This window comes from Pinus tabuliformis, chromosome Q, assembly GCF_031772625.1.
Source record: "Pinus tabuliformis cultivar Carrire ecotype Pingquan chromosome Q, CPIR1, whole genome shotgun sequence".
Lineage (NCBI taxonomy): Eukaryota > Viridiplantae > Streptophyta > Pinopsida > Pinales > Pinaceae > Pinus > Pinus tabuliformis.
The window spans coordinates 563,027,020-563,171,198 of record NC_142296.1 but is presented as its reverse complement, the minus strand read 5'-3'; the positions used below and the strand labels follow the sequence as shown (position 1 = coordinate 563,171,198).

The window sequence follows — 144,179 nt, the reverse complement described above, 5'->3', positions numbered from 1 at the left end:
TACTGATGGGACCTAGTTTGGCAAAACGGGGTCTGAAACCTTCCAAGAGTGTCTTGAGACATCAAATGGAATTTTTTGGGGGTAAAACTTTGACGCTTTTGTGGCACATAATTTCATGTTGTTCTACACACAGAGATCTTTCCAACGACGCAAGAAAAGCGTCAATCAGAGTCTGTATGCAAAAGTTATGTCACTCAGAAGTTGACCTTCCAGTTTTCACACCTATAGTTCGGAAGGATGCTGCATCAACCCCCATTATTCATGGAAAAGGGGCTAGCCACATTTTTATGATGTGAAATACTCTATAAGACTCTATATTGTAACTCTAGTTAAGAGTTGATGTAGCCAAAATTAACCACTAGTAGGCTATCGAGTTGTGTTATAATTAGGCTACTACGAGGAAGAGGCATTCCATTCTTTCGAGAAAATTTTGTTCCATAACTGAGAGAAGATAGCCAAGAGATATAGGAGGTAGAGCACACAAACAAGATCTGTGCACTGTAGCAGCGCACAGGCCACAAACATTACTTCTTTGTACCTGCAACCATATTTCCAGACATAGAAAGAGAACGAAGTGACATCACCTTCCAACTGGGTTTTTTCCCGAAAGGGTTTCCTAGAGAGCATATCTTGTGTCTCATGTGTGTGTGAGTTTATTTTTTCATTCTCTACTTTTCTGCATAATTTCTATTCACATGCATGCACTAATTACAATTAAGTTTACAGATCTTAAAATCTAATAAGACTTGAATAGTGTAGAATTTTCATATTTTTAATATAATATTATCAAATTTGTTGTGACGAACAATTCAGTGGAATATCCACGACAATTTACAGATAATTTGGTATCATATCAGGTTTCTTTGTGTATTTATGGATATTTACACATGACTAGTTCGACAAGGTCGAAAATCGTAAAACCCTAATCATGGTTGACGAATTTGTAAACAAACCTTGTAATCTTGCAGAGGTGAGGTTTTCGCGTCTTGAACAACAAGTTGCAAATATAAACCGCAATGTAAACCTCCTCATGGCGGCCCTAAGCAATAATCTGGGGATATTTAGAGAAGATGTGGGTTCGAATGCATGGGAAAAATCAGAGGGGGGATCTGGAGATTGGGAAGACACAAAGAAACAACCAAAGAAAGAACCCGAAAAAGATCAACCCAACTCGAGTGTCATGAATCGATCCTTGTTTAAAATGGAAGAAAAAGTCGATATCAAGTCGTACCATGGCGGGATCGATGCTAAGAAGTTGAACCATTGGTTGCAACAACTGGAAGTTTATTTCAACGTCCATCAGATCGAGGAAGGGAAAAAGGTCTTATTCACGAGTTTAAAATTAGAGGGTCATGCAATGACTTGGTGGGAGAGCCACACGGAAACCCTGGGGTTGGAGGGAGAACCTCCAGTGACTAACTGGGAAGATTTAAAAACCCTCATTAAGTCACGGTTTTATCCCTTCGAGTACGTGGAGGACCAATGGATCTGGTAGCGTTACTTCAAGCAAAAGTCGAGCCAAGTGTGCAAAAGTACACCATGGAATTCAGAAAGATGGCTATAATGTTGGCTATCTATTTAAAGAACCCAGTTGTACTCCTCAAGTGTTTAGGGGGTCTGAGTCGCCATCTGTGTGAGCATGTGATGTTGTTCAAGCCCAAATCGGTGGATGAGGCTTGTGTACAAGCACAATACCTGGAAAACATAGGCCTGAAAAGAGCGCAATCAAGTGGATCGAAGCAGAAGGAGAAACAAGGAGATTCTAAGGAGGGCAAGAAGAATAAAAAAGGGGGAAAAGATAAACAGATGACAACTACAATACACTAGTGTAAAGATCCTATAAACCACTGGAACCACTGCAACATTAATGGCCATACAAAGGAGAAGTGTTGGAAGTTGCATCTAGAGCTAAACCCGAAGAACAAGAAGAAAGATAATAAGAAGAAGAATCTCATGTCTACGAATTCAAGCAACCAAGTTGAAAGTAGCTCGGACGTGGATGAGAAGATCGTTTATACGCCAGTACAGAAGGAGGTGAATCTATGGTAACCTTCAAGAAAAGGAAGATAAAGAAATGACCAAACTCTTCCATATAAAGATATAGGTCAAGAAGACAAATATTGATGCTCTATTTGACTCAGGATCGTAGGTGAATCTCATTGCATCAAAGCTGGTCAAGAAGTTGGGGCTGGAAGTTCATGATCATCCAAACCCATATCCACTGGGATGAGTAAATAAGGATGCAGAGTTGAAGGTAACAAAAGGTGTAAAATTATATTTGCTATCGATGTTGATTTTATTGATGAAGTAGATTTATATGTGGTTCCCCTTTATGTAAGTGGAGTTGTGTTTGGGAGTCCATACACGTCCATGCGAGATGCAATATTCATGAGGAGAGCCAATCAATATCAGCTCATCAAGGATGGAAAATCGTTCATCATCAACGCGTACAAAAGCAAGTCAAACAAGCCAAGAAATTGATAAATTCCAACAAGAAGTATGCTTTATTATTTTGAAGAGAAAGCAGTCTGAAGAGGAGTCAATAAGAGGCAAGGAATCCCTAGAGGGGTGTACTAAGAAACAAAAACAACAATTGGAGGAGTTGTTACAGACATACAAGGATGTGTTCCGAGAGCCTAAAGGGTTACCACCTAAGAGAGAAGTGGAGCACGAGATCCAACTATTGCTAGACTCCCCTTTGGCAAATATTGGGTTGTACAAGCAGTCTATTATAGAAGCAAGTGAGGTGAAGAAATAGTTGCAGCAACTACTGGAACATGGTGTCATTCGGCCGAGTACATCACCATGTGGGTCACCCATCATCATTGTGCTAAAGAAGGATGGGACTTGGTAGATGTGTATAGATTATAGGGCGTTGAATAAAATCATGCTCAAGAACAGATACACCCTACCCAGGATATATGGTTTGCTAGATCAGTTGCAGCAAGCAAAGTACTTCACCAAGCTGGACTTGAAATCTTATATCACCAAGTTCGAGTCAAAGAAGAAGATACATGGAAGACTGCCTTCAAAACCAAGCAAGGTTTGTATGAGTGGTTAGCTATGCCATTTGGCCTATGTAATGCACCAACTACATTTATGAGATCAATGAATGATGTACAACACCCTTTTATAGGTTCATTTGTTATTGTCTCTTTGGATGATATACTAGTATATAGTGTTATCTAGGAGGAGCATATGCCACATTTGACGCAGGTGCTGGAAACATTGAAGAAGCACCAACTGTTAGTGAATCTCAAGAAGTGCGAGTTTGCGCAAAAGTCTTTGGTGTATCTGGGATATGTGGTCGGTGGAGGAGAGTTGAAGATAGATCCTTCCAAGATGGAGGCCATCATGAAATGGTCGGTGCCTACTAATGTTTCTTAGGTCAGGAGTTTCATTGGCGAAACATAGTACCCGAGGAATTTCATAGCCTTGTTTTTAGTGGTAGAAACACCGATCCACACCATAACAACAAGTGGCAAGAGTTTCCAGTGGGGAAAGGTCAGTAAAGGGCTTTCGAGGAGCTAAAGAAGAAGATTAGCCAAGAACTAGTTCTCACATTACCAAACTTGTAGCAGCCCTTTGAAGTGGAGACAAATGTGAATGGGTATGTTATGGGAGTTGTCTTGATGTAGGTAGGAAGGCTTGTATGCTACCATTCTAAAGTATTTCATGGGACAATTCTCAACTACCATACCTACAATAAGGATCTCTACACCATGGTGCAAGCTGTGGAGAAGTGGAAGCACTATCTTATGGGAAAGGAGATAGTAATCCACACAGATCACCAACTGTTACAGTACTTGTAGGCCTAGAGTAAGCTACAATAGACCAAGCATTACAAGTGGATGGGGTTTTTACAACAGTTTCATTTAGTGATCAAGTATAAGAAGGGCAACACCAACAAGTTTGTCGACATGCTTTCAAGGCCACCCACATCAAAGATTACAACTCTTGGGACTCTTATGCACATGGAGCCATTCACCCATGATGCATACAAAGAGGCATATTTAGAGGATGAGGACTTCAAGGAGGTGTATCAACAGTTGCAGAGTTAGAGTCATGTGCACGATTGCGACAACACCGTTGACTACCATCTCCACAATGGGTTACTCTACAGGCTAGATAAACTATGTGTTCTTAAAGGTGAGCGATTGCATCTTATCAGAGAGGTTCACACCTCCAAGGTTGCATGGCACTTTGGTGTAGGGAAGTCCATGGCTAACTTGCAGAGGTATGTGTACTAGCCCAAGATGCAAGAGCAAGTAGCTAAGTTCATAAGAGGATGCATGATTTGTTGTACCAGCAAGCCTAGCAATAGGAAACATGGTCTATCTCATCCCTTACCTATACCTACTCATCCTTGGGAATGCATTTCCATGGACTTTGTGGGAGGTTTATCGAAAACAAGGAAGGGACACGACTACTGTTTCTGGTAGTTAACAGGTTTAGTAAGATGTGTATTCTGATGCCCTGTAAAAAGACCATCAACGGATAAGAAGCAACAAACTTGTTCTTTGGACAAGTCCGGGTGCACTTTGGGATACCAAGGAGCATAATTTTAGACAAGGATACAAGATTTCTCAGTGCATTCTGGACTACATTGTGGGATAAGACGGACACAAAGTTGAAGATATCTATAACATTCCATCCACAGATAAATGGACATACATAAGTAGTCAACAAGACTTTGGTACAACTTCTGAAGGGATACAACTAGAAGCATCTGAAGGCCTAGGATGAAAAATTGGTATATATACAACACTATTACAACAGAGTAATCCACACTTCTATAAAAATCCCCATTTGAGACTTGTTTTGGATATTTGCCACCTTCACCTTTGGATATTACATATGGGCAACAAGGAGGAGTGAGGGAAGATCTTACAGGAGATGCTTTGAGGCTGGAAAATTTATAGAGAAGATCAAGCATATCCATCTATAGGTATAAGACACACTACAAAATTTGCAGGAGAAGTATAAGGCCAGGCATGATCAACACAAAACAGAGAAATACTTCAATATGGGAGACAGATTATGGCTACAGTTGAACAAAGAGAGGTTGTAGGGGCCTGGTAAGAAAATCAAGGCTCTGAGGTATGGTTCCTTTAAGATGCTGGAAAAGGTGGGTGACAATTCTTATCGACTCAATTTACCACCATATATGCGCATTTACTCAGTTGTGAATGTAGAGAAATTTTAACTCTGTGAGCCTTCCATGCTAGATCAGGAAGAGGAACAGGTCCTACCTTCTGTGGAGGATTTGGCACTAGATGCTCAGACAAAGTTGACAGAAGATACAGTTTTGCAGAAGAGGTCTAGAACTACAAGACAGGGACAACATGACCTTTGGCAGATTGGGTTGAAGGGACAACTTCCAAGCAAAGCTAAATGGTACACTAGAGAGAAGGTTGAGGAAAAATTTCCTCACCTCATTCAGTAAAAGATTTTGGGGACCAAAATCCTCCCAAAATGGGGAGGTGTGATCCATATTGGATCATTATATTGTTTGTCATCCATTTCGGTGCATTCAGGGTGGAAAAAGTGGAGGAATCATCTCATGGGACCGTTTTTACTAGCGGGACCTAGTTTGGCAAAACGGGGTCTGAAACATTCCAGGAGCGTTTTGAGGCATCAAACGGCATTTTTTGGGGGGTAAAAATTAGCGCTTTTTCATTGCACCATGTCATGTTGTTCTACACACAAAGGTATTTCCAATGGTGCAAGAAGCGTGTCAATCAGAGTTATATTCAAAAGTTATGCGACTAAGAAATTGACCTTCCTGTTTTCACACCTATAGCTCGGAAGGATGTCGCGTCAACCCCCATTATTCAGGGAAAAGGTGTTATCCATGCATTTATGATGGGAAAGACTCTAGAAGAGTTTATATTGTAACTCTAGTTTATAGTTGATGTAGTCAAAATTGACCACTAGTAGGCTATCAGGTTGTGTTATAACTGGACCACTAGGAGGAAGAGGCATTCCATTCTTTCAAGAGAATTTTGTTCCATAGTTGAGCAAAGATAGCTAGAAGAGATAGGAGATAGAGTACACAAAGAGTATTTGTGCACTGTAGCAGCCCGCGGGCCACAAACAATACTTCTTTGTGCCTGCACCCATATTTCCAGACAGAGAAAGAGAGTGAAGCAACCTCACCTTCCAGCTGGGTTTTCTCCCGAAAGGGTTTCCTAAAGAGCATATCTTGTGTCTTATGTGTTTGTGTGTGAGATTATTTTGTCGTTCTCTACTTTTCTACATAATTTCTATTCGCATGCATGCACTAAGTACAGTTAAGTTTACAGATCTTAAAGTATAATAAAACTGTAATAGTGTAGAATTTTCAGATTTTTAATATAATATTGTCAAGTCTGTCGTGACGAACTGTTCAGTGGAATATCCATGACAATTTATGGATCACTTGAGTGGTAGGTACTAAGCTACCCTGCAACACTTGTTAAAAATAATATTGTAGAAGAAATGGCTTACAAGGCATTATTGCATTGGAAAGCGTTATTATTGTAATAAAGATGATAATTTATGAGGTATTATTAGTCATAAAAGTTGTTAAAATTTGTAAAAAGCAAAGAAATAAAAATAATTATAAATGTTATATTGAATATTGTGATAACTTGTTTAGAAAATATTTATAAGTAAAACTTATTATTGTTTTTATTTCAATTTGTATTATATTATAGTATCAAGATTAAATACATTGTAAAATTGCAAAACCTATAGAAGTAAAGGGTTGGTTCAACCTTCAAATTACGTGGAATGCTTGGTTAAGTTAAAAAACCAAAGCTAATAAGATGTTAACACAACCTTCCCAGCTCGATACAATAAGCATTTGTGCATTTTTAGATGGTTGCAAACTTAAGCCCCAACTTCTTATTCATGTTGAATGCCTACATGATTAAGGAGTTGAGGTTTGAGCAATTGACCCTTCAATGGGTTAAAACTCTCACAAGGAAATTCATTTCTTATGGGGTGATTACATTCGAGACTCAAGTTCATGATTCCAACTTGACAGTTGTGGGATAACTTAAAGCCTGTGTTTTTTAGTGGTGTTAGGGAAGAGGGGTTTGGATTTAAGTTAGTTGGATGGGAAAATTTTCAAATCTCTGTGAAAACCTTTACTATTGAAACTATCACCTTTGTAATATCCCTTTATTTTAAAAGTATTTTATTTCTCATAATTATTTAATAATTATTGCCGAGAATTTGACAGATTTAAAATCAATACAAAGCTTATAGACAAATTCCACTACAAAACCCTAACTATTTATTTACCTGTAATTGAGAAGGAAATTACATCAAATTTATTTGAAAGGAACCTCACAATAGAGAAGTTGGAGAAACTCAGTATTCATCATATTCCTTCTTTGGATGGACTCCCTTGTTTGCAAGTACGTTGCTACAACCTTCTAGCATTCACCCCAAAATCTCGCCTTTCCTCGCTAACCATCACTGAACAACTGGAAGTGGTTCTTCCTCTTGACTAGCCAAGGTGGTTGTTTCACCACCAAAACTAGTTTTACTCTAATATCCCTATGGAGGATAGTCTCACCTCTAAAGAATATATATACTAAGGGTTACAAACCCTCATACAAATGGTTAGAGAGCCACAAAAACAATTCACACATACCTCCCCTACGAACTCATGCTTCTCTTTTTATTATGATGGCTTATTATAATACCATGGATCACTTTTTTCTTCTTTTAATAAATGACTTTATAATATTTTCTTTTCTTAAGTCACCTTTAGCTAGCTAATTTCCTGGTATTACATCATTACCTTTTTAATTTGTAGCCTATGGGAATGGCTAGGCTACTAAGTTAGTCTATGTTCCTGATGCTTAGGAAAAGGGACATTACAGTCCTCCCTTACTGAAATTGCTTGTCCTCAATCAATTCATACTCCTATACCAGGATCCCACACCAATATGCAAAATGCTTCCTTAGACAATTGTTGCATCATCTCAATCTTGCCACAGTTTGCATATAAAGTTGTAGGTTATGGTCCTAAAAAAATCCTTCTAAGATTGGAGAGTATAACTCCCAATGCTCCTCATGCTTTGCACCATCTCTAAGAATTATGCAAGGATGCTCTGATATCCCATATGCAACTAGATAATCTCTTGAGATATACGATAACGTGCAACTCCCTAAGGGACTATTAACATGCGATAATTCCTACAAGTACCATACATTAACTTGATCATCATCCAAGGGATTTCCATGTTGCTACACATTGCCATATGCTCCATATATCTTCAGTTGCAGAGGACTTCTACCCTGTCCCTTGAATCTGAAAGCATCAACATAGCCCCAAGGTTTCTCCCTTTTGCCCCATATGACAAGATCCTACTTATCTAACTGTCATTGCATGTCCATCCTGAGGTTACTTTCAAGAGATGAAATCATGGGAGAAAACCTCACCCACCTGAAATACCAACTGATAATGTGATGACGAGCAAGATAGTTCCATGTTTTATCTGCCACCCAATCCTATTCTAGAAGCTTTATCCATGTTAGCTCTACCTTTTTCCCTTCTTGACTCACCCTTTCTAACAAAATTGTTGTTATTGGTCTTTTGACAAGGTTGAAGAAATTTTGAATTCACTCTCCCATGTTGACTTCTCATTGCTCCTTGAGCCTGATAGTATCCAATTGCCCTTGTTCTTGTTGTCATGTGATGGAATCTTGTACTGTAATGGAATCACAAGGAGAGATGTAAGCTATGTTCTTTGGTCAATCGCTATAAAACCATAATTGTTGCCCTGCATCATTGGTATACCTACTATCAGATCCCTGGTCGTACTCCCTCGAAGCTTTTGTTGCCCAATTCTAATATAGTTTCATGCTATAATTTTTTTTTCATGAATTTGAGTTTTGAAGCTCCTACCTTCCCCCCTGCTACTATCTTCACCATATGGTCCCATAACTACTTATAGAGGCTCTTGTCCTCTAGTACTCACGGGAAACTTGTTCTTGGAATATTCCCCCAACAAGTGGGGTTCCTAAACAAGAATCCCTATGAGAGCATATACTTTAGTCTCTTAGGAAGGATCTCTGCCATACTGCCTTCTCCTCCCTTCCAATTGTGCTCCCCTACTAGGTTGAGCTTTGCCATGTGCCGGGATAATCCACTTGGATCCCACTACCAAATAGGGAGTCATCATCCTCAACATCCAAGTGTTCCTATTGTGTCGTGCCTCTGGCTAGAAGTGTCACCCATTCAATGGGATACCAAATCATGACCTCTCTCTAATCCAACAGACATGTGCCTCTGTAATAGGATATGTCAACCATAACACCTATAGAGTCAATGAATTCCTAGAGAGTGTCTCTCCCAGCAGTCGTCAACAATATCTAAAACAAATCACCATGCTAATGTTGCGTTACTTTGATTATAACTGAGATGCCAATACACCAACATTCTATCTCCTAATTTTGCATCTCCACACACTTGCCATCCTTCTCTCTATGTAGGTTGAGCAGTAATGTGAAAGGTTTCTCATTACTTGCACTTCTACTTCCCTCCATAATGCCTCAAGGCTTGTTTATGTACTTTTGAAGAGGGTTGTTGTACATCTCACCGCTTCTTTTGTTAAAAGCAACTCAAGAGCATGTTTTTGATGTTGCACTATCATGAGGAGTTTTAACTGCTCCTTGATACTAAGAAGCTTCACAATTGTCCTAGCACTCATGATCCTCCATTCTTCAAGCTCACCATCCTTCTTTAATGTTGTTCCCTTTAGCCTTCTTAGTTTCTCCTTTATTTCTAAGAGGCCTTCGAAATGATTATTAATCTCTCCTTGAATGTGATTATGGTGACTATCATTTGGAAGCCTTGTAACCACTACGAATATCTTCATATATGCTTGCATTTCTTTGATGGTTGGTCCATAATGTGAATGCTCTACCATTCCGCCTAATACTATCATTTGAGCCTTTGATGAGTTCTTCGAAAGAGGTAATTCATGATCCTTCTACTACAAACTATATCTCTCCCCAAGCACCTGCAAACCCGTAGATTCTTTGTACCTATTTAGCTCGCCTATCTGGTCTTGAGTGTTAATGATTTTGTCATCGTCATGTGTTAATATATCCATAGATGATGAGGATTGTGCTTCGCTAGCTCCTTCTCTTTCTACATGTTCTTCTTCTTGAAGTATGGCATTGACTCCATGCTCCATAGTTCCACCTGCTCCTTTGCCCTTAGCACCATCGGGTTGCAAAAAAATTCATCCTTTACCAATTCCACCCTAGTGACTAGCTTTCCCCCTTTCCCATTGTGATGTACAATTTGGGTTCCTTCCTTTTTGGTTCTTACCCTTGTTGGCATATCGTGTGATCTGCAACCCCATTGAATTTAACTTTCTTTTAGTCAACTGCCTTTTGAACCATTTAAGGTTAAGCTCAACTTGCTCTTTCTGAGAATTCATGAGCTATAGGTGAAACAACCTTCTCTTTCCTCCAAATAGGCAACACATTTGATTGCAATTGTTTGCAAATGGCACCATCATCACCTAAAATCAATGAAAAATTATTTTGTGTGTTGGTTTTTACAATGCCTGGATGATATTCTTTGATATCGGTGAAGAAACAATGGAATATCTAGAAAATCAAACCACTACAATCTATAATTAGCATAATGGCACAAAATTTGGTTTTAGCCACCATATCTAAGATCTTGAGTTTCTTACCAAAGGTAATATCCTTGATATCATGCAATCCTTGGAAGATTTCCACAATTAGTGGTAACACCCTTCTTAGAATGTCATCAGTGTAGGGATGAATATGAGAAATTATCCTTATGATCTCATAGATGCAAGAAGCAACTGCAGGCCTTACCTCCTTACAAAAGTGTTCCATAAACCCGTGTTGGATCAACGAAAACATTGATGGCTACAATTCCCAACTTAATATCCTCCAATCATATTGGGCTACTTTGGACAAGCATGTGTGCAACTCCTCCAATTGAGAGAGAATATCCCATGTCTTCATAAAATTCAATTATGATCCAAGTTCAAAGAGTCAATTCCCCACTTCCTTTTATTTTTGTAGATCCCTCGACTGCTTCTACTGAAGAATAACATTGGCTCCCTTTGAGAAAGGTTTATTGATCTACTTTTCTCTTTTCTCCGTGGAGGCATCACTGTTAAGAAACCAACAAACATATTGTTGTACTGCCTTGGGAAAATTGTTGATTGCTTGATAAAACTCCATCATTCAATGTTAATCTCATTAGGGTAATATTTCCCTTTTTTAGTTTTAAGGGATTTCAGGGATATTATGGCTTTCCCTTTTCATTACTTCTAAAGAAACTAACAACCATAAAAAATCCCTTAGGGACATTTCAACAAACACTTGGAAAACATGTTGAGCTTACAAATAGTTACATGTTAATCCCTTTCAATTGTAAATTATTACAACAAAAAATAAGATCACAAATGCTCACTTGGAAACAAAATAAGTTCTGCTACATGATGCCAATGCAATGCAACTAAATACAATACTCTCAACTTTTCGTGAAGAAATTCCCTTATCAATATAATTATGCAGTTGGAAATAGCTTGCGAGTACATTATCATATCTAACCTTAAAATTTGCTACAACTTACTCAAATTGTTATCTATTGTCAATTTCTTATTTATTTCCCTAATGTAGATTTCTTAACCTCATAGTTGCTACTACAAGAATAGTTTCAGACCCTCGACCTCCAGTTATAGGGTTACTGTGTTCTTCAGGTACTATACTGTAAATCTTAAAAGCATTGTTGTGGTCAGAATGATGTTGCTCCAACGAAGTTATTTCAATCCTTTACTGTGGGGAAATGTAGCTCGTCCTCCCTAACAAATTATTATTTTGGACCTCCTAAAGCAATCATTCCTACCCCTGCCTTCTCTAGATGATGAAATTCATCCCAACAAAAGATTCGAGTGGACCACCTTGCAAGACAATTTTGGCCCCTGAGATTGGAGGCAACTCATCCCCCTTGTGATGAACAAATTTGGTTTTATGAGGAAGATTGAATTCAACCCTGTAGGGTTTATTAGTTTGACCTTCTTGAATAAAATTATTTCATCCCAAAATCAGCCTTCCAAACATAATACAATATGGCCCTGTCAAGATGATAACTTGGGTGTTAGCGAACTCGTTTCTCCAAAAATAAATTAATCATTCCCTAGAGAAGATGATAACAATTTGGCCCCTGCTATTACAACAAAATTCGCCCTCTGAAATGCACCAGTTTGACCACCTCTTATGAACAAAAAATCAACCCTGTAAGAGCAACAACTATGACCTCCAAACAAGCCACATGATCCCTCCACAACTTAATCCTTAATTCTCTCAGGAAAATCGATTGGAAAGATCGGCTTACACAATTAATTCGGCCTTCAATTACCAGCACAAGATCTCCTGGATAATTTTGGCCTAGCAATCTACCTCTTGATGTTCAATAAATTCAGCCCAATTCGCTTAGGTATAGATGAAAATTTGGTCCTGCAACATAAATTGAACTCGGCCCCGTGGGTATAAATAAGTTTCAACCCTGCAAGAACTTTCTATTTGATAAATAAATCACATTAGGGTTTTGACTTGCTCTTGGGTTACTGGCGCTTATGGTTGAATTAGACCCACAAGAAATCCATCTCTAAGGAAATCGAGCCCCTAAAATGGGACTTAGATTTGTGTTGGGTTTTTTTTTTTATATCCTGGTTCGGACAAATGAAAATTTTGCCTCTCTCAAAATTTTCCCGCAACTATATGATAATTCAATTTTTGGGAATTAGGGCTTGGTATCCACAATCAATACAAACCCTATCAATTTGATGAGAATTTCTCTACAACTTTACACATATAGCAAAAGCTGATAAAAATTCAGCCCAAGGGTTTTTTACCCTTTCATTTGTTTTCATAAAAAAAATTCGACAAGATCTCAATGTAACATTTCTTAAATAAAACCCTTCAGGCTCACAAGAAAACCAACTCTGATACAACTGTAATATCCCTTTATTCTAAAATTATTTAATTTCTTATAAATTATTCTATGAAAAATCTTCAAAAAAAGCACATAATAATTCTTGTTGAGAATTTGGCAGATTTAAAAGTAATACAAATCTTATAGACAAATTCCACTGCAAAACCCCAACTACTTATTTATTTATTACCGAGAAGGAAATTACATCAAATTTATTTGAAAGGAACCTAACAATAGATAAGTTGGAGAAACTTAGCATTTTTCGGAATCCTTCTTTGGCTAGACTCCCTTGTCTGCAATGTATGTTGCTGCAACTTTCTAACAATCACCCCAAAATCTCGCCTTTCCTCGCTAACCACCACTCAATAACTTGAAGCGGTTTTTCCTCATGACTAGCTAGGGTGGGTGTTTCCCCACCGAAACTAGGTTTATTATAATATCCCTAGAGAGGATAGTATCACTACTGAAGAAGATCTACATTAAGGGTTACAAACCCTCATACAAATGTTCATAGAGCCACAAAAACATCCACCAAATGATTAACACATACCTCCCCTATGAGCTCATGCTTCTCTTTTTATTGTGATGGCTTATCAGAATACCGTGGACAATACCATGGGTTGTTTTTTCTTCTTTTAATAACTAACTTTGTAATATTTATTTTTCTTAAGTCACTTTTATTTAACTAATTTCTTGATATTGCATCATTACCTTTTTAATTTTTAGCCTATGGGAATGGTTAGGCTAGTGAGTTAGTCTTTGTTCCCAATGCTTGGAAAAAGAGACATTACAAACTTGGAGATTAAGAGCTTAGAAACCATTGGCATCTTGAAAGCTAAGAACTTGATCAATAATGAGATCCCTTTTGGCTATTAGACACTAAACTTCATTGATGAGCAATAGGAAGATTTTGTTGTACTTAAGTTGCTTTGAACATTTAGAAGGATCTCAGCTTGCACTTTGTGCTCCATCTTCATGGAGGTGCACATAGTAGAAGATGACTTCCTCCTCTGAGGTTCCAATGTCTCTCCCTTCAAAGGGGATGTCAAGAGTAAAACTTCAAATAATCCTTGCTCATGTAAAGATGCAACCTAAACCAAGTTACTGCTCCTCCAAGAAGGAAGAAAGCTCCTTCATATGGAGAACATCGATTGCATCCCCATGTTATATATCCTTATATGGGTTATCATTGACATAAACAAATGTTTTCTTCTACAAATTCATTGGGTTTTGGCCATCATCTATAAATCTCATGAAATGGATAGTCTCCCAATGGGCTTCAACTTAAATGGTGAGATTTTGTTCAACAAAACTCTTTACTATATATCTCACAAAACTTTAAAGTCGTAAAAAGATCATCTAGGATAGATTATGATTTTAGTGCATTGTTGACATCTTCTTCAAACCACCATGACTTGAATTTAACTCAACTTCAATAACCATGTCCTCAAACCTAGATTACGTGCAATTATTAGATCTCACCTTTGCTCGTGGGAAGAGACATCCTTAAGGGAATACAGAAATTTACAGGGAACTTATAAAGACGAATCTAAGCTTAAAGGAGAATATGATATTCTCCCATGCTAGAACTTGTGTAAAATAAGTACTCTCTTGATGAGAGGTTCAATGGATAAGTTCATAATTAGATTGTGCGAAGTTTGTTCATATACATAACATTTGAAAGACATATGTCAAAAAACAAAGATTTCTCCATTAAAAAAATGAAAAATCGCAAACTTAATATGTGGTAACATTAAATAATGAATCCTTGAGGGAAGGATGCATCATTTAAAACTACAATATAACTACAATAAAATAGTCCATCACACCCTCCAGGGGATGTGTTGTTGAAATATGTTCTTAAAAAATAAAAGAGAGACATGGATACAATAATTTTGATGATGAAGAAGAAAAAACACTTACTTCATTTAAAAGATGCAACCAGCCTAGATCCATCTTAACTCCAGATGCACCAAGCCGAAAGGGATCAAATATCTTTTTCACTATAAAAGAGGTTTGTATCTCAAGAGATCTGATCCATCTCGACCCTTGGTAGATCCATAGTTAAGATGGATCTGGGTTGGTTTTATTCCCCCCTTTAAATAGGATATATTCCACATGAATGCCACAGGTTCTCATAACCTAGAGCTAAAAGACCACTGGTAACTTGACCAAGCCAAGCTTTTTGTGTAAGGTGATTTTTCTTGATCAACCAGAACTAAAATACATCATAAGCGATCATGATTCTTATACTTTTCTTAGCACAATGTACCATATACTGACATGAACATCACTAAGATGTATGAGACTAAGAATATCAAATAAGCCATAGGGGAACAAATGAAACTTTTGCAAAAGAGAATCATCCCATTTGGGGCCAGTCCTTAGAGTGACCTTTCTTTCCTTTCTTTTTCAAAATTGTGAGCCAGACTTCTGAAGGCTAGTTTATCATGGCAATCTAAAGATTATCCTTGTGCACTGAAGGAGAATCCTTATAAGATTCCAAAGAGTCCGACTCATGAGCTCACTTCAATGCGCCCGAAGAAGCATTATTTACTATTTCTGTGCTTGTTGAAGGAACATGGTTTACACCAGGGTACTCATAATACTTTTGAGGATTAGAAATCTAGACCTTATCCATCAAATGCATTTCACCATCAGATCCTTCATCATCCTTGTCTGAAATAGAGGAAGCTTCGTCCTCCATAGGAGGCGGGGCGTAGGGATTCTAGCTTTTAGCTTTGGAATTTTGAGTATTCTGTGTCTAGCGAGATTTGAGCAGAGGGCAAGAATTCTTTAAATGGCCTGTTTGCTAACAGAAGTGACAACGAAAAGCAATATTCTCATAGTCCAAAGCTTGGGTCCAGTGAAAATCACCTATTTTTCAGTTTATTTGTTCCGACAATCCTTTACTGATATCAATTTCAACACATATTCTTCCATATGTGTATAGGCCAAGCTGCCCATGAGAAGAATCAATGGTAAGGAAACAACCCAAGGTATTTCCAATGCCTTGAAAGGATGAGAGGCGCTAGAGGTGAGTAGGCAGATTAGGAAGCCAAACACATATTGGTAACTTGGTAATGACTATTGTAGAAGGGTTGAAATTTGGAAACCAAGGGGTTAGTGTTGGAAATAATACTGAGAAGGGGGGGGGGGTGTGAATCAGTATTATCAGATCAATAATTTAATTTTCAAAACTGATTTGTATACGCTACTTCAGCTAAGCGAACTAGCGTGTATACACAACTGTACTTAAGGCAACCAGCGTATATGCAGAGATCTTTTGATTTACCCAAATTATCATGCATTGAACTTTAACCAGTATATCAGGAATTCATTAGATAGTGCAGTAAAAGCAGAATAAAGCATCACACATAAGCAACACACATGAACACCAAGATATAAGGTGGAAACCCAATGTGGGTGAAAACCACCTGCTGTTGTCGTCTCTGTCTTCTTTTAATAATAAGAAAATCTGTTTACAATTTTTGTACTGGTGCAGTCTTATACTAGTACGCAGGCTTCTACCTACAGAAGGCTACAACTTCTCTCATTCTCCAGCTTCTACTGGAAGGGAGCTACAACCCCCTAGCTCTTGTACTAGTCGATATGTTTACTAGTACGTAGGTGCTGACCTACAGAAGGCTACGACCTTCCTTCTTCCTCCAGGGACCACGTTTCATAAATTTTCAGACTGGATCCATCAACAACATCACAAGTGTAATTCAATCATCAAATATATCTGCATCAACCAATCACCTTCATAACCGAATCAACCCATCAATCTGATCATTCAGAATACTGTCACCAGACTACAGTAATCCAGAAACCAAACCAGAACCCAGAACTCTGCAACAGCAAACAACAGCAACTAAAACATATTTTATGAGGTATACGCTACTTTCATGTGTCGAACCTGCGTGTATACGCGCTTTTCTCAAAGCCAACTAGCGTATACATCTGCAAACATTAGTTCATAATTCTGCAGCTATTCCAGACTTCAGTTATACCCAGATCATATCATTTACAGAATAATATATGCGTCAGTATTCAGATCTATACTATTCATGAGCAAAAACACATAATGATAGTTCATTTTACAACTTAAGATCCCGATTCATCATTAGATCTAGTTCCTTATCATCCGCTAAGGTTCATCCTTGGTTCAGATCCAGCAATGCACCATAACCCAATAACCTGCATACTAGATCTCACACTTCATCAGATATTCGATACTTGCACGCCTTGGCCTAATGATCTTCTCCTCCTTTTATAGTTTTAGGCCTTTCTCAATACCATGGACCAAAACCACTTAGGACCAATACCTTGGACCAAATACCTAGGGTCAATACCTCGAACCAGACACCTTGGACCAATAACATGGATCAAAATACCATGGACCAAATACTTTGGACCAAAAACTTAGTTTTCCAAGGTATACGCGCTTTTCCTTTTGTGAAAGTGTGTGTGTACGTATACACGACTTGTATACAGTGAACCTGCATGTATATGCGACTTGGTCAATGGTGAACCTGTGTATACCTCTCTTTCTTCATTCTGTGATAACTAATCTCTAATTCTTTGTTGTTAACCTACTTATACTTTGATCTTTCATTTGAGTGAATTGCCATCAAGGACAATACCTGTGTCATAATGTCAACAATCTCCCCCTTTGGACTTGATGGCAACAACCACACCAAGTCACTCTCCCCCTTTGACATCAAGGGCAAAGGGTCATGCTCCTCCTGAGGACATGTTGAAATTTCTGATATGATGAAGTGTACTGATTGAGCTCCCATGATCGAGTCCATGCTCCCCCTGAGCACAAGCAAAGTCTGCAAAGAGATGACTCTATACCAATGACCTTCCTATCACCAATGACTCATACATACGTCCATCTCCCAACCAAGTGGGGATATACCAAATTTGAATCATCCACCCAACCAAGTGGGGATATACCAATACATCACTGAAATATAGCAGTTACTACATCATCCTTCCCATGCATAATGGAGGTACAACCAAAAGGGACTCATCAAAAGACTACAACAGACAAAGACAACTTATTACATCATGGGTCTTGATATGACCTATACATTGAATGATATGCATGATATTTATAACAGAGACCAAAAATCTAAACAAGACCATGATAGTCATCAACAACTATCATACACTATGTATGATCTGCTCCATAAGCATCTATGAACGGCATCCAGACCATCAACCTGTATATGTCCATAAAAAATAATCACCTGAATCAAAACAACTATGCGGATCTGTACCAAGATCTTCTAAGATAATGTCAACAATGCATTATTAGAAGCATATGCTCCCCCTGAACCTGTGCCAGATGTTAACTGTCAAATCCGATCATTGCATATATCAAAATAATTATTAATGCATCATCATCAATCAAATATACATCAAGTTATCAACACCCAACATATTTTCATCAGCAGATTGTAATCATCATCAAATAGAGCAAATAATTCACTGAACCATATCAAACCCCTTTCTCCTGAGTCTGGCCCACTGCTTTTCCTCAAACCAACATATACATGATTGTGCCTACAGAAACCAGCGTATGTACGCGACTACACTTCATGAAACTCGCGTATACCAACCTTTCTAAAAAAAATGGATTTTAACAGCAGGATGATGCAACAACTACTCCCAGCTTCTGTCTGAGATATTCAAATGTCTCTCTGGGCAGTGGTTTGGTGAATATATCAGCAACCTGTTCTTTGGAGGGAACATACTCCAATTTGACATTTTGTTCAAGAACTTGTTCACGTAGAAAATGATATTTGATGGGTATGTGCTTGGTCTTGGAGTGCTTGACTAGATTCTTTGAAATATTGATGGCACTTGTATTATCACATAGAATGGAGATGGATGGAGTACATGTGATTTGAATGTCTTGCAAGGTTTACATCATCCAAAGTAGTTGTGTGCAGCAAGATGTAACAGCCACATATTTTGCTTCAGCTGTAGATAATGCCATTGAACTTTGTTTCTTGCTGAACCAAGACACTAACCTGGAACCCATATAGAATGCACCACCACTAGTGCTTTTTCTGTCATCAACACTTCCTGCCCAATCTGCATCTGTATATGCATGAAGTGTAAGATTTGTATCTCTAGGATACCATAAACCAAAGTTTTGTGTTCACTGCCTGAAGGTGTGATTCCTTTGGATTTTCTCGGAATCTTCCAACTATTCTTACTGCATGCATGACGTCAGGTCGGGTACCTGTTAGATAAACCAGACTGCCAATCATGGATCTGTAAGTTGGTTGATGTACTGCTGTTGATTCATCATTTGAGCTGAGACTGCATCTTGTTACCATTGGGGTACATACTAGTTTAGAATCTTCCATGTCGTACTTTTTCAAGATCTGTTTGAGATATTCGGTTTGTGATAGAAAAATATCATCTTTATTTTGTTGAACTTGTAGACCAAGAAAATATGTAAGCTCACCAAGTAGGGACATTTCAAATTCTTGCTGCATTACTGAAGCAAAATTCCGACTCATGGATTCTTCATTGCTACCAAAAATGATATCATCAACATAAACAACAATTATTAGCAATTTATTATTGTCAATCTTTGTATATATATTGCTATCAGCTGATCCCTTTGAAAAACCTAATTGGTGGAGATATTTGTCAAGACGATAATACCAGGCCCTTGGGGTTTGTTTTAGACCATAGAGAGCCTTTCTGAGTCTGCATACAAGTTTTGCATCATTTCCAAGAATGAATCCTTCTGGTTGCTCAATATAGACTTCTTCTTCTAAGTCTCCATTAAGAAAGGCATATTTTACATCCATTTGGTATACTTTGAATTTCTGAAAACTAGAAAGAGCAAGAAACATTCTTATGGCTTCAAGTCTAGCAACAGGTGCAAAAGTTTCTTCAAAATCTATACCTTCTTGTTGAGCATATCCTTTACAAACAAGTCTGGCCTTGTTTCTAATAACTTCTCCATTTTCATTTAGCTTGTTTTTGAATATCCATTTAGTTCCTATGATATTCTTATCATGAGGTCTAGGAACTAATTCCCAAGTATTATTCTTTTCAATTTGCTCAAGTTCTTCATTCATGGCCTTGACCCAACATTCATCTTTGCATGCTTCATTTACATTTTGAGGTTCGGTGGAAGATAGTAATGCTAGATAGCTTGAAGCTTCTGTAATAGTTCTTCTTGTCTGCACACTTGCCTCTTTCTGCCCTAAAATTTGAGTTTCTGGATGATTTTTCTGAACATACTTGGACGGAGTCTTTTCTTCTACCATTATCTCTTCTTCTGGTGCTTCATTGGTTTCTTCTTCAGAATTAGTGTGATTTGATGTGGGAAGATAATCCTCATCTTCTTCATAATCTTCAGTTTTTATCTGTTTTGGATTTTTGCATGCTTCATCAACCACAACATCAATACTTTCAATAATTTTCCCAAGTCTTTTATTATAACATTTATATCCTTTACTTCGGGAAGAGTAACCAAGAAGAATACCTTCATTTGCTCTGGGTTCAAACTTACCAAGTTTTTCATCAGTCCTTTTGATGTAACATTTGCTTCCAAAAACTTTGAAGTATTTTACAGTAGGAGTCTTACCATACCAAAGTTCATGTGGAGTTTGAGTGTTGTTTACCCGAATATTTGCTTGGTTGAGAATAGTGACGGCGACGAATGCAACTTCACCCCAGATGGTTTCAGGAGTTCCGGATTCATCTAGCATAGCTCAGGCCATTTGTTGAACAGTTCTGTTCATTCTTTCTACCACTCCATTTTGCTGAGGATTCCTTGAGGTGGAGAGCTGCCTTTTTATTCCATGTTGTTCACAAAAGTCAAAGAACTCATCCGAGGTAAATTCCCCTCCTCGATCAAATCTGAGGCATTTGATTTTGCGATCTGATTCATTTTCAACCAAAGCTTTGAAGGCTTTGAATTTTTCAAATGCTTCATCTTTATGCTTTAGAAGACCTATCCAACACATTATGGAAAAATCATCAATGAACAATATAAAGTATTCTTCTCCACGAGGTGACTTTTTCCTTAATGGTCCACATAAATCAGTATGAACAAGTTCAAGAGGCTTACTAGCTGATCCTTCCTTTTCAAGGAAGTGCGATCTGGTTTGCTTACCGAATTGACATGATTTGCATATTGTATTTTCAGGAATGCTGATATCAGGAAGATCACAAACAACCTAGAATCTGCATGCTTTTCTTATTTGAGAAAAGCTTAGATGCCCCAATCTTCTATGCCATAGCCAGTGTTCATCATTTTTGCTTAGATAGCATTGTTGTTTTCCTGACTTGAGTATGCATAAGTTGTTTGGAGTTCTTGTACCTTTGATCACAGTTTCTCCTGTATCAAGCTCACGAACAACACATCCGTTTGATCGAAATACTACTTCATTTCCTTGATCGCACATTTGACTGACACTCAACAGGTTATGCTTTAGACCATCAACATACATAACATTCCCATTTTTAACCTTTTCTTTAATAAAACACAGCCTTTACCTTTTATGGCAGTAGGAGTGTCGTTTCCAAATGAGACATTCTTTTCCTTTTCTAAGGGATTATATGAGTGAAGTTTTTCTTTGTCACCAGTCATGTGTTTTGAGCATCCACTGTCGATGTACCACTGATTTTCTTGTCTTCCTGCATACAAGGCTATGCCACATCTTTCTGTTTGCAGTTCTTTCTTTCTCCATATTTTGGGTGTTAATGGAGTTTGTTCCTTTTGAGATATTTGCCGAAATTTACTCTTGCATTCAGATTCTTCATGACCGAAGTTGTTATAGATTGAGCATTCTATTTCATTTTCAAGAAGAGAAAAGTTATTGTAGGACCTTTTCTTGATCCCTGTCACATTCCTTTAAGTTCGTGCTTCTCTAGTCATGATGGTCTTGTAAGCAACACATTGAGCAGCTTTGTGTCCAAAGTTATGACATGAAAAACATTGGCCATTAAAGAAGTTCCTGCGATTATTGAATCTATTGACCTGGTGATTGTAGTTTCTATTGATATTCATCTTTGAAGCAAATTGAGTATGATTTACCTGAGGTTGGTTGTGGCTTCTATTCATCCTTGAAGTAAATTTAGCCTGATTTACCTGGTGATCTGCTTTATGCCTTTGCTGACAATTGTCAAACTGTTCACTACTCTTTGCTGCATCAAGATAGCTTTAGTGGAGGTTGACGGCTTCTGTGATTGAGATGCTTCTTCAGTATATCCAAGACCTGTCTTTATCAGAGGATAACGCTACACTTTGATAATTTCATTTAAGGTTTTTGATCCTTTAGCAAATCTAAGATTGAGAACTTTTGTTTTCTCAAGATCCTTTCTTAGACCCACAATTTCACATTCTAGTTTTTCATTGTGTTTTTCTCTTTCAGCAAGTTGGTATGTCAAGGTATCTGTTAGCTCTACTACATAATCCAACATTTGAGGATCAAACGCAGTCCCAATCGGGTTGTTTGCGCACAGAAGGATGCCCAAAAATGGATACAAAGTGCCCCAAAAGCCTTCAAAATCCTCTTAAGGCCTTCACCGATCAAAACTATCGCAAGAGGAAAGCCCTTGGGAAGGCAGAAATACTCTATCGGGAGGCACAAATGCGCTAAAATCATGAAAAAACCAAAGTTGCAGGCTTAAGGGTCCGAAATCATATCAGCCGTTGGATCTGGCCGATCAACGGTCCAGATCGCGTCGGCATATCGCAATCGGAACAGGCGGGCAGTGGCAGCGACAAAGGAGACCTCGCCGATGAGCGATCGCCGATATCGCATCGGCGTATCGTATCGGCGCTTTTAAAAGGGGCAATGGAGATGGTGGTCGGCGATTTTGTGAGGACCATCGATCGCGTATCTGGATCAACGGCCAAGATCATGTCGCATTATCGCTATCGGCGATGTCAAAGGGGCCGAGCTTTTACATATGGTATGCTTGCGATCCGATGGGTCGGACCCGATGGGGTTTTTAATTCTTTTTGATAGATTTTCGGGTCCGCAGCAATATCGCTATCGGCGCTGTCAAAGGGGCGGGGCTTTTAAATAAGTTATATTGCCGATGCGATAACCGGACCCGACGGTTATTCAACACTCTATGTCATAAAATTTCAAGTCCGCGCCCGGGCCATTTTCAATGAATTTTGTGTGTTTTTAATGTATAAAGGAAATACAAAGGAGGCCTTGGTGAATGCCGAATGCGATGAGGCCCGGACCCGAAAAGTTCTGAGGAGTAAAATATATATTCTTTCAGGTCCGGCGGAGGCATTTTTTTGTGTCTTTTCCAATATTCTCATGTATTTTCAAATATGAGGAAAAGCAAAGGTTCAGCGATATCGGCCTGGATCGCGATCGGCATATCGCAATCGGGGGAATCAGTGGCGCATACCATTTATATATATAAATGCCAATGCGATGAAGCCCGGACCCAATGGGTTTCCGGAACAAGATTATTCGATATTTCAAGTCCGGGAAGAGGCATTTTTATGATTTTGCAGCGTTTTTGCATATATTTTCAAATATAAAGAAACAGAGGATTGGGCGCTTGTGATATGCACTGCCACCCGAAGGGCGGACCCGACAGATGATTCAACCATGCTTGAGGACTTTTAGAGTCCATAATGAAGCATTGATGGGCGAGAATGAGCAGTTAGGCAGCGCTTTCACTGTTATAACCAAAACAGTCATGTTCAGTCGTGTTAATGTTCAACGACTGCAATTAATTAATAGTATGGCCGAGGAGGGAGCAGGACACCGCCGAACAGATCAGAGCATTCAATGGTTATGGTTCCTTTTCTATTTCACGCCACCTGCTCAAAGGAGGACTGCAGAGCAACAGAGGGGTCAAATCCATTTACAACACGGCCAGATTTGTATCAGTGGCCCATATCTAATTGTAAATGTGGTTGGTGATCATTTATTGACTCCTCCATGCATAGCTTAGCAGAGCAATTTTGTAAACAAATTGTATATATACCCAGAACAGAGATGTAATCGATTGATGAGTGTTAGATGAAGAGAACCCTGTTGTAAGGTTCAACTTCTGGAGACTGTAACTACTTTGTAACCTGCAGCGTCTGGTCTTCATTTCCAGCTAATACAAGCTTCTTTTGTTGTTTATTACTCACTTTGCACTTCTCTTTCTTGTTCCAGGTTGTGCCTGTTTGCATTTGTTCTATTGCTGTGAATGTTTAGCATCAGAGGCGCTGTCATCCCACCTCTGTGTTAGGATTTAACATGTATCATAGAACATGTGTGCAGGTTTCTGTTGTTTGATGCATAAAGAGCTGTCATCCTGTCTGTGCATTAGAAACTAGATTTACAGACCTCTTAACTGGTTGCAGCCGGCCATCACAGGGTCCTGTGCATCTGTTGGTGTGGTCAGTGTTCTCCATTATCACCTTATCCTCAAACTGTGAGTAATTGGTGGTTAAAAGCCTTGTAGTCTGGGGGTGTTCACCCATGTCTGGGGTCAATCATAGTAGAAGTGGTTATCTGGCTTGAATATGCAGCATTTGTTTCATTCATCCACTATTTATCCAGCTATTTTGTTGAATTTGTAACGTTCCCGAGCATCACCGATATGCAACCTAGGTGAGTTTCTTGGGGTGATAACAGTATCTATAATCATATTCTTTTCTTCTAAACAAATTTTGAGTTTAGATATTTCTTCATAAAGGTCATCTTCATCTAAAGCATCCAAAAAATTATCATCTTCGTAAGCCATCAGAAGTCTATAGTCATTACTATTTTCATCTTCATCACTATTTGATAAACCATCGCTATCTTCATGAGTATAGTAGCTCTTTTTACTTACACTTTGTTTTCTATTCCATTTTGCAGATTCCTTCCCTTTATCATATTTATCTTTATGAGGACATTTGGCAGCATAATGACCGACTCTACCACAGGCAAAACATTTGAAAGGTAGTTTACCTCTGAATCTTCCGGAACCCCGTTGAAGCTTCTTAACAAAGTTTACTTCATCTTCTTCTTCTGAAATATGTCTTGATTCATTGAGTTCTTCTTTTCCTTTTGCTGAAGCTTTAAATGCAGCTTCTCTCATATCTGATGGGCCTCCTTTTCTCATCTCAAAGGCAGTTAAGATTCCGTGAAGCTGTGTCATAGTAATAGTCTGTAGATCCTATTTTTCTTCTATGGCAGATACTTTTGATTCAAATTTAGCAGACAAGGATCTTAAAACTTTCTCAACTAAGGTAACTTCCTTTATCTCTTCACCCAGATTCTTCATGCAATTAACAACCTCATCTATATGTAAGAAGTAACTAGCTATACTTTCATCATTGTGCATCTTAAGAGTTTCATATTGAATTTTGAGAGTTTGCAGTTTAGCACGTTTTACCTGAGAGTCTCCTTCGTAGCTTAGAACGATTTTGTCCCATATTTCTTTGGCTAATTTGAGCTGCATAACTTTGACAAACTCTGATTGTGACAGACTTCCCAATAATGTATTGACAGCCTTGGCATTGGTTTCATATTGCCTTTTACCTGCCGTATCTGTAGGAATTGCTTATGGAAATGTATATCCTCCTTCCACGATTTCCCATAAATCTATTCCAAGTGATTGAAGATAGGTTGTGGTTCTTATCTTCTAATAAACAAAGTTTCTCCCATCAAAGATTGGCGGTCTGATGGATCCCCCGCTTTCTTGATTACTCATGATGATGGATCTTCCTTCAAGCGATCAAGCTTCTTCTAAAGGACCGACTCTGATACTAATTGTTGGAAATAATACTGAGAGGGGGGGTGAATCAGTATTATCAGATCAATAATTTAATTTTCAAAACTGATTTGTATACGCTACTTCAGCTAAGCGAACTAGCGTGTATACGTAACTGTACTTAAGGCAACCAACGTATATGCAGAGATCTTTTGATTTACGCAAATTATCATGCATTGAAATTTAACCAGTATATTAGGAATTCATTAGACAGTGCAGTAAAAGCAGAATAAAGCATCACACATAAGCAACACACATGAACACCAAGATATAAGGTGGAAACCCAATGTGGGTGAAAACCACCTGCTGTTGTCGTCTCTATCTGTAGAAATTTTGAATAATTTAACACATATTCAACAGAGATTATCCTGATCATGTACTATTGCAGAATACACACACAATACATAAGCTCCTCTACGTTGATCATCAATATAGCAGCATCAATAACAATAAAAAATCAAGAGCATTCACACATTAACACAGTATGTAACCCGGGGAAAGCATCTCGCTAAAAACCCCACACTATCTGTATATTAATGATTAAGACCATGTAACATTACAAAGTACAATGCTTATCACAAGCAATCCAGTACCAGCTCCACCTGTTACACACAATACAGCTAAGATCTGATCTCCAAATCTATTCCACTGCTTGCCTGCCTCCACTGCTCAATACTTGCTCAAGAATGAATGAGAATGGTCTACCAAACTCGTATTTCACCTCCAAAGAATCACTCACAAGGTGTAAGACATGAGAAGAAGCTACAAACTGGGCAAATACATGAGCAACTCATTGGCATACTCAATCCCTTGATTGTGCAAGATCTGATGCACAACTATAGTCACAACTGATAGCAATCTGATTCTCTAACACTTGTCCCTGCTGAACTGAACATGCACTGACATGCAACTGAGTTAACTGATGTATTCTATAGTTGTATTATGAGTTAATAATTAGTTTAACAACTCATCATTAGTCTATCTGCAGTTAGACTAACTACAACTAGTTTAACCAAGTCAAACTGAACACAACTCCATCACCTCCACAGTCAACTCCACCAAACTCAATTGATTGAGTTCTAACTGAAGTCATGCATGCAACAACTCAACTGACTCATAAGAAAAGCGTACTTCCTTCTGACAGCTGCATGGGCCACATCTGTAGCTCAAACTGAAGTGCTCCAAGAGAATAAGATCAAGTTTATAGTCCAAATATTATTATGAGACAATAATATTTGACTTTTCTATTTTTGACAGCCAGTCTAAAAATAGACTTTGATCACCCACACTGTGGTCACCCACACTTTGGTCACCCACACTTTGGTCACCCACATTGTGATCACTCACACTGTGGTCACCCACACTGTGATCATCCACACTGTGATCAAAAATAGAACTTGCGCCATAATTTGCTTGCGGGCCCACTTAGTGAAGGCGACTCTTTTCACTAAGCTCCATCATCTTGTTGCAATCTCAACACTCCCTCTTGACAAGATATGGATTATCAGCAACCCCTATCCTGCCTCGGTGGTACTCGAATTTGCTCCTAGTGAGAGCCTTCGTCAGAATATCATTATCCTGATCCTCCGTTGGAATGTATGAAAGAAACATGATCCTCCGCTGCACACAATCTCTGATATGATGGTACCTGATGTCAATATGCTTAGATCTATCATGAAATACAGGATTAGCCGAGAGTTTAATGCAACTCTGGTTATCACAGTAAATCACAGTAGGATCCAAATGAGAACCAAACAAACCAACCAAGATCTTCCTCATCCATATAGCCTCGCATGCAGCCAAACTTGCTGCCATATACTCGGCCTCCACTGAACTGAGTGCCACGGATCTCTGCTTCCTGCTATACCAAGAAACTGCTGTCGATCCAATACTGAAGACCCCTCCCGATGTGCTCTTTCTATCCGTTGGGCTCCCTACCCAATCTGCATCCGTGAAGCCACATAGCTTCACCTCATCCTCATGTTTGTACCACAAACCATATCCCGATGTGCCTCTCAAGTAGTGCAATACATGCTTGCCCGCCTTCCAGAAGAGCTTGGTAGGCTTAACCATAGCTTGTGAAAGCTGGTTAACTGCATAGCATATATCAGGTCGTGTATTGACCAAATACATCAGCGACCCCACCAACTGTCGATAAACAGTGGCATCCACTTCTTCTCCCGAACTGGCATCCTCCTTCCTCCAACCTCCAGGAAGAGGAGTATCAACAGGCTTGCAGCCATGCATGTTGAACTTCTCCAGTATCTCCCGAGCATACTTGCCCTGAGAAACAAACAGTCCACCACTGCGCTGCCATATTTCCAATCCTAGGAAATAGTGAAGGAGGCCCAAGTCCTTCATCTCAAACTCTGTAGCAAGATCCTTCTTGCATGACAGTATCAACAGCTCATCACCCGTTAGAATCAAATCATCAACATACAGTACAATGATAAGCAACTTACCCTCCACCACAATCTGGTATAGGTTAGGATCCGCCTCGCTCTTGGAGAATCCAAGTCCTGTGAAATAGCTGCCTATCCATGTGTACCAAGCACGTGGTGCTTGCTTCAACCCATACAGCGCTCTCTTGAGCCTGCACACATGCGACTCGATGCTGAAGACCTCAAAGCCTTCGGGCTGCTCAATGTACACCTCCTCCTCGATGACTCCATTGAGGAATGCAGTCTTCACATCCATCTGATGAATGTGCCATCCCATCTGCGCTGAGAGAGCAAGAATCGTCCGTATGGAAGAATACCTTGCGACAGGTGCAAAGGTCTCCTCATAATCAATCCCCTCTATCTGTGAAAAGCCTCGGGCAACAAATCTTGCCTTGTACTTCTCCACACTCCCGTCAGCTGCCTGCTTGACCTTGTAGATCCATCTCGAACCCACCACTGATTTCCCTTCCAGTCTAGGAACAATCTCCCATGCACTGTTTCTGACAATAGAATCATACTCTTCCACCATGGCGTCTACCCATGCGGGATCCTCCACAGCTTCCTCGAAAGAGGATGGCTCAGTCACAACACACTTGCTCATCAGAGCCATGTATCCAGTGTACCGATCAGGTGACTGTCTCTGCCTGCGTTGGGCTGTAGGTGGTCCTACAACTTTCTCTGCATCTTGAGCCAGTCGCTCAGCTTTTGTCAAGCGCTTTCGCCCTCTGATGGTTGGCGCTGCATGAGTGGTCTCTTCCACTCCATGAACCTCGTCCTGTGGCTGATCCACATCCTGAAGCTCATCCTTAGGAACTAATAGCTCCTCATCTGCATGCAAGTGTAGCTCCCTCTCAAGCGAACACTTCATGGCTTTCTCCTCCTGAAATTTTATATCCCGTCGCACAACAGTTTTACCACTGTCTGGCAAATACACACGATAGTTGTGGGGCGTATCAGTGTACCCCACAAATATCCCAACCTCTGCGGTCGGCTCCAACTTCTTCCTGGCATCCTTCGTCACATGCATGTAAATGTTAGCACCAAAAATCCTCAAATGATAAAGATCAGGCTTCTTACCAGAATAAGTCTCCTCAGGTGTACTCATGCCAAGTATCCTATGAGGACAACGGTTCTGCACATAAACTGTTGTATTGCATGCTTCCGCCCACAAGTGAAGGGGTAGGCCCTGATCATGCAACATTGCCCGTGCAACACCCACAATCGTTCTGTTCTTCCGCTCAGCTACCCCGTTCTGCTGTGGGTTATGGGGAGCTATGAGCTCTCTACGAATCCCTTCTGCCTTACAGAAATCCTTGAACTCGTCCGAGATGTATTCACCACCATTATCGCTCCTAAGATCCTTCACCTTCTTCCCCGACTCCTTCTCGACCAGTGCTTTGAATTCACAGAACTTTGAATATGTCTCGCTCTTCCTCTGCATGAAGAAGATCCAGCACTTACGAGAGAAATCATCAACAAAAATCACATAATACCTGTGTTTTGCTGTCGAAGCAACTGAGAAAGGTCCACACACGTCTGTGTGAATTCTCTCAAGGATCGTCGTGGCACGACTATCCTTCTCGTGAAAGGTGACTTTCACAAACTTCCCCAAAGTACACCCCTTGCACTGATCTGACTGCGCAAGTGTGCTTTTAGGAAGCCCTGTAGTGATCTGCTGCAGTATCTTCAAGGCTCCATGGTGAAGGTGACCCAACCTCCTGTGCCACAACTCGCCATCATCCCGGCTCACCAATCCTTCTGCCTTGCCCGCCATTGCTGCGCATCCATCTACATGCAACTGATAAAGGTTCCTCACTCGAACCCCTATATTCCGGGTCTCACCAGTTGTCTTGCTGCGCAGGAAAGCCTTTCCCTCGCTGAAAACAACATCATACCCCTTGTCTTCTAACATCGCCACTGAGATGAGATTCTTCGTCAATCCTGGAACATGCATGACTTCCTTCAATACGAAGGGTTTACCAGACTCCCTCTCAAAGGAAATGGTACCGATACCGGTCGCACTGTATCTACCATCATCGCCCATCTCGATGTGCACTCCAAGATCTTTGTCCTCCAGATCAGAGAACAAATCTCTATCTCCTGTCATGTGAAAAGACGCACCACTGTCCAAGAACCACACTGGTCCCATCACACTTGAAACCAAGCATGCGATCAATGAAAAATCAAGCTCAAACTGTGAGGCTATAGCCTCTCCTGTTGAAGATCCAGCAGCCTGCTTGTTCTTCTTCTTCTGTGGACAATTAGTGGCATAGTGTCCGTGCTGGTGACAGTGAAAACACTTCGCCTTGGACATATCCTACTTCTTGCCTTTCGTACCAGACTGAGAAGCTTTCTTGCTCTTCCCTTTCTTTGCTTTGGCAGCCAACGCACAATTCTCTTCATCAGCTCCCTTTGACGAAGATCCGTCCCTGGTACTCCGCCTGATCTCCTCCTGCACAAGATCTGACCATAGTCTTTCCCATCCTGGCAATTTCTCCCGACCATTGACAGAGTCCTGATAGGAATGCCAACTCTTCGGAAGACCAAGGAGAGCCAAGCTCACCAAGTCCTCATCATCGACAGTAACCCCCACACTTCCCAGCTCATCTCGACACTGAGTGAACTTCGTGAGATACTTGGGAATACTGTCACCCTTCTCGCATTTGATGTTTCTGAGTTTATCTTTGAGCGCCAGCTTCCTCTGATCGCTCTTGCTTTGGAATAATTCTGTTAATGATTTCCACATCAAATATGGAGTAGCCTTTCCATGGAGGCTGGACACAATGTGATCCTTCACGCCCTCCAATAGAATCCTTCGACATTTTGCGGTCTTCTTTTGCCAAGCTTCCGCCTCAACAGCATCAGTAGGCTTTGAGATATCCGTATCTATGAACTCCTTCAGCCCGTTATCATCCAATACTGCCTCCATCCTGTCCTTCCATGCAATATAGTTTGAGCTGCCCTCAAGAGCATACTCCAATCGCAATCCGTTGAAAGACATTGCTGCGTTGTCACCAAGAAAACACTGCTGCAAATTCGAATTCCACCAGCAACCAACTCAACCGCCTCGGATCTAAGATTCATGAGAACACAATATTTCTCGTATAGAGATTGACTGTATGGGCATTCACCGGATATCTCACCTTCCAAAGGAAGGATGAATCCAGAGGCTACCTGGCCCGATTACAGACTCTGCCTGAAGAAATAGAATGCAAACACTTCCTGAATAGTAGATCTGATGATCAACAGCTCTGATACCATGTAGAAATTTTGAATAATTTAACGCATATTCAACAGAGATTATCTTGATCATGTACTATTGTGGAATACATACACAATACATAAGCTCCTCTACGTTGATCATCAATATAGCAGCATCAATAACAATGAAACATCAAGAGCATTCACACATTAACACAGTATGTAACCCGGGGAAAGCATCTCGCTAAAAACCCCACACTATCTGTATATTAATGATTGAGACCATGTAACATTACAAAGTACAATGCTTATCACAAGCAATCCAGTACCAGCTCCACCTGTTACACACAATACAGCTAAGGTCTGATCTCCAAATCTATTCCACTGCTTGCCTGCCTCCACTGCTCAATACCTGCTCAAGAATGAATGAGAATGGTCTACCAAACTCGTATTTCACCTCCAAAGAATCACTCACAAGGTGTAAGACGTGAGCAGAAGCTACAAACTGGGTAAATACATGAGCAAACTCATTGGCATACTCAATCCCTTGATTGTGCAAGATCTGATGCACAACTATAGTCACAACTGATAGCAATTTGATTCTCTAACCCTTGTCCCTGCTGAACTGAACATGCACTGACATGCAACTGAGTTAACTGATGTATTCTATAGTTGTATTATGAGTTAATAATTAGTTTAACAACTCATCATTAGTCTATCTGCAGTTAGACTAACTACAACTAGTTTAACCAAGTCAAACTGAACACAACTCCATCAACTCCACCAAACTCAACTGATTGAGTTCTAACTGAAGTCATGCATGCAACAACTCAACTGACTCATAAGAAAAGCGTACTTCCTTCTAACAGCGGCATGGGCCACATTTGTAGCTCAAACTGAAGTGCTCCAAGAGAATAAGATCAAGTTTATAGTCCAAATATTATTATGAGACAATAATATTTGACTTTTCTATTTTTGACAGCCAGTCTAAAAATAGACTTTGATCACCCACACTGTGGTCACCCACACTTTCGTCACCCACACTTTGGTCACCCACATTGTGATCACTCACACTGTGATCACTCACACTGTGGTCACCCACACTGTGATCATCCACACTGTGATCAAAAATAGAACTTGCGCCATAATTTGCCTGCGGGCCCACTTAGTGAAGGCGACTCTTTTCACTAAGCTCCATCATCTTGTTGCAATCTCAACACTATCTTCTTTTAACAATAAGAAAATCTGTTTACAATTTTTGTACTGGTGCAGTCTTATACTAGTATGCAGGATTCTACCTGCAGAAGGCTACAACCTTCTCTCGTTCTCCAGCTTCTACTGGAAGGGAGCTACAACCCCCTAGCTCTTGTACTAACCGATATGTTTACTAGTATGTAGGTGCTGACCTATGGAAGGCTACGACCTTCCTTCTTCCTCTAGGGATCACGTTTCATAAATTTTCAGACTGGATCCATCAACAACATCACAAGTGTAATTCAATCATCAAATATATCTGCATCAACCAATCACCTTCATATCCGAATCAACTCATCAATCTGATTATTTAGAATACTGTCACCAAACTACAGTGATCCAGAAACCAAACCAAAACCCAGAACTCTACAACAACAAACAACAACAACTAAAACATATTTTATGAGGTATATGCTACTTTCATGTGTCGAACTTGTGTGTATACACGCTTTTCTCAAAGCCAACCAGCGTATACATTTGCAAACATTAGTTCATAATTCTGCAGCTATTCCAGACTTCAGTTATACCCAGATCATATCATTTACAGAATAATATATGCGTCAGTATTCAGATCTAGAATATTCATGAGAAAAAACACATAATGATAGTTCATTTTACGCCTTAAGATCCCGATCCATCATTAGATCTAGTTCCTCATCATCTGCTAAGGTTCATCCTTGGTTCAGATCCAACAATGCACCATAACCCAATAACCTGCATACTAGATCTCACACTTCATCAAATATTCGATACTTGCACGCCTTGGCCAATGATTTTCTCCTCCTTTTATAGTTTTAGGCCTTTCACAATACCATGGACCAAAATCACTTAGGACCAATACCTTGGACCAAATACCTAGGGTCAATACCTCGGACCAGATACCTTGGACCAATACTATGGATCAAAATACCATAGACCAAATACTTTGGACCAAAAACTTAGTTTTCCAAGGTATACACGCTTTTCCTTTTGTGAAAGTGCCTGTGTACGTATACGCGACTTGTATATAGTGAACTCGCATGTATACACGACTTGGTCAATGGTGAACCTGCGTATACCTCTCTTTCTTCATTCTGTGAATACTGATCTGTAATTCTTTTCTGTTAACCTGCTTATACTGTGATCTTTCATCTGAGTGAGTTGACATCAAGGACAATACCTGTGTCATAATGCCAACAGTTAGAAATAGACCGACATTGCCCCAGAATTAGGGCCCTTCAATTGGTAGTCTTCCTGTTCAACAAAATCCATAATGAAGAAACCTTTGGAGTAGAAAATCACCTTGCAAACTTTGGTCCTTGAAGAATGGATCCATTGGTAAAGATTGGTCGAATGTGGCCATAAACCATTAAAATGATAGATTAGGGTTGACTTTGCATATATTTGATGGAGATTCTTAAGAGAAGGGTGAGAGATTTCGACGGATGGAACTTCCTCAAATTTTTCAACCAGGAATGGCCTAGAATTCGTTTGGGATTTAGCTGCCTAAGGGGAGGGTTGTGCATGCATGGCATCTTTATAAGAAAAGGCCCAAGGGGCGGAAGGCTTGCCCCTAACCCCCCTTGTAAACGAAGGACCATAAAGATAGTGGCATATTTTTCAATATTATAGACTGAAAGAGGGGAGGAGTCATCTAACTGCTTACCTTTGAAAAGTAGGCATTGCATGTCTAAGGGAATACCCATCGAGAGCTCCAGGGCACGCTTGACATCGTATACCAAATCTATGGGGCAAACCCCAAGGAGAAACAATTTCCCATAGAGAAGTTTGATAAAAGTTTGAAAAGAAGTCATTGCATGCATGCCCTTCGCATGTATCTGCATGCTTTATGTCTGATGCATGCATTTTCTCTTCACATCTACCTGCATGCTCTCCACATCATTCCCCTCGACATCATTGAGCAATTTCATACACATGCAAACCTGATTATGCAACCACACATTCTCATGTTTCACGTTCAATCGACCAACCCGATCCTGCCAAAGTTGTGGTCCTTTCTCTGGAGCAAAAGAAGTGACCATAGGATCCCAGAACCCACCTTATTTGGAATTGGTCCCAACATACAGTTGAAGGAGACATTCAGAGAGTTAAGAGAAGCCATCAAAGTGTCAATCTGGCCATCTAACAATTTTTTTTTGAATTATTCTGTGTGCCTCCTTCCATGTATATTTTCCCATAGCCATGAAAGCATTCAAATATGGCTAGAGAAAACAATTGGAACCCTTGACCACAAGGCCATGGAAAATCCCAACGTAGGCCAAGATGTTGAGGTCCAAAACATAATTGCCAATGACCACGCTAGGCCTCGGGTACTATTCAGGCATAGGCCTGAATAATCCACAAGGTAGCTTTTGCTTTGAACAATGAATATCCTTGGGATGTTCAAGAATGAAACCCTAGTTGTAGATAGATCCTTCACCATCTCCTCCAAATGTAAAAATTCAATATTAACCAAGTCAAGTTTACCTTAATCACCCAACAAAAAATAATAAAAATAATTATAACAAAGGTAGAATTTTTATTTTTATTATTTTAGTTTGAAGTTATTTTTATTTTAACATAGTGTTATTTTTATTCTATTTCGATCGAGTCAAAATGTTTATAGGACGTTACAACATCTCTATTATATTAGGTTGGAGAGCACCTCTCGACATAATTAATTTTTACTGATCTTAAGTAGATTATGTATATAACTTATTAGAATGGATTAAGAACATGCTTCCTCTTAAAAGGTCATAAGTTCAAATACAAAACGATTAAAGTATGTACACCTTTATAAACTTTGGCAATCAATCGTTGCACGGGGATGAGTCCCTCATTTCATAAACTTAACTATGACCTTAGAATTGAATTATTATTATTATTGTTTTTCTTGTTGACGATGATGATGATTAACGTCCATTGAGACCATTGAGGTCTATCAAACCTTAATAAAATAAGATATTAATTGAGACTTTTTAATATTTTATTTCTATGATCAAAGAGAAGGGAAAGAAACGTTCCTAGACCACTATAGTTTTGCTCACTGAACAAGTCAAGAAGGTTGATAGTGTGACAAATATTTTGGAAGTGAGTACGTATGTGGGTAAGATTTGGACACTCCAAGAGAAAGTACTTTTCATCTTCAACCCTCTTAGTATCGCACAACTAACAGATTCTTTCATCCCAAGGTGTTTTGGGAATAGACCAACCCCTAATTTCACTTTGAATCTCCTAGGAATTCGTTTTTATCTTTGCAATATTCATTTTCTTCTTAGCACTGATCAAAACAAATAGATGCGAGAGTGAGATTGATCACGTCTTTATAATATCTTATCTTCCCTTTTCCTTCAAACTCCTTATCATCCCACAATTTATACTTAAATTTAAAAGTAATAATATTTTTAATATTACCTTCCTTCTTATAAAAACCATGCTAACTAAAAATAAAAGAAATAATTACCTCCCTCATAAATTAACTTATAAATTCTCATTAACATATAGTTATTATTTGTCATTACAATGCATTAAAATAAACCATAAATATCTTATCAATTAAATCAATACCATTTTTAATATATTTATATATAAAATAATAAAATTTATTATAATTGATTATCAATAAATAATAAATTATTATTATAATAAAAGAATCATTTAAAATAATTTGTTAGGAGTGTATAAGAGGACCAAGTTTACCATTTAAAATTATTTGTCGGTGGTCAAAGTAGAGTTTCACCCTTTCACAATGTTTTTGGATAGTTAACTTATTTATCAACCATCTATACAAATTTAGAAGTAAAATGAATTATTGGTAATATATAAAAGAACAAAGTTTATCACCTAAAATACTTTATTAATATTTCCAAAAAGTGAAGAGTCTCACTTTTTCCACATGATTTTAAATCTTAAAAAAAAACAACTTATTTCCTCACATTATTTTTTTTTAATTAAAAAAATACTTATACATCTTATTTTAAAATTAAAAAATAATTTTAACCTATATGATATTAAAAAAAATATCTTTTCATCATAACATCTAACCTTACATTTCCTATAGCTTATTACTGCAGTTTTACTTTTTCAATTATTTTGTTGGAAAATATTCAATATTACATCTCCAATAAATTATTACTCCATATTTGCTTTTCCAATTATTTTTGTTCATAAATACATTTTGGAAGAACATCAGAAACCCTGTCCACTTTATTGACAGGTAATCGCCTAAGCTGAAGCTCGGGACTATACGAAGCTGAGCCTCGGAAGAGTCCAGGTCAGGTGAATTTCCATTTTGGCGTAACTTGGCTCTAGTTAGAGACCCACATGCATGACTGGGGAGAGGGTTTCTGAAAGAAGATTTTGATTCACAGGGGGAGCGCAAGGGTATACGGCCAGGCTTAATACATCTCATCCAAGGGTATACGGCCAGGCTTAATACATCTCATCCGCAGGTGTAAATAATCTAGATTTGTTTCGGATATCCACTAGATGCTGCCGAGCACAGCTAAATTTGAGCTGCTAAAAATAGCCGAGGTTTCAATACCAGACAATTGCATGTCTGTCGGGATGCGTTGAAACTCAAACGGTGTTCACAGAAAGTGATCTGAAACACCAACTGCTAGAAGATCTGAAGTTGTCTGGTGGTCTCAATTTTGCGTTGCAGGGTCAGTTTGGTGTTCTGCTAATCTTTGCGTGGTTGGATTTGATTGGATCCCTGAATTATAGAATCGGAGATGCCTTCATATGGGGATTTAGATAGACAGATAGAACAGCTGTTAGAATGCAAGCCACTTTCAGAGCTGGAGGTAAAGGGCCTGTGCGATCAGGCAAGAGCTGTTTTAGTGGAAGAATGGAATGTCCAGCCAGTGAAATGCCCCGTTACTGTTTGCGGAGACATCCATGGTCAGTTCCATGATCTGATAGAGCTCTTTCGCATCGGTGGCAAGGCTCCTGATACCAACTATCTCTTCATGGGCGACTATGTTGGTAAGGACATGGATGCACTTGCATTGTTGTGATTATACTCTGTTAGCCAATCTGTTGCTTGAATTGATGGCAAACTCCGCCAGTAATTTTAATGTAGTGATGTATTTGCAACATTCTGCAATTGAACATACCGTGGTAGGATTGGGTATTCAACAAACCCATCACACACCTGCAACTACATGTCAAATGCTTTTGAATATAAGCTAGTAAAGATCAGGGTTCAAACCTAGCGACGTGCTTTTTAGGCGCTCATGTTCTCACCATTGTTTGGGAGGTCGCCACAGGCTGCTTATGAATTTTTGATCGTTACAGTTTATCTGTTTACAAATTTCCCATAACAGTTTCAGTGACCTGGAGCACTTCCTGAATTACCCTCTTTAAAAAAACCTGAAAAAAATCATCCTAGAAGTGGGTTGGAGGGTTGAATGGTAAAACCCATTAATTCACCTCTGGGTGCCCTGAACACAGGGTAGGCCCTAAGAAAAAATGCACTTAACAGACAGAGCCATCAGGTAACGTAGTACAGCTGAGAGGGTAAGTGCAGACATCAATCCGAATTCTTACATTCTTCTCGATGACCAAATCATAGTAAGTAATATTGTTTTTTCCGTTTCTCTTAAATTTTTTTCCTAGCACAAACACAGAAATTTCTGAGCTACACTATTCATAAGGAGAATATTCCTCCCCATAAAATGCAGTTAATAGACTCCAACACAATTATAGAAAATTGGTTTGTGACTGTTGGATTCCGTCATGGTTAATGAACTTTAATTGATGGAGTGCAGCACTGTTATACAGAACTTTTAATTGATGGAGTGCAGCACTGTCATACAAAACTTATTTAATATTCGAAACTGTGAAATTTATTTTCAGAAAAGCCCATTAATTTGCCACTGGTTGACTTGAGGAGATATCAATTGATGTGAGCATACAGACGAAAGCTAGAGAGCCAACAGAAAACAAACAAGAAATCAAGAGAAGCAAGGGATACATAGGAAGTGTGGGAAACTGTACATACCTTACATTCTATGTTACATGTCTTTAAATAGGCTTACAAATACATAGAACCTGTTTTACAAATCTATGGTTGACTGGAAACCACTGGTCAAACACTAGGAACAAGAAATGTATTTCTAATGGCCAAGTCAAATATGGTATGGCAAGTCTCTTCAATGGGGACTACAGAAGGAATGCACATATTAGACAGAGCCATGAGGTGTTAGAACTTCGTTTAACTGAGAGTGGATGCTAATACATCAAGCTGAGGTCTTGCACCCTTTCAGATTACCAAACAACAATATATTATATATATATATATATTTTTTTTTTTTCTATTTTTCTAAGGCATTGTTCTCTATGCATTTTTTTTTCATTTCATGAACTCAAAAGATTTGCAACTATACTATACTCATATAAACTATTTCAACCCTTAAAATTCGCTTAATGGACTGCTACTCAACTGCAGGAAATGGTATGTAACTGGTGGATTGTCACTATTAGTGAAATTTAGTTAACGTGGTGCAATGCTGTTATATGAAATTGATTTAATATAACTGGCTGTGAAATCTATTCTGGTTTTTTGTTATGCGCATAATGTTGTGCATCACCTGGACAGTTTGGTACATGAAACAGGCAGTTGACAAAATCTAGTGTACCATAAGTGGTAATGGGAGGCCCTTTGTTAATATCTTTACTGGGAGTAAAATTTTCATGTAGGCCCTTTGTTAATATCTTTACTGGGAGTAAAATTTTCATGTATATGGCGTCTGAGTCATTGCTGCACTGTTACTAAATTTTAGTGTAGAGTGATGGAATTTTTATTGGTCTGCAATTTATTATTATGTTGTTATTATTATTTTATTACAGAAGAATCAAGATTAAGATTCCTCTTTCTTTCTATGAAATAGATATCTTGGGGAAACCCGTTGGGCACTTCCCCTCAATTGAAAGATGGTAGCCAGGATAAACTGGATTCTGTGGAAGCTTGAGGCTTTATCAACCCAGGGCACAAGCTCGTTACAACAATATACTCATTAAGAGCTCAACATGTCACTTGTAGGAATTGGACTTGGGTTGGGAGGAAGTAGACAAAATTTAGTTCATTTATATTATGATTGACAGTGGGGAATCTGCTCTTCATCCATCAATGTTCAAGATCAAATTTCATGAAAATTTTCTTCATATTTATGTGCACATGTCTCAGAACGCATGCATGTGAAGACACATTGCAGAACGTGTGCGCAGGAAGTCTTCTGCACCTCTTGTAGGTCATGTTTTAAAATTTGCTCTTAATCTATTAATATTATAAGATTTTATGCAAACCAGCAGGGAGTTTTCAGGATATCATCATGGCAAGGCATTTGCCTTACTATCATTAAATTCTAAAATTGTGACAACTGCCAGTGGGAGTCTGGCCTTAGTCCATTGATATCATAGGTTATATGTTATATCACACTGATATTTTATCAAGCCTTTAAATTTCGTGCAGCTATATGCAAAAGTTTAAAACTGATATAAAGAGCTGCAAAAACCCAACTTCCTTCATTCTGTACAAATTCTAAACATTTAAGAACATGGACAAGGCATCCAATAAGGTTTTAGCTTGGTGTAACCAGCACTTGGAATCCTTGTGAATAAACTTTGTTGAACTCTTCAACACATGTTAATAGTCCTAACCTACAAACTTAGGAAAGAGAAAATTGAAATCTCTATCAAAACTGCCATCTAAAATCTATTATATACTGCAACACATCTCATTGAGGAAAGCAACAGGAAGAAGCACACAGATTTGAAACTCAGATCACATCATTGTTTGTTACTCTTGAAAACATGGAATACACTGAAAGTTTCAAATTCTATCATTCACATGCTGCTTTTACCATGAAAACTGAATGAATAAAATTCTAAGTTACCAGGATTTGGATACAGATATAGATGCGATATGGATCTGCCAGTTTTTTTGAAAAGCCAGGATCTGGATACAACAAGGAAATGGCAAGTACAAACACTATAAATATATTTTCATATTTAAAAAAAATAAAATTTGCATAAAAAGACTATCTATTGGAGAAGTTGCTGACAGGGAGCTCACTCTCATCGCTCTTGGAGGTCTCACAAAAGCATGGGATGTATCTAACACCACCATTCTTAACAATGACAGGATTCCTAGTTTCGATGAATTATTGGCTAGATGCACTCAAGAAGAGACGAGGATGATGGAGAGAGACAAGCCTTCAAATGGAAATGAACCTATTGCTTTCTTCATTCATGCAAAGAGGAAGAACAATGCTGGTCCAAAAAGACAAGGTCAAGGATTCAAGCAGGGATTCAAAGAAGGAAGAAAAAGAAGGTGCTACAATTGCAACAGGTTTGGCCATTATGCTAGAGAGTGCCCTCACAAGAAGGACATTCCAAGGGATGATGACAACAACAATTGCAACAACTACAAAGGCAATGGCAATCAAAGGAACAAAATGTTCAATAATAAAGGAAAGTGGAATGCTCCCGCTGCTCGAGATGGAAATGGTCGACCTCCCAAAAGGATGAGATATTCCAGGTATGAGGACAGTAATGTTGTAGAATAAGTTAAAACAAAAGGAATTTTATCTTATTTCCGCCCTCACTAGTGCCTCTCCTCCGGATACTTTGGATCATTGGTTGATTGATAGTGGTGCCTCAAGGCACTTCACTGGGTACAAGGAGGCCCTTTCAAATTTGATTGAAAAGAAGACTAATTTGGAGATCATACTTGGAGACAATGCCACCTACCTTGTGAAAGGAATAGGGACTGTTACTCTTCACTTAAATCAAGGTCAAACCCTTAATCTACAAGAAGTATTGTGTGTAACCGATTTGAAGAAGAACCTGGTGTCTATTTCTGCGATGGAAGATAAAGGCTTCAAGGTAGCATTCATTGATGGAAAGGTATGTATTTGGCAAAGAAACCCGAAAGATGCATTTACACTTGGATTTAGGGTTGAAGGTCTCTATCAAGTTGGAGGAAGTCCTTTGGGAGATTTGACTTGTGATACTTCTCTTCGATCTGAATTATGGCACCGAAGATTTGCCCACCTAGTCACAGGTATGCCCGAGTTCAACGTAAATCAAGAAGGTGTTTGTCAAGGTTGTGCAACTGGAAAGCTTACAAGGGGACCATTCTCCTCAAGTGAAAGTCAAAGTATCGACATTCTTCAGTTGGTCCATTCTAATCTATCCAGTATGTTGCTCGTAACATCACTAGGAAGATACTTATAATATGCAATTTTTGTGGATGACTTCTCTCACAAAACATGGATCTATTTCTTGAAGAAGAAGGACGAAGTGTTCAAATGGTTTCGTTCTTTCAAAGCCTTGGTTGAAAATCAAACAGGGAAGAAGATCAAAATATTGAGGACCGATAATGAGACCAACACTCCATATAGCCCTGAGCAAAATGGAGTTGCTGAAAGGAAGTATCGAATAATCATAGAAGCCACCCGTGCCATGCTTTATGACCAAGGGCTATTGAAGTTCTTATGGGGAGAAGCTGCGAACATTGCCGTATATGTTCAAAATAGGAGCCTGCATCAAGCATTGGATTTCAAGACACCCGAAGAAGTTTTCATTGGTAGGAAACTTGATGTTTCTCACTTTAGAAAATTTGGATGTCTCGTGTATTTTCATGTGCCTAAAGAGAAAAGAAACAAGTTAGAAGCATCTGGGAAGAAAGGAACATTTGTGGGCTACAGTGAAAATTTGAAGGCATATAGAATCTATGTGCCTAGTCAAATAGAAGTGGAAATAAGCCACGATGTCACTTTTGATGAAGCCTCCACCTCAAGGAAAAGAACTTTGTGGCTCAAAGACACTCTCAAAGATGCTGAAAGACATATTGCTCCAAGAGGGACATTTCGTGAAAGTAAGAAGCCGAACAGGTATTAAGGGTACTTAGTTGCTATGAGTACTATTGTTCAATCTGAGCCATGTACGTTTGAAGAAGCCGTAAAACACCAAGCATGGAAGGATGCGATGAATGAGGAGTTTGAATCAATCATGAAAAATGATGTCTGGGATGTGGTTCCTAGACTCAAGGACAAGTCTGTGGTCACTTTTAAATGGCTTTACAAAATCAAACATGGAGCTGATGGGAGTGTTGAAAAATACAAGGCTAGGTTTTTGCTCGAGGCTTCCCTCAAAAGGAAGGAGTGGACTATGACGAGATATTTGCTTTGGTTTCCCAATATACCACTATCCGATCTTATTGCTCTCGCTGCCTCCCAAGGATGGAGCCTACACCAAATGGATGTTAAGACTGCTTTCTTGCATGGCTCGTTTAAGGAGGAAGTCTACGTAAAACAACATGAGGGGTTCAAAGTACAAGATTGAAGGACACGTGTGCAGGTTGAAGAAAGCCCTTTATGGGTTGAAGCAAGCCTCGAGGGCTTGGTATGTGAGGATTGATAGCTATCTTATGGAGTTGGGATTTACAAGGACCGATGCTGATCCTAACCTATACTTCAAGGTTGAAAAGGACATGCCTCTCATTTTGGTCCTTTATGGGGATGGTTTCTTTCTAATAGGTGCAGACTTTCTCATTTATCAATGTAAGAGGGAGTTGGCTTCTAAGTTCGAGATGAAGGACCTAGGTCTGATGCACTACTTCCGAGGCCTGGAGGTCTGGCAAAAGCCAGGGGAGATTTTCCTCTCTCAAGGAAAATACCATTGTAAAGCTGCTCGAAAGATGTGGGATGGTGGATTGTAAGTCTGTGTCTACTTCGATGGAACTCAACTTCAAGAAGCTATGTGGAAGTGCTGCCGGGCTCGAATTGGCAAATCCTTCTAAATATAGAGAACTTGTGGGGGCCCCGATGTTCTTGGTAAACTCCCATCCTGACATATGCTTCACTGTGAATACGTTGAGTCAATTTATGGTGAAGCTTCATCACATACATTGGATTGTTGCTGAGAATCTCTTGAGATATCTCCGTGGCACAATCAACTATGGACTAAGATACACTGTCGGGAATTTGAGGCTACATGGATATACTGATGTTGACTGGGCTGGCAATGTGGTGGATCATAAGAGCATGTCTGGATGTTGCTTCTCATTGGGGTCTGCTTCAATTTCTTGGATGAGCAGGAAGCAAAAATTGGTTGCTCTAAGCACAGTAAAGGCCGAATACATTACAACTATTATGGCCTGTTGTGAAGCTGTTTGGTTGAGGAAGCTCTTTAGTGAGCTATTTGAGCACTTGCTAGATACCATCATGATCTTCTGTGACAACCAAAGTGGGATTCACCTTTTAGAGAATCTCGTGTTCCACGACTGCTCCAAGCACACTGATATCAGGTACCACTTTATCTGGGATATGGTATAATGGGGAGCAATAAGGCTCCACATTAGGACTGACGAGCAAGTCACAAACATACTCACGGAGCCCTTAGGGAAGGTCAAATTCTTAGCCTTCCGAGAGAGACTTGGAGTCGTGGAAAGACCCTCCTATGAGGGTCCTGCTTGAGTTGGACACTGAGCTCTGGGAGTTCTTGGGGGCTTGAGGTACTTCTTGGAGCTATGGGCGACCATAGGGTGAGTGGTTCACCTTCCCCTATTGGTGCACTGTGTACAATGTGAATGGTTCACCTTCCCCTGTGATACCCCATGATGGTTGATTGTGTGTAGGGTGAGTTGTTCACCTTCCCCTACGATTGACATATGCATAGGATGAGTGGTTCACCTTCTCTTATGGCATATGAGCAGGATGAGTGGTTCACCTTCTCCTGCTGATGCCCCATCATACATCCTACCTATGTAGTCCGAGACTCATTGGAAGTACCTCTCATCTGGCCAATGAGTTGGGAAACATGGATAGGGCCCACAGCACTATCGATGGACGCATCGTGTACTGCCATACTCCCTATGTCTAGGATGCATGGTGTTCAACAACTTGATCTGGGATCAATTGAGGTTCTACCTCTGGACTGACTTTTGTTAGTGGAGAGTGGTAAGGTCTTGTGACTCACTCTCGATCAATTCTTCTTCATTATTACATCATGGTTCAACAGAGTAGAGATGAGATGACAGAGATGGTACATGACGACAAGATGGCATGATGGTCGACGATGATGATGGATGGATTGGCAGGTGGAATTCTCCCTAGTTGAGAGGGAGTGTTAAAATTGGAAACTAGGGCTAAATTCCACCTTGGGACAACTCATTTGATGGAGATGATGATTGCATTAAATTCCTCTTTTTGAGAGGACCAAAATTGATATAAAGATCATCCAATTTGGACAAGCGGAAGTGCATTTTTGAATTTATGCCCACACGTGCAAATTGTTCAGGTCAGCCACATCAACATGTAGGCTCATGAAGCCCAATGGATGCGACTCTTCACCCACAATGAATTGTATAAATACAAGTGACTTCTCACCTCATTTGGAATCTTCATCACTCACGTATTCTCTCTCCTTCTCTCATTGGCTCGTACAACATTGGGCATTCTCTCTCTCCCACGTGTGGCACAAGGAGGACGAAATTACAGGACAAAATTGCAGGGCCGAAAATCTCTGAAATTTCTATAGTTTGACCAGTGTTGACTTTGACTTTTTGGGCATCATTTGACTTTGATTTTATGGGTATATTTTTGCCTCAGTAGGCCGCATTCTTGAGCACAAAAACCGAGGAAAATGACTTTGACCTGCGTTAACCACAAGGTTGACCAAGTTCGATCGCAAATTCCATGACTGTTTTGGGCTGAATTTGACCACTGCTGGAGGTCAAGTTTGATTGCCTTTGATCGAGCTTCACAGGAGGAGTTTGATTGCTGCGTTGATCATCTGTGATTTTTGGTTAGGGTTGAAGTTTGACTGCAGTTGACTGTAGATTTTGACAGGGCTGATTTGACTTGAATTTGGCCAGTCAATTTTGACTATTGTACTCTCTCTATTTGCTAAACATTTTGATATAAGAATAAGAAGAATTGATCAAAGGGTTCTCCCCACATTAGGGTTTTTCCTTGACATCCACCAAATCTGGTGTCTTCTTGTCTTGGCTTGTCTTCTGCATTTTGTTTCATGTTCTATCTACTTTTACTATCAATGTGATTAGTGGTTAATGTGATTGTTACTGGAAATTTGAATTGGAAATTGTCATTGGGATGCTAAAGGAACATTGAAGTAATTGTGCTAAGCATAGAACATACCATTGTTAACTAAAATTAACATACATGGACAATGAATTATGGCTATGTAATTTACAACTTTGATGACAGCTAAACAGTGACCCTAATATAGCAATGAATGAATGACAATGACTTTAATTCAGGATATTGATCTTTATGTATTGTAGTGACTTTGCATAACAGTGATATGATGATAGTAGCCTTACTATTATGATGACAGTAAGATACATGACGACAATAGCCATGCTCTTATGATGTCAGTAGCCATGCTCTTATGATGTGAGGGACCTTGCTCTTATGATATATAACAGTAATGATAATTCTTGACAGTGATGATGAAGACTCCTGATATTGATAACATCTTGCAGTAACATGGATGATGCAACTTGAGATAGTGATATGACAACAAGTCTATTGGAATTGTTTCGTTCAGTTCACAAACGAACTTGTGCACTGACTTGGGTTGGCCCTAGGAGGCCTGATGTGATTGTTGTATTTCATTCTCATTGTATTTTGTATCTCATCTAAACATTTGATGAATATCTAATAGAAGAAGAATTTGGTTGGGTTTTCCACCTTGTGGAGTTTTGCCCTGGTCTCTAATCTAATGCCAATGTCTCCCTTGTGCATGTTTTTCTTCTATTGTTCTTTATCATTCTGTTGCATTGTTGATGTTATTGTTCTCTCTACATAATTGCTAACGATGATATGATGTAATGGGGTGAATGTAATGTGTAAATAATGAAAAGTTTTGAAAATGCAATTATCTACAATAAAGAACAATCAAGACCAAAAAATTAACAGTGGGCGGAGGTTGGCCTACACAATGATGGGTGCATGATGAGGTTGTCAAGTTTTAAAGAGTGTAAAAGATTTTCTAACTTTTTCTAGAAGTTCACTTTTACAAATAAGTTACTTTTATAACTCAAATGACACTTGTTTGTACAATAAGTGAGAACCTATTTTACAATCAAATTACTTATTTTTTAGTTGCATGCAAAAATTATTCTTTAAACAAGAATAATAAAATGACTTTATCACCTTAAGTGCTTCACGTTTATAACTGAAATGAGATGCACTTTTACAATATAGTTACTTTTATATCTTAATTAACTTTTAAACTTGGGTGGCCTTTTATAAGATAAGAAGATTAATTTTTACAATAAAGTTACTTTATAATTTAAAATTGAATGCAAAAAAATACAAAGAATAATAAAGTGACTTCAAGATTCACTTTTATAAGTTAAGTGAGACGCACTTTTACGATAAAGTTATTAAATAATTTATGTTGGATGCACTTTTTCAAAAAGTAACCCACAAAGAGAAAGACTTGAGTTCAAAACCTCTATTTCAATAAATTAACTTTTAACCAATTGAGCTATCACACAATATATATTAAATGTTAGGATGGAGTTTTTTTTTTTGGTGGGGGGTGTGGGGGGAGATGGTTTTTCCTGATACAAATCCCAAAATGAAAGACATTGTGTAAAAATTGCAAATTTTTGAAAAAAAAAATGATGTTTTCTTGTATCATGATACCTAGTGCAATTTTGACAATCTTAAAGGTCAAGGTTGATTTTTTTTTTTTTTTTTCTCATTCGTCTTTGTAGTTGTTAGGGAATGGGAGGGAAGTTGTTTACCAACATCAACAAACAATTATAGGAGGGCCAAATCATTGTTCTCATCGCCATCAATTTTTTTTTTTTTATTGGAGCAAGGATTAATTCCTATTTGCCTATGAATTTCATGTTTGAGATCCTTGGTATTTCTTCAAGTTCCATATTTCTTCAAATTCCACCCACTTAACTAGTTTTTTCTAGATTTATGCAAGGTTTTCAAAATGCATGTTGCTTGCCTCTTATTACCATTTTTCATGTCATAGAAGAACTTAAAAGTTTGTTATTTTCTTACCAACAAGCTAACTTTTACTCCAACAATGTTTAATGTTCATTTTTTCCATTTTCTTTTACCCAGGTTTGATTTTGGAAGTTGAGTATTGCCTTGCCAATATGCTGAAACCTTTGGACCCATTTTGGTAGTATGGTGAACTTAAAGATGGGATATGTTGACAAAGATTATCTTGTAAATTGTGTGGGTAGCCCATAACAAGAGGGATTAGTTGATTGAAGTACCACTTGGCTAGACTCCCAAGGCATGTTGTTGGGATTTGTATTGCATCAACTCCAAAGATTATGGGCACTGGCCATGATGCTATTTATGAAGAGGATGAAAAGAAGGAAGATGCAACAACTACCAGCATTGAACTTATTGCTAGTGGAGTGGCCAAATCCTTAAGAATCACATGGATATTTGAGACTTAAGGTTGTGAGAGGGACTCCATGGATTCACCTTCGATGAGGACCCCACCTTTCTTTGTTCAAAGAATTGGTTATGGGGCACAACCTTCCATCCTCTCAGTGGTTAAGAAAAATAAGTAAGAAGAAGATAGGGTTGTGGGGAGGTGTCTTTTTTGGAGTGACTTACCTTTGAGCATCACAAAGACAATTTGTTTTTCTAGTCAATGTGGTGATGCTATTGCTATGGTTGGCCGAACGTATAAGTGCCCTGCCTATGAGGAGTTGCAAGGGCGAATTCTTGAAATGGAAGAGAATGACATCAATAGTATATTGGAGGGCCTAAATAAGACATGGGAGGTCATTATATGCATAATAATGTTTGATGGTTGGTCAAATAGAAAGGGTAGGACCTTTGTTAATTTCTTGGTCTATGTTCCTAGGGGTAGAATGTTTATTAAATTCATTGGTGCATCAACACATGTTAAAGATGCCACATTGTTGTGTAAATTGTTGGATGGGTTTATTTGAGAATTTGGTTTGCAACATGTTGTGCAAACAAGAATAGATAATGTAGTTAATTGTGTCTTTTGACATGTTGCTAATGGAGAAGGATCCTGTAGTTTTTTGGACACCATATGTTGCCCATGGCATTGGTTTGATCCTTGAAGATGTGGGAAAAATATCTTTTGTCAAGGAGTTCATTGATCGGGCTAGGAGTGTAACAAAATTCATTGATTTGGGATTTGATTGTAGTTGATAGACCATATTGCTCTATTGGCCCATTTGTGCAGCAACACTTTTCTTCAACCCTTAATGGATCAAAATGTTCTATTGGCCCATTTGTGTAGCAACACTTTTCTTCAACCCAACCTATGCTTACTCATGTAACTTATTTTGATGCAGATTATGGAATGGATCTTTACATGTTTCATGAGGATGGTACTTGATGTCGATGCTTGCAGGACAATTACTTGTGAGACAAAGATGTATTTAGATGTTAGCCGACGATTTGACTTTTGATGCTATCCAAGAAAGTAAATGTCAAATTATAATGGTCAATTATATATTAGACACAGGCATTAATGAAATCGCTTCAACTTCAAGTTATTTTATGCTTTAATGCTTTATTTGACTTTAATGTGTTTCTCGGTCTATACTACATTCATAAAGTGGAATGACTCGACTAGCTTGTAACCCTTTATAAGAAAGGTTTTGCTTTCTCATTATTATGCAATGTTGGTTTTATTTATGTGTTTATATTATTTTTATATGGTATTTGAGCCCAACATTCTCGAAATCGTATCAAGAGTCTCATGGCTTTGAAAGATAAGGTTTCCACACATGCGAATTCCACAACTATGTGAGTAAAGACCTAGGGACTATTGTTGGTAGAGATGGATTAAGGGATTGACTACATAACACATCAAAGAGCCAAAAGTGTTTCATATCATTCGAAACAAGGATTGAGTGAATTTTGGTTTTAAAACCGAGATTTATCAACAAATCTATGTATTTTAAGTGATACATAGCTACTAGTGCTATTTAGAACCAATATCTAGGTGTTTTTTCTTCAGGATTGTAGATTGAGGGAGGGAAGGAACAAGTATTTTAAACAATTTACCGTATTAATGTCTATTTTGTTAGTTTTTAGTAGTAACGTACAAATGTTCTAGTCTCTATGGTGTCTTTAAGGCTAAGGAACACATTTTCTCCAATACCTAGAAAATGTTTCGAGAGAAAACACCTCAATTAGATTAATTAGCCAATTATTAAAATTTTCCTAACTTAGGAAAACTCGTTAATAAAATCGGACTAATGAAGGAAAATCGATTTTACTTTAGAGATTTTCGGAAAAGTCACTTGATGGGGTCAAGATGATCTTAACCATTGATTGTGATTAGATCATAGTCGTTGATTGCTCAATGAGAGATTATAATGCAAGTCAATGGGGTTTGGAGAGATACACTTGAACAATTTGACTTACCGGGTTGCAGAGTTAGCAAGGGCACAGTTGAAGTAGAGGGAGACACTAGTAGTGGGGTCTCAACAAAGATTTGGGAGGAGAATTTCCGAGAAGAATTTCCATAGTGATTTCCAGTTTCTAAAGGCAAAAAGGAGGTCGATTTTGTTTGCAGAGAAGGAGGCCGAAATTAGCAATGTGAATTGCCGATTCATCAATGCGAGTGGTAGAGGAACTTGATTTAGTAGCTAGTTGCCGAAGACATTGCTGAAGGTAGAGCGAATGGGTTAGATGAGTCACTGGAGGTCAATTTGCTAGTAGATTAATTTTCCTAGAGGCAGTTTGAATTTCTGGAGCAACCAGTGTGCATTTCTAGCCAACATTGTGAGTTGCTAGGAGGAGGCCGAGTTGTTTTTGCAGAGGGAACTTCGTGTTTCCAGACTATTTTTGATAGTGGAGAAATTGTCAATGTTGCATTAATCGTTATCGGGATAATTTCGACGCGAGGAAAAAATCGGAAAAAATCGGGAAAAAGTCGTTTGGTACAAAAATATTCATTTTTTTCAATTTTTTTAATATCTAAACCATCTACAACATAAAATAAATACATTGACACATAAATATGATAAAAGAACTAATATATAAGATGTTTAATATCATTTCTAGTGCTAAAATCACACATAACAGTGAATCATGTCCTGAATAGTAAGTCCTGACTCCTGAGTCCCAACTCAGCCTCAAAATATCAACAAAAAATATAATAATGTATCTCATGAGTCATAATGTCATATACAATAAAATGAAGAAAATAACTAAAGTCTAATACTATCGATTTCCTTTGCTCCTCTTGCGAGAAAATGCCACAGCTATCCCTTTCCCTCTAGATGTAGATGCTGGTGTTGATGGAGTTGGCAGTGGAGTCTGTTGTGCTCTAGAAGCTGAAGAACTAGAAGTAGGAGCTATAGGAGGTAGACCACATCCTCAACTGATGGCAGGGGTAGCCCGGGCAGGTGGTGTCACCTCTTCCTCCTGTGCCTCCTGCTCCTGCTCCTGCTCCTCCTCCCCCTCCACTACATCCTGCACTAACCAATCATCAGCAAACTCCATGAGAGGCCTCTCGGCCTCAACCCTCCATGTAACAGTGGTGTCAATCCCATCCAATGAGATGGCTTCCATATCAGGTGTCCTCTCAAGTTGCCTCACCCACAATCGAAGATTGTAGTAGACGTAGACCATGTCATTAAGTCGCTGGGACTCCAACCTGTACAAAGATCATGAAATAATAATTAATAATTATAAAAAAAATATTGTTTAATGAATTCAAAAATTTATTTTGAAATTTGCAATATTTTAAATGTTCAAGTGTTAACCTGTTGCGCTTCTTGTTGTGTATTTTTTCAAATACACTCCGGTTGCGCTCACATCCTGAGGAGCTACATGTTTGGCTGAGGATGCGAATGGCAAGCTTTTGCAGAAGGGGTACCCTGCCACCATACATTCTCCACCATGCATCTACAACAAAATTACAAATAAAATTTTAAATAAACATAAGAAAAAAATGGAATATGAAGAGACAATGAAATTTGAAACAAAGTTACAAACTAAAAAATACCTGGCATTTTAATCGTCCGATCAGTGACGACCATCTCAAAGCCAAATGTGCCACCTGCCATCCTATATATCTCAATTTCTTTAGAGATCTCTATATGTTCTGCTGGAGATTGCACCATCTTCTGGACATAGGATAAGAATCCATCCATGATCTCAGCATCAAATACAATCCCACATGTGTAAGAAAATGCGGGGTTCAGGAAAAGCCCAGCATCATGAATGGGACGATGCAATGTGTTGTTCCATCGCTCATCAATCACTCCCCATAGGAGGAGTTGTCTTTGAAACCCATCATCTCCCTTATCATCATAGTAGGCCCGAATGGCTTCTTTGGCCCTGTCCATGGCCTCATACAAATAGCCCATTGCGGGCTTCTCACCATCAACTAACCGAAGAACCTTTACCAAAGGTTCAGTAACGACGCACACCTCCTGCACTCCCGCCCATAAGTCTTCCTGGTATGAAACTAGTCTGCATACGACCTCTCCCTCTGGTTTGCGGCTCATTGGCAAAGCACGCCACTCTGAAAGAAACATTCTCTTCACATCCCACATAGAATTCAAGAGGGATTGAAGAGATATGAAACTGGTGGCAAACCGTGTAATGGCGGGGCACACTAACTCTTTGTTGTTGGTGAATCTTCTCATCAAGCTAAGCATAGATGTATGGTTATATATAAATTTTGTAATGCTTTTGGATGACTCAACAATATCTTTGACAAAGGGAATTTTCCCTATGTCTTCCAACATCAAATCAATATAGTGTGCAGCACAAGGTGTCCAAAATAAAGTAGGATGCCTGTCCATAAGCATCTTGCCAGCAACAACATAATTTGCAGCATTGTCCGTTATGACTTGGACAACATTTTTTGCACCCACCTCCAAAATAAACACATCTAGCAAATCACATAAAGTTCTTGCGTCTTTGATTTGTGCAGATGCATCAACAGATTTGATAAACATAGTCCCCTTGGGACAACTAACCAAGAAGTTTATAAGGGTTCTCCCCTTTTGGTCAGTTCAACCATCTGACATAACAGTGCATCCTGTTTGTGCCCATGATGCCCTAAAATCCTCCAATCTTTGGGTGTTAAAATTGGCAACCAGGGCAAAACTTCATGTGGGTCATTTTATTCATGGCTGATAATATTTTTATTAGATTCCTCTCGTCGAGAGGTGTAGGATTAATATAAAGATCATCCGATTCCAATAAGTATTCATGGAGATATGAGTTTATTTTGATTATGGAATTATTATCAAGCCGACCTACAACTCATGTAGGCTCAGAAGCCCAACGGTCGCATCTATTCACCCACCAACGTTGTGTATAAATATAAGAGGACTTTTCCTCATTTGGACTCACTCATCTCATCACATCTCTCTCTATCTACTGCGCAGAAATGAGTCTCTTCTCTACTGCGCAGAAAAGGGTCTCTCTCTCACACATGTGAAGCTGGAATCTGTTGAAACTGAAGTTGCAACTGCAGAAGTAAAGATTGACCTGCGTGGCCTAGAAGATCTCCTCTTTAGAACTGCGCTGTAGGTCCATCTGGATCTCCTCTGAAAGCCGCAAATTTTGGTGGTGGAATGAAGTCAATCCGACGAACGGTTTGCAAGATATCGATTGCCCTAGTTTGAAGCCGGAAACTGCTGAAACTGAAGCTGCAACTGCAGAAGTAAAGATTGACCTGCGTGGACTAGAAGATCTCCTCATCTGAACTGCGCTGTAGGTTCATCTGAACCTCCTCTTGAAACTGCAACTTTTGGTGGTGGAATCAAGTCGATCCGATGGTCGGTTTGTGAGATATCGTTTGCCCTAGTTTGATAATGAAGCCACTAATGCTGATGCTGCTGATCTAGGGTTTGCTACTGCTGATATGAATCAGATTTATTGTACTATTTCTCTCTGCTAAATTATTGAAGATAAAAGAAGATTTGATCAAAGGGTTTCCCCACACATTGTGGGGTTTGTCCCTGGCTAGCCGCCACATCTTGTGCCCCTTTTCTTGGCTTGTTTTCTGTCGATCGTTTAATGTTCTATCTGCACTTTACTTTATGTACATGTGATTGCTAATCTGTGGAATATAATAAGAAAAAGAAGTAAACTGTTATAAGCATAGAACATATCGTAACTTAACATTAGGTGCAGTCAAGCTTTTCATTTTGAAGAATCTGGCCTCTGAAATCATGATAAGAAGGGATTTTGTACCCTGGGCCAACAGTTGCAATAGCATCAATAGCAGGTTGGAAAAATGGATTATTTTTTACAATGCTGAAAGGAATATCACTCCAAAGGAGAAATTTTGCCAGCAACTTGTCAGCTTGTTCTTTCTCAGTTCTTTTTAGCATTGAACTGATAGATCGCTGTGAACCAGGTGTGGTTCGAGGAACAAAAAATGATTTTGGTTGATGCTGCAGTAGAACCAGTGCCACTTGCTTCAGCTGACTTTTTTAGTTGCCTCTTCATTTCTTCTTTGGCCTCTCTATTCTGGTCTAAAACTTCCAATGCTTTCATGGCTCTTCGGATGAGTTCAGGATTTGTTTTTGTGCAAGGCCCTACATCAAATCCAGGGATTTGTGCAAGGTGATACTTCAATCTGTCCACCCCCCCGGACATATGGAACCCACACAATCTGCAAGTCAAGTTTAGTTTATCATTCGGAGCATCAGGTTCACCAAATTCCTAGAAAGGGTCCAATTTCCTTGGCATGTTTGTTTTTGAACTTTGAAGTTGAAAACTTGAATGGTGTTTTGGTGAAGTTGTGAACCTATGGGAAAATAAGGATTACAATTTAGTATTTACAAGTTACAAACTTACAATTTAGTATTTTAATTTTTACATTGTACAAAAACTAAAAAAAATTACATACAATTTAAGAAACCCCATTCCAAACCCAACCAAAAAAACTAGAAAAACAATACATTAGACAAATGTCAAAAACCCCATTCCAAACTGTTAAAATTGGACAACTAGGTCCAAACTCCATGTTCTGATGCTCAGATTAAGAGGCTAATATTTTTGTTGGATTCCTCTTTCTGAGAGGTGTAAAATCCATATAAAAATAGTCTTAATCCGATGAGCAGAACTTATATTTTGAATTTATTATTCTTAATAAATTATATGTGCAAGGTCAGCCAGTTTTGTAATGTAGGCTCACATGCCCAACAGATGTGTCACACACCCTCATTGATGGATATATATATACAGGAAAAGTTGGAGAGAATTTGAACACATCACAACTCACATCTTCCTCTCTCATCCTAAAAGTACGAGCTACCTGGAGGGTTGTTGTGACACATGCTGGGCTGGCTGACCAAAGGAGACTTTGCTGGTTGAAGCATCCTGTTGACCGCCGAAACGAACACATACATTTTTCTTGTTTCTGATTTGTCTTCTGTAAGATCTGCTTATATGTTCTATCTGCATTTTGCTTATCTACTTGTATGATTGCTGTGAGAAAAGTGAAATTGCTCTTAGCATAGAACATCCTCAAAACTTTACATGGTATCAGAGCTGAGGTGAAGACAAACTCACTTCAAGTGATCTCCTCTCCACGTCTTGGGTTTTGGAGAAGGAGATTCACACTAGATTACGCCGGCCTAGTATGATGCCCTAAGGGAGAACGCAGTCATGAAGTCATACGCTATGCAGTCATATGCTGGAGTTATGTATACGCAGGAAATGGATGGTTCTGAGATTTCAGATGGGTTCGAGTTCTTCTCTTTGATGGTTTAGAATTCTAGCTCGCATTCATTACAGGATAAGAGCTCACATGGTCTATATTCTCCTCACTTTGCCTCAAGATTTCTCACGTAGCAACTACAGCCCTGTATTTACCTGCCACACAAAAATAATTGCAACCGATGCTCCAGAGTCGTCATCAAATTGACTTCTCGCTCTGTAAAATCAAAACAACACATCAGGGGGTTGAAATCGAACACTTCAGCAGTTAGACCGTCGGATTTACCAGTGCCATAGGCGACGAGGGGATTCGAAGCTGGGTCGGGGAATATTGCGAAAATGCATTTTCATGCGAAGTCGGAGTCGGAGGTGACGAGCATGGGGGCATCGTCAGCGTCGACGCCGCGGAGGCCTCTCTACTTCGTGCAGAGCCCAACGTCGAGAGACTCGTTGCCCGATGGCGACAAGACGCCCTTCTTCATTCACTCCGCTAATTTCACTCCCCTCGGCTCTCCCTCGCACCGGTCGGTGTCGGCGTCGCTGTCAGGGCGCCACTCGAGGACTTCCTCGGGCACCCATTTTTGGAGCAAGGTCATCCCCGACGAAAATCACAGTAGAACTAAGTGGCCTCAGGCCAATGCCATCGCAGAGGAAGCGTTCCGCGACGATGATTCCGGGGGCAGAAAGATCTGGCCGCGTCGTTGTCATGCCCTGCTCTTTGTATCGTGTTTTGCATGTACAGCCAGCTGTCGGTAGCTACGGGTCAGCATGAAGCCGCAGTAATAACAAGCACGGAAGAACCGCAGGTAGAGCCGCATGCATAACATGATAGCCGCAGTGATACAGTCAGCCGCAGTAATGAAACCATCGTCGAGATCCCTCACAGTCAATGAAGAATGCATACGCAATCAAAAGCAACGGAGCTATGAAGAGCCGCAGTGAGCCGCAGTTATATATGGAAACGTAGTTAACCGCAGTTATATATGGAGCCGCAGTCATCTCCACATGAAGCTGAGGACAAGGGTTTGACTGCACCTTGCTATAAGAACAGTCATCAACTCGGGAGACAGTAGCCTCAGAATATAAGTAGATGAACATATCTCGGTGCTCTCACAATAGTGCATTCGCAATCACAGTGAGGAAAAGGTTTTCAATTATACGGTGGCATACATGTAGCAGCCCTAAACACAATGGAACAGCAGTGAGACGGTGGCATATGTGTAACAACTCCAACACAATTAACAGTGATAGAACTCTCGGCAAACTATTTCTGCAGAATCGTGTTGATGAAATAAGTTTCCATGATGCACAATATTCAGATCTATGATATCCGCAGCAAGGTATTGATTGCACCGTGGTGCAGTCATGGCACTCTCGGCATCCTGTAACGTTCGTTGATCTGGCAGCGTGGGATCTGGCAACATAGATCAGGCAGCGTGTATTAAATGATCTCGGCATAAGGACGCAGTCACCATGAATGAATACCCTCGACCTCCACACATCTATGATATACCTGTAGTTGATCTATTATAAAGCAGTTATACTACAGCGTGGGATCCGTGTTAATGCCACGTAACTGTAGGTGACAGCGTGGTAAAATCCAGCGTTGTCTATGAGAAGAAGCAGTCTTGACTACAGATCTCGGTGGTTCTTCTATAGATGTTTAAGTATATTGAATAACAGTATGAAGATAATCCAGTAACGTATCTATTGCAAACAGTGATCTGAATTACAAGAAGTGACAAGGGTAAGGATCTCGGTTGGATGAAAATCTCGAATGAAGGGACCGAGTTATCTCACACAATAGTCCTGAAATGTAGATCTCGGTGAAATCCATATGGCAGTACAAACATCTTGTACAGCAGTAACGTGGAGTATTAAATGATGTTCTAATATGCTATCACATGTATGGTTCAGTGCTCTTTCAATGAGAATATTTCGGTGCTACTACAACAAGGGTTTTTAGTGCAGACACTGTGATGAAGTCTCACCACAGTGCCACAGTCCCGGTGAAATCTCAGTAAAGGATTTCGGTGCTATCTCAGGGACAAGGTCTTGTTACTATCTCAAGAAAAAGTCTCGGTGCTACCACAAAGGACAGTGACTTCAATTCGGTGTTGTGATTTCAGTTTCGGTGTTATTGCAGAAGTAGAGGTTCAGTGTCATTGTAGAGATAAACTCAGTGACCACAAGATTCGGTACTATTAAGAGTGACCTCAGTTTGGTGCCATCACATGACCACTATGATAGGACGTTCTACTTCTACAACCTTAGTGATGCATGAGATCAAGAGCAGCATGATGATGCATGATGCATATGCAGTGGTGCAGCTTGAGAACTTGATGTAGGATGATGATAGGTGAAGGAGTCACCTTGGAGGATCAGTTGAAGCAGAATGTCTTCAACTGATCTCATCGTTATAGGAGATGATCTATGCTCAGATCTACACAAGTCAAAGTGTTGACTTCTGTTGTAAATGGACACCCTCGAAGATGCTGAGGGTCATGCTGCCCCAAGGGGAACATTCCGAGAAAGCAAGAAGCTGTGTAGATACCAAGGGTATCTAGCTGCCATGAGTACTATTATACAATCTGAACCTGGATCTTTTGAGGAAGCCATCAAGCATCAAGTCTGGAAGGATGCTATGCATGAAGAATATGAGGCTATTATGAAGAATGATGTCTGGGATGTGGTCCCGAGACCGAAGGAAAAATCTGTTGTCACCGCTAAATGGCTCTACAAGATTAAACATGAATCTGATGGGAGTGCTGAAAAGTTTAAGGCAAGATTTGTTGCCCGTGGCTTCTCTCAAAAGGAAGGAATTGACTATGACGATATATTTGCACCTGTGGCTCGATATACCACCATCCGATCCATCATAGCCCTTGCTGCTACGCAAGGATGGAGTCTTCATCAGATGGATGTCAAGACCGCTTTTCTGCATGGTGCAATAAAGGAAGAGGTGTATGTAGAACAACCTCTGGGATTTGAAGTTCAAGATCGAGACACTTATGTCTGCAGGTTGAAGAAAGCCCTCTATGGGTTAAAGCAAGCACCCAGAGCTTGGTATGAGAGGATGGATAGTTACTTGATGAAGCTGGGCTTCACTCGAAGCAATGCTGATCCAAACCTTTACTTTAAGGTTGAGGAAGGAAAGCCTCTCATTCTAGTGCTGTATGTGGACGACCTCTTCCTGACAGGTGATGACCCTCTCATTCATCAATGTAAGAGGGAGCTTGCTGCTGAGTTCGAGATGAAAGACCTAGGAATGATGCACTATTTCCTAGGCCTGGAGGTCTGGCAGAGACCTGGAGAGATTTTCCTTTCTCAAGGAAAGTATATTGTGAAGCTTCTGGAAAGATTTGGGATGGTGGACTGTAAGTCCGTGTCGACACCAATGGAACTCAACTTTAAGAAGTTGAGTGGCAGTGCTGCAGGGCCTATCTTGGCCAATCCTACTGAGTATCGTCAACTCATAGGAGCTTTGATGTTCTTAGTGAACACCCGTCCGGACATATGTTTTGCAGTGAATACTTTGAGTCAACAGATGGTTGAGCCTCATCATTTTCACTGGGTTGGTGCCAAGAATCCTTTGAGATATCTTCGGGGCACGATAAACCATGGGCTGAAATACACTGCCGGGAGTGTGATACTCCGGGGATATACTGATGCCGATTGGGCTGGCAGTGTGGTGGATCGTAAGAGCACATCTGGATGCTGTTTCAATCTTGGTTCTGCTTCGATCTCATGGATGAGCAGGAAGCAGAAGTCGGTGGCTTTGAGCACCGCGGAGGCCAAATACATTGCTGCTAGTATGGCCTGTTGTGAAGCAGTTTGGTTGAGGAAGCTCTTTAGTGAGCTGTTCCAACATGTGCTAGATACCACTGTAATACTCTGTGATAATCAGAGTGGGATTCGTATGACTGAGAATCCTGTGTTCCACGACCGATCCAAGCATATTGATATCAGGTACCACTTTATCCGGGATATGGTACAGCGAGGCGCCGTAAGGCTCGATCATATAGGAACTGATGAGCAGGTCGCGGATATTCTCACTAAGCCCCTGGGGAAGGTCAAGTTCCTAACCTTCCGTGAGAGTCTTGGTGTCGTAGAAAGACCCTATGATGTGGGTCCTGTTGGACGATGAGCTCTGGGAGCTCTGGGGGGCTTTGGGGATAGCTTCTCGGAGCTATAAGCACTCATAATGCTTCTACCCCACCCTTGTGATTATTGAGCTGGTTCGCCACTCATTTAATCTGTGCCCCGTATGCATCCTACCCATTGAGTTCAGGGCTCATGGGAAGTACCTCTCATTTGGCCAATGAGGTGTGGAAAAGCTAGAGACTATTAGCAAAGACTGATGGACGCATCAGAGATTGCCGTACTCTCTATCTAGGATGGCATGGTCCAACCACTTGATCTGGGATCAAGATTTGTGAGGTCTGGGACCTCTGGACTGATTATGTCAGTCGGGGAATGATGTCTTTGTGACTGACCCACTTCTGTTCTGAAATAAAGAAGCCAGCAAAGCAAGTTTCGGCGGGATGACTCACGATGTTAATTGCACTAATAGATGGAGTTCTCCCTAGTTGAGAGGGAGTGTTAAAATTGGACAACTAGGTCCAAACTCCATGTTCTGATGCTCAGATTAAGAGGCTAATATTTTTGTTGGATTCCTCTTTCTGAGAGGTGTAAAATCCATATAAAAATAGTCTTAATCCGATGAGCAGAACTTATATTTTGAATTTATTATTCTTAATAAATTATATGTGCAAGGTCAGCCAGTTTTGTAATGTAGGCTCACATGCCCAACAGATGTGTCACACACCCTCATTGATGGATATATATATACAGGAAAAGTTGGAGAGAATTTGAACACATCACAACTCACATCTTCCTCTCTCATCCTAAAAGTACGAGCTACCTGGAGGGTTGTTGTGACACATGCTGGGCTGGCTGACCAAAGGAGACTTTGCTGGTTGAAGCATCCTGTTGACCGCCGAAACGAACACATACATTTTTCTTGTTTCTGATTTGTCTTCTGTAAGATCTGCTTATATGTTCTATCTGCATTTTGCTTATCTACTTGTATGATTGCTGTGAGAAAAGTGAAATTGCTCTTAGCATAGAACATCCTCAAAACTTTACACAAACCCAACCAAAAAAACTAAAAAAAAATTACATTGGACAAATGTCAAAAACCCCATTCGAAACCCAACCAAAAACATTGAAAAAAAACAAAAACAAAGTTTCAAAACAATGAAAACAAAAAAAAATTGGTGCCCATACCGTTTTTATGGAGATAATAGGTCTCCTCCTTAGCACACTCTTTGATTTTCTCCTCCACGCAGTTGATTTAGCTCCAAGCCTCTCCAACACTCCACTGCCCTCTGTGCGCTCTGCTGTGCAAATGAAATGAAAGAAAATCGTTTTTTTGCTTATAAAACCGCGCTGCCCCGACCCTCCACGTTAAATTCTGAAAAAATCGCGTATAAAAAAAAACGTGAGTAGTACTCACGATATTCTTGTTTTCATGAACTAATCGCGCTAAACCGATAATATCGCGATTTTAACAACACTGGAAATTGTATATTGGAGCTTTGCTAGTATCAAGCAAGCAGTTGCATCTCTCATATTGCTGAAGAATAATAATATAAACCCTCATTTGTTGCATTGGTTTTCCCCACATTGGGGTTTTTTTAGGGACTATTGCCCACAAATTTTGGTGTCCAAATTTTTGTTTGTGCAATATTTTCTCAGTTCTTGTATTTAATTTTGTGAAGGTTGCAGTAGTGAATTAATCGTTATTTTCCATAATAATTTATGAAGACAAATAAACTGCATAAGTTAGAAGATTAATTTCCGGCTATAATTCATGTCAATTTCACATGGTATCAAAGCTGATCTAAGCGACAGAGGGCTTGTTGTAGTAAATCAGTGCAGGGCATAAGAAGAAAAGCACACAGGGGTTTTTACCTTGGTCGATTTCTTCAGATTTCTCCAGTTTATTTGAGTTAGCAAATTTTTCCAGAGATGGTTGCATTAGGATTGAGAGATCAGGACAGGTTGGATGGAGCCTCAAACTTTGGAGTTTGGAAGGCCAAAATGTTGTTCCTATTGGACGAATTTAGTCTGAAGGATTTTGCTATGGAAAATGTTTCTGTACCAGTAGATCCCATCTTGTTACATGAATACAGGAGGGATAATGCCAAAGTGAAGAGGATGATTCTTGATGGAGTTAGGGATCATCATTCCACATTTCACAGAGAAAGATATAGTGAAGCAGATGTGGGATATTGTATCGAGATCCCTCAAAAAACAGGAAAATGATCCTCAAAGAGAGACTGAGAACCATCAAGATGCATAAGGGTGAGGATGTAACTTCTTATCTCACTAGGGTTCGGTTCGTCAGAGCTGAACTAGGTGCAGTTGGAGAAAAACTGAGTGATGATGAGCACCTTCCTCACTAAGAGGGAGTGTTAGTTTTTGGTAACAACGGACAGGTGTTCTAGTCCCTATGGTGTCTATGAGGCTAGGGAACACATTTTCTCCAATACTTAGAAAAGGTTTCAAGAGAAAACACCTCAGTTAGATTAATTAGTCAATTATTAATATGTTCTTAAGTCTAACTTAGGAAAATTGGTTAATTAAATCAGATTAATTAAGGAAAATCGATTTTGCTCTAGAGCCTTCTGGAAAAGTCACTTGATGGGGTCAAGATGATGTTAGCCATTGATTGTGATTAGATCATGTCTGTTGATTGCTTAACGAGAGATTATAAGAGCAAGTCGATTCCCTCGGGTTGTCAAAAGCTTGGTATGCTTCAACTAACCAACAAAAGATATTTTTCTCTAAGTCAGTCAGTGGATGGACAATAGTGGAACAATCTTTTACAAATTAATTGTAGAAACTTACTAAACCCAAGAACCCATGCAACTTCTTAAGGGTTGTAGTCATCGGCCATTATGGGATGGCTTATATTTTCGTAGGATTTTGGTATAAACACCCGCCATAGAGATAATATTGACGTGATATTCTAAGCAAGTCTTGGAAAATTCACAATTAAATTCCTTGATGTAGAGCTTCAATTGGTCTAAAGTTGCTAATACAATATTAAAATGCTCCAAATGCTTTGTGGATGTTCAACTATAAATGAGGATATCTTCAAAGAAGAAGAGGACAAACTTGGGAAGATATTTACTAAACACTTTTTTCATTAAACCTTTGAAATGTTATTGGGACTATTACTGCAAAATCTAGCAAGTCTAGTGCAAAGCCCAACTGGGCAAGATATAGACCTTGTGGCAGCAAGAGTACGACCACCATTGTCACCTTAACAACCTTTCTCTAGCTATTTAGTGGTATGTTAAACCACAAGAGAGGCTTCCAAGGATATTGAACAAGAAGGATTCAAGGTGATGGAAAGGTCTAATGATTGGGGTAGGGTATTGGTGGAGCCAAGAAGGCTAAGATACTCTTCACCAAAGTTCAAGCACTCTATCCCTAAATCACTAAATAAATTAGAGAGTTGTTATAAGTTAGGGTTTGGTAGATTTTCAATGAAATGACATGCAATTTCATATAACAACTAGAAGAAATAACCTTTCAATGATAGGTCAATAAAGGAGCACGACTATCAATTAGATATGTAAGGTTGAGGTTTTGTAGTTGAATTTTTGTAGCTGAAACATGCATAAAACAATGATAATAAAGATGATGTCAGCCCTAGAATTAGGGTTTATTATGCAATTAATTAATTGTACAACAATGGCACTTCTTTGAGTAACTTGTCAAACCTATGAGTGAAGTCCTTGTGTTGTTCTCATATGCCTTGAAGGACAGGGACCCCCAAAACCTTGAACAAGCCAAAGCCTTTGTTGTAACCATTGAGCACATACATACAAAATTGACTTGCTCTTTTATCCTCGAGCCAAAGTAGAGGTCAAATCCAAACCATTTTCCTATGTTGACCACAACTTGCAATCCTTTGCCCAAAAGTTTGATAAGATAACTAATGAATTGATGTAAGGGAAAATGGGCATGATGAACAAATTTACCATCTTAGATAAAGAAAGTGGGTCTCGTTTATTTTCCCAAGTCCCAATTCAACGATGATAGGGCCCCTAGAAGGAATCCTAATCCAAATAGTGGCAAGAGTACCTCTCAACAAGCTATGCCTAAACACCCTTTCCCTTACTAACATGATTAATCAAGAGTGTTTTCCTTGTTATACATGCCGAAGTTGTCGAAGGCAGAGTATATTGTAATCAGTTTGGGTCAAAATGCTTTGACTCTTAATTAATTTGGAATTTTTAGAAACTATTTCCAAAGTTTATTAAAGATTTTGTAAAATTAAATATTAAACTTATTTTTTTAGAAATTGATTTTTTTTTGAATTTTTAAAATTTGAATTCCTAATTTTTGATTGGTGGATGACTAATTTTATGTGGTTTAAAATCATTTTTTCATAATTAAAAATTGTTTTAAAATATTAAAAATAAGAAAAAACCTCTAATTGCCAAGTGTCATTATAAATTACTTTTCAATTTTTTTTTATGCAAATTGATGGATTTTTCCATAATTAACATTTTCTTTTCCAAAAGAGAAAATTGTTGCCATTATGTTTTGAGTTTTTACTAACCATGGAAATTGGCCGATTTAAAAAAAAATGTAGCAATGCTGCATATTATACTGATTTTTCCTTGATGATTTTCTTTAATTTTTTCTCTTGTTGATTTTTGTTATTAAATGGACTTGGTTTAATCATTTTCCTCAATAAACCTCACCTATATCATATATTTTCACAATTCAATTTTAAATCATGATGCAACATAAAAAATAAATTTAATTCAACACTACAATAAATAAGATTTTCTCTTTTGTCTTCACAATTTTACTTATTTTTAAAATATAAAATAAAAAAATAATTTTTAGGAATATTTTGCACTCACACTTAAGCTTTTGTGTAACTAATTTTTTTTATTTTAATATACTAGACATTGTAATTTTTTATATTAGATATTTTATTACCTATGAATTCTTTGCCACACGATTAAGACGACATGAGATATTTCATATCAATTTGATTTTTCCGACATAGAAATTCTACCATAGAGTATTTATTTGCCTTGAATTTAGAGGAGTATAAATTTAAAGTTAAATAAATAGTTTGTTACCATAATTACCTTTTAAAGAAATTATTTATTTTATTACAATGATTTTTCCGTTGTTTTGTTTCATATTTTTCCCTTGCTAATTTTTATTATTGAATGGACTTGGTTCAATCATTTTCCTTAATAAACCTTACCTATATTATATATTTTCACAATTCAATTTGAAATCATGATGCAATATAAAAATAAAATAAAATTAAGTCAACATTACAATAAAGAAGATTTTTCTTTTGTCTTCACAATTTTAATCATAATTTAAAATTATTAAAAATTATAAAAAATAAAAAATTAGGAACCTTTTGCACTTACTGTTTGTGTAACTAAATTTTTTATTTTAATATACTAGACATTGTAATTTTTTATAATAGATATTTTATTACATATGAATTCTTTGCCACGTGATTAAGAGGACATTGGATACTTCATATTAATTTGATTTTTTCGACATAGAAATACTACCATAGATTATTTATTTGTCACTAAATTAGGATGAGTATAAATTTAAAGTTAAATAAATAGTTTGTTACAATAATTAGCTTTTAAAAAAATTATTTATTTTATTTATATCATATATATACATTATTTAATATAAAGATACTAGACATTATAATTTCTCCTCCTTATTTGATCCCATAAGTTAAAGATGGAATAAAATGTGTACAAGCACATTTCTATAAACTCTTAACTTTTGTAAAAAACGATGATGTTGGGGCTAATTGTTCATCCAAAATTATTTATGCACCTGACTTTATTTTGCTCCAAGATTATCTAGTCCATTAATTACTTTTGTTACTTTGTTGTATTCAAATGTGTTTCATTATTAGATTTATGAATTTGTCCATGCATTGAATAATTGCTATCAAATACTTTTTGCATAAGAGGCAGGTGCTAAGCAGCAACGCTACATATTACACTTGGTCTAAAAAATGTATCAATTTATAGTGAAGAAGAATGCCCTTGCAATCAAGTTGAAGAAGAGGATGTTGAAAAATGTGTAACTAGGTTCGGTCTTCATAAATATGAAATGTACTTTTGATTCTTGTAAATTGTAAAATGAACGAAAATTATTATTATTATTGGAGCATGGGTTTGATGCTCAAGGTCTTTTATTTTATAGGTCAAACACCCATTGAGTGCTCTAGGGTTGGTCCTAGGTCAAGAAGTCAAAAGAGTCGTTGTCATAAGTTGAAGACCCCATCAGGGACATTGTAACTTGTAAATAAAATTCTTTTTGTCTTTAAAAGTGTCAAAACACCCTTCAAGGCCCAGTCGGCCTAATTTGAAGAGCCACATCCACCTTGAAAAATCTATATAAAGGAGGAAACTCGACCTTCTTGAAGCACATTCATCACTCACTCATCCAAGTGAAGGAGGATCAAGAAGAAGGCAGCAAAGAAGGAAAAAGACAAAGGAGACTTGTTTTTGGGCTATTCTCTCTCACATGTGCGAAGGAAGGCTAGGGTTTCTGTAGCAGATCTAGGGTTTTCTTCTACAAGTTCGATCTTGAAGAAGGGAAGGAAAGAAGGTCAAGTGAAGGGTCACAAGAAGCCATCCTCAAGCTTCAGAAGGAAGAGAAAACCAAGCAAAGGTCTGAGGAAGCCTTGGGCTAAACAAAGCTCACACGTGTGGCAACAACAATTGCAGGAGGGACGAAAATTTCAGGTCTGCAGTGGAGGCTGAAATTTTGTCGCTGGGGGTCGAATTTGTGCTACTGGAAGATATTTGACTGGGTTTGGCTTGTTCAAGGAAATCACATCATCCCGAAAAGTTGGACTTGGTATTAGAGGGTATTGGTCTTGGTCTGGAGGTCTTGGAATTTGTCAATTGAAGAGTCTATAAGGAAGAGAAGAGATTTGCGGGTTTTCCTCTCAATTGGAGAGGTTTTGGCCCTGGCTTGCAACCTATACTCTGTGTTCTTGTTCTTCTTGTTTTTGGTCGCTGTTTGATGATATACAAACATAATAATAAGTAAGAAAAAGTAAAAATACATCACAAACAGTTTTCAAGGAAAGAGAAATCATTCTAATCATTGCCCTATAGACTTCTCAACAGAGGATAGCCCAGAGCATTTAAATTTGATAAATGATTCTGGACCTTTCACAACCTTGCCAAATGATACGTCATCCCTTCTTCAACAACAACATGAAGTCCTAACAAAAGAACATAATAAAGAACGTGATGAACATATTAATGCTATTGAAGCTAGGTATAGGTTCAAAGGGTTGCATTATACTAGAAAGAATAATGAGCCAGGCAATCTTGAAGCAAGTAATAGTTTTGCTCCCCAAAGAAATGTGACTAAAGCACCTTTTCCATCTAGTAAGAGCATCCCCAAGGCTGCTCCCTCAAATGCCGGTAATGGGGTATCATCATATGTAGATTTGGGAAGTGTTCATACTTTGGTGGACATGCTTGTTCCAATATTGGAGCTTGCAAAACTTGAACCTTAGAGATGCCAAGTTAGGAAGATTATCAATCTTGATAGGGAGCTTGAGGACCCTCCCGTGTGTTGGAGAATCTAGTAGGGCAGCAATTAACACAGTTCTCCCTACCTTGATAACTTCTTGTGAACTTATGTGGGCTTCTTATTATTCTTTATTAAATTCTTTTCATCAAACAATTATCGAAACCATTAAATCATGAAGATAATAAAAGACAATGAACACAATATGTAGGCTCCAAGCCAGGGAAAAACCCAAAAATTATTCTTCTCTTCTTATAGAATCAAGTCAAAGTGAGACTTCCAAGACCCAAAGACCAAGACCAAGAATCCTCTAAGCACCAAGTCAGCCCTCCAACAAGACCTCTTCCAAACAAGTCAAAGTTCACCAAAGTCAACAAAAGTAAAACTCTTCAAATCTATTCTAGTGAAAGTTTTGACCCTCTACTTCAGGTCTACAATTTGGATTTGCAATTCTTGACCCTGCAACTCGCATAGAAACCCTTGTTTTTCGCATGTGTGAGCAGAAAAGGTCAGATTTTCAAGTCTTCTTACTTCGTTTTTGACTTCTTCTATTCTTCTTGTCTTTCACTCTTGAATCTCTTCTTGTCTTGGTGCAGATTGAACTTGTTGATGATGTCTCCAAATGAGTTGAAGTCTCCCTTATATATACCCTTCTCAAGGGGTCAACGAGGCCTTTCTAGGCCGACTTTTCCTGGCAGGGCCGACTTGGTCTTGGCGGATAAAATGGCTCTTCTTGACTTAAAAACAAAAATTATCTTTTGTTATAACGAGTCCAAATGGGACTATAATACATGACAAATATTCTTCTTTGACTCAATAAGCCCTAGAAGCATGAAGAACATGCTTTGACCTAAACTTGAGCATGAAACCCATGCTTAAACAAATAAAAATATTTTTTCTTTTTATATAGAATATACAATGTCATGATTACAAAAATCATTATGAAGACCGAATCTAGTTACATTTTCTAACACTCCCTCTTAACTAGGGAGGTATTCATAATCCCATCATGAGGTACAAGGATTCTCGAATTGAAGTATTCTCATAAGAAGAGTCAGATTGATAAGCCATCTTTAAGCATCAACATCATAGCCAACATTGTCAACATAGAAAGACCTTGACTAACAAGCTCAATCTCTTCACTAGATCAGAGCACAATGTTAGGAGGCTTTACGTGAGACTCCACACTAACTATTTAAGGTATAAACCCCATCCGGACATTCATCGGGTATGTCCTTCTAGGACTATTCTTATCTTAAATTCCAAACCTCAAAAATATTGGTTCTCTTCGTCCACAATTGTCTTGGATTCCCTGTCCAATCCTTAAAAAGTGTCGGCCCATGGGACTTCTTCCTATCTTGGATTCTCAATTCTCAAGGAGTACCAGTCCCATATACTTATCCAATCCTCCATTTTCCCTCCCAATACCTTCACTAGACTTATGACTGTTAGTCCCGATCTAGTGCATGATACATGGAGAATATGGTGTTTGTCATCACTCCCTCTCAACAAGGGAGGAGATCCTTACTCCCTCTAAAGCATAAAGGAGATTCTTTACTTCCTCTCAACTAGGAAGACATAATCACAAGCTCGTCTCAAATTGCATCAATACATCAACTACTAGTTCTTTGATTGAGATCTTTAGTAGTAGCTGCATGGGCTCCTTTCTTGTATCTCATCATATTTGAGCTTTGACCTTCCTGGATGTTATGGAACCAAACTCTTTCTTCAATCTATGATAGGGTTCAGGTCATCAACCTTTCATATCACTTTCCTCCAATCATCGTTGAGTATCAATGTCGACAAAGGCATTATATCGAGCCAATCAACGTAAAGCTAGTCATAGCTTCCTCTATTCATTAGGAAAGTGATCTTCCTTGCCATCGAAACATGATCATTAGGTTATCTTTTGTATTGCTACCTTTCTCTACCAAGATGGTGTAGACATCTTGGTCATACAATCCTCTAAGGATTACCAAAGCTATCCACTCAATCCATGTACTCTTTGGATTGAGTTCAAATCAGATAGTTGTAGATACATTTAACTGCATCCTTCTACAACATGTTCTTTCAGGTAGCAAAATCATATCCAACCAGATAATCAATACCAAATCATCAATATCAAAGTTACCAAATCATGATGGCCTCTTTTTAAAGATAACAAATTCTGCTACTTGTTTCCTTTGAGATCAATAACCCTTCGCATGGTCTATCTCCATATTGTACCAAAATCCTTCTCCATGCTATCAATCATCAATCAAAGTGTTCATGGAACGAACCAATCAACAAGCTTCAACAACTTCACTTTGAATTTGTCATTGCCAACTCTCTTTCTTTCTTCAAGAGACCATATTGGATGTTGATCAGTATCATCATTTTTATTCTTTCACATGTCATGCTACCTCATGGAAGAGTCTTGATCTTTTGCCATTTCAAAACATACCAAACTTCTTCCAAGCATCAAGTAACCACATGGAAGAGTTTTCTTCAATCAAGACATATCATGCCTATGTTACTGAGTACTTTCCAACAATCAACTCTTCCGGTTACATTTAAGTAGACATGGATTTTTACTTTCTAGTGATGAGCTACCAAAGATACACATACCTCTTTCTTCATACAACCATCTAATTATCCTTTTATTGAATGAGCTTGCTTCTTTTCTTATCAAAGATGAGTTTCCTTTTCTAGGAGGAGAAAGGCTTCAATTATGCCTTTCATTCTGCAACTCAACCATCTTCATGCTTTCATCCTTCAAGATTATTGTTTCCATACTAAGTGGAATATATACTATCCATGTCATAGTGCTTCTTTTAAGTACTAAAGAATCTTCTCTTGATTATGGTTCTTATTAGAGGATCCTGGTGATCCTTTCTGCAAAATGACTACTTCTAACATGATGTTCTAAAATACCTGGATGAACTGTGATGTGCAAGATGGTCCAAATCCTTTCATTCTTTACAGCTAGATTGCTTCCAAAGCTACTTGACCATGTAGACTTTAATTCTTCTACTATCATATGCCACAAAACCTGACTTTTCAGCATCTTTTCAGGTTCTTCATTTTCTTCAGCTATGTGAGTTCCACTCCTTTCCTTCCTTATTGTTTTTCTTGTTTTGAGGATTATTAGGACAACCCCCCTTAAAATGCCCATATTCGTTCCACCCATAGCATTATATCTCGGACATGTCTTGTTTTCCTTTAGACTTTCCAAACTTCCCTTTCTTCTTCTTAGATTTTACAACAAAAGCTTGAGACTTTTCATTTGGTTCGGTGTCATCTTTTGCCTTCAATCTTGTTTCTTCCAAGATACATTGAGCCCATAGTTCATCAAAGGGAGTAGTATCTTTTCTTGAGTAGACACTAGTCACAAAACTGCTCCATTCAGGTGGCAAAGCATTTAGTACACAAGTAGTCATTTCTAAATCGGAGATGACTTCCCCAAGCCCTTGCAACTAATCCTTCAATTGTGAGATCTTCATAAGATATGAGGCCATATCTTCATTCTTTGACATCCTTGTTTTATATAGTTGATTCCTCAAGGATATTTTCTGACCTGAGGTACTAATAGAGTACAATTTCACCAACTTTTCATAGATTGCTTTAGATGTACTCAAATTTGCAACAAAGGGAATGAGATGATCCTTGATAGATTCAATAAGAATCCTTTGTGCCCTCAATTCTCCCTTCATGTACATTGCTAATTCTTGAGTCTTCTCTTTTTCTAGTTCAGTAATATTGCCAAGAACATAGTCCATGAATTCATTTTCTATGAGCACCAAATCAATCCTCTTCTTCCATGCTAGAAAGTTTGTTGACCCATTAAGGTTATTGCTTTCCTTGAAAAATGAAGCCATTTGATTTGTAGATTGAGACATGGAAGATAATATGGTACTTATCAAATGAGTGTCCTTCTAGATGATGCTTTCAACTATCTTGAAGTTTTCAAGAACTTTCAAGAGACAAAGAGTTTTCAAGGGAGAGATAAATGTCCTTCTTGAAGATGATGGTGTGCACTAGAGAGCCTTCAATGAGAGCTTACGGTATCCTTCCTTCTAGGTTAATAAGTCTTCTTCCTTATGCACCTCCTTGTGTCTTTGACAAGCAACCTTTACTTATGCCAACAAGAATGATCTTCAAGTTGCCTTCTCTTCACCTTAGCTCTGATAACTTGTTGGAGAATCTAGTAGGGCAGCAATTAGAACAATTCTCCTTACCTTGATAACTGCTTGTGAACTTATGTTGGCTTCTTATTAATCTTTATTAAATTCTTTTCATGAAACAATTATCAAGACCATTAAATCATGAAGATTTTAAAAGACAATGAACACAAGATGTAGGCTCCAAGCCAGGGCAAAACCCCTCCAAGGGGCAAGTCCAGTAATAATTCCTCTTCTTATAGAATCAAGTCAAAGTGAGACCTCCAAGACCCAAAGACCAAGACCAAGACTTCCTCCAAGCACCAAGTCAACCCTCCAACTATCTGATTTGTACAAAAGTCAAACTCTTCAAATATGCTCCAGTCAAAGTTTCGGCCCTCTACTTTAGGTCTGCAATTCAGACCTGCGATTCTCGGCCTTGCAACTCGTACATAAACTCTAGTTTTTCACGTGTGAGCAAAAAGGTCATATTTTTCAAGTCTTCTTCCTTTGCTTTTGACTTCTATTCTTCTTGTCTTTCGCTCTTGAATCTCTTCTTGTCTTGGTTTAGATCGAACTTGTTGATGATGTCTCCAAATGAGTCGAAGTCTCTTCTATATATACCATTCTCAAGGGGTTGAATAAGCCTTTGCTAGGCCGACTTGGTCTTGGTGGATAAAATGACTCTTCTTGACTTAAAGATAAAAAATATCTTTTGTTACAAAGAGTCCAAATGGGACTATAATACATGACAAATATTCTTCTTTGACTCGATAAGCCCTAAAAGCATGAAAAACATGCTTTGACCTAGAGCATGAGACCCATTCTTAAACAATTTTTTCTTTTCTTTTTTATATAAAATATACAATGTCATGATTACAAAAGTCATTATGAAGACCGAATCTAGTTACATTTTCCTACACCGTGATACTACAAAACATGTATTATGATTAGAAGAATGGAGGGCACACACCTTTTTTGATGTCTCTAGTGATTAATGATTTAATATCACACAATTATATGCTTGAGTTTAGAGCCTCTCCCAATGTGATGCCTTTAAGAGTCATGAACAATTGGAGCTGAAAATTACTAGGACTTGTTACCCACCAAAAGTGGGTAACCCCATAGGAGAAAACTTTTCTCCTATCTTAGACAACCAACCAGCTCACCAACAACCCTACAATGTACATTTTGCCCAATTTGATGATATGCCCCATTCCTTCACCATTTGCATGGGTCATACACCTCTCACCATTTGGCATTCCTCTTGAATGATGGTGGGCTACCATTGAATAGGTACGTTAACCATTTTGCAATCAAGTGCTTTTACATAATGTTTTGGTTATTTTAAATGGATGAATGGGTGATTTGGATAATTGACCGATCTTGACTATAAGCTTGTTCTCTCACCTCACTAGGGGGGTTAGTATTTAGTCCTAGTCCAGTGAGACCTCCTGTAAGGCCTTAGGGTTATAGGAGGGGCACTACTTGGGAAACTTGGGTTGAAGTAGCTTGTCCATAATTCTTCCATACCTACCACTTTTCACATTTCCCTTGATATCACATCCATCCTTTCATTTGGATTTGGCACTCATACATCCACATCCATGTGTTAGGGCTACAAAACTTTGCCTTGGAGGTTGATGTAGCTATAAGAAAGATAAAAGCATAAGATGGCCACAACAAAAGAAAAAGAAAAGTTAAAATGCAAAAGATGGCCAGGACATAATTAGCGTGTGGGAAAAAGCCTAACATGAGCTCTACCCCCCTCATTAGCCATCACTCGGTTCTTGAGCACTAGATGCTCCATCTCATCATAAGGAACCCTTGCATGTCCCAACCTTGATGAGTGAGAAACTGACTCATCTTAAAGGGGTAAATAAATGTTATATCATAAAAAGCAAGCTTGGACACTTGAGTTGTGTTCAGTATCAAAACATTATAAAAAAGAAGTGAAAGGCACATAAGAGGGGTGGAGAAATTTGGCCAAGGAAAGGGGTAACTCATGCCTCCACAATTGCTCCCTCCATTACATCTGTACACTTAGGATGTGGACCTACATTAGCAAGCCCCATGGCTATGGCACTTAGCTGTGAAGCCTTTCCCCTCTGTTGCCATTTATTGTCACTAACACTTATGAACTGAAGGGTTGAAATTGGAAATGTCATCTCCCCTTAAGTGTTGGAAGCACCTGATAGGGTTGATTACCTAGCCACCTCTAACAATGCAGGGAACACTTTTATGGGCCTTGGTCTAGTTAGATATTTGAAGGTGATCTTGGTTTGAAGTCTTACTATACCCATAACAACTAAGTATGGTCCACTTTAATGCATATATGGCCATTGTCTCTAATGATTGGTTGCTTTCACTTGAGTGTTAGATGGTTTTTTTAGGTGGTTCTACGCAGAGTTGCAAGGGCCTCGAGGGCACACTCTTTCCATGCCTACTTCGCATGATTCCCAGGCCGTACTACACTTTCGAAAAGCAGTGATGGCCTTGCAAATGCAACATTTCCCTTCCACAACAGAGCGTTGGACACTTTGATAATCTTGAAAGTTGATTAACACCCAGAGCACCCATAGATGCCGAAACACTGAACTCACTTTGCTTAGAATTGGAGATTCTTGATGGTGTACCTAGCAGACCCAACATGTCCCTAAGGTGGCCTTGACACTGTTTGATGGGCATGCCTTGATTTGAAGCTCAAATGATGATGATCATCCCCGGGATGATTAGGGAGGGCTTGTACTACCTCATAGAGCCCCAACGCTAGAGAGAGATGGCACCATGTTGTCTTGATGGCACCCATGGAGATGACACATGGCCCCAAAGCTAGCTTTTGGACACATGGAGATGTTTGAGGCTTGATTTTGTTGAAATTCAGGTGCAATCTAGAATTTCTAATCAAGATAATTACTTGTGACTGTTATATGTGTTTTTATTTTAACCTTTACTTCATTCAATTAGGTCATCAAGCAATTATACAAGTACAATGCACAAAAAGACAAGAGACCATAAATTAGGCCAGTGGCCAGGGCAAAACCCGCAAAGGGAAAACCCAACAATCCTTTCCTTATAGAATCTTTGTCAACAAGAGAAATCCAAGTCATAGACAAACTGATCACTAGATGACCATTCTCCAAATCCCAAGTCAACCCTCCAAGATCTCCAAGATACGCTGCCTCAAATTGTTCACAATTAGGTCTGCTTCAGTCTTCCATAAGGGCCGAACTTCATCTTCAACTTTAGACCATGTCACAGATGTATGTTCCCTCTACCTCGCATGTTCCTTATATAATCTCGTACATATGCTTTATAAATCTCGTATTTTATGCCTTAGACTTCGCATGCTTCCATAGATGTATATTCTTCTTTTGAGGTCTATTTTGGAGAGAGATGAGTGGTCTATAAATAACCTTCAACAGGAGCGAGAGGGTGTCCATATAAGCAGGTCAGCTTGATTTCTTGGAGGGCCGATATAGGCATTTGGAGAGACATAAACATATTATAAAATTTAATTTTCGTTTCTTTTAAATTTTCGAATGGGACACAACAAAAACAATTTTTGTTTTGACTTTTTACATAATATTATGAAGACTGAACTTAGTTATAAAATTCAACACTCTCTCTTAACTAGGGAGGTATTCATAGTGACTATCACGATGTTCTCAACTTGAAGACTTTTGTAAGAAAGGATCATCAAGATTAAGATAAGCATCACCATCAATATCATCACGAACATCAACCACATTGCCATAACCTATTTAGTACCCCTGATGTATGGCACATATGCATTGTTTGATAAACAATCTCACTCTAGAAAGATGTCAAAGCATGGTGCTGGGAAGCTATAGCCTCTAGGACAATTCTCTCTAATCAGGTCAAAGTGACATAGGGATAACCTCCCTAATCAAGTCACTATACATTGACATAGAGAGAATGACTGTCCTCTGTCGGACCATTTTCTTGTACAGGTCAAAATGACACAAGGACTACAACCCTAATTAGGTCACTATACAATGACAGGAAAATGTCTGTCCATAGGACCATTCTTCCTAATCAGGTCAAAGTGACACAGGGACTACAACCCTAATCAGGTCACTATACAATAACACACGAAATGACAGTCCATCAGACAATTCTTTAACCAAGGTCTATGTACTTGACATAAAGATAACCTCCCCAATCAGGTCAAAGTACAGGCCTATGTACTTGACACAAAGACAACCTCTCCAATTACGTCAAAGTACATGACATAAGAAGAATGTCCATCTCATCAACTCTCCCTCTCAATGAGAGAGGTAATCTCCACAAGCCCAAGCTAAATCTGTAGATGTAATTCTCAAAACATTTATGACCAACTGTACCATGCTGGTAACACATGTTGAGCAACACATCTTGTCTCGACCATAGACTTGCTCTGTTCCATTCCCTAGTTCACAAATGTTTTCCGGATACCCATACTGGATTCTCCCTCTCGCACTGGCAATCCATCATCCAGGGATTTGAGGTCAACTTTCTCTGAGATCAAGACAGGGCTTTTTCACTGCCCCCTCTGAAGGTAATACTTTCTTCACAATTGCTCCCTCTGATATATGAGTTCTTTCGTCAGAGACAAGTCATGTCAGATCATCAATTGAGACAAATGTCTTGTCAAGATTCTCACCCTCTTTCTGGGAGAACCTTCTCAAATCTTGCTTCCATGCTCTTATTTGCTGCATGCTAGATCTTGATTTCTCTTAGGCATATATACTCTAGATTGCTTGCTCCCTCTGACCTTGTTTCTACACAAGTGGAAAGTCTTCATGCTTTGCTTCGTTCTTTTGGTTCTTCCATTTCCTTCATTTGCTGCCACGACCGAACCTGCAATCCTCACTAGGAGGCCATGGAAGAACAAATACAATTAGGAAATGCATATAGACAAGAGACTATCCAACGAAAAAGACAATAGCAATAGTAGTAATCAAAGAGAGGAGACATAGAGTACTTATCTTTTGAGAAAAATCAACTCCCTCTTAATCTTGGACCTTATGTAACTTTGTCAGCTTCATTTGGCATCTAATTTGTAAGACAACTTCATCCACATCATCATGCATAGGCTAGGGTTCCTTCTTTCAGTGGAAGCAACCAATCCTAGGGTATAAACCCTACACCTTTCTTGTTCAAACCTTCGTTAGGGTTCATAGACTAACATGCTTGATTATAGCTTGATAAATCAAGACTTTTCCTTTCAACCTCCTCTCATTTTGCTAGGGTTTTTGTAAACCCTAGACTCCCACATATGGCATTGATACTTTAGAAGTTCAGATTCTCTTGGTAACTCAACATCTTTTGGTCCAAAATCTTGCATGTGATTCCTGTAGCAGATCTAGCATTCCATACAATGTATGTAGCCTTCTAAAAACACACATCCTTGACTCAGATCGTCATTGCTTTGTCGAACTTATTTGTGAGCAACTGTTTTCAAATTTTGATAGTTGATATATTACAGAGTATAAGGAGTAATACTTCAACTTTACTGGTTCTCAGTCTTTGAGTATTGTGGTAAAGCAAAATTTCTTCAGGTTGCTTATCAGGGCGGCTCCAAGCACTGTCCGGTTGAGAATTATAACTAGTTTCAGTCTTGATAATTGTTGTACTCATTTCAATATGTATCCTATGTAACAAACAAGAAAAGAAGAAAGAAAATTATTATTATTAAAGAATGGGTTTCATGCTCATTATTGATGGTCTTCTAGGTAAAAGCATGTTCTTCGTGCTTCTAGGGTTTGTTAGGTCTTATGATTTATTGTCATGAGTCAATGGAGTCAACATCAATTTGTAATTGCAAAAAGAATTATTTTTGAGTTTAGAAAGTCCTGGAATCTCCAAGAGTACAAGTTGGCCCCGGGATCCTCAAGTTGGCCTAAAGGAGGGAATTCAACCCCTTGAGAAGGCTATAAAAGGAAGTAGTTCGACATCATTTGGATACACTCACACTCAAGTTTGATCTATCAAGGAAAGAGTTTGATTTGTAGCTGGGAAGCTGGGAAAAGGAGAGTGAAGTTCTAGAAGAAGCTGGGAGGCTGAAATATCTTTTCTTTGGGCTATATCTCTCTCACACATGTGAAGAAGTGAGGGTTTCTGCAGCCAGAAAGAGGCCGAAGTTGCAGGTCTGAATTGCTGGGGAGCAAAGTTGTTGCTAGGGAACAAAATTGCCAGAACAAGTTGTTGGATAGAGTGAAATCCTTCTCTTGATCTTGTTGACCTTGGGCAAAGTTGTTTTTCTCTAGGAAGGTCTCAAAAGGAAGATAGATTAGGGTTTTTGTAGTAGTTGTTGGGACAAAGTAGTTGGGACGAAGCTGTAGGTGGAGTAGTAGTAGCTAACAAGTCGAAGTTGCAAGAAAGAAGTAGTTTGGTACATAATCAAAGAAGGACTTGAGGAAGGGCTGACTTGGTATTGGGAGAAGGTCTTGGTCTAGGGATTGGGTCTTTGTATCTCATTTGAAGCAGATTCTAAGAAGAGGAGTTTCCGGGTTTTCCCCTTGGAGGGGTTTTGCCCTGGCTGAGAGACTATATTTGTGCCCTCTTTGTTGTTACAATTTCTTGATATTGTTTGATGAACAAGAGTTAGTTAGTAGTGCAAGTGGATGGAGGTAATCTCTTAACTATCCAGGTCACTGACCCTAGACAATTAACTCGAGAGATCTCATATACAACTTCATATTACAAATGATCTCTATCTGCAACATAGTGGACTTAGATTTTCACCATTGATAGGATACAGATTAAGCCATAGTAGCTTGGCTTAGTATCACTGGGATATGTATAAAAAACGTAACTTTTAAGTCATGTTTTTCTTTTTGATGCTTCAATTTGCTTTTCTATTTGAGTTAGGGTTCTGATTATTAGGGCTAGAACATCAGAGAGAACTTCAGACCATCATGGTGATGTCATCATCAACTTGTATAGGAACCTGAGTCATATAGCAGATGATCTCGACCTCTTCCATATAGTAAATACCATAAAGAAGAGTCACAGATCTTTGTTTCTATGATTTGCTCCCTAATGATTTGGACCATTGATAAGAGAAGTCGGGTTTGAGATCCTGGCAGAGCTCTCATGTCCATATCATAGAGATAAAAATTCACGTTGCAGACAATGAATCCATCCTCAGACTTATTTGATTCTTCCAAAAAAGATGACAACCTTGGATGCCATGAAATAATGATAGTTCAGATGCCATACATATGCTCGTACTCGTATATTACCTTCAGACCCTTCCACAAATCAATGTAACAAACTTCGGAGTTTGGGACGTGGTCATGTCACTGCCTCACAGAGGTTCGGATTTATCTCAAATACTCAGATCATCATTAAGATAGTTTGGATTATTTCAGAGGTGACCTGAATCACTGAGAGGATTTGTTAACTCGAGAACCTCCAGACTTCTTCACTGAGATAATTCAGACCTTAGCATAGATATGTAACTTGGATAACTGCTTTGCAACTTCTTCTAGCTCTAATACCATGTTGAAATTCAAGTGCAATCTAGAATTTCTAATCAAGATAATTACTTGTGACTGTTATATGTGTTTTTCTTTAAGCATTTACTTCATTCAATTAGGTCATCAAGCAATTATACAAGTAAAATGCACAAAAAGACGAGAGACACCATAAATTATGCCAGTGGCCAAGGCAAAACCCACAAGGGGAAAACCCAACAATCCTTTCCTTATTGAATCTTTGTCAACAAGAGAAATCCAAGTTATAGACAAACTGACCACTAGATGACCATTCTGCAAATCCCAAGTCAACCCTCTAAGATCTCCAAGATATGCTACCTTAAACTGTCTACAATTAGGTTTGCTTCAGTCTTCCATAAGGGCTGAACTTCATCTTCTACTTTAGATCATGTCATAGATGTATGTTCTCTCTACTTCGCATTGTTCCTTAGATAATCTCGCACATATGCTTAAGAAAACTTGTATTCTATGCCTCAAACTTTGTATGCTTCCATAGGTGTCTATTCTTCTTTCGAGGTCTATTTTGGAGAGAGATGAGTGGTCAATAAATAGCCTTCAACAGGTGTGAGAGGGTGTCCATATAGGTCGACATGACTTCTTGGAGGGCTGACTTAGGTATTTGGAGAGACATAAACATACTATAAAATTTAATTTTCTTTTCTTTTAAATGTCTGAATGGGACAAGACAAACAATTTTTATTTCGACTTTTTACATAATATTATGAAGATTGAACCTAGTTACAAAATTCAATAGATTTGAGGACTCTTCCTCAATTCATGGTTGATCATGATGTGTGGAGATGCATCTAACCCGATGCATTGCACTTTTGGATCCCTATTAGCCCTAGAAGGGCATGGTGTCATGCTTAGAGAGGTTTTTCAGTTCACATGTGTGGGTAGTTGGTGGCTTATTTTGTTTTATTGAGCTATTAGGTTGGCTTGTAACCCACTCACTTCATGTTTGCTCAAAATCAAACTTGTTATAGGGATTTTAGATGGATTAATGGATGTGATAAGCCTCATATAAATAGAGGATCACTCCATTCTTCTTTTCCATAATCACTTATGGATTTTAGCCTCCTTTAGAGAGTTCATCTTAGCCTTGTTGTAACTCGCTACCTGTGGAGATATGATCTTTTGGAGCTATTGCTATTGGAGACTAAGTTGTGTTTTGGAGAAGTCTTTCTTGAGATTGAAAGTTGACAGTTTCTTGGAAAAATTGTAAGTGTTATTCCATGTCTAAATGCATACCTTTATTGAAAAATCTTGTTTGATCATTGCATATTAAATTTTATTTTCCATGAATGCCATAGAGGACCTCCTAGAGAAATTTCCTCTACTTAATTTCTTCCGTCATAAAAAAATAGCTAGGGTTTGCAAGTGGAAACTAGGATTTTCCCACTTACTCCAAGCATAGATTTGATATTTGTTAAATTTAACCCTAAAGACTTCATCACCCAAGTAGGGAAAAGAATTGGGAATCCTTGTGGTGGTCAAAACTCATAATTTTTTTATCTTTTCTATCCTATCTATTTTTCCAAGTCCTTTAAGGCAAGTCGTTAAGGCTAGGGCATAGGGTTGAATTCAACTAGGGCCTCAATTAGGAGGACCTTGAGGCTATTGTAGCTTGATTTCACCTTGATTAATCCTTGGAACTCAAAATCTAGTTCTTTTCGTGGTGGAATTTACCCTAATGGGGTTGATGTCATCTAACATAGGCAATTTGTCCCCTAGTTAAACCCTAACTTTACTTAAGGCTTCAACTTGGGGGTAATTGAAGGGTTGCCCTCTCCTTTTTTTGATTTCATCATTAACATACCTTTTCTTTGTGCTTGCATGCTTGGATACTCCTTTGTTGAGCTACATCTTGAAACCCTAGGTGTTAAGCGCCTTTTCTAAAGTTTTATAAATGGTATGTTGCTCCTATACATAGAGAATTGTGCCCTTATCCAAGAAGTACCTTGCTTAGCCTTTGATTCATATAACCTTGAGCTGATTGACTTAGAATATCCTTTAGGTGAGAATTGGGAAGCCTCTCGTGTGTTGAAATTCCACTAAAGAGTAGGAGGATTGCTGAGGTGACAATGGCAATCCACCTCATTGTTGCATCTAGTTTTGGCCCTTGCCTTGTAGGTATCTCATAAGGTTTGTTACATTTTGAGGAAACATGCCATATAGAAATGTGTGTGGTTTTGACTCAAAGTCTATTCCTATGCATGGTTTGATTAAAGATTTTAAAGTTGCCTTGTCTGCTAATAAAGATATAGTTGTGTTGATGGACATAATAATCATTGATTTTCTCGATGCCTGGGGTGTGCTCTTATCAAGGAAGTGGTCAACCTCTGTTGGTGGGAATTTGCAGATGGATCTATCGTATGCCACCATACCGACAACATACATAAAGCCCTTCATCTTTATAGAGAGCCACACTTGGTTGAGCATGTTGAAGATATCATTGAGCAAGATCCTCTCCCCTGCCCTATTTCACTTAAAGAGCATAGCAAGTTGGAAGGGAATCTCAAGCCTTTTAACTTGCAGGTAGCATGGAAACACTTTGAGCCTAGTATCCTTAGGAAACCAAGGATGGTTGAGGAAAGTGGAGGAAATGTATGTCAAGTAAACTAGTTGCCTTCCGTCAAATCCAAAAGACAAAGACATAAAAATAATAAAAATAAATAGTGTGTCGACAAACAAGGGAAAGATTTCCAAGTTGCAGATCTATTTCTTATAGATAATTATTTTTATCCATACAAGGTCCATGGAAAGGTAAGAGTTAACAATTTCTACATAGCCAACCTTGATGGGGAGCCCTTGTCATTATTAGTGGATGTCAAGTACCTCACCCTTTTTGATGGGACCATTTGTAGGTAGTTAGCATAGGATTGTGTGTCTTGCATTCTTGTGTGCACATCCTTCTTTTGATATTGGTCATGCTGACTTGCTTGCATAACAATTAGATATAATGTTTTATTTTAGCTAACATTTTATTTTAGTACTATTTTATCCCATATTGCAAGGGTGACAATCAACACCGTACTCAAATGCTATCAACGAGTTGCTGTGAGTGTATAGGTAATTCGTCTATGAGCACTAGGGATTGTTGGGATTCTCATGCACTCCTCGTTTGAGCACATGGATCATGCAATCTATGGTGAGCACATGTCCCTGAGTTGGAACCAGAGGTTACCCACCAAAAGTGGTTAACCATAGGAGAAAATTATTCTCCTCATTTGATAGCTAGCCAACCAACAACCTTAAAATGGCCAACACTTAGTAGCATGCCAAAGTTCGCCACCCATTTCTCTGGTCATATTTGTCTTCTCCCATCTGGAATTCTTCTTGAAGGAAGGTGGGTCATCTATCAGAAGGTACTCTAACAATTCCAGTAATCATATTCTTTCATTTATTGTTATCGGCATATTAATATGGATCATGGGGCAAACTGGATGATTGAATGATCTCAATTGTATCCTTTTTCCCACACTTCACTTGTGAAGTTAGTCCTTGACTCTAGTCTAGTGGGACCTCCTTTGAGGCTTTAGGGTTTAGGAGGGACACTATTGGGGAGACACCGATTGATATAACATGTCCAAGGCAATCCATACTTACCACTTTCCGTCCCTCTTGATTATCCATATCTATCCTTTGGGTTGATAGTCATTGGTCATTGGGTTTGGCACCCTATACCCACATCTGTAAGTCGCAGTCCAAAAACTTGGCCTTAGAGCTTGATGCAACCAAAAGAATGATAAAAACATATAAAGCCACGATGAAAGAAAATGTAAAATGCAGAAGATGGCTAGGACATATTTAGCATGTGGGCAAAAGCCTAGCATGAGCTCTACCCTCCTCATTAGCCATCACCCTGTTCCTTAAGCATTAATGCTTTACCTAAACTAAAGGAACTCTTGAATGTCACAACCTTGAGCGAGAAAGTGCTATATCCTGAAAGGGTATTGGTAAAGCATAAAGCAAGCTTGGGCTCCTAGGCTATGCACCAACTAAAGACAAATTGTTAAAGTAAAAGGTGCACTAGAGGGGTGTAAAATCAAGTCGAGGGAAGGAGTAAGTCATGCCACCACAATTTCTTCCTCCTTACATCATTACACTCTAGATGTTGGACCCCATTAATTGGTTTCATAGTTATGTCAATTTCCTTGAAGTCTCTTCCGCTCCATGTTCATTATATCATACACACCTATGGATTGATGGGTCAAGTTGGGACATGTCAATCCTCGTGGGGGTTGGAAACACCTAATAGGGTTGTTGACCTAAATATCCCTAACATAATTGAGGTAACTTGAAACTTCTTTACAAGTGTTGATCTAGCTAGACATTTGAAGGTGAGTTTTGTGTGAAGTATTTCTGTGCCCATAGCGTTAGGTATGGCCCACTATGATGCTTTAATGGTTTCATGTCTCTAATGAAGATGATTTCACTTGATCTTGATAGGTTTTGTTCAGATGGTTTCACATTGCAATAGAGATCCCTCGAGGGATAGCTTGATTCTTCTTTAGCACCTTCCAAAGGGTACTTTGCCCTATTTTGAGAGCAGACCAGACTTTATGGCCCCATCGTTGCCACTTCAGAGATGAGCATTGGGCCTTGAGCAACTTCCATATGCTACACCTCTTGATGAGCTTCCAAATGCCGAAATGTTTGGCTTGAAAGCTTGAGTGTTGGACTACTTGATGAGGTGCCCAGGTGGACCTAGGACACCCCTAGGCTTACCTTGACCCTGTTTGATGGACAATACCTTGCTCTAGAGCTTAGATGAATATGGTTATCATTGAGATGACTTGGAAGGGCTAGCATATCCCTCTTTGATGCCAATGCTTGGCCTAAGTTGTGCCATCTCACTTCCACATGCATGAAAATGGTGATGTAGGGATTCTTTTGGATGATGTCATACTGGAGGAGGTGCTTTTTAGAGATGTACACATGCACTTTGAGGTTTTCTTGGAGTGAGTAACACTCTTGGACAATTTCAATTCCTTGATGCATTATTGCCTATTTTGGAGGATGATGTCATGGTGGAGATAACTTTTCTCCCACACATGTGGGCTATTTTGGCATTTTGCTATGTTTTAAAGCTATTTCAAGATTGGCTTGTGACCTTTGACCTAGTTGAATGCTCTAGTAAAGTTGTTTTAGGGATTTTCTCATGAAAAAGTGACTTGGTTACCCTCCTATAATTAAGAGGGGAGTCACTTTTGAGTTTATCATCATCATTTACCACATTCATATTCTTTAGAAGTGCACACTAGCTCTCGTCTTCTATTCTACTTGGCTGCAATGTGATTTTATGGTGCAAATTTGCCTTGGAGAAGGATTTTTGCATGAGGAAGGTTTCTTGGGATAGATTGAAGAGATGTTTGTGGAAAATTTGTAATTTTATTGTCTATATTTTACATTCTGCATGCTATCTTATGTGAATTGGGGTTTCTATGTGCCATGTTTAAAATTGCAATATTTATTTTGAAATATTGATTCCTTATGCCATGCAAAATTGTTTTCCTTGAATCCTTAAAGGGAACTTTGAATTGTGCATCTCTTTTACTTAAAGCCCCCCTTTAAAGGAAACCACCAAGGTTTATAAGAAGAGGCTATTGCTCTCTCACCCTCTTCATTAAGGTTGTCTTCATTAAATTTTCCCTAGGCAATTCCATTGCCCATCTAGATCAAGAAACGAGTCTAGGAGGTGTTAATCAATCTCTTTTATATAATTATATTTTTGCTCTTTTCTCTAAATTCTAGATATCTGAGGTTAGGGTTAGGGTTGCTTTGAAATATTGCTAAATAGTAATTTCACTTGATGTGTTATTGCATTTAAAAATTGAAAAAAGAAAAATCTAGCCTTAATTGCATAATTAATTCCTAATCCTAGGGTTGACGTCATCTTTGTTATTGTTTTTTTATGCATGTTTCAGCCATAAAAACTTAGTTGCAAACCCTAGACCTTGCATATCTAATTGATAGTCTTGCTTCTTTATTGACATATCATTGTAAGGTTAATTCTCTACCTATTATATGACATTGCATGCCCTATCATTGAAAATCTGTCAAATCCTAACTTATAATAGCTCTCTAATTCATTTAAGTGGTTTAAGGATAGAGTGCATGAACTTTGTGTTGGAAAAGTAACTAGGTTCGGTCTTCATAATTGTTTTTGTACTTATGTCATTATGTATATTTTATGTATCAAGCAAAAGAAGAAAGAAAATATTGTTTTTCAAGCATGGGTTTCATGCTCCTAGGGTTTTTCATGAGTCAAAATAATTATTGTCATATGTAAAAGACCCTTGTGGGCAATTTGTATCCAAAAAGAGATTATTTTTGAATCTGTAAAGTCAATTTGGACTCCCAAGACCAAGTCGGCCTAGAAGAGGTTGTTCAACCCCTTGAAAAGGGTATTAAAAGGTAGAGACTTCAACTCATTTGGAAACCAATCAAGTTCGATTTGCAGTAAAACAAGGAGAATTTCAAGAGCGAAAGTCAAGGAAGGAAGGACAAATCTAAAGCGAAGTTAGAAGACCTCAAATTCGGACCATATTTGCTCACATGTACAAAATCAAGGTTTTCTAGGCTAGTTATAGGGCGATGTCGCAGACTTGAATTGAGGGTTGAAGCTTTGATTGGAGCAGATTTTGAAGAGGTTGACCTTTGTTGACTTTGGTAGACCTTGTCTTGTTTGGAGGGCTGAATTGGGTCCTGGAGGTCTCATTTTGATATGATTCTATAAGAAGAGGATTTTTCGGGTTTCCCGAGTTGTGGGGTTTTGCCTTGGTGTGGAGCCTATATCTTATGTTCTTTGTGTTTTGTGATCTTCATGTTTTTGATAATTGCTTGATGAAGAAGTAAAACAAAATAATAAATGACAACTAATATCACAAGTAATTATCAAATTAAGGAGAATACAAATACTTTGATTTTCCAACACTTTGGTGAAAGTATCTTAGTTTTCTTGGTGTTGGAAATATTGAGAGGGGGTGAATTGGTATTCCACTTCAATTAGTTAATTTTAATCTTTAAAGCATTAAATAACATTAACATCAGATCAAAATATCACATCACATGAACAGTTAACAACGCCATTCAACAATTCACAACATCAAAGACAATACACAAGGGATGTTTAGGTGGAAACGCTTTCAACTTCCAAAATTCTCTAGCAACAACTAGAAGAAGGCTCCAACCCCCTAATTTATCAACTCCAATACAAATAATGCTCCAACACCCTGATTTACCAGCTCCAATTGGGAGGCTCCAACCCCTTGGTTTTATCAACTCCAATTGAAAGGATGCTTTAACACCCTGCAAGCTCCAACTTGCCCTAGCACCACCCTGTTGCCCCGAAGTGTTCTTCGGCTCCAACCTGAAGGAGACTTCAATCTCTGCCTTGTACCACCCTACCACCCTTCTCAACAAGCCACCACTTTCCCTGAAAACTCTGACCTTTGATTCACCACAGTGGACCACGATTTCATCTCATTTTCAAACTGGATCCACCTATTCTCAATATCAACATAAAAATATCAAAACAATCTGTTGACTCTGTCAATCTGCAATACTAGCACAAGGTTGTTAGCAACAATACCAACTCTCTCAAAAGGATCAAAACCCTAGCTAAACAATCCAGTAGCACTCAACGTTCTCTGCTCAAACAAACAAATCTACCGCTGCTCAACATGTATATCCAATGACAAACCCTAGATCCACAACAAGCCTCTTTTGCACAATGGGTGCTCTGATAAGATATCATTGGAAATCCATCCAAGACGATGTCATTCTCAAGACATCATCCAACCTAAGGTAAATACTATCTCCAAGTCAACCCAAAAATGCGTGATGCAATTTTGAAGCAACTTTTACAAAATTCCAACCTTTGGAATATTCGAAAATTGATTAGGGTAGCATTTAATTTACTTTTCCTTCCATGACATTTACTTGTGATATTATGTTCTTCTTGTTCTTATGTTTAGGTTGTTATCATCAAATAAATTCCAAAACCGTGAAGATCATAGCCATACAAGAGAGAACACAAGATATAGGCTCCAAGCCAAGGCAAAACTCCTCCAAGGGGAAAACCCAAAAATAACTTCTCTTCTTATAGAATAACTTCAAAGGAGACTTTCAAGACCAAACCCTAGACCAGGCCTTCCACTAAGGGACCAAGCCAACTAGCCAATCTGTAAGACAAATTCTCCAGGGGCAACTTAACAATATCTCTCTAAGATGAGAGCTATTCTAGCCTTTTAAGCTTAATAAAGCAACCTGCAAGACTTCTTGCATTTTCAGACTTGAGGTAACCATAAAAATCCTAGGGTACTCGCATGTGTGACCATTAGAAAGATTTCAGACTTCCGAACTTCCTAAGCGCTTTTTCCTTGCTTCACTGCCTTCTTCTTGCTTCTCAAGGCCTTCACACCCCGTCTCCAACTTCAGATCGAAGCTAAGATGTGAGTCATTGAATGTCTCCCAAATAGGTCGAAGTGCTTTCCCTTTATAGCCTTCCAAGAGGCTCAAACAACCCTCTCTAGGCCAACTTCTTCTTGGCTAGTCGACTTGGTCTTTTGGAGCCTTCTAGACATTTTTATTTACAAAAATATTTTTCCTTCTTTTGATACAAATGCCCTAAAAGGGTCTTTTACAATATAACAAGGACTCTTGACTCATGACAAACCCTAGGAGCATTCAATGGATTCTTGACCTAGTGATAAATAACTTGAGCATGAAACCCATGCTTTACAAATAATTTTTCTTTTGTTCTTTACATCATTTTCTTTCTTCTTTTGATAGATACATCATGACAAGAGTCAAATGACAGTTATGAAGGCTAAAATTAGTTACATTCTTCAACACTCCCTCTTAACTAGGGAGGTATTCATAATTGTCCAACCGGTACAAGGACAATACTCCCTTTGCAAAGTTCTCATAAGAGTCGTCAGATTGATAAGCCAACTATAAGCATCAACATTATGATCAACCAACATTGTCTTTGAGTCCTAACTAGACAAGCTCCACTTTATTTAAGAGCATTACGCTGGAAGGCTTTACGTGTGATACCGCACTTGTACAAGGCACATACCCCATCTGGATGTCCACAAAGTATGTCCTTTTAGGACTATTCTTATCTTGGATTTCCAATCTTGAATCCTCAAAGAATATCGGTCCTCTTTAACCACTATTATCTTGGACACCTGTCCTATCCTTAGAGAATGTCGGTCCCTTTCCTTTCTTGGATGATATATCCTCAAGGAAACCACAGATGCTTATCCAATCCTCTACCATTCTCTCTTCAAGGCCTTCACTTAGACTTACGACAATTAGCCTAATCAAGTGCTTAACACATGAAGATGAGAATGCACATGTGATGTCCAATATCACTCCCTCTCAACCAAAGAGGATATCCCTATTCTCCTTTTATCTCGAGAATAGATCCTTGCTCCTATTCAAGGAGACTGCTTCACTCCCTCTCAAATCTAGAGGAGATTCTTGACTTCCTTTCTAGTTGGAAAGTCATATGCACAAGCTCTCTAGCTCGTCCTTATAAGAGTATCAACTATTTGTTCTTCATAGCTACATGGCTCCCTCTCTTCTTTCGCATCTCATTATATCGAGCTTGCTTCCTTCCGAGGTATCATAGAGCCATCTTCTTCCCTAAATCTTGTGACAGGTTCCAAGTCATCACTTTAGCACAACACTTTCATCTTGTCATCATTAATGAAGGCATTATATTGAGCCTTTCCAGACTTCAAGCTGATCATAACTTTCTCATGAAAGTGATATCCTTTGACCTTTAGTTTATCTTCTCGCATTTCTACCTTTCAATCCCAAATTCCCAATATGAGCTCATCTTGACTTCACAGTCGCCAGGTACTAGATATTGAGCTTCCCTCAACATTCTTCGTACATTCCATCCATACAGTGGAACTTGCCTCAATAGTCATTATGTGTTTCTGCAACATCTTTCCCAATAGCAAAACAATAACCAATAATCAATTATTAACATAAGACTTACCTCATCGTAACAACTCTCTCATCATCAACATCTTCAAGGTCCATCTCCACATGAATCTTCCTTCATGCATCAGAGTGCCCAAGGATCGAACTTGATTAACAAGTTATTATTTTATTTCGGAGATTATACTAGATGTCAATCACTAATATGTTATAGTGAGAAAGTCTTAACATTTTATCTAGAGTAAGTCAAATTGATCTTCATAGGCATCATATAACCAAATTAAAGATTCACCATGCATGCTTTATGACCAACTTTTCTTACAGTGTTATGTGAATCCTACCCAGAAGTTACTTCAAACATGCGTTTCTAATCTTTCACATAGTCATCTAGTTATGTGTATCCTTCAATGAGCTGACAACATGACCAATTGCATTCCTTCATCCCTTTAAGAGTATTGTTTCCAAACAATATGGAATATATACTAATCCTTATCGTAATTCCTTTTCCAAGAACCTCCAAAATGATGGTTCTTACAGGATGTTGAGGATCCACCTTGGCAAAATGACTTCCTCTAACATAATGTTAGACAATTTATTGATGAACATAATGCAAAATGGTCCCAAATTTCTCATTCTTGAAAATACTAGATGATTCTTATAAAGCAATTCAATCAAGTAGACTCTCAATATGCTACTATCACATGCTTCTTTATGTGATGCCATACTAAAACAAGATTCCATAATGATGCATGCTTACTCCTTTGATGAACTTGTTAGCATTAATTATTTTAGGGTCCTTACAGTTCCCTCCTTCCATCATGCTCATTATTAACAATCACAAGGACTACTTTGCTTATCCATCCTTCTTATTAGGTACCTGCAACATTCATCGAAAAGTACAACCAAGCAAAATATATACAAATACAAGAGCATGATGACGATATAGGGTTTCCATGGTTTTCATAGAGGGTATTCTCCTAGGATTCTTAGACACAAACCCTAAATTCCTTTGATATTTCTTTTGGATGCCCTAGGGTTTTGATGTCATATCCTAGATTTCAATTCCACCCTCGCTCAAGATTATCATATACCCTAGATTATCTGTAAACCTTAGAAGTCAAGAGCTAGGGTTTCTATGAGGGAACAAATTAGGGTTAGGATTTTTACATAGACTAGGATTTCTTAATCAAGTCCCATCCAGAGTTTATACTACCTAGAAACCAAAAACCTTCAACAAAGTGAAGCCTATCAACCCTAGATTTCTTCTTATTCAAAACATGTAGAAAAACCCTAATGCATTCTTGATGTAGATCCTTCATTGATCTTTGCACAAAAATAATTATACATACCTTTGTCTTCCATGATCACTAGAAGCTGCTACAAAGCTTTCTTCAAGATATTAAAAGCTTGATCTCACAGTCCAAAGCATTGTCACTTCCATTGTTGTTATGATCTTCCTATCAACTTTGCTTTCAAGAGAAGCTTAAAAAATGTCGACTCAAGATGTTCTTCTTAAGGTGACTAACTTTTGCTTCTTTTGAATTCGTGCTTGTTGCTTCAGGTTTTAAATAGTCCTTAGACAAGTTTGCAAGGGCTTCTCTTTATTTCACTTCCGTTTGTAACAATAGATTTGATACTAGTTTTAGGTCTTGGTACTTCTGAAGCCTTAAAGCTGCGGACCTCGAACTAAGGCTCTATTCCAACTTACTTTGCTTCAAACAAACTTTGAAGGAGATACACCAATACGTCAATGCCCTTGATGATAGATTTGGAATGAAGTTCATGCACGTCACCTTTCAAATTTGGCCCTATAGTCACTGTAATAACCCTTTAAGACATGCCATAAATACCTGCGGTCTTGTATCCTTTTTAAGGACATCTATTATACCATTGAAGGCCTCCCAAACTCGAGTTTATAGAATTCTCTTTTCTTGATAAGGAGGACAAAAACTGTGATATATGAGAGGCTTCTTTTAGGCTGCTCAACTTCTTTCAATATCTCAAAACCTTATGCCTAGAATAAGACTCTCTCTCTCTACAAGTCTGGCTTCTTTGAAACTTGGGCTAATTCTTAGGCCTAAACTTCTTCGCTCTATCACAAGGACATACCTCTCTTCAATCTGCGCTTAATTATTTCCAAAAGACCCTTCTGAAGCCTTGTCATAGGGCTTTGGTACTATGGCTACTTCTCAACTGCCTTTTTCTGAGGTATTTTCGGTTGCCATACTTTCCTTATCAACTCAATTTTCTTTCGGCTCTCAAGGAGATTACAAATAGCCCCTACTTCTTGTCTTGGAAACCCTTTTTGACTTCAAACAACAATGATCTTTCAACTGCCTCTACTCTTGTCCTTAACTCTGATACCATGTTGGAAAATTGATTAGGGCAACATTTAATTTACTTTTCCTTCCATGACATTTACTTGTGATATTATGTTCTTGTTCTTGATTATATTTAGGTTCTTATCATCAAATAAATGCCAAAACAGTGAAGATCATAGCCATATAAGAGAGAACACAAGATATAGGCTCCAAGCTAGGGAAAAACCCCTCCAAGGGGAAATCCATAAATAACGTCTCTTCTTATAGAATTTAAAAGAGACTTCCAAGACCAAACCCTAGACCAGGCCTTCCACCAAGAGACCAAGTTAACCACCCAATTTGCAAGACAAATTCTCCAAGGGCAGTGTAACAATATCTCTCCAAGTTGAGAGCTCTCTTCTAGCCTTTTAAGGTTACCAAAGCAACTTGCAATACTTCTTGCACTTTCGGACCTAAGGTAATCCTAGAAATACTAGGGTACTCGTACGTGTGACCATCAGAAGATAGATTTCAGACTTCAAAACTTCCTAAGGGATTTTTCCTTGCTTCGCTGTCCTTCTTCTTGCTTCTCAAGGCCTTCTCACCTCTTCTCCAACTTTAGATTGAATCCAAGATGCGTGTCATTGAATGTCTCCCAAATAGGTCGAAGTGCCTTCCTTTTATAGCCTTCCAATAGGCTCAAACAACCCTCTCTAGGCCCACTGCTTCTTCGCTGATTGACTTGGTCTTTTGGAGCCTTCTAGACATTTCTATTTATGAACATAATTTTCCTTCTTTTGATACAAATGCCCTAAAAGGGTCTTTTACAATATAACAAGGACTCTTGACTCATGTCGAACCCTAGGAGCATTCAATGGATGCTTAACCTAGTGATAAATAACTTGAGCATGAAACCCATGCTTTACAAATAATTTTTCTTTCGTTCTTTACATCATTTTCTTTCTTCTTTTGATAGATACATCATGACAAAAGTCAAATGACAATTATGAAGACCGAAACTAGTTACATTCTTCAACATGTAAGGTGAGAATCACCATGCCACCTCATAAGTCTTCGAGGCATGTGATGATTATCACATTTGCAATCCTCATACCAAAATGGTGGATAACAATGCCCACATTGCCAAAGTGTTTTGGTTCATAGCAAAGCTCCCAATTGATGTAGTAAAACCTTTTCCCTTTATCGGTCTTGGCCCATAGAAAATTCTAGAGAGATCTTTCCTGACGCGAATGTGTTGCTTTAAAAGGGACCTAACAGGATGAGTATAATACACATGAGTTGCAATCATGACTTTTGTTTAACTCTGAAACTTCATTGCCAAGGCTAAGGGATTATTAATGCTCTTGTCTATCTTTCTCTCAACTTGTTGGACAACCATGGTCTCTACTCGAAACCTAGAAGATAAAATGCCCAAAAATTTGAAGACTCGGCCCAGCTAAATCCATGGCCAATTTTGGGAGGCCAACAATGGTGGCATAGTTCGTTGGCTTTGTTTGTGGCTTAAAGTGTTGGCCCATTGAATGTTCGACCTAGAGGTTGTGAAGAGGTATTTATACAATCCATTGTCTGAGTTTGGGAAGTTGGCCTTTAATGATTATTAGGGAAGAGTCATCAAAAAAATGGCCTTTGACAAATTTCCCAACACGGGGTTTAGGGAGAGGGATTCCATGAATTACCCCTAGATATTCCTTAGAGTTAGAGATGAGTAGAAAGTCAAGGGATTCAACAACAACATGTATAGAGCTCTAGCTAAGGAGCACCCATGACAAAAAGATTAGAAGAGGCCAATTTCTTTAGAAGAGAAATTGTTGATGGCAAGACATGTTGAGGCATCTACAAATAGGGTTTCAACATTGTCAACAAAGGTTGGGCCAAACCTTAGGGTCTAAAGCATTGCCAAGAAGAATGGCCATTCTACTTGATCAAAGAGTTTCTCAATTTAAATCTTGATAAAAAAGGTGTTGAGGTTGGATGAGGTGGTCCATTCCATACCCTCCTAGACTACAATGACATTGTCAAGGAGATACCTCATACAAATGAAATTAGTTTGTTTTTGTTCATGATGAAAAACTTTGGATAGGATATACTTCATCCACAAGGCCAGGACTTTGGCTAGAATTTTATAGGATGCATTGAGTAGAGCAATGAGCCTTTAGTTAGTGATTATTTTTGGGTCCCCTGATTTAGGAATAAACTTAACTAGCCCTCAATTAATTCTTATCCCTAGAGATTGTTTTTGTAGGGCTTCTTAATAGATTTGCAATGAATTTGACTTGATAAGCTTTGAAGTAGCCATGTAAAATTCATAGTGGAAGTCTTCAGGGCTAGGGGTCTTATCGTCAAGCATGTTGTGTGGGGTTGCAGATAGCTCATTAGGGGAAAGGGCCAAGTCTTAATATCTTCTCTATTCCTCATAAATCTTGATCATGTTTATGTCAAGACATTTTTGGGTGGCTTGTTGCCACTTGATAGAGGGGTGTTAATTTTTTGTAGCATCGGATGGTGTTCTAGTCTCGGTAATTGTTAGAGAGGCTAAGAAACACTAGGACTCTAGAACCCAGAGAAAGTTTTAGGAAAATCTACCTAGAAATGCCTTAATTAAGTTAATTAATCAGTAATTAAAATTTTCCTAAGTCTAACTTAGGGAAAATGATTCATTAACAACAATTAATTGAGGAAGGTGAGTTTTCTCTGGAAACTCACATGGATCGACTTAGAGATGATCTCAACAGTCGATTAGGATCTAATTGTGGCTGTTGGTGATCCAACTGGAGATTATAAGAGGAGGTCGATGGGTTTGGAGAAGAACACACTCAGTGATAAAGGCAGATTGAATTTCGCAGAGAGCAGAGTTCAGCTAGAAAAGAATTCAAGCTAGTGATCGAGTGGCAGTGACTGAGGGAGCAACTCATTGACTGAGGGAACAACAAAGTCATTTCTAGCAGAGTTTCTTAGCATCAGAGCAACAATAGTTGGGAGGCTGAATTATTTTTGCAGAGAGGCCAAGCAGCCAGAAAGCCCAGTTTGAAGTGCCGGAAAGAGATTGTTTCAGTTGCAGGAGGCCGGGAGATCACCCGGAAGGCAGAGCAAGTCACTTCCAGGGCTAGAGGGAGGCAGGATGGCTTATCCAGAGCCAACACACATGCATTGCGAATTATTTGGGCCAAGCAGTGCACATTTTTGTCCAGTGCGAGTTGCCGAGAGGAAGTGCGAGTAGGGTCATAGAAGCCGAGTTTGGTTGCAGAAGGGAGGAATTTCATCCAAATAATTTTGGCAGTATATTTTGCTGGAGGATAGCCAAATTGGCATCCATATTTGTACTCAGAATTTTTGCTGCTGCATAATAATAATAAAACCCTCATCTGCTGCACCGGTTTTCCTGCATTGGGTTTTTCTAGGTACAGTTGTCCAAAAATAATTGTGTCAAAATTATTGTGTGTGCTAGCATTTTATCAGTTTCCAGCATTTTATTTTCCGCAGTAATTTTATGGTGAAAAATTGCAGTGTGATTTATCCGTTATTTGCTGTAGCGAATACACTGCATAATTAATTTACAATTAGAAGAATAAATTTCCAGTTGCTGCAATTAGACTTGAAAATTTCACAAGGGGCCCTGTGTTTAGAATACCATTTTATAATGCTCTACAAATTCTCTTTCAATATCTTATTGATTAGAGGTTTGATGTAGAGATGTTTTGAGTGCCAAGATATTTTCGTTGGTTTGCTTAAAGGTTAGACCCTTAAATACCAATATCTACGAACGCTTAGCAGATAATGTATTTCCTTATAGGATTGTTTAAGCCCTGGACGTTCCATGAGGTCACTTTCATTAAATGCCTGCAATATCTTGCATCTTCACCTCAATATTCTCAAGGTCTTAGAGATCATGGAAGGATTTAGTGGCAAGAGAGGAGTTTAGCTAATAAATACCAAGAGTTGCTTGTTGTGGCTTTGCTTTACTTCCTTGGGAATGGAATGGTGGGAGAGAGCACACTTTTTTGTCACCACCTCCATGGGTCATGTTGCTAGTAGGTGCTTTGCTAAGTATCTTAGCTTGCAGTTGACTCAGTCTAGTTGGGATTATGGCCTTGGGCATTGGAGCCTTGGGGATCGGAGTTGGAGGGTGCAAAGTGAGTGGGGAAATTGGTGGCATCATTACCTCTATATTTACAAATGCTTTTTAGTCCATACCTTTACCTGCATTGATTACTTGCAGAGCTTGGGGGATAGGAAGGGTTTGAGTGGGCGGGGCCACCTTTGGGTTAACTTGGGTCATGTGCAGACATTGATGGGTTTAGTGGTCCTGGCTTTGATAATTAAATCAAGCACTAAGCAAATTGATGTGGCGAATTGGTTGGGGTGGTTCTGGTTGCTAATCTTGATGAGCACAAATTCTTTGAGGTCTTTAAATAGGTTGACCCTAACACAGTTTGCGTTGTTGTTGAGGGCGAAAAACTGTTCAAGTTCGATGGCAGATAAACTTTCCTAACTGGGCTGCAGTCGACTGTAGGGTCGACACGAACTACATTGGGAGACTAGGGAAGTCCACCTAGATTGTGCAGACTAGTTGGGCAACATTTTCAACTGAGAATTCATGAATCCAGTGGGCGAAAACCATCAAGGTATTATTACAGATCTAAGGGCTCCAAAACAAGATTTCTAGCACATGGGTTAAGTCTGTGAACTGAAATAGGAAAAATCCTTTTGTTAGGCTATGGATATGGGTGTAATGAAAATGTTGTGGCTTATGACATCTCTCGAATCCAATTCCATATGATTATCTCAAGGGGCACTCTCCCTGCAAGATATCCAATGATGGGGCCTGCCTTGAGTGAATTGTATAAATTATCTATCTGGAATCAATGAATTGAAAATTAGGAGGAAGGTCATTACTTTGTGATAGACCTCTTGGACAAGTTTTTGAAGGAATTTTCATTGCCATCTCTGCTCTCTAGTCTGTTGTAGAGCCAAAACTGAAAATGGCTCTTTCGGGTGAGTCCATAATGCCTTCTTTATGATAGAAAGGTTGAGGCTGGATAGTTTGACTAGGTCATAGTAAATGCAAAAGGATTGCACAATAATACAACCATAACTTTTGCAATAACCCGAAGGATCATGACCCTTCAAGCCATGGCTCAATTTCTCTTACAAAGCAATATTTTGTGTTTGAGACAATGTAAGACACTACATGTTGATTATTTTAAATATGGTGGCAGAATAAAAGTTGCCGTGGAGCAGACCCCTCCACTGCTCATGCTAAAAGTTACCTGGGAAACTCCAGCTTTGATGTCGAGGATGACCAATACCTTTTTGATCCCTTGGTACAGTGCAAATATCCCAAGCCACTAGAAGAATCCCTTTTGCCCTAACTAGCTTGCACTAGAGAAAACCTCTGAGCACCTTCTTAGGCTGGTGGAGAAGGAAAGAGACAAGAGGATTAATAAATATTGCCTTGCTGCTCAAATTCTATCTACAGTCATAACCGTTCAAGCAAGTGGAAGATCAAGACTATTCCAAGCTCGTATTTATTTTTTCAAACTTGGCCATTAACCACTTGCCCAAATAACATATGATCTCCTCTAATTTGCCGTTGCACCCTGGTTGCCTTCAACAAGTAGCCTTGAACTCTGAGGAATAACTGCAATCACATAGAGATAAGGAGTTGGAGGTAAAGCCTTGTGGAATAGATTGTTGTAAAAGAATAGGACGTGGAAATATTGAAAGTCCGTGCTTAATGCAAATTCAGAAATTTCACCCCAACATTGATATCAAATTATCTAATCTTATCTTATCTAGCAAAGTTTGGACGTCGTGAGGTGTTGGCAATCGATTGATTTTTTTTCAATATTTCTGATGTTTCTTCATCTGTGGCCCCTGGGTGCAACTGGTTTGAAACAGGGTCTGGCAACTAATGATCTTGCCATCCCTGCTAGTCTGTTTGGTCACTGGTGAATTAAAGTCACTGGTGTATTACAGTCTTGTTTTTCAGATTCATTGTTTCAGTTTTCAAGTAGTATGAACAGATTTGTATTACAGACTGCACTGGTTGCAGTCCTAAGCTATATATTTGAAGTAGAGTATTGCAAACATATGTTTGTATGTTGGTGCTTTTGTCTTCTTTAAGGATTCAGTCATTCTTTCCTTATCTCGTTTGCTAGACTTTCTGTCACGATCTTTGCCCATTGATACAATCTTGGCTACTTTGCTGTGCCTTGTGTATAGAAATTGCACTTTGCTGTTTTGATGTGGAGAAATTACACAATGCGTAGCTGTAATAATAGTGTTGCAAGTAGCTTGGGAATTTTTTGAAAGTTATATGCTATGGTTGAAAGTTGGTATTCTGTCACAAGAAGTTTTCAGAATTTCTCTGTATTATAGTCTGGGATGTTGATTTTGTCCTCCTACTGCTTTTCTTTGCATCTAGCAGTGCTTTACGTTTGCTTTTAGATCTTCAAACTTCCTATTTTTAAGTAGTTTAGTAAAAAAAAATTCTCCCAGGTAAAGCTTCATTGATTTTCAGTTCCCCTGCATCTGATTTTAAACCGCAGCAACGATGAAGGTTGAAAGGAAGTAGTGAAACTGTGTCCTGATTTTCCATTTTCCTCATTCTGCATATAGTGTCAATCCAGGGTATCCAAAGTAATTTTGAATGAAGTTTGCTTCTCTGTTTCTCTGCAGTTGGTGGACCCAGATTTTTTGATTTTCCATTTTACCTCATGCGACATGAATGTAGCTGAGGCATAGTTTGATTTTATTAAAGAAGTCAAATTTGGATTATTGCTCTTCAGATCGTGGATACTACTCTGTTGAGACCGTGTCGTTGCTGGTTGCTTTGAAAGTGCGCTACAGGGATAGAATTACCATACTACGAGGAAACCATGAAAGCAGGCAGATTACTCAAGTGTAAGATATCTATCTGAAAATGATTTGTCTTAACTTTTTCTCTTGGTTCATGAATAAAAGTGTATATTGACGGTTAATTTTGCAATATAACTTACTGAATTTAGTTTCTTCTTGCCGTGTGTTTGAAGTTTGTACCTTATTGTAAACTCAATACATTGCATTAGAGATTAAGGGAGTATCTAGGATATAATGGTCGTCGTCTATAGCAGTTTAATTTGATTAAAGATAATTGCTTTATATCAATTAAAATATCAAATTTGATTCTATCAAGGGCTTTCATGCATTATTCTTGGTCTCTGAAGGCAATGATGCTATTAAAACTAGTTGTGCAGAATCATGCTAGTTTAGAATTGTTTTTGGCCACATGCACAATATTGAGAATTAACTGTGGCCTGAAGTTGAACAACTAGAAGATAGAGGGAACGTGTTGGGACAGGAGAATAAAGTGGAGATGAAAAAATATATTGGATGACTCTTATTCACATTTAAGCATGTCGCTTATAGTGTCTTGGCATGTGACTGTACCTAAATGTGGGTAGACAAAATATGCATAGGTGAAGGGCTAGAGTAGAATGATAAAAGGTTTATATTTTTCGGTTAGTTATGCATGTACATAGTTATAATTAATTCTTACAAATTATGTACTTGCGATTTCAGGTATGGATTTTATGACGAGTGCTTAAGAAAATATGGGAATGCAAATGTGTGGAAGTATTTTACAGATCTGTTTGACTACCTTCCCCTGACAGCACTCATTGAAAGCCAGGTAATATGAGGAAATATTTTGACCTTTTGTACATAAAGTGTGCTGACCTTGGAGAGTGGAGTCTGACATTGCTTTGAATTTTTAAATGTGTTCTTTTTGTTGTCTCAGATCTTCTGCTTGCATGGTGGCCTCTCACCCTCATTAGACACACTTGATAATATAAGAGCCCTGGACCGCATTCAAGAAGTAGGTATTTTCTACACAATATATATATAATATATACGAAGATTCTACTTATCCAAATTGCATTTACGATTGAACTTACACATAGCTCCATGTTTATGAATGTATTCTTCTCACTAAGTTATTGAACGGGCTACTCAGTAATGTTGCGTAAAGGATGTCGTCACACATTGTAACTCCATTGAAGTTCATAAGCTACTTACAAATGGTGTGCTAATGTTTTTTGGTTGCGGTGTGTAGTGGTGTTTTAAATGTGTGGGTTTCCAGGCTTTCTGTTGAGAGCTTTATTGAAAGTCGAGACCTATTCAGGTTTTACTGAAATTCTGAGAGCTAATCTTATTTGCATAAAATCTGCAAGAGATGAAAGAGTGATAAGAGCTTCTGGAACAGTGTTTCGTGGAATTTTTTTGTACCTTAGGAATTGGGGTGTTGTGAATGACCTTATTGAATTTCTATCATTTAAAAGCTTGATTTTTTTTGTTTGAGTTCCCTGCCTTTGTGTGAAAAGTTATATGACATTTCTGAGAATATGTGATTTGTTCTGACTGTGATGAATGTCAACTAGGTTTGCTGCATATTATAATATTTATTCCATTAGTATAGAAAATTAGTATCATGCCCTCTTCAATTTTATGATTTCATGAGAGTTTTTATGTATTTCTACAGTTTTAGGATGAGTGATTGATCATTCTTGAACGTGAATCTTAGAAATTACTTTGACTACACGGAACCAGGTATGCAATTTCTGTGCTTAAATCCTGACATCGATATTTCCAGGTACCACATGAAGGGCCTATGTGTGATCTACTGTGGTCAGACCCAGATGATCGATGTGGGTGGGGTATTTCACCTAGAGGAGCTGGATATACTTTTGGTCAGGACATAGCAGCCCAATTCAATCACAAAAATGGTCTGAATTTGGTTGCAAGAGCACACCAGCTCGTTATGGAGGGTTTCAATTGGTGTCAGGTGAGAAATTTTGCATATAAATTTAAGGTTGACCGGTGGGGTAGGGAGAAGAGTGGTCTAATTTTATAAAAACAGGATTCGTTAATTTATGACTAAATAAGAGCAGAAATGTTTATGGTTACTGCTTATTTTTTAAGATTTCTGTCACAAGATGGTAGAATGTGAATGATTTCAGTTATGCTGGATGAAAGGGTTTTAGATTAGGTTTGCATTTAGAATACAAGCTTTGTAATGCTGGCGTGTCATTGTAAATGCAGGGCAACAATGTTGTTACAGTTTTTAGCGCACCGAATTATTGCTATAGGTGTGGTAATATGGCAGCTATAATGGAGATTAGTGAGACTATGGAGCAAAACTTCATTCAATTTGAGCCAGCACCCAGGCAAATTGAACCTGATATGACACGCAAGACGCCTGATTATTTTTTGTAATTTTGCTTTACAAGAGTGTAGGGTTTTCATATATTCTGTAATATTTTAAATGCAGAAAACATATACTGAAAAGTCTAGAGCATTCTTTTGTCGAAGTTGATTGTTGCTTTCCGCACACTATTAGAAAAGGGAAAACATTTATACCTTTTTTATGCACTTACAGAGAAATCAAAGAAAGAATAAAGAAAAAAATTCCCTATTTTGTGTAACGCAAGTTTGTTGTCGAGAGTATAGAATGCTCACATTTTGGTGGAAAATGGAAAATGATTACTTTCCCTTCTATTCTGATAGGGATAGAACCGGTTTTAGTCCCAACATTATGGGTTCGGGATAAGGTAAAGTGCAGGGAAGAGCAAAACTGCAAATAGATAAAATTTCTATTTGTAAATTCGACCATAAATATTATGTTACACAAACTTGGATATAGTAACTGAGGTGACAGATAAAATTTGCTTCTTTAGCACCCATGGAGCAGGTATCCTTAACCTGAGATGTTAGTGCTAATCCGATGCTTTATGCTTTGGGTGAGAGACATGATTGCACAATGTCATTGAAGGAGGTCATGGTTGATTCTTGTTAGACAATGTCTAATATATTACTGTTAAATTCTTGTAAGATATCCCAATGAAATAAATAAAAAATGATAAATTGTTTGGAAGTTTATCTTTCCTAGAAAAAATTAGTAAACGGATCCAGGACTCCTGATGTAAAATGACGTATATATAGGCGTGGGATTATCATTCTGGATATCTATCATAGAAGTTCTACGAGTAGATTTGGAACTTAAATCAGGTTACTACAAGCATTAATATGAAGGGAGCTTCTGAATAATATGATCGTTTGCTCCTTTTATCTAACATCTTTTCTTTGCCTGATTTTTATACAAAACCTAGTCATATGAACTTCAAAAGGAAGCTGCACATAAACAATGCTTCTAAAGTTTCAAAATGACATATATGTGATTCTCCAACTCCATTATTTTTCTACTGTTTTATCAAACAATTTATGCAGGACTTTTCTTTAATAAATACACAATTTTATTGAACTATTTCTCCAAAAAAAAAAAAAAAAAACCTAGTAGAGATGTTTCTTTCTATAACCATACTGTACATCTCTTGCTATTGTCTCAATCTTTCTCTATAAAATGTCATTTTCGTAATGGGAAGAACATGTATTTAACACATTATTATTGGAACCACTTGACTAAATCTAGCAGAGACTTACTTATTTGAACATACTCTTTGCCTTCTCGAGTGTTGTACTATTACTTTTATGTGTAACCCCATTTTGCGAAAAACAATAAGAACATGTTAGTTATCTTCAAAATCCTTGGGCTTAACAAGATTTGTAATGTTTTTGGGTTTGTACTTTCTTCAACTGTTTATTTTCACTTTTTTAATCTTTAAAAGTCAAAACCACCTCTAACTTCTTTTTTCTTGAAAGAGCACAACTAAAATTTGCTCAAGAAATAACTTCACATTGATGATGTTATAATTGGAGGATAAGAATAACGTCCTATATTTAGTTGTCTATTTGCATTTTGTGTGCCCTCTCTACCAAATTTGTCATTTCTTTGTTTGCTTATAACACCCAAGCTTCACATAAACCCAGTCCTAATTAAACAAAAGCTTATGCATATTTAGTTGTCTATTTGCATTTTGTATGCCCTCTCTACCAAATTTGTCATTTCGTTTTTTGCTTAACACACAAGCTTCACAGAAACCCAGTCCTAATTAAACAAAAGCTTATGCATAGACTAGATTGAAATATTTCCAAAGCATTCCAATATGGTAATTAAGGTGGCCAATCCTCAAATTCCAAAGTTGGATTTTGGTGATATCAACACCCAAATTAAAGCGTGTGAACTTGTTTATTTAGGTGAAAACTTTTATAATCCACTTTTTTCAACACTTGCATACCTACTACTTTGTAATGGTTATTTTTTCTTTTTTATAAATCACTTGTCTCTACTACCCGAGGTCCAAGAGGTCCATTTTGTTAAGAAACCAAGTGTAACGAAGTCTAACACTACATTTCTTTCCTTGATAATTACTTGTGAGTATAAGATGTCTTCTTATTACTTCTTATGTCTTTTTCATCCAGCAATTATACAAATGCTCAATCTTTTAGGAAAATATAGAGATCATAATGAGGCAAGAGACACCAAAAATTAGGCGGGTAGCAAGGGAAAACCCAACTGTCCTACTTTTATAGAATTAGATTAAAATGACAGATATCCAAGACCAAGACCAAGTCAAAACTGCCACCAAAATGCCAAGTCAAACCTTCTTCCAAGTCACCTTGAAAGTCAAAAGTCAACGATGGTCAAACTGCTCCAAAAATGGTTCATGTTTTGAAATTTGGACATGCAACAAGGGGCCAAAATTAAGCTTGCAACTACCTCAGAATTTTTGGCCTCTTTCATAGAAAATAAGACCTCCACATGTGCGAATTGCAATAGTCAAAGATTAGGTCAACAAAGGGAATATTCTTTTTGTTTTTAACTTGCTTTCTTTCTCCTTTGACTCAACTGTTTCTCTCCTTCGCTCGGTTCGAAAAATGCTTCTTATGATATGAGTGAGTGTGCCTCAAGTAGGTTAAACTGTCTCATATATAAATGTTCACGAGGGTCAAATAGTGTCACTTCGGAGGCCCAAGTTGACTTGTCCAAGGAGGGCCGACTTGGTCATCTTGTGGACTAATGACTCAAAATAAAATTCATTTTTTTTCTTACAAATGTCCAAATGGGACATGACTCCAATAATTTATTCTTTCAACTCTTAATAAATTCCTTTTGACTCTAAGCATGAAGAACATGCTTCGACAAAAATATAAATATAATAAATACATCAATGATAAATTTATATTATAAACACTGAACCTAGTTACAACTTCAACACTCCCTCTTAAATAGGGAGGTATTCATAATGACTCGTTGGGATAATTTCAAGTTGACTATTCATAAAAGAAAGGATCAAAATTGATAAGCATCACGATAAATATTATCATGACCAACATTGTCAAACTACTAAGGCCTTGACAAGTAAGCTCTATCTCTCCACTAGATCAAAGCACAATGTTGGAAGACAATAAATAGGACGCAACACAACCGCCTCTCCGAGGCACATACTCCACCTAGGTTCACCAAAGTATGTCCTACATAGGACCATTTCCTAATCCGTTGTCACAATACACGACACAAGGAAATCTCAGTCCTCCTGACCATTCTTAAATTAGATCAATGTACTTGACTTATCACTGATAGTCTTGGTCATAATACATGTCTCAAGGATGTCGGTCCATGATGCTTATCCAATCTACCATTCTCCCTATCTGTGTTCATGTACTTGACTTACGGTTGTTAGCCCTGACCACAATACATGACACATGGAGAACAAGGTGCCCATCATCACTCCCACTCATTATGGGAGGAGATATCCACAAGCTCAAGCTTGTTTAAAAAATGCTCATGCTTTCCCTTTGGAAGGGACTTTGTCAAAACATCAACTACCTGTTTGTCAGTGGAGATATATTGTAGCTTCACGACTCCATCCTGCATCATGTCATGAATCATAATGTGCTTACCCTACCAGGTTCTCCGATAATCTTCATACAATGTTGATCAATACAAGGTATCATGGTCGAATCCAACACGTTCATCAAATAGTCCATCAAACATTTTATGAAGCCAAACTATTTCATAGCTAATTCATATCTTCCATATCTTCTTCCTTCATAATGTAATATAATCCTGCTTCATGCTCTATCAAGAAGACATACCAAATCCCAAGTAGAACCAACCATTAGTAGTATCTTTATTCATCACCAAACTGCCAACGCCAACCATTAGTAGTATCTTTATTCATCACCAACCCTGCCAACATAATCGGTGTGTCCTTAAAAAAAATGTATCAGGGAATTGTTGGAGAATGTGGTAGCAAAATTGTTAATTCAATTTCTCCTTAACCTTAATAATTGTTTGTGAAATTTACTTATCTTCTTGTGTTTATTTATTAGATATTTTCATCAAACAATTATCAAGAGAAAAACTAGTAAAAACAATGGACACAAGATATAGGGTCCAAGCCAAGGCAAAACCCCTCTAAGGGGAAAACCCAAAGAATCTCCTCTTCTTATAGAATCTGTTTCAAATGAGAAAACCAAGACCCAAAACCCTAGACCAAGTCCTCCAAGCACTAAGTCAACCGTCCAACAAAGCCCTTGTAGTAGGTCAAATTCTTTGAAAGTCAACATGAGTCAACTTCCTTCAAATCAACCCTAATAAGCTTTTGACCCCGCAACTTGGATTTGCAACTTTTCAACCTTGCAGAAACCCAAGCACCACACGTGGGTAGATTTTAGGTCTCATTCCTTCGTTCTAGCTTGCTTCTTCTTTTGGACACTTTAGGCTCCAATCCTTGTCCTTCCTACAACAAATTTTGGATCCGCAACAAGTTTTGGACTTGCAATTAGGTCTTGCAACTTTGGCCTTGTAGCAGCGCTAGAAACCCTAGATCCTTCACACGTGTGAGAGAATATGGCCTAAAACATATTTTTCTTTCACCTTTTTGTCTTGTACTTACTTCCTTGACCTTCACTCTACCTTCCTTGATGCTCCTTGCTTTAGATCGAATTTATTAATTGATGAGATCAAATTGGTGTCTAAGGAGGTCAAATCTGTGGCTATTTATAGGCTTTCTATGGGGTCGAATTACCTTCTTTAGGCCGACTTGTCACTGCTAGGGCCAACTTATGCTTGGAAGCTCCAAGGAATTTCTAGACAAATAATTAATATCTTTTTCATGTTACATTTTGCTCAATAGGGTTTTATACAAATGATTTGACTCAAGAAAAATATTCTTTGACATGACAAACCCTAGAAGCATGAAGAACATGCTTGACCTAGCTGACCATCAAAATGGAGCATGAAACACATGCTCAAAATAATATTTTTCTTCTTTTTCTTGTAGCCTAAGATATACATAATGGTTTGAGTACATTGACAATTATGAAGATTGAAAACTAGTTACATTTTCCAACAGGAACCAATCAACTGTTGGTACAATGATGGATCAACAATTCCAGAACTATCCAACTTTTGCTAGATGGTGTTGCCATAGGTCTATAATTTGTCATCCAACCTTTTGGAGGATCTTGGTCACAAGCTTCTTTTAGTTTTATGCCAAACCTCAAGTAATAGTGTATCCATCCAATATATGCCAAATTCTGCTTTCAACTCCCTCTAAAGATAATATCTCTAACTCATGAGTTCTTGAATCATTCAATTTGATTCCAAAGTACGAAGTCTTCTTTAATCATGAGACTCCTTTTTTGTGTCTTTCAAGAATCAAGAGTAACCTTTCCAACTGAGAAAATTGTCTTTTTATGAACTTCTTCAAGACTTGCTTCCACACTGTCATCTAAAGTTAAGTGTTGACTTCTTTAATGCATACCTCAAACTGCTTTCTCTTCCTGTAGGATATGCTTAATTCCGTCCTTTCAATTGTTCCATCTACTTGATGAAGTAGAGTTATATAAGAAAGTTTGCTTCCTGAAATGCTCTGCACTAGTCATTGTGGTATCATTGGCTCCTTCTATGATGTATAAAGTCAAATCTACTTCATTGAATTTGAAGTGTGTTAACTCTTTTTGGCTAGAGGAATCTCTATTATGTTGCAAGTCAGATGTTGACTTACATTGATAGATGTCTTGACTACTCTGCACTTTTCAAAGTTTTCATTGCTACCCTGTTAGCTTCCTTACTTCTTAGAGAGAAATGTTAGCTTCTTTTGGATTTGCTTGATGAAATGCAAGTCTTTCTACATTATCTTTGGTCTTCTTCTTATGCACCTGTATGTTTCTTCTAGAGTTCTGTGATGGATTCTATGAAGACAATGGTCTAGGAAGCTTCTCTTCATAAGAACTTTGGAACATACTTCAATGAATCGATTCTTTCTTTTAGCTACTTCATTATAGATGACTATGAGTTATCTCTTAAATTCAATCTTCTTGAAAAAGACTTACAATTTATGGATCCCAATAAACTTCTATGCTATCTCCCTTAGATCATTTAACTATTTTTCCATCAGTACATACTACTTTATCAGAAATCTTCTAAACAAGAAATATAAATCAAATATGACTGCAAACTTGGTACAAAAGTATATTGTAGAGCTATGTACACCTGCGATATTACTCATTATCGTTAATAACAAAGGTTCTTGTTGTCTTCGATCTTGGGTTTCTTTGGAGCTTCTTCATCTTCCATTGTTAATGCTTCATGTCTTTCCTTCCTTTTATTATTCTTAGGGTTCTTGGGGCGATCTCTCCTGAAATATCCATATTCATGACAACAACAACATTGAACTTTCGGCATATCCTTATTTCTATGAGATCTGTTGCCATTATTTTTCTGCTGAGATCCAAAATTCCAAACTTCTTTATCGATCTAGATGCAAAAGCTGGAGTCTTCATTATTAGGTTGAGTATCATTTTCACCTTCAATCTTGATTCCTCTAGAACACATGAAACTCATAATTCTTCAAATGTCAGAGTTTCCTTTCTAGTATAGATGCCTCCTGCAAAACCATCCCAAGCTGGAGGTAGAGCATTGATTACATAAGTGATCAATTCAAAGTCAGATATAGTTTCACCAAGCCCTTGAAGTTGATCTTTAATTTTTGATATCTTCATGAAGTATGAGGCCACATTCTCTTCTTGTGACATTCTGGTTCCATAAAATTGATTCCTTAGATAAATCTTTTGACTAATTGTGTTGATGGAGTATAATTTCACCAATGCGTCATAAACTTCCTTGGATGTAGACAAATATGAAACAAAAGAAATGAGATGATATTTGGACTTGATAATCCTTTGAGATCTGATTTCTCCATTATTGTATTTAGCCATTTCTTTAGCATTGTTTTTCTCTGGTATTGGAACATGTCTTCAAAGAATTGCATGACTTCATTTTCTTTAAAGACTAAATCAATCATCTTCTTTCAAGCTTTGAAGTTCATTAAGGGAATTTTGAGGTCTAAAATGGGCCTCCTAAGAAAAATGTACAACCAAAATAATCTTTATAAGGACCAATAGGATTCAAGATGATGATGTTAATCACGGGGGGATGATTCACCATTTTTGAAGTAAAAAAGTAAAAAAATTAAAAAATAATAAAATAATAAAACTACTTTTTCAACTTATCTCCTTAAGGTTTTACTCAAATTTCAAGTAGGAGTACTCGTTGGATGCAAAATTTAATTTCTCATCCAAGGAGTACCCATGTTGCATACTTTCGATGGACCATTCTATACATAAAATGAGAAATACATGAAAAAACGTGATTGCAATCACATTTTTAATGTATTTCTCATTTTTCGTGTAGTAGGGTCTATCGAAAGTATGCAACATGTGTACTCCTTGGATGAGGAATCAAATTTTGCATCCAACGAGTGTTTTTGCTCGACATTTGAGTAAACCCATAGGGAGATAAGTTGAAAATAAGAGTTGAAAAAAATAGTTTTTTTTTTTTTTTTTTTCTCTCTTAAATTTGATGATGCAATTTAATTTTATTTTATTATTTCCACTATTATTTTATAATTTCCTTAGGAGGCCCATTTTAGACCTCAAAATTCCCCTAATGGGATGCTCCATCAAGCTTGCTGTCTTCCTTGCTAGATAAATGCCATTTGATTGGGAGTATTAGACACGGAATAAATTAATACTTCCTTGAGAGAGAGAGAGAGCTGCTACAAGGGTGTCTTCAAGTATGCCAACAAGTTGTGATCTTCAAGCTTCCTTCCTTCACCTTAGCTTTGATACCATGTTGAGAAACCAAGTGTAATGAAGTCTAACACCTAATTTCTTTTCTTCATAATTACTTGTGAATATTATATGTCTTCTTATTATTTCTTATGTCTTCTTCATCAAACAATTATACAAATGTTCAATCTTTCAAGACAATATAGAGATTACAATGAGACAAGAGACACAAAAAATTAGGCTGGTAGCCAGGGCAAAACCCATAAGGAGAAAACCCAACAATCATTGTCTTATAGAATCAGATCAAAATGAGAAATATCCAAGACCAAGACCAAAAACAAAATGCCACCAAAATGCCAAATCAAACCCTCCTCTAAGTCACCTTCAAATTCAAAGTCAATGATGGCCAAACTGCTCCAAATCTGGTCAATGTTCTAAAATTCGGACTTGCAACGAGGGGTCGAAATTTGGCCTACAACAACCTCAAATTTTTCGGCGTCTTTCACAAAAAATCATACCTCCACATGTGCAAACTATAGTAGTCAAAGGTTGAGTCAACAAAGGGAATATTCTTCTAGTTTTTGACTTGCTTTCTTTCTCCTTTGACTCAACGCCTTCTCTCCTTTGCTAGGTTTAGAAAATTATTTTTGTGATGTGTGTATGTGCCAAGTAGGTCAAACTGTCTCTTATATATCGTTGTATAGGAGGGTCGAATAGGTGTCACTTTGGAGGCCCAGGGTGACTTGTCCAAGGAAGGACAACTTGGTCATCTTGTGGACTAATGAATCAAAATAAAGTTCAAATTCCTTTTTCTTACAATTGTTCAAATGTGATTTGACTCAATTTTTTTTTTTCTTTTCACTCATAATAAATTATTTTTGACTCTAAGGATGAAGAACATGCTCTGACAAAAATATAAATATAATAAAATACATTAATGATAAATTTATATTATGAATACTGAACCTAGTTACAACTTGAACACTCCCTCTTGACTAGGGAGGTATTCATAATGACTCAATGAGATAATATCAAGTTGAAATATTCATATAAGAAAGGATCTAGATTGATAAGTGTTGTTATAAATATCATCATGACCAACATTGTCAAACTACCAAGGCCTTAACAAGTAATATCTATCTCTCCACTGGATTAGAGCATAATACTGGGAGGCATTTAATAAGACACTACATAACCACCTCCCTGAGGCACATGCTCTACCTAGGTTCAACAAAGTATGTCCTACATAGGACCATTTCCTAATCCGTTGTCACAATACATGACACAAGGAAATGTTGGTCCTTTGAACCATTCTTATACCAAATCAATGTACTTGACTTACCACTGTTAGTTTTGGTCACAATACATGTCTCAAGAATTTCAATCCATGATACTTATCCAATCTACAATTCTCCCTATCTATGTTCATGTACTTATGACTATTAGTTGTGGCCACAATACATGACACATGGAGAACAAGGTTTCCATCCTCCCTCTCAATTTGGGAGGAGATATCCAGAAGCCCAAGCTTGTCTCAAAAGTTCTCATGTTTTCCCTTAGGAAAGGACTTCGTCAAAACATCATCTACTTGTTCGTTAGTGGAGATATATTGTACTTCACGGCTCCATCCTGCATTGTGTCATGAATCATAATGTGCTTTGGCCTTCCGGGTTCTTTGACAATCTTCATACAACTTTGATCAATACAAGGTATCATGGTCGAATCCAACATGTTAATCAAATAGTCCATCAAACATTTTATGGAGCCAAAATACTTCATAGCTTACTGTACAAGCTTCCATATCTTCTTCCTTTGCAGTGCAATAGAATCATGGTTCATGATCTATCAAGAAGTCATACCAAATATTAAGTAGAACCAACCATTAGTAGTATCTTTATTCATCATTAGCATTTCCAACCCAATCGATGTGTCCTTGAATCAAATGTATCAGGGAACCAATAAGCTACTAGTGCAATGATGGATCAAACAATATCAAAAGTCTCCAACTTTTGCTAGATGGTGTTGCCATGTCTATAATCTGTCATCCAATCTTCTGGAGGATCTTGGTCCCAAGCTTCTTTTAGTTTTCTGCAAAACCTCAAGTAATAGCGTATCCATCCAAGATATGTCAAATTCTTCTTTCAATTCCCTCTAAAGATAATATCTCTAACTCATTATTTCTTCTTGAATCATTTAATTTGATTCCAAAGTATGAGGTCTTCTTTAATCATGAGACTCCTTTTTCATGTCTGTCAAGAATCAAGAGTAACCTTTGTAGCTATGGAAATTATGTTATTATGAACTTCTTTGAGACTTGCTTCCACACTATGATCTAAATCTAGGTGTTGACTTATTTAATGCATACTTCAAACTTCCTGCTCCTTTTGTAGAATGTGCTTAATTCTGTCCTTTCAATTGTTCCATCTACTTGTTAAAGTCTAGTTATATAAGAAAAGTATGCTTCCTGAAATTCTATGTAATAGTCATTGTGGTATTACTCTCTCATTATATGATGTATAAGGTCAAATATGCTTCACCGAATTTGAAGTGAATGTTAACTCGTTTTGGCTAGAGGAATTTCTATTATGCTACAAGTTAGATGTTAACTTCCATTGATATACTTCTTGCCTACTCTTCCCTTTTCAAAGTTTTTACCTCCATCTTGTTAGCTTCCTTACTTCTCAGAGAGAAATGCTAGCTTCTTCTGGACCAACATGATGAAATACAAGTATTTCTACATTAACTTTGTTCTTCTTCTTATGTACATGTGTGTTTCTTCTAGAAATATGTGATGGATTCTATGTAGACAATGGTCAAGGAGGCTCCTCTTCATAAGAGCTTTGTAACATACTTCAATGAATCGATTCTTTCTTTCATCTACTTCATTATAGTGACTATGAGCTTCCTCTTAATGTCAATCTTCTTGAAAAACACTTACAATTTACAGATCCTAATAAACTTCTATGTTATCCCCCATAGGTCATATAACTACCTTGCCATCAATAAATACTATTATATCTGCCATATTCTAAACAAGAAATATAAATAAAATCATTGCAAACCTAGTACAAAAGTTGATTGTATAGCTATGTACACCTACCATATTCTTCATTATCGTTAATAGTAGAGGTCCTTGTCTTCGATCTTGGGTTTCTCTGGAGCTTCTTCATCTTCAGCTGCTAATGCTTCATGTCTTTCCTTCCTCTTATTATTCGTAGGGGTCTTGGGACGATCTCCCTTGACAACCATATTCATGACAACCATAACATTGAACTTTGGACATATCCTTATTTCTATGAGACTTGTTGCCATTATTTTTTTGTTGAGATCCAAACTTGTTTCTCGATATAGCTGTAAAAGCTTGAGAGTATTCATTGTGAGGTTGAGTATCATTTTTAGCCTTCAGTCTTGATTCCTCTATAACACATGAATTCCATAATTATTCAAAGGTCGAAGTTTCCTTTCTAGCATAAATGCCTCCTACAAAACTGTCCCAAGCTCAAGGTAGAGCATTGATTACAAAAGTGATCATTTTAGAGTCAGATATGGTTTCACCAAGCCTTTTAAGTTGATCTTTAATTTTTGATATCTTCATGAAGTATGAGGCCACATTCTCTTCTCTTGAAATTCTTGTTCCATAAAGTTGATTCCTTAAAGAAATATTTTGACCAGTTGTGTTGATGGAGTATAATTTCACCAATGTGTAATAGAATTCCTTGGATGTAGACAAATCTGAAACAAAAGAAATGAGACGATCTTTGATGGAATCAAAGAGAATCTTTTGAGCTCTAATATCTCCCTTATTGTATTTGGCCACTTCTTGGGCATTGTTTTTATCTAGTATTGGAACATTGCCTTCAAAAAATTGCATGACTTCATTTTCTTTAAGGGCTAAATCAATCCTCTTCTTCCAAGTTTTGAAGTTGGATGCTCCATCAAGCTTGGTGCCTTCCTTGTAGATAGATGCCATTTGATTGGGGGTATTAGACCATTAAATAAAATTTGAGGTCTAAAATGGGCCTCCTAAGGAATATTATATAATAATAGTGGAAATAATTAAATAAGATTAGATTACATCATTAAATTTTAGACTCGGAAAAAATATAAAATTACTTTTTCATGTATTTCATATTTTTCATGTAGTAGGGTCCATCAAAAGTATGCAACATGGGTACTCCTTGGATGATGAATTAAATTCTACATCCAATGAGTGCTCCTGCTCGAAATTTGGGTAAAATTGCAGGGATATAAGTTGAAAATATGAGTTGAAAAAGTAGTTTTTTTTGTTTTTTTAATCTTTTTATTTTATTACTCCAAAAATGGTGAATCATCCCCTGTGGTTGACATCATCATATTGAATACTATTGGTTCTTATAAAATTGATTTTGGTTGTACATTTTTGTTTTGAGGTCCATTTTTGACCTCAAAATTTCTCTAATGATATAGAATAGATTAATTATTCTTTGAGAGAGAGAGAGCTACTAAAAGGGTGTCTTTAAGTATGCCAACAAGTTGTGATCTTCAAGCTTCCTTCATTCACCTTAGCTTGATACCATGTTGAGAAACCAAGTGTAATGAAGTATAACACATAATTTATCTTCTTGATAATTATTTGTGAATACAATATGTCTTATTATTACTTATGTCTTCTTCATCAATAAATTATACAAAAATTCAATCTTTCAGTAAAATATAGAGATCACAATGAGACAAGAGACACCAAAAATTAGGCAGGTATCTAGGGCAAAACCCATAAGGGGAAAACCCAACAATCCTTATATTATATAATCATAACAAAATGAGAGATATATAAGACCAATACCATGATCAAACTGTCACAAAAATGCCAAGTCAAACCCTCCTCCAAGTCACCTTCAAAGTCAAATTCAACAATGGTCAAACTGATCCAAATATGGTCAAAATTCTAAAATCCAGACTTGCAACAAGGGGTTGAAATTTGACTTGCTACTATCTCAAAAGTTTCGGCCTCTTTCATAGAAAATCAATCCTCCACATGTGCGAACTACAGTAGTCAAATATTCGGTCAACAAAGGGAATATTCTTGTTATTTTTGACTTGCTTTCTTTCTCATTTGACTCAACTTCTTCTCTCCTTCGCTAGGTTCAGAAAATGCTTCTTGTGATGTGATTGAGTGTTCCCCGAGTAAGTCGAACTATCTCTTATATATAACTTTCCAAGAGGGTTGAATAACTGTTGATTTGGAGGCCCATGCCGACTTGTCCAAGGAGGGCCAAGTTGGTCATCTTGTGGACTAATGAAACAAAATAAAATTCAAATTCCCCATTTCTTACAAATGTTCGAATGAGACATGACTCAAATAATTTTTTGTTTTGATTCATAATAAATTCTTTTCGACTCTTTTTGACTCTAAGCATGAAGAACATTCTTTGAAAAAAATATAAATATGATAAATATAATAAATACAAGAAGTAATTAATGATAAATTTATATTGTGAAGACTGAACCTAATTACAACTTCAACACTCCCTCTTAACTAGGGAGGTATTCATAATGTCTCAATGGGATAATCTCAAGTTGAAATATGCATATAAGAAATGATCTATATTGATAAGCATCATTATAAATATCATCATGACCAACATTGTCAAACTACCAATGCCTTGACAAGTAAGCTCTATCTCTCCACTAGATCAAAGCATAATGTTGGGAGGCATTCGGACACCATACAACCGCCTCTCCGAGGCACATATTCCACCTAGGTTTAAAAAAATATGTCCTACACAGGATCATTTCCTTATCCATTGGCACAATACATGGCACAAGGAAATGTCGATCCTCTAGACCATTCTTATACCAGATCAATGTACTTGACTTACCACTGTTAGTCTCGGTCACAGTACATGTATCAAGAATCTCGTTCCATAATGCATATCCAATCTACCATTCTCACTATCCATGTTCATGTACTTGAATTACGACTCTTAGTCTTGACTACAATCAATGACACATGGAGAACAAGGTTTCCATCCTCATTCCCTCTTAATCTGGGAGGAGATATCCACAAGCCCAAGCTTGTCTATGAAATGCCCATGCTTTCCCTTAGGAAGGGACTTCATCAAAACATCAACTACTTGTTTGTCAATGGAGATATACTGTAGCTTCACAACTCCATCCTGCATCAGGTCATCAATCATAATGTGCTTTGACATTCTAGGTTCTTTGAAAATGTTCATACAACTTTGATCAATACAAGTTATCACAGTTGAATCCAACATGTTCATCAAATAGTCCATCAAACATCTTATGGAGCCAAATTTCATCATAGCTAATTGTACAAACTTCCATATCTTCTTCCTTCGCAGTGCAATAGAATCCTCCTTCATGCTCTATCAAGAAGTCATACCATATCCCAAGTAGAACCAACCATTAGTAGTATCTTTATTCATCATTAGCACTTCCAACTCAATCAATGTGTCCTTGAATCAAATGTGTCATGGAACCAATCAACTATAGTTATAATGATGGATCAAACAATATAAAAAATCTCCAACTTCTGCTAGATGGTGTTGCCATAGGTCTATAATATGTCATCCAACCTTCTGGAGGATCTTGGTCACAAGATTCTTTTAGTTTTCTTCCAAACCTCAAGAAATAGTGTATCCATTTGTTGTAGCGACTACAACTACCCTCCAAAATTTTGCCTACGCTTCGACTTTGGAGCCTTCCTTATTATACACAAGAGCTCATCTTACACTGATCCAAGTTTTCATGCTTTGACTAAGACTTATATTTTCATTTGTGCTTGTGCTTTCTTGTTTTCACATTTAGCTTATATTTCTAATTCAAAAGCTGATTTCCCAACTTGGTCTCATAACAGTTCTGGGCTTGCCTCTAGAAACTGCCTAATCCTTAAGGGCAAGCAACCTTGATGATGAGAATTGCACAATCTTGAATGGAAGTCAACCTTGAGCTCAAAAACTGCACAGTCATGGAAGGAAGCCAAACACTAAGCCCAGAAACTGTGCAACTCTCTCTAAGCTCAGAAACTGTGTAGTGCACTAAGTCGGAAAGTAGACCAACTCCCTAGAACTACGCACTATTTCCCAACAATGTGCATGACAAGTTTCCCCAGAAAAAGAAAAAAAGTTAAAAAACCAAAAAATCATCCCTAAAAAATAGGGATATATTTTTAGTATCCCAAACGAGGCACTCTCACTATTTTTATAAACTTTCACCAAGTGTCGCTTTTTCCCTGATTTTAGGCATGAACATCATAAACCCTAAGTTGCCCAAATCCATTTAATGGATGCTTCTAGATCTAATTTTCACATTCGATCTTGGGGCTCTAACATTCCTGAGGAAATCAAGGAACCTTCGGTGCAATCATCGTCGCTTTTTAGGGTGAGTTTTGCTTTTCTCGTCTTTTGCCGTTTTTTCTATCACTTTTTGTCATTTTGCTTATGTGAGTGCTATTTCACTTATTTCTCTTCATGGTTGCTGACATTTTAACTTGTAGAAGTGTTGTTCTAAGTTTTAGATTGCCTTTCCCGAGTGTCGCATTAGTTTTCCTGTTTTTTCACCAATGGTCGCCGTTGCGACGACTCTCCTCACATATTTGATTTTCCTTGTGTTTGATTAATTGTTGCACTTGATTCACATGGATTTATTCATAATTAGTTAGATCTCCACTCAATCTCACACTATCTCTTAGATCTTCTCATTTTCTATACTCCTCTTAGGCAAATCTGCACATCCCTTGGCCGGTTTTCACTTTGCCCAGCTAGGCACTGCACAATCCTAAGGCTCAAGCCACAAGTTTGGCCTCTGGAATTGTGTAGTGCATAGTCCAGGCTAGCTCCAACTATGCACTGTGCAGTTTCAGGAGCCATCCTGTCATCTTGGCCATTGATTCTATGCAATGCATAGTCTCTCCTGAACCTCTACCCAGGCTGAACTGCACATTCCGCAGTTTCAAGACATAGGCTTCGACCTTGGCTTGTTCCCATAGGTAACTAGTCCCCCTTTCCAATAAGAATTGTGCAATCCTCCCCATCAAATGCTCGGTTTGCTGCTTGAACTTGCCTTGTAAGTAGATTTTCTTAAGACTGATATTTGCTTTCCATGAATGTCTTTTTTGTTCCACAGGTACAACAATTGTTGAGCACCTCTCCAGCAGTCACTGTTACCATGGCACCCAAGAGAGTTGCTTCAAAAGAAACCAATGAAAGCAACACTGTGGAAGAAATTGAACAAGCGTTAGTAGACTTGCTAGTGTATGCAGATACTTAGCTGTTTATAGGAAATGGATCATCACTAACATGGTAGCAGGTCAAAGATTATTTTGCAAAAGAATTTGAGGCAGACTTAGAGGACCAACACGTGTATCTCAACATCTGATAATTAGGACTATACAAGGTTTCGTGCTGATATCCATCCTTCTCGTGTGAAAATTTCATCAGCTGGATTGTCTCACACATTGATGAGAAGACTATTACATTGAGCAATTCCAGCTGACAAAAGTTTACCACCTTCTGGGTAGAAGACTATTAGTGCAAGTATCACTTGCCTGAGCCAGTAGAGCGCATGGACTCATTTCTATTACACCCACACCTATGTGAACACAAGATACATTGTCAAAGGATGGGTGAAGGAGCCATCAAATTTTCAACAGACATCCACCCATGTGTACAAGACAAAGTCCCTCAAGAGGGCCTACCATCTCTTGGTTATCTTCGCTTGCAGGATCCATGGTTAGGAGAGCACAAAAACCTTTCCTGAAGGGTGGGAAATATTATTGGACCAAGCGGTGAACAAGTGGAATCCATTCAACTGGTTAGATCTGTTGGCTCAACAATTGAAGGCGCATGTAGCATAGGCTCAGAGTCTTCCTGAGGGTGAGCGAGCAAGGTTCTATATGTCTGCATACTTATCGGATTCAATCTGTGCATAATAACACTTCCGTGGCATGAATTGGAAATGGACATCACGAGAACCTATCATGCACATCGATTGCAAGTTTCTTTCGGAATGAATTTATTGAGGAGTAATGGCAGGAATAACTGACCACTTCATCATCCCGCTGTACAAGTTCATCTTTGAAGAAGATCCACCTTAAATGTCATGATAAGCAATGGGGGCTATAAAAAATATCGTAGATTGGTATGTCTCACTAGGTGGCACCTTCATTAGAGTGTTTGGCAGAGAGAAGCCTCTGCATGTTTTAACAAGGTATGCCATTGACAATCTTGTAATGCAAGAAGTATCGTATCATCTCTCACAGGGTTGTCAACAATGTTGCACAGGAAGATGAAATCACCATGGCCCACTCTTGCTTCACAAATTGGATTATATGAGACAAAGAAATTGAAAGTCGCAGATCCCGAGGGAAAGGAGATAGTGAGGTTTGAACTCGACACTCAGTACTTTAATCCATATGATTCCCGTATGATCCGGATCTTGGGAGGAGGCCCCCAAGATCTAAAAGATTGAAATGGATCTTGGGGGGAGAGACCCCCAAGATCTGAAAACTTGCATTTCTAGAAGAAAAATAAGGAGAATGCCCAATAAACAAAACCACAAAGAAAATTTTATTTAAAATAGTAATGGAAATAAACTAACTAGGGCGATGGTAGCTTATCTCTGAGAAGAGATGTGGTCGCTACATGCCTCTGAACTGTAAAGGCTACATTGTGGCGGACAATCTATCCTTTTACAAAATGTGACTTGTTACTTATAGTATTTTTCAGTTACAATGCCACAGGTCAATTCCATGGGTGAATGAATACCATGGGTGGATTTTACAATACCACGGGCGGATGCCATTTACAATACCATGGGTAAATTCCATGGGTCGATGAATAATATGGGTGGATGAGTACCATGGGTGGATTTTACAATACCACGGGCGGATGCCATTTACAATACCATGGGTAAATTCCATGGGTCGATGAATAATATGGGTGGATGAGTACCATGGGTTGATGCCATTTTCCATTCGGATCACCGTAGTATTTATAAATACCACTGTGCGAGAGTTTACTTTCTGTGGATCAGCGGGGCATTCCATTGGCCAGAGGAGGATCCATGGAGGTACTTTTACAATGCCTCCAGTCTCCATGAGCCAGTTAGTTTAGCAAGAACTTCATAGGATACTCCACAAATGGCGGAAACCCCAGAAGCAACAAAAACAGAAGGCAAAAATCCCATGCAGGACAAGGGAAAGAGGAAGATTGCTGACAATCCAGAGGGAGAACAAAGCTGCAAGATGAAAGCATATCCTATTATCATGAAAGAAGCTTTGGAAGTAGAATCAAAGAGGAATAAGAGGATATAAAGAGTAGAACAAAGGAAGAGAGAAAAGTGGAGGTTGCAAGAAGCATAACTGAAGCTATAGGAGACAAAACAGAAGCTGAAGGAATAACAAGAGTTGAGGAGGATAGAACGAGAAGAGAAGTAAAAGAAGGAAGAAGAACAAAGGAAATGCACAATGAAAGAGGAAACAACGCCGATACAGGTTGAAGAGAAAGAACAGGACCAACCATCAACCGAGGAGGAAGGTGAAAAGATGCAGGATCAAGAGTCGGCTTGGTAGATTGAGCAATTGATTGTAATGACAGACATGGATATGGATCAGGATCCATAGAATGAAGACGTTGATCTGATGCCGAGTGCACCACAGGTCATCCCACTGTCTCCATCGCATCTAGAAATAGAGCCAACCCTGAGCGAGGAAGGGGGTGTTGTTCCCTGTGATGATGATCTGGTAATGGATGTGTACAATCTGTCATTCAATGAGTTCTAAAGGAGGATTGTACAAGCACTAAGAAAGAAATTTCCGGATGATCACGGATCACCTACATTTGTTAGAGAAAGAGTGATAGTGTCGGACACCAAGAAGCATCCAAATGGAATTACCAAAGCCAACTTGGCCTATGCAGGAGCAACAAGATCAAACATTTAGTATTTGATGGCTGAGAATGAGAAATTGGCACAAAAATTATAGGTTACCAGGAAAGAGGCAGAACAACTCCATGCAACAACACAACATGCATTTTTTGCACATGTTTACTTAGAGGAGATGAGTGCAGTGATACTTGCTGAAGTATCAACACTCGGAGAAACCATGCAGAAGCTCTATGAGGGGTTTATCACCATACATAAAGAAATTGTACATTTGCATGGATTACAGTAGCAGAGCAAAGTGTTTTTTAAAATTTTCAAGAACATACAAGCTACCATTGCCTATGTGCAAGAGTGGACAATGAGATACAAAGGGGCACTGCTTGACTTAGTGAAGAAAATGAAGCCACAGACAAAGCTTGAGAAAGTGAAGGTTCAGATGTTGATTCATAACAACAAGCATCTTGCCTCATTCATTGGAAACATCTAGGCCTCATAATTGTTCAACAGTTTGGATGTCTTGGTGAGAACACACCATATCCCATCAGTCAGTCCACTCACTAAAGCCAAATCTAGGAACCGAGTCCAACAGGATATTGATGAGTACTTGGAGTAGCTGAGAGAGATTTCCACCAAGGAGGATTTAGAGCTGAAAAAACAAAACATGAAAAAGTACATCGGTGGTCCTGTCCAAGTCAGAACAATGCTGCTCATGCTTTAGAACGAACTTGAAACTGGTTCCAAGACATTGTACGAGGATGCCATGGAGGCTATAGTCCATTTCCAGCCATACAACATCATGCAATTTGGGAACATCATCACACAGTATCAAGCTTGGCACCAATAGGTGACCGAGAAGCAACAAGTGGAGGTTGTTGAGTTAGAATTCTCCCAAAATCAAGCATCATAATGTTGTGTCTTGTCAGGCTGTCAAGTTGTCGCTACCCTATTTTGTATTATATTGGTACAAGTGTAAAATGTAAAATTATTTGTGATTATGTTTTAAGTGAAATTCCAAGTGTCAATATTGGAATATGAAGAGTCTTCATGTAATGTAATGAGTCATTTTTTGTAAAGAAGTTGAACAGTCAGGAGGGTAGTCCAAAGGTCACAAAGGGAAGTTGAAGAGTCACTCCCTATTGTTATAAATAGAACCTCATAAATCATGTAACATGATTTTGGGAGCCAATATTTTGTCTAGGATTAGGCTTAGAAGGAGTTTGGAAGTATTGTGAAGAGCCTTGGCTTCTTCATAGCATAGAGAGAGTGTACTTCTTTGGGGGAGCAAGTGTTCTTGACTTTAATGTTCCACTATTGGGGCTAGTGGTCTATGAATGGTGTATGTATGAACAAAAATTTCACTTATAATAAAAAAATAAGAGTCAACACACTTTCATGCATATGTTGTGAATATAGTAGGACTATTCTTGTAGTATTTTCAATTTATGTTATTTAACTTATGCTTATTCTTTTGAACTATTTCATTTTCATTTGTATGAATATTGTTGAATGCGTGTTGTTGTATTAATTCATCACTTAACTTGTGGACTATTCTTCATCTTCACTTGTGATGTCATTATGCTCGTGTGTTCCTTTCTACCTACATACTATTACAAGATTCCAAGGGGCGCACTTCCTTTTCCCTTCGTGTGTTAGAACCTTCATGCATGGCACTTGACTCTTTGCAGGGTCACACACTTGCTCTCACCCAAAGTTATCATACTTTACTCTGTGCGTTTTCGTAGTCAAGGCATAACATTACCATCCACTGCTGGGACTCCTACTCCAAACGGTGTGAGGTCTAGTTGGGACTTCATATCAGGGAGATCCCTTGAATGTTGTCGGGTCCAACACCGTCAAAATTTCAGGTGCTAGAAGGAGGGCCAAATGACAAGATGAACCCTTGAAGTCTGTTTTGAATTTATGCACTCATTTAATGACTTCTTCCACAATCATAACCCCGACATGTTTTTCCAGAAACGTAAGTCCATAAGTTCTGGCGAGTATTGTAGATGACTTGTCAACTCTCAAATTTGATGGCAAGGGTGAGACAACCTTACTTGAGCATACTGTTCATTTTCTTGATTTCTACATAGAGCAAAACATCCACTGTGAGGATGTTGCTTGTAGGTTGTTCATTCTCACGTTTGAAGGGTGCGTAAGGCAATGGTGTCACACATTGACCGATGCCTCCATACACTCTTTCGAGTGTCTTGTCACAAAACTATCCTGCATTTTTGATATGTATGATCGTAAATGTCTATGCAATAAAATTTTAGGTGAAATTCACTTGATGAATCATTCCATAATTTTCACGAATGTTTCATGCATTTGTGTTTTGCATTTTCAAAAGATGAAGTTGATTTCCAGTTCTTGACAGGAAGGTTTCAATATCTTGTTCATATTTCAAAAAATCTGCACGAACTTGAATCTTTTGAACCTCTCCCAACATACCTTGGTGTCAGAGCTTCTAAATCTGCGGCGGATGAGATTGCTATTCCAGGTGACCCTTCGTCTCCTTCTCATCAAACAACTCTAGTTTCGCAGGTTGAGGTGGTAGAAGTTGAAAATTCATCCACTGATCTACCACCATCTTCTCCCACCCCACATACCCAAAATTTTAGCGCAGATTTGGGCTGTCAGTTCGATGGTTGCGATGAAGTGTTATCTCCTCGTCCTCCATCCCTTGATCATTATGATCGTCTAGATTGTGATGTGTTATGTTCACATGTTTAAAATATCTCTTTTGATTTTCAAGAGGATCAAGTTTTGGATGAAGTTGGTGTTGAACAGCTAACCCGCGTCATCATTTTTAATGAGTATGTGTGGGAGTTTGAACAAGAATCTATGGTGGAAGATGGCCTACTTCTGTACCCACATATTTCGCATTATCCTGACACTTTCCACGATTCTGTCATTCTTGTCGAATCTTGTGAAAATTAAGTTTCGGTTGACGTTACTACTTTCAATCATTCTCAGAACACGTGGCATGCCAATTTTTCATTTGAATGTGGAGAGGAAAAATATTTTTCGCCTGATCCTCGCAATATCCCCTCTTATCTTTCTGGAAATATAAAGGGTGAAATTTCTCATTTTTCAGCATCCCCTCTTTACAATTCATTAGATCATGAGGACACATCTATATCTAATCTTGAACTTCCTGATTGTGGCTATTGTGATCCTCTCATTGACTCATTCGATCACGATTATGATTTTTCCATTGTTGATCTTTCTAAGCCACCGATCTTTGATGATCCATCTTCTGATGAAGTGGAACTTCCCCAAGATGTCGAGGCACTTCAGCCTGAGTTGATGGTTATGTCAAGTTCTCATAGTCTTGAGGTCAGTTCCACTTCTGATCAGAAATGTGTTGAATTTTTTCAGGCTCCTCATCACTCTCTCGTACACATTGAAAATCAATCTATTTTACAATTTTCGCATCCTCCATATGTATCATCCGATCCTATCGCTCAATCATTGGAGGAGTCATATGTAGCGAGAACTATCACAAAATGGAAATTTTATTCTTTCTTCATGTTTACTTGTCTTTCAAGTTCGAAAGTTTGTGCCTACATGTCTTTTGAATCGCAGTGTGTTTAAAAACCATGGTAAATCCCTAGAGTGTTTTTCATGAGCTTTTCGTTTTTACTTTTTTTGCGTGTACTTTCAAATTTTGAACATTTTGGTTTGTATTGTATTATATTTCTTGTTTGGTGGTATGCTTGTATATCTTTATTGACATGCATTCCCTTGCCTACATAGGCCAGCCAATGCACCGATGGCTGCATTGGAAGTATCACTTTATGTAAGTTTGGCCTAGGTTCTACTTAGGTTAGAAGTAGGAGAGTTTTTATTTTCTTTGTTGTTTCCTTGATTTGTTTTACTTTATTTTGATCCAATTCTTTCCTTTCGTTTGCTTTCTTTTCAGTTATAGATTAGCTTCTGCATGAGACCGTTTTTGGATTCTTAGACAAGCTCGGTGAAATCCAAAAGGAAGTTGTACTGCTATCAATGATTGGTTATTTGTCTATTCCCTCTCTTTATGTGAATCTTTAATTTCTTTTAGGTGATGATACTTTGATGGAAAATACGTTCCTTTCGAAGAGAGTAATGGTGAAAACATGACGCTTTCACCTTTAACTAGTACCGCCACTCTAATCAGTATTCTATTTTTGGTTAATCCTTGTCAACTAAGTCGAGTAGAGTAAGGAGAGGGGGAAAACCTTAACAAGTATGTCAGAGGTGTATATAAATATCCTTCTCTGAAGGGACAACCTTTTTTTCTCTCAATAAGTTGGGATCCCTCTTCCACCCCATGAAATGAATAAGTGCCTATGTACAGTTCTTTGAACAAATAAACATGAAAAAAAATGAAATAATGAAATAAAGAGCAAAAGAAGAGAAAGGCTTCCTACGCAGAGAGGTGAAGCAAGAAACTCTGTCAGGGTACTATCCAGGCTCGCTTGCAGCAGAGAAATGCTTGTGTTCCTAAAATGACTCCACTAGGGTACTGTCTAGGCTTTCTGGCAGCAGAGCAATAACATAGATGAAAACTAAGACTCTGACACTCTCTTTTACTTGTGCATTTATATACTCCTCATCCCTAATCGAAACAACTTAGTCTGACTTGGATTGGTATGTTTTTTGCCGATGGAGAGAATGGTAGGGACTATATACTTAACCCAATTTAAGTGAAGAAGGCGTGATAATCAATTAACTGAACAACACCTCTAGAAGAGTTAGACCTGTTTTGCATGAGACAAGATCCATACAGAGAGCTGGAGTACCAGTGTGTCGCTAGTGTTGTAGCGACTACAACCACCCTCCAAATTTTTTCCAACGCTTCGATTTTGGAGCCTTCCTTCTTATATATAGGAGCTCATCTTGCACTGATCTAGGTATTCGTGCTTTGAATGAGACTTATCTTTTCATATGTGCTTATGCATACTTGTTTTCACACTTATCCTATCTTTCTAAGTCACAAGTTGATCTCCCAAATTGGTCTCACAGTAGTTCTGGGCTTGCCTTCATAAACTGTGCAATCCTTGAGGGAAAGCAGCCTTGATGATAGGAATTGCATAGTCCTGATTGACAGTCAACCTTGAGCTCAGAAACTGTGTGGTCACGGAAGGAAGCCCAACACTGAGCCCAGAAACTGTGCAACCCTCACTAAGCTCAAAAACTCTGTAGTGCACTGAGTCAGAAAGTAGCCCAACTCCCCAGAATTGCATAGTCCTTCCCGATAGCGTGCATGAAAAGTTTCCCTGGAAAAAGAAAAAAGCTAAAAAAGGAAAAAAAGAATCCCTAAAATATAGGGATCTATTTTAGTATCTCGAAGGAGGCACTTTTCTATTTTTAGAAACTTTTGCCAAGTGTCGCTTTTTCCTTGATTTTAGGGATGCGCGTCAAAAACCATGATTCACATATATTTAATTGATTCTTCTAGATCTCATTTTCATATTCGATCTTAAAGCTCTAGCATTCTTAAGGAGATCAAGGAAGCTTCGGTGCGATCGTCATCGCTTTTCCGGGAGAGTTTCACTTTTTGTCGTCTTTTGCCATTTTTCTGTCACTTTTTGTCATTTTTCTTGTGTGAGTGTTGTTTCTCTTATTTATCTTCATTGTTGCTATAATTTTAACTTTTAGAAGTGTTTTTCTAAGTTTTAGATTACCTTTCCCAAGTGTCACATTAGTTTTCGTATTTTTTCACCATTGGTCGTCGTTTCGGTGACTCTCCTCACATACTTGATTTTCCTTTTGTTTGATTAATTGCTCCACTTGATTCACATGGATTTATTCATACTTAGTCAGATCTGCACTTAAGCTCTCACTATCTCTAATATATGCTCATTTTCCACTCTTCCCTTGGGCAGATCTACACATCCCTTGTCCGATTTTCACTTTGTCCAACTGGGCACTACACAATCCTAAGGCTTAAGCAACAAGATTGGCCTCTACAATTGCACAGTGCATAGTCCAGGTTGGCTCCAACTACACACTGTGCAGTTCCAGGAGCCATCCTATCATCTTGGCCACTGAGACTGCATAATGCATAGTCTCTCCTAGAACTCTTCCTAGGCTGAACTGCACATTGCACAATTTCAAGCCACAAGCTTCGACCTTGGCTACTGGGACTGTGCATTGCACAATTCCCATAGGCAGAAATTCCTCTTGTCAATAAGAATTGCCCAATCCTCCCCATCAGATGCCTGATTTACTACTTGACCGGCCTTGTAAGTAGATTTGCTTAAGGCTGATATTTGATTACCATGAGTGTCTTTTCTGTCCCATAGGTACAACAATTATTGAGCATCTCTCCAATAGTCATTGTTACCATGGCACCCAAGAGATATACTTCAAGCAAAACCACTGAAAGAAGTAGCGGGAAGAAGTTGAGCAAGTGTCAGTATATGTTCCAGTGTATGCAGATACTCAACTGTTTATAGAAAACAGACCACCAATGACATGGAATCAGGTCAAATAGGATTTTGCAAAAGACTTTGAGGCAAACTTAGAGGATCAACAAGTGTATCTCAACATCCGACAGTCTGGACTATACAAAGTTACATGCAGATATCCAACCTTCTTGTGTGCACATGTCATTAGCTAGATTGTCTCACACATTTATGAGAAGACCATGACATTGAGCAGTGATTGCGAACAAAAGCTTGCCACCTCCCCAGTAGAAGACTATCAGCACATGTATCACTTTCATGAGCCAATATTTCACATGGAATCACTTTTCTATGCCACCCACAACTATGTGAACACAAGATACATTGTCAAAATCTAGGTGAAGAAGCCATCAAAGTTTTGACAGACAACCACCCATGTGTACAAGACAAAGTCCCTCAGGAAGGCCTACCAACTCTTGGTTATCTTCGCTTGCAGGATCCATGGTTAGGAGAGAAAAAAAACCTTTCCTAAAGGGCAGACAATATTATTGGACCAAGTGGTGAATGAGGGGAATTCGTTCGACTGGCCATATCTATTGGCTTAATAGTTGAAGACCCATGTAGCACAGGCTCATATTCCTACCAAGGGTAAGCGAGAAAGGTTCTATATGTATTCATACCTATTGGATGCAATCTGTGCACAACAACAGTTCCCTGGAATGAACTAGACATGGACACCACAAGAACTTGCTATGCACATCTATTGCAAGTTGCTTTCAGAATGAAATTATCAAGGGGCAATGGCACGAAAAACTGACCGATTCATCATCCTGCTGTACAATCTCATCTTTGAAGAATATCCACCTTGCATGTCACGATAAGCAATGGAGGCAATAACAAACATCGTAGATTAGTATGCCTCACCAGGTGGCACCTTCATTAGAGTTTTTGGTGGAGAGAAGCCTCTGCGTATTTTACCAAGGTATGCCACCAAAAATATTGTCATGCAAGAAGTATCGTATCATCTCGCCACATGGTTGTCAATAGTTTTGCATAGGAAGAAGAAAACATCATGGAACACTCTTCCTTTGCAAATTAGGTTATATGATATAAAGAACTTGAAATTCATGAATGCCGAGGGAAAGAGATAGTGAGGTTTGAATTCATCACTCAACACTTTAATCCGTATGATCCCCGTAGTATTTTTAAAGACCACTATATGAGAGTTTACTTTCCGTGGATCAGTGGGGCATTCCATTGGCCAGAGGAGGATCCATGGAGTTATTTCTACAATGCCTCTATACTCCATGAGCCAGTCAGTTTAGAAGGGAATTCACATGCTGCTCCACAGATGATGACAACTCTAAAAGAAGCAACAATAGAAGGCAACAATCCCATGCAGGAAAAGGGAAAGAGGAAGATTGCTGACAATCCAGAGGGAGAACGAAGATGCAAGATGAAATCAGATCCTATTATCATGAAAGCAACTTTGGAAGTAGAGGAAAAGAGGAAGCAAATAATACAAAGAGCATGGTGGAGGAAGAGAGAAATTCAAAGGTTGCAGGAATCAGAATTGAAGCTGCAGGAGACAGAGCATAAGCTGAAGGAAGAACAAGAGTTGAGGAGGAGAGAACGAGAAGAGAAGTAGAAGCAGGAATAAGAACAAAGGCAAGGCGCAATGACAGAGGAAAAAACATTGATACAGGTTGAAGAGAAGGAATATGACCAACCAACAACTAAGGAGGAAGGTGAACAAATGAAGGATTGAGAGCTTGCTCAACAGATTGAGAAATTGATTGTAGTGATAGACCTAGAGATGGAACAAGAGTCACAAAATGAAGATGTTGATCTGATACTAAGTGCACCACAAGTCATCCCATAGTCTCCACCACCTCTAGCAACAAAGCCAACCCCGAGCGAGAAAGGGGGTGTTGTTCCCCATGATGATGATCCAATAATGGACGTGTACAATCTTCCCTTTGATGATTTCCAAAGGAGGATTGTACAAGCATGGAGAAATCACTTTACGGATGATCACACATCACCTGCATTCATGAGAGAAAGGGTGATAGTGTCGAACACCAAGAAGCATCCAAATTCCATTGCCGAAGCTAAATTGGCCTATGTGGGAGCAACGATATCAAACATTTAGTATTTGATGGCCGAGAATGAGAAATGGTAACATAAATTATAGGCTGTCAGGAAAGAGGCAGAACAACTCCGTGTAGCAACACAAAATGTAGTTTCTACACAAGTTTACTTAGAGGAGATGAGAGCATCGATACTTGCTGAAGTATCAACACTCGTAGAAACCATGCATAATACCTATGAGGGGTTTATCACCATACGTAAAGAATTTTTCTGTTTGCATGGATTGCAGCAGTAGAGCAAAGAGTTTGTTAAAATTCTTAAGAACATACAAGCTGCCATTTCCTATGTGCAAGAGTGGACAATGAGATACAAAGGGGCACCGCTTGACTTAGTGAAGAAAAAGAAGCCATAGGTGGAGTTGGAGAAAGCGAAGGTTAAGATGTTGATTTAGAACACCAAGCAACTCGCCTCATTTATTGGCAACATTTAGGCCTCATATGTATGGTTTTTCAACAGTTTGGATTCCTTGGTGAGAACACACAAGATCCCATTAATCCGTTCACTCACCAAATCCAAGTCTAGGAACCAAGCTCGGCAGGAGATCGATGAGTACTTGGAGCAGTTGAGATAGATTAACACCAAGGAAGATTTAGAGCTGAACAAATAGAACATGCAGAAGTACATCAGTGGTCTTGTCCAAGTCAGAGCAATGTTGCTCATGCTTCAGAACCAACTTGAAACTGGTTCCAAGACATTGTACCTAGATGCCATGGAGGCTAATGTCCGCTTCCATCTAGACATCGTCATGCAGTTTGGGAACATCATCACACAATATCAAGCTTGGCACCATTATGTGACCGAGAAGAAGCAAGTGGAGGTTTCTTAGCTAGACTTCTCCCAAACTCAAGCATCATAGTGTTGTGTCTTGTGAGACTGTCAAGTTGTCTCTACCCTATTTTTTCTTATATTGGTACAAGTGTAAAATGTAATATTATTTGTAACTATGTTGTAAGTGAAATTCCAAGTGTCAATATTGGAATATGAAGAGTCATCATGTAATGTAATGAATCATTTTTTGTAAAGAAGTTGAAGAGTCATGAGAGTAGTCCAAAGGTCACAAAGGGGAGTTTAAGAGTCACTCCCTATTGTTATAAATAGAACCTCATAACTCATGTAACATGATTTTGTGAGTCAAGATTTTGGCTAGGATTAGGCTGAGAAGGAGCTTGGGAGTAATGTGAAGATCCTTGGCTTCTCCGTATCGTAGAGCGAGTATACTTCTTTGGAGGATCAAGTGTTCTTGAATTTAATGTTCCACTATTGGGGCTAGTGGTCCATCAATGGTGTATGTATGAACAAAACTTTCACTTATAATAATAAAATTAGAGCCAACACACTTTCATGTATATGTTGTTAATAGAGTAGAACTATTCTTGCTGTATTTGCAATGTATGTTATTTAACTTACACTTATGCTTATGAACTATTTCGTTTTCATTTGTATGAATCTTGTTGAATGCGTGTTGTTGTACTAATTCATCACTTTAACTTGTGGACTATTTCGCATCTTAGCTTGTGATGACATTATGCTTGTGTGTTCCTTTCTATATGCGTACTATTACATGTTTCCAAGGGGTGCACTTCCTTTTCTCTTCGTGTGTTGGAACCTTCGTGCATCGTACTTGACTCTCCGCAGGGTCACACACTTTCTCTCACCCAAAGTTATCGTACTTCACTCTACGCGTTTTAACAGTCAGGGCATAACATTACCACCCACTGCTGGGATTCCTATTCCAAACGCCATGAGGTTTAGTTGGGACTTCATATCAGGGAGATCCCCTGAATGTTGGTGGGTCCAACACCGTCAACACCATCCAAGATATGTCAGATTATGCTTTCATATCCATCTGAAGATAATATCTCCAACTCATGATTTCTTCTTGAATCATTCAATTTGATTTGAAAGTATGAGGTATTCTTTAATCATGAGACTCCTTTTTCGTGTGTTTCAACAATCAAGAGTAACCTTTCCAACTAAGGGAATTGTCTTATTATGAACTTCTTCAATTCTTGCTTCCTTGCTGTCATCTAAAGGTAAGTGTTGACTTATTTAATGCATACTTCAAACTCCCTGATCTTCCTATAGAATATGCTTAATTATGTCCTTTCAGTTGTTCCATCTACATGTTAAAGTCTAGTTATATAAGAAACATCTTCTTCTTGAAATGCCCCACACTAGTCATTGTGGTATCATTGGCTCATTTTATGATGTATAAGTTCAAATCTGATTCACTGAATTTGAAGTGAATGTTAACTCTTTTTGTCTAGAATAATCTTTATTATGCTGCAAGTTAGATGCTGACTTCCATTGATAGACTTCTTAATTGATTTTCCCTTTTCAAAGTTTTGACCACCATCCTATTAGCTTCCTTAATTATTAGAGAGAAATGTTAGCTTCTTGTGGATCTGCATGATGAAATACAAGTCTTTATACACTAACTTTGGTATACTTCTTATGCACATGTATGTTTCTTCTAAAATCTGTGATGGATTCTATGTACACAACGATTAAGGAGGCTTCTCTCCATAAGAACTTTGGAACATACTTTAATGAATTAGTTCTTTCTTTTAGCTACTTAATTATAGATGACTTACAATTTACGGATCCCAATAAAATTCTATGCTATCCCCCATAGATCATATAACTATCTTTCCATCAATAAATACTATTCTATCTGCCATGTTCTAAATAAGAAACATAGATCAAATTTGGCTGCAAACCTAATACATAAGTAGATTATGGAGCTATGTACACCTTCCATATTATTCATTATTGTTAATAGTAGATTTCCTTGTTGTCTTCGATCTTGGGGTTCTTCAGAGATTCTTCATCCTCAACTGTTTATGCTTCATGCCTTTCCATCCTCTTATTATTCTTAGGATTCTTGGGATAATCCCTCTTGAAATGTCCATATTCATGACAACCATAATATTGAACTTTGGACATATCCTTATTTCTATGAGACTTGCCATTATTTTTTGTTGAGATCCAAAATTTCCAAACTTCTTTCTCGATCTAGCTACAAAATCTAGAGAGTCTTCATTATTAGGTTGAGTATCATATTTAGTCTTCAATCTTGATTCCTCTAGAACACATGAAGCCCAAAATTCTTCAAAGGTTAGAGTTTCCTTTCTAGCATAGATTCCTCTTGCAAAACTGCCCCAAGTTGGAGGTAGAGCATTTATTACACAAGTGATCAATTTAGAGTCAGATATGGTTTCACCAAGCCCTTGAAGTTGATATTTATTTTATTTTTTATATATTCATGAAGTGTGAGGCCACGTTCTCTTGTTTTTACATTCTTGTTCCATAAAGTTTATTCCTTAGAGAAATCTTTTGACCAATTGTGTTGATGGAGTATAATTTCACCAATATGTCATAGACTTCCTTGGATGTAGACAAATATGAAACAAAATAAATGAAATGATATTTGATGGACTCAAAGAGAATCCTTTGAGCCCTAATTTCTCCCTTATTGTATTTTTCCACTTCTTAAGCATTGTTTTACCTGGTATTGGAATATTGCCTTCAACAAATTTCATGAATTCATTTTCTTCAAAGTCTAAATCAATCCTCTTCTTCCAAGATTTGAAGTTGGATGGTCCATCAAGCGGTTTTCCTTCCTTTCCGATAGATTCCATTTATTTGGAACTATTAGACATATAATAGATTAGTACTTAATTGAGAGAGAGAGCTACTAAGGGTGTCTTCAAGTACACCAACAAGTTGTGATCTTCAAGCTTCCTTCCTCCACCTTAGCTCTGATACCATGTTGAGAAATTAAGTGTATTGAAGTATAACACCTATTTTCTCTTCTTGATAATTACTTGTGAATGTAAGATGTCTTCTAATTACCTCTTATGTCTTATTCATCAAGCAATTATACAAATGTTCAATCTTTCGGGAAAATTTAGAGATCACAATGAGATAAGAGACACCAAAAGTTAGGTTGGTAGCTAGGGAAAAACCCACAAAGGGGATAACCCAACAATCCTTCTCTTATAGAATCATATCAAAATGAGAGATATTGAAGACCAAGACCACATTTCCACCAAAATGCCAAATCACCTTCAAAGTAAAAGTCAAATATGGTCAAACTACTATGAATCTAGTCAACGTTCTAAAATTCATACCTGGAAGAGGGGACCAAAATTTAGCCTACAACTACTTTTGAATTTTCGCCCTCTTTCATAGAAAATCAGACTCCACATGTGCGAACTGCATTAGTCAAATATTTGGTAGAAAAAGGGAATATTCTTCTAATTTTTGACTTGATTTCTTTCTCCTTTGACTCAGCTTATTCTCTCGTTCGCTAGGTTTATAAAATGCTTCTTGTGATGTGAGAGAGTGTTCCCCAAATAGGTCAAACTATCTCTTATATATAACTGTCTCGGAGGGTTGAATAGGTATCCCTTTGGAGGCCTAGGTCGACTTCTCCAAGGGCCAACTTGGTCATCTTGTGGACTAATGACTCAAAATAAAAAATTCAAATTCTTTTTTCTTACAAATGTCCAAATGGGACATGACTCAAATAATTTTTTGTTTTGACTCATAATAAATTATTTTTGACTCTTTTTTACTCTAAGCATGAAGAGCATGCTTCGAGACACACACACACATACATATAAAAATATCAATGATAAATTTATATTATGAAGACTGAACATAGATACAACTTCAACGCATCTTAAACTTGTATCTATCAAGCATTGAAAAGGATCATATTTCTTAATGTGTACATTTTTAAAATCATTTAATTCCATACATATATTAATTCCTTCATATTATTTTTTCTACATATTAACAAATTTGATTTAACTCAATGCCTGATATATTGGAGGTTAATAGGGATATAATTTGGTTTAATTCTTTTATATGTGACACACACACACGCACACGCACATGCACACGCGCCCCCACCACACCCACCCCCCCCCACACACACACAATTCAAATTATTTTTTTCTTACAAATGTCCAAATGGGACATGACTCAAATAATTTTTTGTTTTGACTCATAATAAATTATTTTTGACTCTTTTTTACTCTAAGCATGAAGAACATGCTTTGACACACACGCACACATACATATAAAAATATCAATGATAAATTTATATTATGAAGACTGAACATAGTTACAACTTAACGCATCTTAAACTTGTATCTATCAAGCATTGAAAAGGATCATATTTCTTAATGTGTACATTTTTAAAATCATTTAATTCCATACATATATTAATTCCTTCATATTAGTTTTTCTACATATTAACAAATTTGATTTAACTCAATGCCTGATATATTGGAGGTTAATAGGGATGTAATTTGGTTTAATTCTTTTATATGTGACACACACACACGCACACGCACATGCATGCACACACCCCCCCCCCCCCCCCCCCCAACACACACACACACAATTGATATTTAATTTAATTTAATTTTGTGTTGTTTAATATAAGAGTTGACCTTTTTTTTGTTAATGTAAAATTTTATTTTCATTTATAACAAATCCCGCTATTATGTTGTACAACATTTTCACTACTCTCGGTGTAATGAATTCCACGTTGAAATAGTTATTTTTGAACATATTCTATAAAATATGTTTTTTATTAATCTTGTTACATATGATACACTAGCATATATCCATCTCAAATCCAAATATATCATGTGCCAAGAGGGATCAAATAATTTGAGGTGCAAGCTTAATTTCTGAATGCAAAACTTGAGAAAATGTTTGCACCTTGAGGGATTTGATCGCTCTTGATGTATGGTAGATCTGAAGTTTAGATGGATCTATGTTGGTTCCAATTGTGGGTAGCAACATGACATTTTTAAAGGATCATTATTGTGTATATGTTTAAGATGAATATGATCCTTTGAAATTTACATCATTATGAATCCAAATAATAACAAAGTAACAATGAAGATGAGGACGTTGAATGGTGAGAAAATGAAGTGATTATGATATTTAATTTTTCTCAATATACTCAAGAGGATCAATGTCAATGTATCTTCTTCATTATTTAGTATAGTGGCACAATTTGTAAATGATAAAAATTATGTTTATGTATATGCCTTAGATGAATATGATTATTTTAAATTTACTTAGTTTTCTTTATTTGTAGAGAACATATAGTATTATTTAGAAACTTGTATATTTCAAGGATTAAGTGAGGAATAAAATGATTTGAAATAAAATAACAACGTTGAATGATGAAAAATGTACATTGAAACCAATGCACATACATATAAATAAATGCGCCAATTTCAACATACATGTCAATTTCTAGATATGTCATTTTTAATATGCACTGCCAATTTCTAGATATGTTAGTTTCAATATACATGTCAATTTCTAATACACTAATTTTGATGTATATGCCAATTTTTATTTCAATTTAGTATATACATACATATTGTTAATTTTATTTTACGTGCCGATTTTTAAAACGTTGATTTCAGTGTACATGTCAATTTCAATTTCAATTTATGTCTTTATTTCAATTTCTATATCAATTCCAATTCTTATGTCAATTTCAATTTCAATTTCTTAGTCAATTTAAACTTTTATTTCTATGTAATTTCTATTTCAATTTTTAATACATTGATTTCATCTTGCTTGTTCCAGGCATATGAATTGTCTAGTTCTCATGAAAAATTTCCTCTTGGCAATCATCATATTTTGTTGTAATTTTCCAAGTTTCGGAGGCCAATTCCAAGCCACTCTTAGAGCAATCATCTGTCATTTTGTCTCTTTTCCTATAGATATGACCAAAGGAAATATTAAAGAATGAAGAGAAAATATGAAATAAGTACTCTACTAGAGGTCGACTTGTATATTTGCTTCATCCTATTTATTATTAATCGAGAGTTTCCATATATATGAAATTGAGAGACACTATTTTCCAACCATATAAAGAGGAGAAGTTGTAGGCCCATTAATTATGCAAAATTGTTTATAATAGGTTGAATTCTGGTAGCAAAGGAGAATGAAAGGGAATTAGAGAGATGAAGAATTAGGGTGGATTCCATTTATCAGCTCCATCAAAGAAGGCCTAGGTGAGGTCTTTAAGCATTTAAAATTCTTAGTGTCTTCGACCATGTTGTTAACATGGTTTAGATAGAAATCCCTCCTAATATTGACAGAATTTTAGTTGTAGTTTTGAAAGCTAAATGATAATTGTTCTAAAAAATTGCTTGATTCCTATCAAGCCAGATACCGCAAGCCATTGTAAGGGGCATGATAGTTCCTTATTTTTGTTTTTTTGGTGAAGAGCCAACTACAAATATTTTATTCAATAGTGGAATTGTTCTAGACATATTTTGGGACTTGAATTATTCAAAGTCTGCTTTAGATCTCTTTTATGCAGGGGAAACTGATGAAGGGTTGTCCAATTATTTTTAGAATTAGAGACCAAAGAGAGCACATCTAATAGGACATTAGAAGGATTACTATTGGATGTTGTCCCAGGTGGGTGATTTTTTTTAGAAGAAGCCACATAATCATTTTCACTTTTGTAGGGCATAATCCCATTGGTATATTATGTTTAGAAGGTTGTGGCATTTTCCTGATTCTGATTTCTCTTGTCGGGATTCATATTCCATCACATAGTTAGCATGCATAGATGCCACTTATTGTTCTTGAGAGTGTTTATTAATCCATATACATTGAAATCAATGAATTTATTTCAATATACATGTCAATCCATGTCAATTTCTATTTCTATTTCTATGTGAATTTATATTTTTATATGTGATGTTGCTTCAAGCTATTAGTTTTTATATGTAGATCTAGAAATAATTATTCTAATTTACTTTAAAAATTACTTTAACATTTCAACATCTTCATTGAAGTTTAGTGACAATGTTCTATATTCCACAACAACATGTAAGGGATATTATTTACAAATAGTTTGTTCTTTCCTTGTGTAATCCACCCATCAATGAAGCCAAAAAGTGGGAGCCTAAAATTATTTCTTCTTAATTTCAATTTCTTCCTTTTTAATCTCACATTCTCCTACTAAAATGTATATTTACTGTATCATTTTTTCTATTTTTATCTTTTGTTAACTTAAACACACACACGCTCTCTCTCTCTCTATATATATTCCACTTTTTATATTCTTCCATTTTTCACTTTACCTATTTTTCTATTCTTCTCCCTTTTTTTTAATCTCTCTCTCACACACACACCACTTTTATTTTATATTCCGTTCATCTTTATATCATTATATTATTAAGTGAAATTGATATTCCTTTAATTTTAATTTTATATGCATTTGTATATAGCAAAGTACTAGGTATGTATTTGCATATACGAATACATGTGTTGATGGTTTGCAAAGTATTAAATATGCATCTAATTAGAATATAAATTGTATATATGCAAAATTTAAGCATGTAAGTAAATACCTGAATAATTATTGATAATATGTAAAAAAAAATGAAAAAAACATCATTTGTTACACTATATATATATATATATATATATATTTGAGTAACAATTTGTATGAAATTCAATTTTTGGTAGTATTTTCCTGCCAAATTAATCATGATGGATATATATATATATATATATATATATTTTCCTCACAAAGTAAAGTTATATTTAAATCATTTTTTTCTTTAAATAAAATGAGCTAAGCCTTTTTGAATAATTTTACATGCTCAAATTTAAAATTAATTAGATAAAATTATATATATTTTGCACAATATTGTTATAAAATTTGAGAATTCTTTTCAATATAGAGATCCATCTAATTATCAAATTTATAGTTCTAAATAGTTGGAATCTTCAATTACACGAAAATATTTAAAACAAAATCCTCTTGTAAGTTAATAATTGCATCCTAAAATAGCACCATATTCTTTGTTATTAACAATTAGATATGAAACTATCAAATCTATTCCATGTTAAAATTTTCAAGAATATGAAACTATGAAAATGACAAATGCTCTATAGTGAATTCAGCGAGTAAGCACAATGAGTGTTATCAATGTTTTATATATATGTAATTTAATCTTATTAATCTATGGTATTTTGTTTACTTATATACATATTTTTATTTTTGTTTTAATTAATATTATTTTTTATTAAATAATTTATTTTATTTTATTTTCATTTTAACTGAAGATGTGCTAAATCCAGTTGAGAAGGAAAGGCATTATACATTGTTTTCATATTGAGTTGAGTTGTAGAATGTACCTCTGAGTGTAATCATGCACCTTATTAATTCTTTCAATGTACATATTTTTTTCCCCTTTGTAAAAGTCGTAATTTTCATTATGCAAAGAAAATTACATTTTGTAGATGTAAAAGCATATGCTGTATGTGAGGCATAAAGCCTATCAAGTATGTAGTATCAAAACGTGATGTAATCCACGTAGGGAGACACTGAACTGTCACTATAGGTTCAAAAATCTCTATGTAGAGAGTATTTTAACTGTCCTATATATATCTGATAACATTAAGCAAAAATAAAATTATATAAACAACAAAAATATATAGACAGGCTCCATCAGAGCTAGTTAATCTGTAAGGTCTATATAAGGTCTATGGTAGTGCTGATGGAAGGTACCATCCCTCTGCTCCTGGATCATCCAAGTCCCAATAGGCCTGTGCGCTGTTTCCTTGGATAGGAGGTTGGCAGTTGAGTTTCGTTCCTTGTATATATGATGACAAACAAAAGTGTCAAAAATATTGACGAGTCGATGAATCTCATCCATAATATGTCTCAGAGAATATGCATTGCAGTTTGCAGTTTTGTTTATCCAATTGCAAACAATTTTTGAGTCCCCAAATAATTGTAAGTTCCTGCATTGTTTTTCCAGGGCATATTGTATGGTATATTTGGTCGTGATAAGTTTGGAAAAACTGTTTGTACCCCTCCCTAGGCTCATTTGTATTTTGAAGGAATGAGATTTAGAAAGGTGTAGGATGGCACCCCCCCCACAACCAATATCCTGTGCTGAGCCATCAAAGTAAGCCCAAGGATGTGTGTAATTTATGCTTTCAGGGGTAATATGTCTGGGAGTGGAGTTTGCTTCTTCCAGGGGAATGATATGGTAATCAGATAGGATGCAGGCTGAGATAGTAGACCAATGGGGGGGAGAGTTCTGAAAAGTATAACGGTTCGTGCAATCCAAATAGCCCAACAAGTGAGAACAAGAATATTTCTGGCCTTTGGTGGGGAGGCAACAGACCACCAAGATCCCCATGCTTCTCGAACTGACGAACCCTGCCAATGGGTGAGGGAGGGCAGGTGTGAGTGAATAGGAACCCATAGATCTTTGACAGTCGGGCACTTGAGGAATAGATGATCAACATTCTCGCTACTGATCTTGCATAGACAACACCAGAAGGGTCCATGAAAAGATCTTTTGATTAAGTTTTCTCATGTGGGTATCTTGTTCATCAGAATTGTCCACATGAGGAGCCTCATCCTGGGTGGCTCTTTTAACTTCCATATGCTGCTCCACCATGATTCACATATTGGTGGTTTTTTAGAGTCCATTAATACTAGATAGCCTTCTTTTGGTGTATATCTCCTGTGCTTTGCTGGTGCCCATATAAGCTCGTCCTCTCCTTCCAATATTCTGATGTGAGATTCAGTAAGAGCATCTGTATATTCCTTCTAATGTTGCTACCATGGTTGTGGAATTTGAAGTGCATGCCCAGATTTCCAGGCTTGTTGCGCGAATGTAGAGTGCTCTTTATCTGCAACCTGACTGATATGTGTGATACCCATGGCTGTGAGGTGGGTCTTTAGCTCATCAGGAAGCCTGTGTGCGTTTCCACATCCTATCTAGGGATCTACCCCTAATCTTACTGATGCTCCCGAGTGTATTCTCCAGGTGAGTCCGTCCTGGATAAGAGACATTGATTGCAAAACTGCCTTCCATATGATTGATATTCCTACTGACTTCCATTGCGGTTGTCGGAGCCAATCCATGAGACTTTGTGGTGCAATATATTTAGAGGTGGCAACCTTTTTCCACAAACTATGAGAGTTGATTAGCTGCCATCCTAATTTGGTCGCCAAGGCAGTAGAGAAATTTTCCAGCCTTTTGATTCCCCACCCCCCCCATTTCTTTGGAAGAGCCAAAGATTCCCATTTTTCCCATGCAAAGATTTTCCTTGGCTGCTTTCCTTTCCACAAGAATCTACAACAAATATTTTGTATTCTAGATAAGATACCCCTTGGTATCCATGCCAACGCCATCCAATACATCGGTGTGGCCTCCAACACTGCTTTGATGAGTATCAGTCTACCTGCTCTCAACAAATATTTGTGGTACCATATATTGAGCCGCTTTTCCATCTTGGTAATAAGCCATATCCAGTCTGCGATTTTATAACCATGAGGCTTTAATCTATAACCCAGATATTTTAGTCCCTCCTCCAATTGCAAAAGTGTATAAGGGAATCTGATCAGGGGAAACTGTATCTCATGAGGAGAGCACCCAGTGGAAGTTATGATGGACTTTGCATCATTGACGATCATGCCTGTGGTCGATAGAAAAACAGAGAAAGTGTTTTGTAGTGAGGTGAAGTCACCAATACTCCCGTTGAGGAAGAGAAGAACATCGTATACAAAGAGTAAGTGTGTCAAGGTGCAGCTGTCTGTGATCTTGATACCTCTTAGCCTTCCCCTCCCATGTTCCTCTTTTAAGAGTCTGTTGAGCGCCTCCATGATGAGTAAAAAGAGTAACAGTGACAGAGGGCACCCCTGCCTAAGGCCTCGCTCGGAATGAAATAAAGGTGATGCCACCCCATTAACAAGGACACTAAATGTTACATTAGTAATGCAACACATAACCCATTTTATAAACTCATAGGGAAAGCCTAGATGAGTTAGTAGCATTCTAATGTAGATCTAGTTTACTCTGTCAAATGCTTTCGAGAGATCTACTTTTAAAATCATACCTTTAATTTTCTTCGACTGGATGGAGTGCAAGATTTCTTGTGTGGTCCCAACAGCCTCATGAATTTGTCTGTCTTGAAGGAAGGCGAATTGTTCAGCTGAGATGTGGGTGGACAAGATCGGCTAGAGGCTGTTTGGCTATGATCTTGTAGATGCAATTGCACAAAGAGATGGGATGGAAATCATTGAAGGTGGTGGGGTTGTTAGATTTAGGGATGAGAGCGATGAAGGTGGAGTTGAAAGCCTCGTACATCTTTCCATTACTTCTACAGTCCTCTATAACTTTTAAGAGGTCCTCTCCGAGAGTATTAAAAAAAGCTAGATAGAATTCCACATTCCATCCATCCGGGCCCAGGCTTTTGTCTCGTTTGAACCATTTTAAAGTGGCTTCGAGTTCCCCCAGTGTGACTTCCTTTGTCAATTCCAAAGCATCATCCTGGTCAACGTACCTGGGAAACAATTGAGCTGTGCGAATGACTTCTGCTAGAGTAGCAGTTTGAGGGGCCTTATAAATATGCTTGAAGTTAGATGTAGCAAGAGCAACTAACCTCGGAAAGGTATTCACTGTTTCTCCCTGCTCATTTGTTAGTTGCCATATGGTATTGATAGCCTTGCGCTCGTTCACAAATTTGTGGTAGAATTTTGTATTATCATCCCCTTCCATAAGCCATATAGCTCTGCTTCTTAGACACCAAATTTCTTCTTGATCCTTTAGCATCTGACTCCTCTTGGCAAGTAGAGATGTGATCTTGTCCTTGTGTTCTAGGGAGGAGTATATCCCTCCATGTTTGTTCTCGAAAACCTCTATCTCCTCTTCAGTAGCCTTGAGGATAAGGTCCTCCTACGTTCGCTTCTTGTGCGCCCATATTTTGGATAGTCTCTTCAGTTCTCTCAGGTTATGAGCGAATCCTTCTGTAATGTTTCCTCTGGCCTCTAGGATGGGCCTTCCAAAATTCAGTGACTAACCTGCTGTAGTCTGCATCTCTTACCCAGGCAAAGTTAAATTTGAAGGGGGCTCTAGGCCTATTCATTTCTCCACTTATTTCTAGGTATGTCGGTCTATGATAAGATATGCCCCCAGAACCGACCCATTGTCTAATTCTATGTCCCATGTTCAGCAGACACTCCTTTATGAGGAACCGATCAAGCCTTCTGGAAAGGTTGTCTTCTCCAGTTCTGTTGTTCCTCCAAGTAGGTTGGATTTTGGTTGAAGGGATATCGATAAGGTTATGATCCTCCAGAATGTTCTCAAAGTAATTCGAGAGAGTGTCTCTTTGTGCATTGTGACCCCATGATTCTGCAAAACCAATGGAAAAATTTAGGTCTTCCCCCAGAATAAGGTTGTCCTGTTGAAGAATGTGAGAGTTTAGCAACCGGTTCCAGTATTCTTCCATACTTTGGCAGGGACCATAAATGTTAATTATCTTGATCTCTGATTCAAGTTCAGGAGAGTAGATGTCTGCCCCTATGTGCCCCGTGCTTCCCCAGATGTTACAGATTCTAATGGAGTGGGAGTTTATCCCTAGGGCTAATCCACCAGAGTGACCATTTGCATCTAGTGAGTGAAAAGTCCACCCAGGAAGCCAAGATTCGAGAAGGTGTGTGATAACACTAGCCTGACCCAGGGTTTCTTGTAGAAAGAGGACATCAATAAGCTCAAAGTTAAGCAGTCTTCGCAAGGATAATTTTTTCCCAGGGCTAGCCAACCTTCGATAGTTGAGAGATAACATCTTCATGGAGGGGGGGGCTCAAGGGTATTCAATGCTCTAAGTACCTAATCAATGGAATGTTAGCTACCAGATGCTATCTATTCCCCATATTGAAGGATGGCTTTCGATAAAGAAGAGGGTCAACCTCGAGGTTGCTTATTGGGGGGGGGGGGGGGGAGGAAATCAGACCAATGCCCAAGGAATCAGGGGCTTGTGATCGAGTCCGGGATCGAAGCGGGTATCTAGAGGATGGAGGGTCAGGATCAGGGATGGAGGGGATGGCGGGGGGGTCCTCAGGGAAGGAAGGTGGAGTGCATGAGAAGGTGGGGGAAGGGGGTTTAAGGGGGTAGGCCAATGTAATGGGGGGCTGAGAGTAAGGAACAGAGGCCTGTAATATATTCGAAGCAATGCAATAAGATGAAGCAGTAGTAAAAGCAGAGGAGGAAGAAGATTCCAACATACCCGTGGAGAACGCAGCCTCGACAGCCGCCCTTTCTCTGGTCAGAGGAGGTGAGGGGGGCCCATATGGTGCTTTCCCATGCTTTTTCCTGGCTTCCTTTGAAGGTGCTTTCTTTGTAGCAGCCTGGACCGAGTGATTCACTGCCTCATCCAACAAGGGGGGGTTTCCCTGAGCATGTGAGTTCTTGTGTGGAGTGGCCTTATCCTTGTCTCCAGCTCGCGCCTTACCATTCAGAGGGAAATCCTTTAAAAGATGTGCCACCTTATGGCACCTTTTGCAATGGAATGGAACCCCCTCATAGTAAAGAATCTGATGCCGAGAGAAATTTCTCCACTGTAATGTAATGTGTTCATGAAGATCCCCCCTTATATCCAAATGAACCAATACCTTGGCATATGCCATCATTCTAGTAGATAAGTATGATTTGTCATGCTCAAGGTAAGTGCCCAGGGTATTACCTATGCATCTAAATATGTCCTTCGACCAAAATTGGAGGGGTAATCTAGGAAGCTGAACCCATATTGGCCTGAATCCTATCTGTTCTCTTTCTGGGTCGAAAATAGGGTTCCAGTGGCGTATAAGGATAAGGGCCTGTTCGAAAATTCCAGAAGGAGGACACGACCCAATTTGTGTGCTCGGCTCTGGCAAATCGAAGAATGAACCAACCTTTAACAAACGTTTGAACAAAAGAAAAATCGGCGAGGTGCTGTCCCGATACTTCTGATGTCCATAGCTTCAAACAAGCCACTGTGTAACTTCTGCCTCGGATCCTCCCAACCAGGACTCAGTTAGCTGTGTCCATGGAATCTCCCCACTGGATATCTTACCCAATCCTGATTATGACGTCTTCGACGTTGGATTTGAAACACTTGAGATTTTTGCTCAGTCTTGCAACAAATTCAAAAGGGTCCGACCATCCTTCGTGTGAAGAAGGGTTTGAATGAGGGATTCCAGGGTTTTGGTGCGAACCTGTGGGAAAAGCGTCCGAGAGTGGGGGGATTGCAGCGTAGCAACCGGAAGTTGGTGCGGCTAAAATAGACGCCAGAGGAGGCCCTTGTGCCAAGTTTAAGGGGTTTCCGGGAAGAGGGTTATGGGAACTGTCAGATGGGGGGGAGGAGGGTAATACGAGGTATCAGCCGTAGGGTTAGGGCTAATACAGTCGGTCGCGAAGTTAAGTGTGGAGGGACTCTGGGGAGGGGAGGAGGGAACTGACCAGATGGGAGGGGGATCAGAGAAGGTAACCGTTGAACTGGATGGCCCCGAGATCAAGGGCAGGCTTGCGATGGTGTCCGTTAGATCACAACAGTAGGGGAGCATTCCTTTCGAGGTTGAATGCAGAGTCGGCCAGATGTTGACATCTTCCAACAGATCCTCCGATGAGTCGACAATATCCAATTCCATGGCTGTTCCAAAAAAAACCTTCACCAGCTACCTCCGAGAATAGCGTAATTGTCGTAGCGTACCTAGGTCAGGTAGTAGGCAGGTAAAATAGTAAAGAAATCACAGATCTGTGGTAAATACTAGGCCATTACAGAGAAGCTGTTCGTGTTACGGTGACTGCCACAATGTCGGTAGCCGAGACAGTGAGAATATGCTGCAGGTGAGGTACAGGCTTCTCTACAGAAACCCTAACCTTTTTCGTGTTGCCACCGGGACTCCATCGTCAAGGTTGGAAAACATGTGAATTCTTGTTTTTTTTTGAGACCTATTAGCAACTCACAATCTATATTTCAACCTACATCTTTATATGAATAATACCTTGAGATCTTATCATGTACATGTCATCATTGAGGACACTATTTTCTCCTTAAGTTCATTAATTATTCAAGGTAGGAGATCATTCTTTTTTTATCCAAAATAATGTTCACGCCACTTGAGTTGATATGTCATGCATTTACATCTTTATTCTTAAAAGTTGCAAACTCTTAAATCCTTTGATTTTTTTTTTCTTATAGAAAACATAAGAGGGAAATGTTCCCTCTCCATTTTTTAAGAGGCGGTTCTATTCTTATTCATAAAAATAAAAGAAAACTCCTACGAGGGGACTAGGATTACTTTATAACAAAATACTTGAGACTAAGGCTAGGTTTGGAGATGGGAAAAAATATTAAAAATGGTATTTTTAGTATAGGATTCAACAAAACAAGATGAGAAATGATATGGTTATGATATATTATTTCCAATATAGAAAAAGTGAAGTATGATATATTATTTAACTAGATGAAATAAAACGAACCACATTACACATGACTTTAAATAATCATTCCATTTACTCATAAAATATTAAATGAGACACACACTTGAAATCTCATGTTTTAAACTCAAAGTCATAGATTACATTAACTATGAGCTCTTAGGAGTTCCCTATGGAGTCTTAAAAAATATTAAATGAAATGTTTATAAAAGTTGATAATATTCACGAAAATAAGAAAGTGTTTTGTCATAATGGAAGGGCTCCCATAGACCATATATGAAGATGGGAGACCTAGAAGAAATAAAGACAATATAATCTAAAATCAACTTTTAACACTCAAATGACTTTGTAATGAAAGGTTGGATCATTATTAATTGAGAGGAAAGTATGAAAGGAGTTTTTTAAGAGAATTTTTTTTACTTACTATGTGAAAAATATTCCATCTTTGTTTGCTAAGGTCTCTTTTAATTGTTTAACTTTTGAAGGACCTTGATTTTTGTAACCATTTCTTTGATCTTGGTAGTCATTTAGCATCAATCATTGTTTGTAGTGCATATTTGAGC

At 38.1% G+C, this 144,179-nt stretch overlaps 2 protein-coding genes across 2 annotated transcripts; both read left to right on the top strand.

Moving 5' to 3' along the window:
- The first annotated feature begins 36,904 nt into the window (after positions 1 to 36,904).
- LOC149220685 (serine/threonine-protein phosphatase PP2A-2 catalytic subunit) lies at positions 36,905 to 100,351 on the top strand. The gene is made up of 6 exons (XM_089384865.1): positions 36,905 to 37,617; positions 97,679 to 97,793; positions 98,451 to 98,559; positions 98,668 to 98,745; positions 99,520 to 99,711; positions 99,969 to 100,351. Exons 1-6 carry the CDS (start codon positions 37,365 to 37,367, stop codon positions 100,140 to 100,142), a joined length of 921 nt encoding a protein of 306 aa, XP_089240991.1. The 5' UTR covers positions 36,905 to 37,364; the 3' UTR covers positions 100,143 to 100,351.
- On the top strand, positions 55,511 to 56,241 carry LOC149220686 (uncharacterized). Its single transcript, XM_089384866.1, has one exon. It carries the CDS (start codon positions 55,665 to 55,667, stop codon positions 56,079 to 56,081), a length of 417 nt encoding a protein of 138 aa, XP_089240992.1. The 5' UTR covers positions 55,511 to 55,664; the 3' UTR covers positions 56,082 to 56,241.
- Positions 100,352 to 144,179: the final 43,828 nt, after the last annotated feature.

What these genes read in the sequence shown, in the direction of transcription:
- LOC149220685 (XM_089384865.1), top strand. Translation starts at nt 37,365, where the DNA reads ATGCCTTCATATGGGGATTTAGATAGACAGATAGAACAGCTGTTAGAA. An exon ending in AGCAGGCAGATTACTCAAGT is followed by an intron (nt 97,794 to 98,450) that starts GTAAGATATCTA and finishes TTGCGATTTCAG; the next exon opens with GTATGGATTTTATGACGAGT. An exon ending in CAGCACTCATTGAAAGCCAG is followed by an intron (nt 98,560 to 98,667) that starts GTAATATGAGGA and finishes TTGTTGTCTCAG; the next exon opens with ATCTTCTGCTTGCATGGTGG.
- LOC149220686 (XM_089384866.1), top strand. Translation starts at nt 55,665, where the DNA reads ATGCATTTTCATGCGAAGTCGGAGTCGGAGGTGACGAGCATGGGGGCA.